The 139,742-nt window shown below is 41.5% G+C and overlaps 12 protein-coding genes across 23 annotated transcripts in view; 5 read left to right on the top strand and 7 right to left on the bottom strand.

The window, feature by feature from the left end:
* Positions 1-13,401, bottom strand: part of plekha2 (pleckstrin homology domain containing A2) — a 20,616-nt gene extending 7,215 nt beyond the window's left edge. The window contains exons 1-8 of the mRNA XM_049579201.1: positions 13,148-13,401; positions 5,850-6,010; positions 5,664-5,720; positions 4,605-4,653; positions 4,361-4,458; positions 541-672; positions 194-283; positions 22-90 (exon numbers count right to left, since the gene is read on the bottom strand). Coding sequence (XP_049435158.1) covers positions 22-90; positions 194-283; positions 541-672; positions 4,361-4,458; positions 4,605-4,653; positions 5,664-5,720; positions 5,850-5,990 — 636 coding nt within the window. The 5' untranslated portion in view covers positions 5,991-6,010; positions 13,148-13,401. The remainder of the gene's footprint in view (positions 1-21; positions 91-193; positions 284-540; positions 673-4,360; positions 4,459-4,604; positions 4,654-5,663; positions 5,721-5,849; positions 6,011-13,147) is intronic.
* A 3,968-nt stretch (positions 13,402-17,369) lies between these two features.
* Positions 17,370-19,983, bottom strand: si:ch211-113d22.2 (uncharacterized). Of its 2 annotated transcripts, none has more exons than XM_049578995.1 (3): positions 19,865-19,983; positions 19,368-19,481; positions 17,370-18,667 (listed from the first exon to the last, which is right to left on the bottom strand). In XM_049578995.1, exons 1-3 carry the CDS (start codon positions 19,911-19,913, stop codon positions 18,453-18,455), a joined length of 378 nt encoding a protein of 125 aa, XP_049434952.1. In that variant the 5' UTR covers positions 19,914-19,983; the 3' UTR covers positions 17,370-18,452. The 2 variants fall into 2 exon arrangements, with proteins under 2 accessions (XP_049434952.1, XP_049434951.1); XM_049578994.1 differs by having other exon boundaries at positions 19,368-19,508; positions 19,865-19,980.
* Positions 19,984-20,732: 749 nt separating this feature from the next.
* LOC125890452 (transforming acidic coiled-coil-containing protein 1-like) lies at positions 20,733-47,693 on the bottom strand. Of its 3 annotated transcripts, none has more exons than XM_049579102.1 (13): positions 47,390-47,693; positions 36,583-36,668; positions 31,556-31,985; positions 29,882-29,936; positions 29,699-29,780; positions 26,872-26,918; positions 25,228-25,362; positions 25,019-25,095; positions 24,841-24,884; positions 24,346-24,506; positions 23,895-24,001; positions 23,695-23,815; positions 20,733-22,625 (listed from the first exon to the last, which is right to left on the bottom strand). In XM_049579102.1, exons 1-13 carry the CDS (start codon positions 47,452-47,454, stop codon positions 22,557-22,559), a joined length of 1,479 nt encoding a protein of 492 aa, XP_049435059.1. In that variant the 5' UTR covers positions 47,455-47,693; the 3' UTR covers positions 20,733-22,556. The 3 variants fall into 3 exon arrangements, with proteins under 3 accessions (XP_049435059.1, XP_049435058.1, XP_049435057.1); XM_049579101.1 differs by lacking the exon at positions 47,390-47,693 and adding an exon at positions 38,361-38,907 and having other exon boundaries at positions 25,228-25,359; XM_049579100.1 differs by lacking the exon at positions 47,390-47,693 and adding an exon at positions 38,361-38,906.
* A 1,878-nt stretch (positions 47,694-49,571) lies between these two features.
* On the bottom strand, positions 49,572-65,476 carry ddhd2 (DDHD domain containing 2). 6 transcript variants are annotated; one of them, XM_049579164.1, is made up of 20 exons: positions 65,397-65,476; positions 64,235-64,423; positions 61,498-61,690; positions 59,786-59,982; positions 59,568-59,657; positions 59,317-59,437; positions 58,351-58,440; positions 58,113-58,254; positions 57,782-57,990; positions 57,632-57,693; positions 57,399-57,518; positions 57,208-57,303; positions 56,827-57,003; positions 56,690-56,716; positions 56,053-56,208; positions 55,789-55,891; positions 55,522-55,683; positions 55,185-55,289; positions 52,517-52,685; positions 49,572-52,359 (listed from the first exon to the last, which is right to left on the bottom strand). In XM_049579164.1, exons 2-20 carry the CDS (start codon positions 64,352-64,354, stop codon positions 52,278-52,280), a joined length of 2,421 nt encoding a protein of 806 aa, XP_049435121.1. In that variant the 5' UTR covers positions 64,355-64,423; positions 65,397-65,476; the 3' UTR covers positions 49,572-52,277. The 6 variants fall into 6 exon arrangements, with proteins under 6 accessions (XP_049435121.1, XP_049435120.1, XP_049435124.1 ...); XM_049579163.1 differs by lacking the exon at positions 65,397-65,476 and adding an exon at positions 64,992-65,295; XM_049579167.1 differs by lacking the exons at positions 55,185-55,289; positions 65,397-65,476 and adding an exon at positions 64,992-65,293 and having other exon boundaries at positions 52,517-52,682.
* Positions 65,477-66,417: 941 nt separating this feature from the next.
* Positions 66,418-81,971, top strand: si:ch211-166a6.5 (clustered mitochondria protein homolog). The gene is made up of 28 exons (XM_049579239.1): positions 66,418-66,730; positions 68,242-68,351; positions 68,515-68,686; positions 70,081-70,218; positions 70,330-70,484; positions 70,578-70,732; positions 71,534-71,656; positions 71,992-72,124; positions 72,219-72,311; positions 72,440-72,606; positions 73,988-74,167; positions 74,277-74,714; positions 74,801-74,874; positions 74,970-75,074; positions 75,356-75,456; positions 75,557-75,709; positions 76,482-76,544; positions 76,684-76,916; positions 77,016-77,100; positions 77,232-77,385; positions 77,483-77,622; positions 77,918-77,998; positions 78,884-79,009; positions 79,123-79,232; positions 79,351-79,444; positions 79,528-79,653; positions 79,759-79,832; positions 81,078-81,971. Exons 1-28 carry the CDS (start codon positions 66,682-66,684, stop codon positions 81,742-81,744), a joined length of 4,299 nt encoding a protein of 1,432 aa, XP_049435196.1. The 5' UTR covers positions 66,418-66,681; the 3' UTR covers positions 81,745-81,971.
* A 565-nt stretch (positions 81,972-82,536) lies between these two features.
* srrd (SRR1 domain containing) lies at positions 82,537-85,373 on the bottom strand. The gene is made up of 6 exons (XM_049578732.1): positions 85,110-85,373; positions 84,981-85,021; positions 84,686-84,894; positions 84,509-84,607; positions 84,190-84,341; positions 82,537-84,096 (listed from the first exon to the last, which is right to left on the bottom strand). The coding sequence occupies exons 1-6, from the start codon at positions 85,256-85,258 to the stop codon at positions 83,856-83,858; spliced, it is 891 nt and encodes a 296-aa protein (XP_049434689.1). The 5' UTR covers positions 85,259-85,373; the 3' UTR covers positions 82,537-83,855.
* Positions 85,374-85,979: 606 nt separating this feature from the next.
* Positions 85,980-91,320, top strand: tfip11 (tuftelin interacting protein 11). Its single transcript, XM_049579495.1, has 15 exons — positions 85,980-86,132; positions 86,669-86,876; positions 87,159-87,330; positions 87,418-87,574; positions 87,690-87,817; positions 87,945-88,106; positions 88,314-88,505; positions 88,642-88,821; positions 88,949-89,083; positions 89,184-89,287; positions 89,427-89,595; positions 89,731-89,974; positions 90,102-90,244; positions 90,374-90,539; positions 90,677-91,320. The coding sequence occupies exons 2-15, from the start codon at positions 86,671-86,673 to the stop codon at positions 91,021-91,023; spliced, it is 2,505 nt and encodes an 834-aa protein (XP_049435452.1). The 5' UTR covers positions 85,980-86,132; positions 86,669-86,670; the 3' UTR covers positions 91,024-91,320.
* A 361-nt stretch (positions 91,321-91,681) lies between these two features.
* thoc5 (THO complex 5) lies at positions 91,682-101,482 on the top strand. Its single transcript, XM_049579219.1, has 20 exons — positions 91,682-91,821; positions 92,076-92,180; positions 92,762-92,905; positions 93,138-93,251; positions 93,648-93,745; positions 94,280-94,426; positions 94,512-94,626; positions 95,624-95,756; positions 95,855-95,932; positions 96,086-96,129; positions 97,334-97,433; positions 98,184-98,292; positions 99,043-99,144; positions 99,247-99,343; positions 99,434-99,545; positions 99,635-99,738; positions 99,836-99,923; positions 100,030-100,145; positions 100,997-101,187; positions 101,284-101,482. Exons 2-20 carry the CDS (start codon positions 92,082-92,084, stop codon positions 101,345-101,347), a joined length of 2,055 nt encoding a protein of 684 aa, XP_049435176.1. The 5' UTR covers positions 91,682-91,821; positions 92,076-92,081; the 3' UTR covers positions 101,348-101,482.
* Positions 101,483-103,102: 1,620 nt separating this feature from the next.
* Positions 103,103-107,711, bottom strand: LOC125890537 (neurofilament medium polypeptide-like). Its single transcript, XM_049579217.1, has 4 exons — positions 106,945-107,711; positions 105,307-105,506; positions 105,070-105,194; positions 103,103-104,972 (listed from the first exon to the last, which is right to left on the bottom strand). The coding sequence occupies exons 1-4, from the start codon at positions 107,693-107,695 to the stop codon at positions 103,763-103,765; spliced, it is 2,286 nt and encodes a 761-aa protein (XP_049435174.1). The 5' UTR covers positions 107,696-107,711; the 3' UTR covers positions 103,103-103,762.
* Positions 107,712-111,249: 3,538 nt separating this feature from the next.
* On the top strand, positions 111,250-122,636 carry fancg (FA complementation group G). 4 transcript variants are annotated; one of them, XM_049579803.1, is made up of 14 exons: positions 111,250-111,417; positions 113,339-113,438; positions 113,552-113,677; positions 114,344-114,516; positions 115,132-115,285; positions 115,963-116,093; positions 116,198-116,344; positions 116,582-116,742; positions 116,881-116,947; positions 118,765-119,069; positions 119,154-119,194; positions 119,297-119,470; positions 121,095-121,209; positions 122,080-122,326. In XM_049579803.1, the coding sequence occupies exons 1-14, from the start codon at positions 111,349-111,351 to the stop codon at positions 122,174-122,176; spliced, it is 1,860 nt and encodes a 619-aa protein (XP_049435760.1). In that variant the 5' UTR covers positions 111,250-111,348; the 3' UTR covers positions 122,177-122,326. The 4 variants fall into 4 exon arrangements, 3 of the variants coding, with proteins under 3 accessions (XP_049435760.1, XP_049435759.1, XP_049435758.1); XR_007449592.1 differs by lacking the exon at positions 122,080-122,326 and having other exon boundaries at positions 119,297-120,555; positions 121,095-121,183; XM_049579802.1 differs by lacking the exon at positions 121,095-121,209 and having other exon boundaries at positions 113,342-113,438; positions 122,080-122,636.
* A 277-nt stretch (positions 122,637-122,913) lies between these two features.
* LOC125889751 (valosin containing protein) lies at positions 122,914-133,424 on the top strand. The gene is made up of 17 exons (XM_049577866.1): positions 122,914-123,072; positions 124,855-124,966; positions 125,082-125,254; positions 125,348-125,490; positions 125,606-125,736; positions 125,825-125,956; positions 126,419-126,521; positions 127,223-127,356; positions 127,654-127,789; positions 129,293-129,405; positions 129,868-130,032; positions 130,140-130,262; positions 130,368-130,580; positions 130,714-131,022; positions 132,179-132,334; positions 132,454-132,608; positions 132,864-133,424. Exons 1-17 carry the CDS (start codon positions 123,056-123,058, stop codon positions 132,967-132,969), a joined length of 2,421 nt encoding a protein of 806 aa, XP_049433823.1. The 5' UTR covers positions 122,914-123,055; the 3' UTR covers positions 132,970-133,424.
* Positions 133,425-133,457: 33 nt separating this feature from the next.
* Positions 133,458-139,101, bottom strand: akr1a1a (aldo-keto reductase family 1, member A1a (aldehyde reductase)). The gene is made up of 9 exons (XM_049577869.1): positions 138,975-139,101; positions 136,889-136,986; positions 136,671-136,790; positions 136,188-136,339; positions 135,878-136,073; positions 135,706-135,755; positions 135,434-135,583; positions 135,170-135,329; positions 133,458-134,862 (listed from the first exon to the last, which is right to left on the bottom strand). Exons 1-9 carry the CDS (start codon positions 139,024-139,026, stop codon positions 134,797-134,799), a joined length of 1,044 nt encoding a protein of 347 aa, XP_049433826.1. The 5' UTR covers positions 139,027-139,101; the 3' UTR covers positions 133,458-134,796.
* Positions 139,102-139,742: the final 641 nt, after the last annotated feature.

Below are 139,742 nucleotides of genomic sequence, written 5' to 3'. Positions count from 1 at the left end.
ACAAAAAATCTGGCTCCTCACCGTCTCAGACTTGTAGTAACTGACTGCATTGTCATCCAGGGTGAAAAACCTCCTCTTCCAGCTCTTCCTCTGAAACACACACACACACACACACACCACCGCATTGCAGTTTCCACATGCAGCATTTTATTTAAACACAAAGTTTATCAGGTTTAAGTGGCTGGGTACTCACCACATTTCCTTGTTTGACACAGTAACCGCACCTCAGCACGCCTGGCCTGTTGCCCTTCCTCTCTCTCCCTTCTGTCTCTTCGCTCTCATTCTGAAACATTTCACCATAAACCATCTTCAGTATCATTACAACAATCGTGGTCATGGTGACCACCATCTTCGGAACACATCAGATTACACACAGCGTGGTTTTGGAGGCCGAGAGTGAGCTATACTCTGCTCTGCTTAAAAATAAATGCAGCAGACAAACACAATGCTCGTTAACGCTAATTCTGGCTCCCAGCATTATCAGTGTCTCCTTCAATATCGTCGTAGTAACCACATTGGTTTTAGCTTCCTGTTCATTACCTGGATGGGAGTGTGCACCACCACGCCACCGATGATCTCGGCCTTGTAGGCCTGTTGTCTCTTCCCTCCTTGAGTGTCGCTGATTACTGCGGCCACCACGGACCTCGGAGGAGCAGGGCCAGGCTTAGGAACCTGTCAGCACAGCAGCAGGTAGGATGATATTAACGAACATGGCATTAACAAGTGGAGCTTAGTGGGTAAAGCTTGCTACCAATTGCCATGGGTTAGTGGTTTAATTTCCACTGGGAGTCTCCATGCTGCAACACTGCAACTGTAATATGTTCTGCATGAAAACCTCCAACACTGTATAGGGTTGTTTGAATTTTATCATTCTTTACCAAGAGCTAGACACAACCAGTGAACAGATCTCACACAGCTGAAAGACAAAGACAGGTTATGGTACAATCTATAAAGTTTGTTTGGAAAAAGCAATGCCATTGTGTTAAAAAGAAGGAAAACTGTCCCATTTTGTGTCAAGAAGTCAGATAAAATGGGTAAAAATGGAAGAACAACCATTAGGCTCTATCTCATATTATGGACTGCTCAATAGCTTGGCTACTATCAAAGTCTGCAAAGTGTAAATTTTACATTATTTATCACACTCAACATATTCCACTCAATATGTAGGTTGCTGCCCAAAAAGCACATATCTACTGATAGTAGCATGGGGTGGATGTCATGTTATTCCACTGCACATGGCCACTGGGATACACGCTGTTATGCACATAGCAACAGAGCCTTTGATTTATGGACAGACTAAACCCATGGCAACATGGGTGCCCTCAGTAGGCTTCATGTGATGGCTAACAGTGACCACAACTCCTTTCAACATGGATAAATGGATGAATAATCACAGAGGACATTTATTACTGGATTTAAAAGTTTTACAAAGTCTCTAAAATGTTCCATGCTGGATTAAAATGCTTCTGTAAGGGAGAATACAACAATGACAAAGTGGAGACCATTTTAAAGTACGTGTCTAGACCGCAGCATCTATCTATGAATAGTAAATAGAGTATTTTGATGTCATACACAGCATCAATGACCTTGTTATTTAAATGTATTAATAATTATGTGGTATCAGATCGGTGCATAGACATGCATACTTTCAGATACCCGATCCAGTGTTTTGGGCAGTATCATAGGCATCAGAACAATTCTTTTTTTTTTTTCACAAATTAGTTATTAAAGCTATAGTGCGTAACTTCTACAGGTCCTTAAATGTCCGTTTCACCCAAGCCACTACTAGAGGAGATGACACAATGCTGATTAAGCCGATCGGCTCCTCTAACAACTCGCGGTATTTTTCAATATCATTTTTAGTTTGTGTGTCGACCAGCGACATTCCTGCGCTGGCGCACAGAAAATGCTTCCTCACAACAAGAAGGGAGGGGGAGAACGAGCAGCGAGTCTCATAGCAAGAGGTAGAGGGCAGGTAGAAAGAGAAAGCAACATGGCGGAGAAGCGGCCGAGACACGGTTCAGAAGTGGATCCTACCACAAAGAAAAAGCCTGGAGGTTTGGCTGAAGGCAAAGAAGGAAAGTGACCGACGGAGAAGGCAAACAAGGATTTGTATTGGCGTCGCTTTTCCTCGGTGGAGAGCCCTGAAGGAAGAAATTGGGCTGAGGGCAGACACGGATGTTGCCTTGCTGCTGTTGGATAAGTAAGTGACTTGGTTTATAATTATATAATGAGTACTATGTGTTGCTGTTACATGTACTGGACCTAGTACTTTATTATTTTCTTGGAAATGGTACTATGAACGTAATGTAATGTTAGCAGCCTGGTGTTCGCCACGTTGTGTAGCGTTGTGTAGCGTTGTGTACATGGTGTGAAGCGAGTGTTACTCTGTGTACACGGTGTGTGGCAAGTATTACTCTGTGTACATGGAAGTGCTGGCTTATTTGGTGTAATAACGCATTATCCGCTGGGGGGCGACAGAAGTTACGCACTATAGCTTTAAACACGAAAGATGAGGAGGGGTCACATTACACTACTTCAACCAAAGATAAATGCAGTGAAACACAGAAGTAACTTCATAGTCACAACAATCTAGTGAAAGGGTTTTGGGAAACAACTGGAGAGGCTATTCGTAAAACAAGCCAGCAAAAGTCTGTAGATGTTCGCTACAGTATGGATGTTCAAACAAATTTTGATTTCTTTCTTGATGTTTTACTGTCAGTTTATCATGATGGGTAAAACAGTGACATTGCACTCATTTCAGTGACTGTATGTGATGTAAGTGTAAACATGTGTTTATTACCTCTGCCAAGAAGGTTACGTTTTTGCTGGCATCTGTATGTCTGTTTGTCTGTCTGCAAAATAACTCAAAAAGTTCTGAATGGTTTTTGATGAAATCGGTTGAAGCGAAGTGGATAAAATAATGAAATGGCGGGAAATCCGAGCTGCTTGGCAGAGGTCTGCACTCTCAGAGTGCTTTTCTAGTTTTATATGTTCTGACAATGACATCTAACATGGATCCAAATAAACAACCAACAGTTCACTACTTTTAGCTGAAAAACAGTCACAAGCTAGCTAATGAGTTTTAAAAAAAAAAAAAAGAGAGAGAAAAAAAAAGCCACTGTTGCACATTAGCAGCGGGCAGCTGTGGCTTAGAAGTAGAACAGGCCGTCTACCAATTGGAAGATTGGCCGTTCAATCCCCAGCTCCTCCAGTCTGAATGTCGAAGTTTCCTTGAGCAAGATACTGAACCCCACATTGCTCCTGATGGCTACTGAGTATTAAAAACTGAGTAGCAGGTGGCACTTTGCATGGTAGCCTCAGCCACCAGTGCGTGAATGTGACTCGTAGTGTAAAAAGCGCTTTGAGTGCACGGATGACTAGAAAGGCACAACACAAGTGCAGGTCCAGGGGGTAGCCTGAGACTGCATCAACTCTGGTTTGATTCCGGTCAAAGACCAAGTTTTACGTTAAACCCTCCTCACTCTCTCTCCTTTCATTTCCTGTCTGTTTTCACTATAAGCTACCACATTAAGACAAAATAGCCTCAAAAATCTTAACAAATAATCCAATTTCCCTACAAAGTATAAGACAAACATATTAACAAAATATATACTCTTCCACCCCTTGATGTGTCTGGAGAAGACAAATCACAGAAATATCATGTGAAGGGTTTCATTTTGACCGTTCTATCATTTGTAAATTACTAAATTCTTCAGTTCTTTACTATCATTCCTGCATTAACATAAGGTCCATTCTGGTTTAGGAAGTATTTTTTAGTTTTCATTGAGGCCAAGGAGGGTGAGAAAGGCGGCAGAGAAGCCCTCCCATCAAAGGGGAAGTGAAAGAGAGAGTGAGCGGCGCTGCTTCCTGTGTCAGCATGCAGGTGAGAGAAAAAGAGAACCGCTCGTCTCTGTCATCTGGATGTCACCAGTCAAAAATGCGCCGGTCATCTCGTTAAACACAGACAAATATTATGCAAATGTGCAACCTGAATGTGACACACACACACACACACAGTGGTGTTTTGACACCTCCACCACAATGACGTCTGTGTGTTATCGCTCATATTCATGCACATTCACAATTTCCTCTGTCAATAAGTGTGTGAGAGGGTATCTGTGGGCTGTGTGCCAGTATCGCACCCCCTCGGGCCAAACTGGTTTCAGTTACATCACCACAAACTGTAGCTTCCTGTGCTCAGGTGGAAATCCCTTATCAATAACTGATTGTTCAGCCTCTTTCTAAACACACATCAGACAAATACATTTGGCCATAACATTGTGTGTGTGTGTGTGTGTGTGTGTGTGTGTGTGTGTGTGCAGGTGTGTGTGTGCAGGTGTGTGTGTGTTGCACTCACAGTGATCTTGCTGGCCTTGTTGAGAGCTTCCACCCAGTCCCTCATGTCAGTCACATCGTTGGCTTGGAGGAAATACCTCCGGGAAACTGCGTTGATGACTACAGAAATAGACATGAATTCCATGAATATCCACAATCATCTCATTATATCATTTTATCACATGTGTGAATAAAATTAATGTCATTGTGCACTTCTGCACAAGCATGACTCAGTGTTTCCCCGAAAAAAGAAAAAAGAAACTCACCAAAGCAGAACTCTGTCTTGGGCTTTTGCTTTGCTGCAGCTTCACTCACCTGAGAAGAGCGGGAGACAGAAGGAAAGGGAAGGAGACCGTAGGAGGGGAGACGAGATAAAAGGAGAGAAGAGACAGGAGGAAAGGAAAGGAGACCAGAGGAGTGGAGACCAGACAAAAGGAGAGGAGAGAAGAGAAAGGAGGAAAGGGAAGGAGGCCAAAGGAGAGGAGATGAGACAAAAGGAGAGAAGATGACAGACCAAAGGAAAGGAAACGAGACAAAAGGAGAGAAGAGGATAGACAGAAGGAAAGGGAAGGAGACCAAAGGAGAGGAAAGGAGAGGAGACAATGGTAGAGGAGAGAGGAGAGAGAAGGAAAGGAAAAGAGACAAAAGGAGAAAAGGTGACATACCGAAGGACAAGGAAGGAGACAAAAGGACAGAAGAGGATAGCCCAGGGGAAAGGGAAACAGAAAAAAGGAGCAGAGAGGATAGACGGAGGGGAAGAAAAGGAGACAAAAGGAGAGGAATGGATAGACAGGAGATGATTAACAGAAGGAAAGGGAAAGAGACCAAAGGAGAGGAGACGTGATTCTCAATATTTTATAACGGTAGAGGAGAGAGGAGACAGAAGGAAATGGAAGGAGAGGAGAGGAGAGGAGAGGAGAGGAGAGGAGAGGAGAGGAGAGGAGAGACAGAAAGAAAGGAGAGGAGACAAAAGGGGAGGAAAGGAGACAAAAGGGGAGGAAGGGAGAGGAGTGAGGAGAAGAAACATTTCATATCTTTGCCGTCTATTTGACTCAGAGTGTCCAGGGAGGAGCTGTCAGCGCTACAGTGCAGTGCAGCCAGATGTCATTATCTCTGGTTAGCTCAGCGAGCGCTCTGACATCTGGAAAACTTCACAAAGTCTGCGCCCGCATGTGACTACAGATAACTCGATGCGGCGTATCTGTGCACCCCATTTACATGTTCGTATCTGTGTGTATTGCTGTGTCTGTCACACTGCTCAGATGTCTTCTCTGCTGCACATGTATGTAAGTTACTACAATCCACAGCAAAGTGAGATGGTTTACCTTAGAGATGTAGGTTAGTTTCAGGCTGCCAACAAAGCTAGCTCCACTGGGCAGGTTCTGCATGCAAACACAAACACACAGACTCGTCATTGGCTCAGAGTCCAAGGTTACATAGCTCTTATTGGTCAATTTCACTTCCTCTTGCTGTTTGTGCAAGCGTGTGTCATGCATATATGTGTGGAGCACCTGAGGGTTGTCCATATACCACAGCAGAGCATTTTCCTGCGTGTCGAGGATGAAGTATCGCCTCTGGAAGCGGCAGCTGTTCTCCTTCTCCTCGATGTCCAGGAAGCCACATACACGGTTCAGCCGGTCAAAGTACGGCATGCTGCTGCTATCACATGTCACTGAGACGCACAAATGGACAGATAGAAAGACAAATACTCAAATCAGATGGACAATGAGAGGCAAAATATGTAAAGGGAGCAACAGAAGGAGATGGACTTGTAGAACAGAAAGGCAGAAACAGGCAGATGTGGAGGATAAACCATCTTTCATTTACTGTTCACACACACACTCACACACACACAGGAAGAAAGAGACCCACTCGCACTCAGCAGTTTTTCATGTGACGTGATTGAGGCTGAGCAGCAAACCCTGAAGCCCGAGGCTGAGCTGAGGCCCTCCACCACAGCCAAAAATTACAGACTGCACTCAAGATCTGCACACACGCACATTTCCACTGGCCATGGAAGAGAGAGGGAGGGAGGAAAGGGAAAAAGAGGAGAGGCAGGGGGAGAGAGCTGGTGAGATGTATTCATTAGGATGATGCCATGCATGTGAATCACTGAGCTCACTATCACTAAATCACGACCCATTCAGCTCAGACACTCCAGGTATGCTGATGAAATTTCAACAATGTTTGCTTTCCAGGAGAATCTTATCCACGGCAGACATCTGCACATGAGAGTGCTTTTTCATTTGTTGGAGGAGTCAGACGACTTCTGGCATGGCGAGAGCTCTATTTTATAATCTCGGCCTCTTTATTGCTGAGGGAACTTTCAGTCCCTTCGCTGCTGTTTCTTGTGCATCTCTGCAGACTAAACACGAAGTAATCACATGACACACTGTGCACAGTCGCCTCAGATGCACTGGATCAAAAGATGCAAAGCAGATTTTCTGCACATTGTCATTTTCATAAGTCCTTACACTTCCCCGATACTTGAATGTACTGAAAAGACTTCAGTGTAAATTGGTCACAAGGGCAGTGCTGGAAGAAGCACACAAATGTTTTTTTTTCTTTAAGATAATGTTTTGGGCGCTATTACCTTTACCTTTTATTACTTTTTTTAATATTTTTTTTAGTTTAACAAACTCATGAACTATTCAACATCAACCACAGAACGAAAAAGAAGGTGAAACAAACAAAAAAACCTATGCACAACAAAAAAATCCCACCCCAAATCAACAACAGACGCTGCAATATATAAAGAATTAAAAGAAAGACAGAAAACAGAAATATTATAGCATAGCACATACGGATGAAACACTCAGCCGTTGCCTATTAAGGACAGTCAAGTCAAAGTCTCTGTAGGATTGGAAAGGTTTCCAACAGGGCCGTAAATAAAGACAGTGCAGGCTGTGCGATTACACTGGGGCCAATGGGATGGGGATGGGGAGCCCATAGAAAGTTGAGAGAAGAACAAACACTTGCAACTGATTCAGACTGCCACCTCAGAAATACGACTGTAATCAAATAAGAACTCACAGTAAACTGATAGTACTGCCATTTGCTATTTATGCATCAAAAGGGTATGGTTTTCTATTTCTTTGTTTGGTTGTTGTTTTTTCGGTAAAACAGTCAGCAGCAACAAAATTATATGCTTATTAAATAAATTATAAAACACGTCTCCCATTGGTTTGTGGACTCCTGTTTTGAAGCCTTGAGCTCAGTATTTTAGCCATGGCCATCTTGATTTTTGAAGCCAGAAATGACCATATTTGCACAAGAGGCTAAAACTGTGGAGGAGTGAGGGGTCATTTTAACATGGGGCTATATGGGGATTGACTCGCTCTTGGAGCAGACCTCAAGTGGCCACTGGAGGAACTGCAGTTTTTGGCACTTCTCCATTGACGTCATTGTTCCGCTTGGTGCACATATGCAAAGATCCTAGCTGGGTAATATGCATGTTGATGCTGTCCAGAGTAAAGTCTCTATTTGACTATGTAACGAGATGATATGATATACAGTGGCTTGTTTTAGCTGCAAAATCTGGCACTAGGGCCTGTAAAAATTGCATGCACTGGGGCCATCGTCACTACCTTACGCCACTGGGCTCCAAAGTCTCCAATATGTGTCTGATATATGATTGAGATCATGAGTCAGTTTCTCCAGAGGTATAAAAGCCAATACCTGTGATATCCACATACTGACCGTGGGAACCTGCAGAACAGACCACCGTAGCAACATACACTTGTTTAGTCAGAAACAGGAGGATTATTAGCAGAGATCTAGTGTCCGTATCAAAAACATCTTCTGGAGTATGGTTTTAAAGGTAAAATGAGGAAGACAGTGTAAACTGTTTACCAGTGATCTCCTGAATCACAAAATGAACCTCTTTCCAGAATGTCTGGCTATTGCCTTTATTGATAGGACAGCTGTAGGTAGACAGGAAAGGTGGGAGACAGAGAGGAGATGACACGCAGCAAAGGGCCGTGGGTCAGGTTGAACCTGGACCGCTGCAAATGACTCAGCCTATGGGACGTACACTCTACCAGGTGGGTTGGAGATCACCCCAGAACTACTCAAATCTTTTACTTGAGTAAAAGAAAAAAAAATGTATAAAAGTATAAGCATAAAAAAAAAATAATTACTAAAAGTAAAAGTAGTCATTACACAGAGTGGCCCATATCAGAATAATGTATATGATATTACTGGATTATAATTATTGATGCATTCCTGTGTTCATCACTTTAATGTTGCAGCTGGTGAAGGCAGAGCACATTTAAATTAGTTTATACACCTCCAGGCAGGTAGCTTGTGAATTTGCCCCAGGGATGAAGGTAGTTTTCCCCTTTTCTTAACCTGTAATAATACATCATCATTTATATGTTGATTATATGTATCATCAACCTTAATCTAAAAATTTAACTAGTAATCACAGAGTTGTGGACTCCAGTCACATGACTTTGACTTGACTCAGACTCGAGTCATAACTTTGATGACTTCAGACACGACAAAATCCAAAAAGACTTGCAACTCGACTTGGACTTTAACACCAATGACTCATGACTTCACTTCGACTTTTTGACTCAAGAATCAATTCAATTCTCTTTCCTTTAATGAATCAACTAACATTACCACTATTCATTCCCAGCAAGTCAACACTTAAATCACGAGCTCCACTTTGTTTGAGCCAATCCAGAAGCATTAAGTCAAGATGCAGGAGAGAGTTACTGAATTTTATTAAGATACCAAAGATAATTTCATTTGCACTCAGAAACTATGCAATGGTCAACAAAAACAATTTAAAGTATGCAAAATATGCAGGCTGAAAATTACAGATTGAGACACCACAGCTTCAAATTTTGGTAAATATTTGAAGTGGCACAAAAAAACAGTAAGTTGAGGGAAATATGAACGTGGTGAGCTAATGCTTAGCTAACATAGTTACATTGTTATTAAAATGGTGTTACATTTGGTGAAACGCACATTATGTAAGCTCAAAAAATTAGGACTTCTGACTTTACTCAGGACTTGCCCGTCTTGACTTGGGACATGAGTGCTAAGACTTGAGACTAACTTGTGACTTGCAAAACAATGCCTAAATAAAGTTATCAAATAAATGTGGTGGAGTAAAAGGTACAAAATTTGCCCATGAAGTGTAGTGCAATAAAGCATAAAGGTGCAGAAAATGGAAATACTCAAGTGAAGTACATGTACCTCGAAGTTGTACTCTTGCACAGAACTTGACTAAATGTACTTAGTTACTTTCCACCCCTGCACAAAAGTAAAATGATGGCTAACTAGGCCACATCTGTGACTGATTTTATTTTTTTTTTTTATCGGAACAAAAAGTATAACGTGACAGTCATATAAAATATATAATCAGGACTGAATGTCTGAGCCCTTTGCCAATACTTTTACAGGACTGTCCTAAATTTCCATAAACATTTCCATGAAAAGACACTGCACATATGACCCAACAGCGCACAGACAAACATAGACACAGAGGAACAACACACAGGCTGCATCTTCACTGTGCTGGTGGATCTCCTGTGAAACTATTCTTAAGCCGAAAGTCATTTTGAAACTGCTTTGAAAAATTAGTGGGCTGTGTGTCTGACGTGTCGGTCATGTTACATTCATTTCTTTTGCCATTAAAATAGGTCAAAGATTCAAACCATTCAAAGGCCTTTTGCAGAGACTCTGGGTGTAATGGAAAAAAATAATGCCACAGAGGTCACACAGACACCAACGCTGAGTCTGAGACTGAGACTGACACACCCACCCACACACACACACACACAGACGCACACCCGTGCATGCACGTACATAAACCATTTTGGGTATTGGAAAACATCAGGCTAACCATTACAGGGCGAAGCAGCGGTGAGGTTGTGGCATCTTTGGCAAACTTTACTAATAAATATAATTGAGACAGTCTTTCGCAGATTTCTATGAAACTTAAAGTACTTTGGCTTTGAAATGTAACAGGATACACATCAGTTAATGTTAACACAGTCTGTGTGTGTGTGAAGGCAGGACACAGTGTACAGATCACAACAGTGATATCAGTGTTATTGTCTTTAACCACATCCAGGGCAGCGACGTGAAACCCACCTACACTCAGTTTACACATCTGCTTTACTTGTGGACAAGTTCAACCTCTTTTCTGAAACAGAAACTGAATCAAAATGGTATCAGTCACTCTAGAAATTGTGTAATGTGCATCTATGAAGTTCAAAAGAATCAGTAAAATCAGGGCAGAACAGGCCACGACATCTCAACTTAAAGTGAAGCTCCACAAATGCTCAATCTTACACTTCCCTGAATGCAACTCAGTGGTCAAACCAAGATAACACATGGCAGATTTGCTCTGATTTGCTACAGTTCGTTCCAGAGTCACACAAGACAATACACAACTGATTTTAAACGCTTTAAGGCCCAGAGTGCAGGATTGATGGGCAACTATGAATTCATTAGTTTATCATCACTTGAAAATAAAAATCATTTATTTTTCTTTACCTTAGAATGAGCCATTTAAATCTACATACTGAGCGGGTTACGAGTTGTATGTACAAATCACATACTCACTCCAGGTAGGGCCATTTCCTTTTTTTGTTTTTGCATCGTCAGCCACCGTAGTTCTCCTACGCACGTGGCACATACTTTCATCACTAGGTGGCACTAATTGTGCATTCGGAATGTCAGCGAAAATTTTGGCACGAGTTGCCGAGGTGACATCATATATGCAGAAACATAGTGGATGAAAATACATGTTCAGCTGATGGTAATATGCTTTTATTAATTCACAAATTTCATGTTAATTTTTTGCTCACGTTATTTGTATTATGATGTAAGTTGTAACTGTTAGTTGCCGTCCATGTAAAGTGAACTAGATTAGTTAGAAAAGTCACTAACTAGCAATAGTGAGGTAAAGCAATATTTCAGTAGTTTTAGGGGATGTACTGCTGCAGCAACAATTCTGGGACAATATCACTTTATAATATAAAGCTTCAAACTGTTACTTGAATGCTCTGAGCAATAAAATACAACACATCTTTGTGGCGTCCATGTTGTTTCCACATTACAAGCTCATGAACAAACCAAAGTTGGAAGAAGGACTTCCAAACTCAGGAATTGGGACCATCCAAAGAGCACATAAACGCAGCATAAATCCTACACACTGGACCTTTAAGTTGTCAAACTGACTTTGACATGTGACATCTAAGAATTCTGTAACACTTCCAAATTCAAGATTCCCATCTGTGAGGCTGACAGTGTTAGAATATTATTGATATTATTGATGCATTAATGTAAGAGCAATACGTCATTGTTGTAGGTGGTTGAGGTGAAACTAATTTTAACAGTTTAATACACTTTCTATAACACGGCCTCATATTTTTAGGGACTGTCCAGAAATTACTGTTTTGAGGGTTTTGCAGTATTTTCTAAGTTAAGTGCAGCTACAACAGTTAAGCGGTATATATTTGTCAGCAATCAAATAAATTGCCATGTAATTTGATAACTGATTATTGGTTTGAGTCATTTCTGTAAGAAAAAATTCAAATTTCTCATATTCCAGCTGCTTTAGTGTTAATATTTTCGGCTTTCTTTCCTCCTAGATGACAATAAACTGAATATCTTTGGGTTGAGAATAAAACAAGACTTTTGAGGATGTCATCTTGGACTTTGGGAAACACTCATCGACGTTGTTCACCATTTCTTGACGTTCTATAGACCAAATAAGTAATCCTATAATCGAGACAATAATCGGCAGATTAATCAGAAATGAAAATAATCGTTAGTTGCACCCCTAAAGTCAAGGAGAGGGTCTATTGAAAATATTAATAAAGCTGGAGAGGGCCTCATCAGCCCCCTCACCACCCCAATCATTTTCATACAGTCATTATGTGTATTCACAGTAGATTCCAGTCCCTTTTACAAGCCCGGCATGGCTGCACATTTTGACGTCTGGTCTAGTTGACAAGCAGTTCATTTTTTTTGAAAGAAGCTATCTGAATGTAGTTGTGGGTTGTTAGAAACCTCAAATTATGTGTCCATTCCTCAATTACCCTGTAAGTTATTCATATTCCAATAGTCTGTAGGGGAATCAAAAGGGTTTGAAAGGAAAGGCCTGTCTCATACAGATGCCTATCCCAAACATAGACCTTTTGATTTCAATGATTTGAACAAATTATAAACTGGTAACTAAAGCTGTAAAAATACAAGATTTCCCCCTAAAATATGGTGGAGTAAAAATATTAAGCTACATAGTTACAAGTGGAAATAAAACAGCTCAAAATAGGCCTATTTAGAAGTTTTGGGCTGCTGGTTGGACAGAACAAGCTATTTGAGGACCTTGGGCTCTGGGAAGTTGTGACAGGCATGTTTCAATAGTGTCTGTCATTTTAGGGACCGACACATTAATCACTTGCTTTCCTATGACAGCTGGATGTTCACAGTAATGATCACAGAGTGCAGACACACGCTTCACGCCACCAAATGACCAATCTGGAGACCGTGAGCGCGTGCACGTCCCCCTATAACGTGATTATGAGCGTGCAATGAAAAGTTTAAGAGACAGAGTTACTCAGCGACACCTGACAGACGTTACATTACTTCAGCTCAGATGACCTGCACTGACTCACCAGATCCAACAACGATTTAACGGCCTGCCACACCTACAGCATTGTACCATCCGCGCGCATATAGCACTCTCATACACACACACAGGCAATGAGGCAACACACACACACACACACACACACACACACACACACACAGAGTGATAAAGTGCCCCTGTCGGCTGACTACTTACCCACTGTGGAGAGTCAGTGTGCGCCACAGCCAGCGCCCCGCACGGCTCCGGAGCTCAGAGGACAGACCCGAGTTGGGTAAATAACGAGCATGTTACACAAAGTTTAAATAAGTTTTACAAACAGCCCCTATATGAACAAAGCCGGCGTGCACCAGGTTCCCACACTGTCGTCTGTTTGTTTGTGTGATCGGATTACAGAACAGTTGTCTTTTTTTCCGGGTTGGTCGTTTCGTTATTAGAATAAACCAGCCCCGGATGTGATCTATGCGCCCTGTGAGCCCAGGCCGGGCCCTCCTCCTCCTCCTCTACTCTGCCGCTGAGTGAGCTCACAGAAGAGGAACTAAACAGCCCAACAGCCTTTTATCTATTTGATTTTTTAATACCATAAGCGATGCGGATCCCTCTTCCCTACATTTGGTTTGACATTTTGCACTCTTTGTAGATGCTTTTATTCATACAATACATAAAACATGCACAGTATCTTTCTTTCTGTTGCTGCCTGCATTTATTATCTCTCAGGTGGCAACTGGAAAAGTGGGTCAAACACACACACACACACTGAGCTGAATCAGTTGGTTCATATAAATGAGCAGCTATAAAAGAAGGGAGTGTAAACCTGGTTAAACAGGTACAGAGTGAAGAATGGTGTCATTCATCTACTGTGGGACATGAGAGTGTGACAGGTGCTGTGCAAGGCGCAGGGTCATGTGCCAAAAGCAGTGCCTATAACAACATAGACCATGTACTTTTACATTTGTAAAAGCAACAACAGGACTACTGAAAGCAATCATGTTCTCCTCAAAGCAGGGCTAATGAGTCCAAATTTTCCCAGCACCCCACCTCCATTATTATTACTATCATTATTATTATTAGTGTTATGTTGCAGTGTATATTGCCCCTAAATTTCGTTCCAAGTCCTTCTCTACATTGTCAAGTGTTTCTGGTAAGGAAACACTAATCTCTTTTGCTTCAGTCTATTGTAGTTTTATGCCAAAAAACAATCATATTAAAATTATCTGAACTAAAGAAAATACAGCCAGCCTTAAAAACCCAATATATGTAATCTGTGAGATACTGTAGAGTGTAACCTTGGTGTCCTCAGCAGTAGTTGTTGCAGCCCTGAACAAAAGTATAGCATTAATTTTGGTTAAGATGGGACATCTAGAGAGGTCAGTTTCCCTTATACCATATTCCATATATTATTAAAAAAAAACAAAAAAAAAACACTTTTAGAAATAGTCCTAATAGAAAACCCCCAAAATTTACCGACTCGTCTTTGCACAAATATTTTTGTGGAAGAAATAAATCATAAAAAGCTATGTGGTTGCAACATTGCAAACAATATTTCCTCAGCTGCCAGTTGCTTGTTTGGTTAAAAGCCAACAGTTTGAGCCTGGGCTCCAGCCAAATGGTCATCTGGAACCGTTGGTTTCATTTTTAACATGCAGAACATGTGACCTCACAGTGTCAGTCATGACAAATACTATGAAGCAACATCTCTGAACAATGCAAACCACTAGAGTGCAAACATCAGTTTGAATTTAGCATCACAGAGAAAAATTACATAAGAGATAGATTAAATATTAAGACACAAACCATGGGAACTTCTTCTTAGTGTGTAAGCAGTAGCCTGAAGGAGCTGAGTGTTGTCATTGAAAGCTGTCGGAGGAAATTCAGGGGTTGCTGATGCAGAACGGTCCTTTTTAGAGACTTACATTTCTGAGAGAATAACATGTACATGTAATTTAACTAGTATTAGTGGTAGGTCAACTAAATATGTATTTGCATAGAGATTCAAATAGTTCAATCACTTTTTTTCACATTTTTTGTGCAATTAACCACTAAAACTAGAAACAATAACAAATGGGGCCATGAGAAGAAAGAAATTATTTTTTAATTTTTATTTTACCATTGCTTCTTCACTGTTATTGAATCCCCTCTGACCAGCCTTGCTACTTTTTTTCCTTTCATCCTGAGCACTGTAAAGATACATGCATTGGTCAGGCAGCCACCACAACACATTTGACCTTTCACCTTTGTATAGTGCATGTACAAAAGAGCAGGTGTTGCAGTGCTCACTGCTCACTTAGACTCGGCGTCATCATGGTTAAACCTCACGAATCTCAGTATAAAGAAGAATCACCATGATCATACTCAAGCAAATCCCTCTCAAGCATCTTCTGGGTCTTCTTGGCCTGCTGCCCCCATGACCCAGCCCCAGTTAAGCAGATGAAAATGGATGGATTGATGGATACTCAAGCAAATACACGACACTGAAAACCTCAACTGAAAAAACATATATTTATATTAACAAATGTTCAGAGAAGTTGTTGCATGCTATTTTAGAAGTTAGCTGAGTAATCCTGCTTGGTGCCTGTGAACAAGTGGAAACTTTTTGCAGTAAACTCATTTGAGTTGCTTTTTTTTTTTAGCTTGTGTGGTTTTTATATCTTATTTATTTTGTTATAATTTGGTGTGTCATGTAAATTGTAGTTTGATTGTTAAGTTACAAAGTAGTTTGAAATACTTTTTCTGAGTAGCTTTAGTTATCCAAACTAGATTTCTCCCTGCAGTAGCTTTGCTGTAGATCAGCTTATTCCAGTGTGAAGTAACTGGCAGTTTGCAAAGTAGCTTCCCCAACACTACATGTAATAATGTTATCCGCCATTTTGATTGTTTTGAAGAACACATTTTTGACGTCCTCTGTTAAACTGTAGGTTTGATTTGTACCAAATTTTCTGTGGATCATCACTGGACCATTCTTACCAACAAATAAAAAAAGCTTGTTGATGTCTATTTTGTTTTGAAGACAGTGACCAGTGAACTTTAGAGGGGGTGTGGCTCAGCACATAAATGGACCTAACTCCATAACTGTTGAGCCAATTGTCACAAAACCCATAGAAAATGTCTATTAAAGTACTAGACACATAATCTGACAGTTTCATTGAAATTGTCCTCTAGAAGCGCCACATATGCAAAAACTGGGCACAGCAGAACACAAATCAGAAATTGTTTATCCAATTTATTCAAAACTTGCAGGATATGTTCCATAATAATGTTGAACCCTGTGTGTAAAATTATTTTGAAACCACTCAATAGGGGGCGCCTCCATTTCCACACAAGTGCATCGGCCTTTTTGCAAAAGTTGTCCATAAATCAATGACAGTTTGTCCAGACATCACCAAACTCTGTGAATAATTTTAATGAAGCATTTGAAGCATGTTCCCAAAGTGTTTCTACACTTGACCAATGGGAAGTGACAGTGTTGTGAAAGAAGAGTGTGGCCCAGCAGAGATGTGGATGTGAATGAGTGAGCATCTGTCTAATCGCCATTGAACCTGATGTTTATCTTTAATGCAGACTGTCAAAGGTCTTGATCCTAGGCAGCTTTCAAGTTTTAAAGGTCTGTGCTGTCTTGAACCCCAGAATCGCCTCTTGTGGCCATATTATCTTCTGTGTTTATGTAAAATCTTAATCTGCAAGGTAGCAACTTGAACATCAGGCGAATGTTGTGGTGTAACAAGCACAGCTGTACTTAATTACAGTACTTCAGTATTTCTTCACTGTTTTACCACCTTTACACCAAGGTGACCACAGTTTGAGTCCTGTGATGAAACTCCAGAGAGACAGTATGAGAGCTCAGAGGATGAACTGAGCTGACCTCCTTGCTTAAACACAGAATCTGGGTTTGGCACACATTTACATCGTCCTTGGTGCTGAGACTGCAACCTTTATAAGTGCTGAAATAACACATATCTGCATTTACAAGACTGGCTCTGTATTCTTTTTTTCTTTCTTTGGGTTAATTTGTGTCCTCTTGTTTAGAGGAAGTGGTTGCACGTCATATGACCTGCCTGAGGAGGGAAATCTACCTCACTGATTTCATTTCCTGTGGCGACTGCACAGGATTCAAGTTACACAGTTGCAGAAGGAAGTCCTGACATTTCCACAGATCCTAATTTTTCTGCTGAATATCACATACTGTTTTCTCTTGACTGTACGCATGCTTTCACGTTGGGGACACTAGATGCATATCAAGGTGATCTTACCCACACACAAACACACAATGTACACACACACACAAAAATAAGGGTGTGGTTGTACCTTTATTCAGATATGCCTGCATGCACAAAAAGTGAATGACTCAAGCAATAACAGCACCATTATGAAAGTATTTGTATTTATTTATTAATTTATTTAACATGTTTTCAATATTGTCGTGTTAAAATACTTTCCCATGGCAATGACACAGTTAAATAATGTGGTTCCATGGCGTCAAGCGAGCTGCACACTAGCTTCCCACCGAGGCACCCCAGCACCTACCCAAACCACACCGAGTCCCTATAACAAAAACCGTGGGTACGTGTACTTCACTTTGTACACACTTATTCACCACAAACACTCTCAGGTTCACAAGTTGCTTTGCAGCTTAACATCACCTGAATGTGAACACACCACTATAGATAATCAAGTTACTATTCAAGTATTTAAATAATGATTAAAACAAAATACAACACAATCAAAGGCGCTGAAGCTGGTATATGGGAAAGACCACCTTCACTGCACCAATGCAGTCATCAGAAAAATGCTTTGTTTGTTTTTGAACAACCTGAAACTCTCACAGCTATGGAAGCCACTTCACACCAGTGTGATGAAAATGAAGATTGTGTGAGTCAATATCATGTAGTCATTATTAGGTAGCTCAAATTAAGGAGACAGGCTCTCAAATTACTGAGTTAGTAGCCCAAATAATGACATAGTATCTCAAAATAATGAATTAATGTCACAAAATAACAACTTAGCATCTCAAAATGACTTAGTGACTCAAAGTAATGAGACAGGCTCTCAAAATACTCAGTATCTCAAAATAATGACTTAATGTCTCAAATTTATGAAAAACTTTCTCAAAATAATAACTTAACTCAGAATAATGACTTTGTAGACTACCTATAAATGAGAGACTTTCAACTAATATAATGACTATATTGCAAAATAATGAGAAAGTTTTACAATAATGACTTGTTTTTAAGTAATGACTTGGAATGATACTAACTCATTGTTTTGAGATACTAAGTCGTAATTTTGAGAAAGTTTCTCATCATAATGACTTACCAGATTTTTATTTTCATCACATTGGCAGACAGGGGCCTTTGTACAAATCATTTTCGAAAACTTCGATTAAAAATCTCTGAGGGGCAGAGTGACAAAGACAAAAGGGTGGGTGGATGGATGGACAACACAGCAAATGATTAAACAGACAAGGAACACATGATGAATCACTGGAGGAAAAGAAAAGTTGAAGTGTTCACAGCTGACTGGCGGCCACGCGCAGCAGCAGGGCCGTGATCAGCAGGACGGGGCTGGAGGCCAGAGCTCCTGCACTGCTGTGGTGACCGTGGCTGTGGCTCCGGTGGGGCCCGTTACAGTCGTCGCCAAAACAGCATTCCATCTTGGCTCCGGAGCCGGCGCCGTTAGCCTTTTCGCAAAATGCTTTGTACGAGCACGACTTCATCACAGTGTCTGTTGAGAAAGAGTGGGACGGAGAGAGGGACGTGTGACGCCGACAGACGTGCACAGTTTAATTGCTTTGAAGTGACTGAAGGTTGACCAGTTATGTTAGTTCAGTATGACGCTGTGAACTCGGTGAACTCCCTCCCACACTCTTCTTCTATTCATCCACACACACACACACACACACACACACACACACACACACATAGACACACACAGATGTAGGCATACAGAGGTTTGTGGTTATCATAAATTGCCGGGATGACATCCAGCAACCTCAAATGATGAGAGGCTGGCTTTATGATCACACACGCACGCATGCACGTACACACACACACACACACACACACACACACACACACACACACACACACACACACACACACACACACACAACAGAAGCAGAAGCAGACAAAGTATTGACTCAGTAATGAAGACGCCATTTATCTACAAAGCATTCAGCCACTCTATATGACTGGTTCCAGTTTTATGGGTTTTAACACTGAGTTCAAACTTCTTCTTTGTCAATGGAAACAGCACGAGCATGATTTTTAAGCTCTACTGACTTCCTTAAAATGCTTCCTCACAGAAGCAGTTGGTTGTCAGTGTCATGCTGACCTCTAGTGAGACTTAAACAATACTTTATTCAACCAAATCATATTTGTGTTGCATGTTTTCCTTGTGTGTTTGTAGGTGTGTGTTAACTCACTGGGTCCTGTGATGGTGGAGCAGGCGTCAGCGTACTGAGGGCAGGAGGTGGAGCCCTGTCGGTTGCAGTCGTCTTCATTGGACGCCACGCATTGGTGACATTTGAGGGCGTGGCCTTTGCAGACAGAGCAGGAGAGAACACCTGACTTGACACTTAGCATGTATGTTCACAGGAGCATAAACATGCAGACAACCATGTTACTGATGGTCCATTCACCCCAGTATGCATCCATACACACACACAGGCACCCATTCGCTTACAGGGACAGGTTTAAATCTGTGACTGATTTATTGAGAAAATGCCCCAAACTGTGCAGACCTCAAGCTCAAACTGCTTTGCCACTGTGTAAATTAACAATCTGCAGCTACAGTCTGCTTTTAAGACACAAAAATCCTGGATCCTCCAGCAATTATTCTGCCAGCAGCTAATGAACTCAGTCTTCCCCCACTTTTGAAACCCCAGAATCCAGTGTTGGTATCAGTGAGGTAGAAACTTACTGTGGCAGGCCAGAGAGATGAGCAGCAGCAGAGCCAGAGCAGTCTTCATGGCAACTGGCCGACTGTGTCTTCCAGAGTCCAGAGCAAGAGTGGATGAGTTCAGAGGAGTGTGTGATGGACGGGACACCAGGGGGTTTGAAGCCAGGAAGGTGTCTGAGGGCATTAAGTTCTTATCTCTATAATCTCCATCTATGCTGCACAGCCAGCAGCCTCTGGTAATGGACTTAACTGGGCAAGCTTTAACAGTGAGACACCGTTACAGCTCAGTGTTATGAACATGATTTTGAGGTCATTTTTTGAGTATCTATAATACTGTTTTTGTAACTACTGAGAAGTGTTCAAAGTGTGCATGTAGAGTGATGCTGAGGCTACACAATAACCTCAAGGTCACCTTGTCACTGCTTAAGCTGGGACATGTAGGAGTGTGTTTGTTTGAGTATGTTGGGAAGTAAACACTGTACATCACTACCATGAGGCTGAAGCTGAGGTCACGACACCAAAGGCCTAAGTCTTGTTTCAGCATTGGCGGGGGGGCTCATCTTCACTTAATTTCCTGCATTCTGGTAAATATTTATGCACCAATTAATGGTAGCAATGTGATGTTTCTTCCTGATACAACTGTGCATACTTGATTATTATTCTTTCCATTATATGGCAAATGCAACCTTCACGTTACGCAGTTGCCCACGGCCAAATGTGTTGAAAGGGGCTTGTCCTCTGCGTCCACCCATGACACGCCTACTGACAAACATAACAACACACACTGAGGATTCATACTTTTCTGCTTGAGTCTACACTAAAGGTAACAACTGTACAAAGAGCAACTGTAAAAAAGGGTTAAAAAAAAAAACAAGAAAAACTTGAAGTAGAACAAATTATATTTATGTTTATTCAGGCAAACGTACACACACTCACGCTGTTAGTCTTCAATGTGTCAACAGAGTGTGAGATCGTCACTTCTATTTTACAAATACATGTACAAACAATTATTCCAGAGAGGGGCTAAAGTGACAAAACATTACTTTGTGAAGCAGAGACAAACCAGCTGAGTAACGAGAGGTAACGTGACATTAGAATGGCATTAAATGTAAACTGTGGCACATCATGTAGATTTACGTGGTGGTGAAGAGTCTGAGTATCATTATGGACATTTCAGCTTTTTCAATAGTGACTGACTTCTCAGAAATTAATATTAAAAACTGTAATGTACCAAATATTTCAGATTTTTAGTCTTGTTTCACTTTCTTTTACTACATATATACTGATTTAAATCATAGTTATACCTTTCTTAAACATCAATGCTGCATCAGAACCAATGCTCAGATATCATATTGGCACCAGTTCTGAAGTATTTCCACTGATACCCAGTTACTAACTCACAGTCCCCAAATTCATCACAACACAACTAGTTTTACTGATGTGTTACGAAAACAATCTGCACTCTGAGAAACAAAGCTATGAAAATAATCATGCAAAGAAACAGATATATCTGTTGCTGAGTAAACCGGTGCAGTGCTGTAAATACAGGCATGAGAGCTCACATCTTCATTACACTAAAGCAACTTCTTACAATGCTGTCAAACTCTTAGTTTCCTTCATGGTAGGAGGTAAATGTGATTAGTGGGCACTCAATCTGTGACACAGTGTTGGTTTAAAAAGAAAAATAATGTTGACATATTGCAACACTTGCTACTCTTATAATAGTTTTAAATATCTTCAACAAAAATAGAGTCATTTTGTTTAAAGTTTTCCAGTTGTTCAGGATTCTTGACACGGGATCATTTAGTGGTGGAGTTCATTTAAGTTTTCCATTTTAACGACTTTATGGATCAGAGAAGATAATTCCACAAAGTTTATATAATCAAAGAAAAGTCTATGATTGTCAGGTTGTGTTACTTCTCTGTGACTGATAAACACTGTGTCCAGAATCCAGGTAAAGTAAATGCTGTGAATTATTTGCAGCACTAGTTTCACTGACATGTGGTCCAGATTCTTTCTGTCTTCAGTGTCACTCCTGAACAAACCAAGGCCTCTGAGGACTACCGTATGTCCTCAAACAATCCTACATCCTTTCCTCCAGTTCTTGTGCAGCCTGATTTTAACCCTGACCTCATTCTGCCCCACACAATACCCCTGAGCTTTGCTCTTTCAGAGAAAAGTCCTTGTTTACTTTATAGAAAAATACATTTCACAGATTGTTGCTTTAACATAAAACAATCCTTGTCAAAGCCCGTCGAAATATTCTGTACGCCTAAATGTAACTCTAAAACAACCCCCGCCTGCATGATGTCATCCTGTTGGAGGAGCTGCTGGGAATTTAGATGTTAAGCTGATGGGAATTTAAGTTGAGTCACAAGCGGGTGTTTGCTCACTGGCATGATGGGCTGAAGCACAAGAGGTCCAGATGGCATCATGATGGGCAAAAATGCAAACAAAACAACGTGACCACATACATATAACACAGTCCGAGATTAAACTATAATTAGCATGTACAGAACCTTCTTGATTCAGGTCACAAGTAGTGCAATTTTAGTATATAGAAAGTTACTTTAGACATCTTTACATAGACAGTCTCTGTGACGCAAGGCTGGCAGAGGGTACAAGAGCTGCTTCTCGGCTGGGGGCATGCACAGGGCGTCACTGTTAGGCAGGACCGCAGGGACGGCAGTGGCCGATTCACAGGGAGTGTCTCTCAGTCTATTTTTCCCATTTTGGCAATCAGCTCATCACAGATCTTGGTGAGTTCCTCTATTTCTTGATTCTATAACAACACAACAACGGATAAATAAGTACAATTAATATACCTCTGTATGGTAAGATCCTGCACTAAAATACATCTTAAAAGTACAGTCACACATGAGTGACTGTAGGTGAGTGACCATTGCTCGTTGAGGCGATATTAGGGCTGAATGTGGGCAGTGCTGGATTTGACACACACAGAAAGCTAGCTTGCTAGTTAATATTAGCTAGCTTGCTAACAAATACAGCGAAATATGATGTTATTCTTACATTCCATCGCTGTCTTACTTTCTGCCAGACAGCATCTCTGATGTGGTAGTCTGTATTTTTCATGGTCAATATCACAAAATATTGTCTTGCTGGACAAGGCAACAATCACTGTCTCCTCCACACGTCTTTGTTATTGATTGAGGTTGAAGCTACGACATCGCCAGTCAAAGTTCACCAAAGTTTAACTCTACGCAATGCAAAGGTGCAAATTTGCTTTGCCACTGGAAGCAAATGTTTTATTCACCTCTTCATTTACAATGAATTGAAATGAACAAGAGACATTTATTTGCCAATGATTATTTCCTGTATGTGTGACCGTGCCCCGAAGGTATTCTATGCAGGATTGTCAGTTACTGTTTGTAAACACTCTCGCCAGTGACAGTGAAAGTAAAAGCCAACCCCAGATTCACTCTCGTCTGGCGTTTCGCCTGGCTAGATGTGTGTTTTCTTGGCACTGTGTCTCTTGGATGCCTGCTGCTAACAGTCTGGCTGGCACCTGGTTGCTACCTTTTCATAAAGCCTGACCTCTCCTGAGTGCTGTGGAGGTACACGCCCATGAATGTCTCGAACATGGAAAATAGGAAGAAATTAAGAAAACAGAGGGCAGAGTCTCTGCAGAAAATCACAGTACCACACACCTCTAGTTGGTCATAAGTGATGATTGAGAATAATTACTTCTGCATAAGTCTGTACAATGTTTTTTAAGGAAGATTTTGCATCGTGTATCTGTAAACACAGGTTAAATATGTTGTATTGTGTATTTTTGCAAGTCTCATATTTCATCTAGAATAAGGAGGCAGAAAAATGAGAATGCTTGTTACCTTCTGCAGCAGCGCTTGCTCCAGAGACTCGTTCCTCATCTGCTCCTTCCTCAAACTGGCGGTCAACGCCATGTTCTCTGAGCTTGCCTTTGCACGCACCTGAGCGATCTCCTCATTGGCCCTGAGACATGGAGTAAGGTAAATTAACACCATCTCAAACCCATAAAAATATTTCATTTCTTATAATCAACTTGACATACTTGTCTAGTTTCTCCTCAGCGTGGACTTTAAGAGTCTGGTATCGCTGCTCCTCCTGCTTGACTCTGGCCAGATACTCCTGAGCACACTTCTTCAGCACCTCTTCATTCTGTGGGCGGAAACAAAAAACAACCACAGTGTCATTGCCGCTCTAAACCAGCTGCAGGCTCGAAATTTGGGGGTAAACATCTTTAACTGTGGGGTTTAATTCTGTGGCAGTTGTTGAGTGAGACAACAGTATGTTATTCATTAAGTGGTCACCTTCAGTGTAAACCCCTGCTGCTCTCACTTCTAGAAGACCACCGCCCCTAATCACAATCTACCGTCCATTCTGACCTTAATCCTCTTACAGCCCTCCAACTTGTGCAACTATCAGCTGATCATCTCAGCACTTAAAAGTGACACTTTCCTTGAGCAACTGTCTAGACATGAACTTGTCCTATGACCCCTTACTTTTTTAAAGCCGTCCAGCGTGCTCTTCATATTTTCATAACGCCGAAACACGTCAGAGAGAGAGCGCTCCACTGAGTTCAGGTCTGCCAGGGCTGCGTCTTTCTCCATTGTCACAGCGTGCAAAGCCTTCTGGGCACTTGAGTTGTTGCGCTGCTCGTCCTCTGAGAGAAGCAAAGACGGAGGCATTATTGTGGAGTGCGAAATAACATGCAGTCTTATAACAGTGATTACATTAACCACATAATCAAGGATATGTAAAAAAAAAAAAAATAAAGAGAAAAGACCTGAGTGAAATGTATGCTTTCTTAATTGCCACCTTATCTCTCCTGATACAAGACAATCTGGACCAATGTTACTGCGTCTAAGTCAGTGTAGCAGGACACTCACAGTACAAGATGACACAAACACACAGTGGCACTAAAATCACAACAGCAACCTGTGATTTGTATGGTTACATGAAAAACAGGAGCCTGTTCTTCTGACATTTCCACTCACCAATCATCTGAGCGATTGTCTTCTCATATTCTGCAACAATCTTCCTGTAAAGAGACAAAACAAATTTACTTAAATTTATGACAAACTGTGGACAGAATGTTTCAAGCTCACAGGACCCCCTTTGACATCAATCAGTGATGGTCATGAGTAAAAAGCATGCAGCAACATGTTTTCTAACCTCATCTCAGTGACTTCTTGTTTGCTGTCCTCAAACTTTTTCTTCCAGTCACTGGCTTCCACCTCCTTAGTGATGATCTGAAAAGAGATGTCTACTGTGTGAGCTTAATTGAGCATTCAAAAGAAAAAACACTCTCACGATCCATTAAGGCGAACACAAACACACTGATGGCATATTTCATGTGGGATGAGTGTGATAAAAGTGTGTACCTCCTCTTTAATGAGGCTGAGAACGGCCTGTTTTTCTGCCTCACTGATGCAGATGGAATCCAGGACCTGACTTCCTGTTTTCTGCATCTCACTTCCCTCCGACTTCTTCTTCAGCTTGCATGGGTCATCGAACTGCTGAAGGGAGAGGGAAATCAGTTATGTTGACATTTGTTTTTTATTGTGCATTCAGTGTTATGTTGGGAGGTAAGCCCCATGAGGTATTTATGACAAAAACACAAGTAGCACATTCAATTATACTGTCATAAAACTATACCTTTTACACCCTCCCCCCCCCCCCCTTTTTTACTAGTGTTTCCTCATCATTGGTTTGTTGTTTAATATTGTGTCTTCTTATTTTTTCTTTCATTAGTTTAAAATGCATTTTCTGTGCTACAAATGATTTTTTTTCTAAGAAACCCATTATACTCTGGTGCTCAGGAAAGCCAATACAAGTGTTGTCATGTTACTAGCTATAGTTTATATCACCAGTTAGTTACAGTGTACCAATGAATGGGAGACACAAACATTTATTTCTGTAATGAACTGCAAATTATGACTCCATTCTCTCAAACTTCCCTCATTCTCATTTTTACCCCATACCCCTCTTGCCTCTCAGTTTGCACACTTCAATCCTTCCTCTTCTACTCCCTGTCTCTCCTCTCTCACTTTGTCCTTCCCTGGATTATGACCGTCATATTCTAATCTCCTGGGTAATAATCTAAATCCATCTGTCACCTGAGTACATGAACATGGTGGCAGACACTAAGTACCTCCTGCTGTCAGCAGCACAGTGCGGTCATCATATCAGACAGACGATCAGACTCTAGCTTTAGATAACAACGCAGGCGGCTCCAAACACAAAACTGGCGGTCTATTAGATCTTAATGTCACAATACACTTTCTTTGCACACAGGGTATCTGACACAATTTAATGCTTCTTAAGACATTTTCAGATAATTCCTCATCAAATTTAAGACTCAATCATCTTTTATTCAAATACTGCAGGTAAGAACACAGGTAAGTAGTGTGTGGACCCAAGCAGAGGTAGGTTTTTTAGGAATATGGTTATTACAGTGAGTTCGGATAATCTACGTTTTGTAAGTGCAAGTATAAAGACAATTTCAGTGGTAGGTCAGATCAGAAATGTGGACTTTAATACAGAAGAACTTGACTCATTTTGAGAAAAAGAAATTAAAAGATGGATAAATCAAATTAAGAAAAATTGTGTGTGGCAATAGTCACTTCAGAAATTAAAATTTAAGACTGTTTAATGACTTTTAAGGCCGCGCCTGCACAGTTTTTCATATATTGTGTAACTCACCATTTTACATCAGATAAAAGTACAAAGAGCTGAACACAATGTCCCAATGTGACCAATACAATAACAAGTGAAATGTAATGCTGGGGCAAGTCTAAACTTGTTTTTATCTTCTCTACAACTGATGGTGGGAGTTTAGTTTCACTGGTAAAAGAGTGCGTCACCCCCACTCAGTGGTCACTGATGGTATCACATAACAGTTGCTGTTGCTTCTTCCATGAAAAATGTCCTATGCATGAGAGTGTTGGGTGATGCGGATAAATAAATAGCTTGTATGAGGGCCTGACACAGCACATGTAGGATGATCAATTGTGGTATTTACTTACTACAGAGCAGCAGTCAGAGTCCTCAGGTTTTGAATTCACATGGCAGTCTTGAAATGAAAGAAAGTGATACACATGTTAACAAGAATTCGGGGTGAGAGATGTTGTGGCTGGTAATGTAATATAGTTCATCATCATGGCCAGCAGGTGGCAGTACATTAGAACATTTCTCCCACTATTGAAACCAGATGTGCTCATTGTCACTGAAAAAGAAATAAAAAATAAAATAAAAGTATTCTCAGTAGTATTCTCATGACTTATGCAACATTACCTTTCAATTGCACAGTTGCACGTTTTTAAGTCTTGCCTTGAAATAAACTGATGAATCAAAAGGAGCCATAATGACTTGTTTTACTTGGCTTGACATTTGTCGCAGCATTTTATCTTCATCACTTCCTCTTGCAATGACAGATTTCTGTGAGAAAGGGTGTTGTATTTAACTAAAACTAAACCTAAAACTAAGTGTGAAACGATATTTAGTTCACTGAAATAAAAACTTAAAACTAGAATTTAGAAAAAAAAGAAGAGAAGACTGAAACGATCTTGTGTATTTACACTACTAACTAAAGAAAATAAAAATATACATAAGAAGTCTTCAGTTTTAGTCTATGTCAGTTTAGTCAAATTTGTAAACACATCAAGCATGAGAAGGCTTTGATGCATTTGTTCATTGAGACTAGGATGTCAACATGACTGCTATGTATTGTAATACGTATTCTGAACTTCTGAAATCTTGCCCCTGACAAACACCCCTCATGTAATAAAATACTAAATACAAAACTATGATAACTTTGTGAGTTACTGTTTGTTCATGTTTCAAACTCATAAAAAAATGTTTCTGCATTTAAATCTGCCTGTTCACAGTAAAAATAAAAAAATATATATACCTTTTGAAATCACAGGCTACTGCACCTGATTCAGTGATGTACTCTTACATAACACCAGTAACAGTGTGTGATTCTCACTGAAGGCATCAAAACTATGAATGAACACATGTGGAGTTATGTACTTAACAAAAAAAGGTGAAATAACTGAAAACATGTTTTATATTCTAGTTTCTTCAAAATAGCCACCCTGCTCTGAACAGTGCTTTCACACTCTTGGCACTCTCCATGAGCTTCAAAGATGATAAATGAAATGGTGTTTAACAGTGAAGGAGTTCCATGTTTCACTTGTTGGCCTTTGACCTTCACTCTGCGGTCCAGCTCAAAACCATCTGATTGATTCAGGTCCTGACTGTGGACATCATCTGCGAGCACTCCTCACTCTCCTTCTTGGTCAACTGGATCAGTGAGGTGTGTTTGGGGTCATTGTCCTGTTGAAAAATAAATGATCGTCAACTCAAACCATTGATGGCATGTACTGCACTGCTGTGGTCCTTGCTGGTTCTGATGGCTTCAATTTGAATAAATCACAACAGTGTCACCAGCAACAACTTCTCCTCATCTGTGGCGTGGAACCAGGCATGTGGAATCCATCCGTTCACCTTTTTCTGCGTCTCACAAAGACACATTGGAAAGATCTCAAATTTGGACTCATGACCAAAGCAGATTTACTGTGCTAATGTCCCATTCCTTGTGTTTCTTGAAACTCTCTTCTTGTTGCCTCTCCTTAGCAGTGGTTTCCTAGCAGCTATTTGACCATGAAGGCCTGATAAAGGTCTCCTCTTAACAGTTGTTCAGAGATGGGTTCATATCTCTGTGTGGCATTCACATGGTCTCTGATCTGAGCTGACATGTTAACTGCGATGAGGCTGGTGACAGAGAACATCCTCAGCCAGACCTCATTGCTCTTCTTTCCTGTGTCCTCATGTGTGCCAGTTTTAGAAGCGCTTGATGGTTTGAAAGAGCACATTTAAAGTTTTTGCAATTTTCCGGACTCTCCTTCATTTCCTAAATCTACTCCACTGCTTTTCTTTAGTTACTGATTGGTTTTGCCATAAGGAATTTTGGTCAATGGGCTGGACTGTGTATTAACCTGACTTCTCTGCACAACTGATGGTTACCACACATCTGATACAAGCAAGATATTCCACTAATTAACAGATAACACCTGTGAAATGGACTTTCAGGTGACTACCTCTTGAAACAGAGAGAGAATGCCAAGAGTGTGCAAAGCAGTAATCAGAGCAAAAGGTGGATATTTTGAAGAAACTAGAATATAAAACATGTTTTCAGTTATTTTAGTTTTTATTAAATACAAGACTCCAAGTTTCATTCATAGTTTTGATGCCTTCAGTGAGAATCTACAATGTAAATAGTCATGAAAATAAAGAAAACGCATTGAATGAGAAGGTGTGTCCAAACTTTTGGCCTGTACTGTATATACCTTTTGAAATCACAGGCTACTGCACCTGATTCAGTGATGTACTCTTACATAACACCAGTAACAGTGTGTGCGGCCTGCTCAGATCAGAACAGCCAGTAACTAAAGCTGTGTCACAAGCAGCCTGAAGGCACCTGCTGCTGTGTGATCGTTCAATCTGAATGTGTTTTTTTACACCAAAACAACAGAGCAAACAGACTACACTGCTGCTCTAAACAAATGTACCATCACAGTGCTCATGACCTACACAGTCACAAGCTTCAATGATAAATGATGCGTAAAGTAAATGATTAATGTGTGTGTCTATAACAGTGAGGTAAAGATGACCTTCTCACTGTTCAATATTGATTGAGGAAAGCTGAAGAATGCTTTCTAACATCCAGTTATCTGATCTCTGCACAGTAGAGCCCCTCACTGATAACTGAACTATTCACTACTGTATCAGTGTGAGCTGTAACTGGGTGGCGCAACATTAAAATCAATCTTCATTGATCCGTTTACTCACTGCTTTGGTCCTTGTCTGGTTTGACACCGACACTGCTCGCCAACTTCTCCTCATCTGTGGCGTGGTCTCCATGATGGTCATCCTGTAATAACAGCAAATATAATCAACTACACTGACTGTATGAAGCTTTTTAAATGCTAATCGCACCACATGATAGGAAGCAGAAACATTATGTGCTCTTACCTGTCCGCTGAAGTCCTTTTGCATCAGCTGGTTCTGCTTTGCTTTACAGGAGTTCCTGAGGATAAAGGTTCAATAACAACATCAGTGTCAACACCAACCTGTTCATATCTCTGCACATGTGTGTACATGTGGGCAGGCGTGATGATGAGAGGAGGAAGCAGGAGAGACAGAAAGCCTTACAGCCAGACCTCATTGCTCTGCTCTGTGTGTGCGCTGTGTTCACATGCTCTGCTAAAAGTGCTGAATTAAGCGGGGGAGAAAAAGTAGATTAATGAAGGATTGTTTCCAAATTGAAATAAGAGCAAGAACAGTTGCTCAGAGCATTAGAGGGAATTACACTAACACCCTCTCTCCTCTACTTCCTAAATCTACTCCTACTGCTTTTTTTCACCTTCACTTTGTGATTGAAGGACAATTTGGGTCAAGTGGAGGACCTGGACTTGGACTTACATTTAAGAACAGCAAGGGGACTGAGGTTACAAACACACACACATCTGTACACACAGATATACAGTACTTACAACAGAACACAGAGGAAATGGACTTGCTCAGCAGTCCTGATGCCACACAGAGAGAAGGGAAACAGAATGACGGGTTTGGAAGGAAAAAGGAAGGGAAGACACAGGAGAGGACGGGACAGGGATGCAGGGTTATTATAGTTTAGTAAATTAAAAAAACAAGACTGAGCGTTAACATGTGAGAGTTTTCATTAAACCACAAATTAAAACCTTGCTTAAAACAAAATATTGAAATCAAAGTGAAATTAAAATATCCCAAAAATCCTTAGCCAATTTAAGTAATATGATAAAAGATAAACTGGCAATAAAAGTATTTTCCTGGCTCTTCCTTTAAACTCTTTTATGAGATAAGGAGGGTGTTTGGAATAAACAGGAAGTTGACTGTATAATTGCCTGCACAATGCAACTCATCGCATATGTAATTCAAAGGCCCTGTTTCTGTACAAGTAATGTGTTTCCCATGTCAAACCACTCATTCAGCTTGAAAAAAAATCAACAAACTAAATAACATCATTTGAACCAACTTCTAATAACATATCTGGTCATCTGTGCACACAAAGAGACCAGGGATTACAATATATACTGTAATAGAGATGTGAATTGTGATTCTTCTTTGGCAGGAAACTAACAGACATAAACCACAAGAGGGCAACGTTTGACACTTTAATGTCTCTTTACCTTTCAAACTTCATTTTCTGTCAGCAAACTCAAAATGGTTCTTAAAAATACTTCATCCAACTATGGACACTGAAAATTGACCTAAATCTGCATCTGAAAGCAAATTAAAAACAAATCATCCTGAAAACTGAACTAAAAGATAAAGTGAACTGAAATTATTAAATAAAATGATAACTTAAAGCAATAACAAAACTATAATAAACCATAATAATGCTGATGAGAAATGAATGGATGTGAAGGAGAGAAACAACAGTTGATAGAATTTTTGAGGATACGCTACAAACCACCACAGCTGGTTAAAATGGGAACATTTTGGTCCCTTCAGGTAGCCTACATTGTGCACAGCAGAGATTCACATTTGTTCCCCACGACCATTAAAGAAAGAACATTGTTCTGCTAGAAAACCTATTGAATCACATTAGTTCAGCCACAGACTGATGGCTGAAGAAGCCTGTGGATATGTTTGTGTTTTACTCACGTGATAATTATGCCGTTGCTCTCACAGGTCAGTTTTGTGTTTGGTGAGTTGGAGTTCATGTTGCCATTAAGCAAGTCAGGATCCACACAAATGTCATGAGTGGGGATCAAGTTTGAATCCGGGCTGGAGTCAGACGTCACCGGAGCCTCGTCATCCACCTCTGAAGGATCGGGCTTGTTTAGTGGGGAGAGGACGGACAGTGTTGGTGGCCTGAGGGCTTGAAGCAGAGGGCTGGATGGTGAGAGGCCCTCTCCAGGGCTGGATTTGCTGCTGCTGAGGGTCAGGTTGAGGTTCTGGTCCAAACCAATGCTGCGGTCGTTAGGTAAGCAGCCAGTGAGGTTGTTCAGGGAATCAACGTCTTGGGATGAAACTGGGCTGACATCCTGGTTGGAGTTCTTGTCCAGAATGTGGTTTGTAACATCAGGAAGAACTGTGAAGAGGGAAGAAAAGAAACAAAGCTAAGTTATAAAGGACCTTGTAAAAAAAAACAAAAACAGAATATCACAAAGTGCCTCTTAATAAAAAATGAGGCAACAGACACGTAATACAGACTTAGAAGGAACAGAAAGAGTAGGAACAACATGAATAGAAATAACTACAAACTAAAGAGGTGGATCTTTTGAAGTTGTTTTATAAAGGTGCCCACAAAGCACAACCTCAAAGACAATGTCCCCTTGTTTTGAGTCTACGGTAGGTATCTGATGTAGGCTGGTGCCTGACCCTTAAGAGCTGTAAAGGTCATCACAAGAATCTTGAACTCAAATCTGAGTATGAGTGTAAAGAAATAAACACTGGTGCAAAATAAGACCTTTTAGAGGGACCAACTGAAAACAATCCAGGGATGTTTTGCTTCTGTAGGTGAAATGGGACTTACAATAGTTGCACCAAGAGGAAAACAATCAAGTCTCACTTATGACACAATGGAGCTGAGTGTTGCAATGTTTTTTGGCAAGAAAAAAAACAGTTTGAATGAAACACTTAAAGGGATACTTTGCAGCCTTAAATGTCTTCAGAAACATAATTTAGTGCAGTTTGGCTTTATTATGAGAATTAGTGAACAAGAACAGAGTCCATACTATTTTATTATTATTTATTCTAAAACGGGCTGAAAATACTGGGATCAAACTGTAAAACTAAACAGTGCTGATCAAATATGAGCCATGATTCTGTTACTGCGTCATCTATTTCTCACCTGAAATATTTTCAGAAACATACGCATATTAGCTTACTGTTAAACTGTAATTTGAGATTGTTTGTACAGTCTGCCTCCATTTTGTTTTGTTTTTTTCAGATGAGCAACTCGCATTATGTCACCCACTAGCGGGAGCATTTATTGATCTGTTGCAGCACACTGAGAGTCATAGGTTTCTACCTCTTGAGCAAAAGCAAATGCTACAGCCCTTTTTCTCTGTTTTTTTTTCTGGTCATGAGGCACCAATTTCAATGCTATCTAGGGTCTGCAAAAAATGTTGTTGCACATTCCCGATCTGTCGTTAGCTTGTTTACTATATTACATAAATGTCACTGTTACAATAAAAGTCCCGCTGAACCCCATACAAACTTTAAAGCTTTATTTAGGAAAAAAAATCATTGAATATTCATACTGAATAGCCAAATCTGATCAACTGCCATAATTCTGAGTCGGGTACTGTAGGGCTCTGTAAAACAAAAGGAGGGCTGCAGATTTGGGTGATAATTTTCTCTGGGTTCATCACTATGAGTGATACCTTTCATATTGGCACCTTGTTTTCACATTGTCAATTGTTAACATTAAAATATTGACTACAGATGCTTCAAGACAACAGGAGGGTTAAAGGGAATGAATAATTCAATATCATCTGCATATCTGTGACAGGAGCTACCTTTTGAAATGACTTACTATCTGGTCAAGGAAAGTTTATACACACAGTATATATACAAGAGGATCCAGGACAGAACCTTGGTGCACACCACAATACAGAGTTTCAGATGAGGACATATTTACCAACAGCAACAGAGAAACTCGTGTCAGAAAGGCAGCAGGAGAAACACTGCAGGGCTGACCCAGAGGGAAGCAGATCTTAATTCTTCCTTCAACATCTCTTTCCCAAAACATTAAAACATCCCCCATCCTATCGCTACTTAATGATTTAATCTGTCACTCAGACATATAAACTTCAAATGACGGCCTCTCCTTCTCCTGTTAGAGCATTTAAAATGGCTGCAGGCTTCCTTTCAGAGCACTTCACATCCTGTGTCCTCACATATCCCATTAACAGCTAGCTAACCACCACAGCAGCGGGCCGGTCCCCGTTGAGTCACACTGCTGCTGAAACACAGGACTCTCTGTTACTGAAAAATACCCCACTCATACTGTAAGACTCACACAACTACACAGAACAATAAAACTGAAATAAACTCCTCTATATTTCTCCTCCACTTGCACACACCATGAATGAAGTCATTGTGGTTTCACCTTGGGCGGGTAACAGCTTCTCGCATCGTTTGTCATGACTGAAGGCTGATGATTTGACTTATTACATCATGCATTCAATTAATGCAAGTTTATGTAAGCTTCTGCTGAAAATATGGGTACTTTCAGAACACACACACACACACACACACACACACACACACACACACACACGCACACACGCCCTTTGGAGAAAGGGAACAGATGTAGAGGAACCACACCCAGTCATGCAGAGTACACACCACCACGTGGCCTAGCAACTAAAACAACATCAGGCTTTATTGCAGTTTCACAACTCTACGAAAAAGCGGAAAAGGAGACAGAAAAGGAAGTGGTTGAGAGAGAGACAGACAGTATTCAGGTAGACACAAAAGCTGTCTAAGGTTTCAGCTACGTCCTGGTTCAACAGTATATACAGTTTGAATGTGGCGTGTGGCTGTTCCCATGAAAAGACTGTGATTCCACCCTGAGCCATCTAATTATAGTGAACCAGAATATTGGTTTCTCCACACAGCCGATCTTTTATTCATGAAACTAACCCAGATTTTGCACAGAGCATGTGACTGGTTTAGCATGAAAGGGAGACTGTTATTGTCTGCAAACTAGACTCAATAATAAACACATTAATCTCTCTCTAATTATCTGGCACAGCGTCCCATATGCTGTGGTCCAAACGGGTCTAATTTCAACTAGCTGAGCCATCCAAAACATGCAGACCAAATTTATCCTCTGTAGTATATGTCAAAATTAATCACTTAAATTAAAATTGATGAAGATGGAGAAGAGGAATTTGCAGACATCAGTGATATGATAGCATTTGTTTCAGCACAGAAGATGTACTCCAGACTATCTGTTACCATGGTAATGTGTGGTACACGAGTGTGTGTGGGTGAAAAGAGGACAGAGGGAGGGGAGGGATGAGGAGGGGGCTGTGGATTGGACAGCAGCAGGCTTCTCTGGCAGCTTCAAACAGATCGTATTCATCCATTACCCATTTTTCAGCCAATTTAATAGTCTGGGCCTTACAGGAGAGAGTGCATTTACACCTAAAGGTCCAGTGTGTAGGATTTAGGAGGATATATTGGCAGAAATGGAATATAATATTCATAACTATGTTTTCATTAGTTTATAATTATCTGAAAATAAGAAGCAATGAGGTGGGGTTTTTTGCCTTGGCATAAGCTGTTTATATCTACATATGGAGCTGGCCTCTGCTATGAATTCCACCACGTTTCTAAGGTCATGTAAGATAGGGTCGTTAATGTTTTCGCATTGGCTACCATAGTTCTCCTACACGCATATGGGGAAAGCTCAGTTGGTTGCAATCTACCACTAAATCCCACACACTAGATCTTCAACTTCCATACACACTGACTACTGATCTAAGATTTGTGTGATCAGCAAAAGCAGGCAAGTTGACTCTGCAGCTGACACAGTGGACATAAGAACAACATAGTGACACAAAGGAACAGTGCACATACAGTAATGTAGTCTCAAGACATTAGTGTCATTATGCTGATATTAAAGCTTCAGATCACACAAAATACCTGACCCTAAGCCTAATCTCAAAGCCAAATATCTCAAAAACTGCACAAATATCGTTATGAGCAGGTATGACTGGAGGTCAGTGAGAAAATACTTTTGTTTGTAATTTGCATGAACCAACACTTTAACGTAAGCCTGCCAAAGTCTGCTTGATTACTTTACAGTGTAAAGGACTTGGAGCTTTTTTTGCGTCAATGGAATGGCACAAAGTTCGATGAGGACAATCACTTCCAACCTGTTGATAATCATCACAGTTTTAGAACAAATGACGTCCATGGGCAGAAAGGTACTGATTTAAAATATTGATAATACCACTGGTGTTACGGTAAGATGCATGTAGTAAACATTTCACAGCGGGCACCTTCACACTTTCGCTACCCAGTATTCTTTGAAATGTTTTAACACTATTGCTGATAGGGCTGCCCCCTAATTGCTGACCAAAGGTTAATGACCAGAAATGTCATTAGTTGGCATGATCTCACTGGTCACTTAGTCGCTGGAAAAAAACAAAAACAAAATGTGGTACCTGCGGTAATTACACAGGCTAGTTAATAACATGTCGAGCTGGAAATCCAAAGTGTGGGATCATTTTAAGAAGATAAAGGATGAACCCAAAGTGATCTGTAAACGCTGCAGGCAAACATTTGCATTTCTGACATTCCTCGATCTCAAACATGATGTAAAATGTAAGAAGCTACATGCCCATTAGCCACTTAGCACAATCATTACTGCTTTGCCGACATTGTCATTAACAGGCGGCTCGCTCAGTGTGTGATGTGCACTTGTAGATAAAATATAGGCCTATATTAATGAAGGTTCATTAGTACAGGTTTATATTTCTGTGTAATGTAGCACAGTGTTAACAATGTTACTGATACTATTCTTTCTCAGACCTTGAATCACTAGAGACCAAACCATTGTGTTGCTGACACTGAGCCCTGCCTGAGAATATAAAATTTCATTGTTAAGGTGTGACAAAGTTCAACCAGTATTAGAGCGCTCGGTTAGCTGAACAGCTGAGCCATCTCACCTTTGTGGTTGTCCAGTTGGCTCAGCAGCTTCACCACACCTGGAGATTCTGCCTCTGGAGTCTCAAAGGTCCCCTCTGAGTCTGAACTGTGGAGAGGAAGAGAGAGGAAGAGCTTAACAAAACATTCATTCAAAAAAAGATAGACAAAGATAGAAACATACAAAGAGATGGCCAGAGAGAGGTCGGAGCCTCAACTATGTGTGTTGCAAGTTATCTGGCACTAAACATCAAATATTCAGTTTGTCATTGAAAATATGCATAAGCTGACAAATATGATGCATAAAACAAAATGATCATGAACAGACTGAGAGCATGTGATGAAAAAAATCCGATTGCCTGGTTTAAAGCTAAAGGAACAGCAGTCTTCTGTCTTTGAGAACAATGAAGCATTGAAAATGTTCATCAGTCTACATATATACACAGCTACTAAATGATGTAAATATAACAGTGAACGCCTTGACTGTGTGTTACAGTGTGAGAGCCTTTCTAACAAATAAGTATTGGCTTTCTAACATCAATCTTCTGTTTTCTTAAGGTGACATAAAAACAATAGATTTCAGAGTTCAAAGCAGTTCAAAATAAACAAGCTGCTTTTATTTTAAAGGAAGTCGCAGGAAGGGAGAGGAGAGGAAGTGAAGTCCTGCAAGGCCACCTGCATCCTTTGCCCCTCAGAAAGGACACACTGTGTCCCATCACACGTACACACACACACACATACACACAAAACACACAGAGTCTTTTGGTCTGCTGTGTCAGCTGCCTAGACACCCAGCCCAAATTTATTTTCAAACTGTGGAGACACAAAAAGGAAGGGAGAGACAGGGAGAGCGAGAGTTTGTGTGGTTTTGTGTGTGTGTGCCCGTCCGTTCCCAGCCACTTAAACACACATCAAAACGTCTGTGCTCTAATGAAAAACAGCACGAGAGGGAGCAGAGCTCTCAGTGCCAATACCCGACCACACTCCATCTCTGATACCAGTTCACACAAACACATTCACACACTCTGGAGCCAGAGCTAATCCTAATATACATACCCACCCCCTCCACTATGCACACACATACATACACACACACTGCATCACGTCCCAGTGATGGCCCCAGCGGCCGCAATTTTGGATGGTTACTTAGAAACTAGAAATGGACAGAGAAAGAATCAAAAGCTTTGGAAACTGTGGCTTTTTTCCCTTCCCCCAACTTCTAGCAACTGTTCCCCAACTGCCAAACAGCCTACACACACACACACACACACACACACACACACACACACACACACACACACACACACACACTCAGGCACATAAAAACAAGCCTAGACAGTCATATCCTCAGCGTTTGGTGCCTCATTAAGAAACAGGATGGCGCACACAAAGCGGGGACTCACAAAACACCAGTTTGTGTGTCTGTATTTTGACTGAGAATCTGTTTTTAGCCAGTGACAGCATGACCCAGCCTCTGTGGGATCCACAGCATAGGAAAGAATCTGAGATTATACCACAGCATCAGTCAGTTTGTGTGTGTGTGTGTGTGTGTGTGTGTGTGTGTGTTGCTCTCTTTGTGTGTATATATCCACCACCTGTCAGTATGACTCAGGGGAATCTGCAGTCGTTACACAAACACAATCAATCTAGTGCTGTTTAAACTGAAGCATGTAGAGGCAATCACTACTTCCTTATTAGATATTCTCTGGTTTTACATCTCACACAGATCCAATTATAAACCAGCTCCCTTTCTTCACTCTCTCTCACAGCACACACAAACACTGTGGCCTAGTCCTCTTACTTGTCCTCTTCGCCATCCTTGGATCTGGGCTGCCCCTCGTCCCCCGCCACCCCAGTCACTGCTGACCATGTCCATTTGGCCCACTGGACCGGAGATAACCAGGACATCCCTGCACCACGACAAGTCTTGAACCTGCTGCCACCTCAAAGATTTAATGGTAAACTTCCTCTTCCTCTGGATTTGTTTAGATTGTCACGGCTGTCAGTCAGGTTCAGTGATATTCCACAGTCCTTTCTGCTCTAAAAAGGAGACTCTAAAAAAGGAGCTGTCGATCTGTCTTCTTGCCTCTCTCCCTTCTAACGTCAGCTTCTACCCTTCTTGCTTTCTATATGGCTTGCTCACTTCCTCCTCTTGCTCAGCCGCTCTGCTTTCCCATCCTGCTCTTCTGCTCTGCTGGCGCTCGTGAGAGGAAAACGTGTCTCACGCTGCTGCTGCTGTTTCTGTTGCTGCTTTGCTCTCCACAGCACTGACTCACACTGTGCAGATTACTGGAGCATCAGTAGTCACTCCTCTCTCTGCTCCCCTCCCCTCCCCTCTCTGTCTGGGTGGACGATCAGCTGGTGAACAGATATCGGCTCGCCCTGCTCCTGCATGTTTGCTAACTCGCTCTCAGGAGTTGGCCTCCCCCTCTCCCTGCGATTCTTTCAGGGTTTGCCAATTGTGAGGGAAGAGAGGGGGGGAGAGGAGAGGCAATGCTTCCTGTTTTAAGAGGCAAGGAAGCGTCTGGTTTCTCAGGGGCAGACAGACTACCAGACGTTTGTGTCTTTAAGAGAGAGGAGATGAAAAAAAGAGCAGGGGAGGACATGATAAGGCAAAGAGTTCATTTTAAAAATGTAAGGAGATGAGTTTGTATTGGATTTACGGCTCATAGCATATCCTGAACTCATAACATTGCAACATCCTAACTTTCTGAAAATCTTCCCTCTGTAAAACCCATCTCACTGAAATTACACCCTCTATAATTACCCACAACTATAAAGCAAATTAAGTAAAGCCCTAAAGATCAACATATGACTCGCTGGCATGTATGGGCGGCCAAAAAATGAGTTTGAAAGGTAATTTGAGTTGTTAATGGTTTGTTTACTTGGCAGCTCCCAGCAGAGACCATGTGACTGTGACACAAAGCTTTGCAGAAAAAGAGCAATTATGCCTGTTGTCCCTGAGTGAATAAAGGAAGACGTGGAAAGAAGTGATGGGTTTTTTAACAAGGACAAACAATGTTCCTTGTATGATTACTGTAATACACCAGGAATTTCTCACTTAAATACCTTGAAAAATATTGATATTTAATACCATTTTCGATACCACTGGGGAAAAAATGACATTGAAGGCATAGAATTTAAAATTTCTAATAAAAGATAAATATAACAAGGCTATAACATGACAACGATGACTATTCTTTCCTTGGTTAGCAGAGAACAGCAAAATGCCAGTGGTAAACATTAAAGGGATACTTTGCAATTTTTAACCAGCTTTGTATCACAACGAAGTTAGTAGATATGTAAATGAACTGTAGTCAACTGCTCTCCATGAAACCAGTGCCTAGATCTCCCTGCTACCCTCTGAGTGAAACTCTGCCCGATGACACAAATTATGCAAAACGCGTCACCTGGTGGAGTTTTGCTGGCTCTCCTGGGCTGTTGCTCGTAATACAGGCTATACTTCCGAATTTTGGTATTGCCTAGAAGCATATCAAGAGACAGACCTGCACCTTTCTCTCTCAAACTTGGACCAAAATCCAATCAAACAGTAAAACAAGGCAGAGCTGATCAAATATAAATCAAGATTTTATTATTGCACTGCCTATCACTCACATAAAATTACTTTAGAAACATATTTTAGTGTCCTGCTTAGCTGTTGTAGCAAGAGTTTGTGAACAGGAAGTGGACGGCATACTGCTTTCTGCTTTGTGAAAATGGAGGCTGGAAAAACTGAGATCGAATGATAAAACTAAGCTGCGCTGATCAAATTTAAACCAATTTTCTGTTACTGTGCTGCCTTACTCTTGCCTCAAATTTTCTCAGAAACATGTAGCTTACTATTTCACTGTCATACGAGATTGTTTGTTACCAGCAGGTCGCTATTGTGTCAAACGGATGAGTTCACATTGCAACCCATACCAGCAGTAGCATTTAATGGCCCGGTGCGACACGGTGCATTGTGTTAGTTGTAGGTTGTTTACATCTTGAGCAAAAGCATATGCCACAGTCCTTTTTCTGCGTTTTCTCGGGTCATGTAGCACCAAAGTAAAAAGTATTTGCATCTTTCTACAGCACAGACAGCCAAGTTTTATGAAAAGACCATTTTTCAAGCAATGAAATACTTCTTTAACAAAAGGACAGTGAGATACTGGTGTATTGATACTGCAGAAAATGAAAATTAAAACCATTTCAGATATTCAGAATCAATATGTATTGATACATCCATATCCACACAAACAGATACAATCTGAACTGTAACTTTGACCGTCAATTCCATGATGTGTGACCAAACCTACAGAGGATCTATTGTTCACTGAAAACATCCAGGCCAGACAGCAAACAAATCAATACGCCAAACCTAGATTCAGCAGTAATGGTGCAACTACCCTTCAGACTGACAGAAAAGTCATTTGGATGAGAGCTCTGATCAGTGCTCACACGCATGTTCACTCACACAGCCTCCGAGGCTGTTCATGGATGGCTTACATAACTCTAAGTCCAGGCTTTCGCATTTATACATCTCTCTTTCTCTCTCTCACACACACACAGACGCACACACACAAACACATCTAGGCCAAATGAGATGGGTTCTTTGAAAAAACGTGGACCATGACTAATCTGATAAAAGGAGGATGGTTTAGCCACTGTGAAAAAGGTGAGCAGGGAGAGAAAAGAGGAGCAGCCGAGATGCTTTCCTTGTTATTTGTACTTTTAGGTTCCTCTCCTGCTGTTTACTGCTCACATGTGGCAGACATGAAAAGAAAGACAGAAGCTCTAACGCTGATGACACTGAGCTGGTCCACAGGAGACAGGCAGGCAGGCGGATAGATAACCCCATGCACGAACACACTCAAAAATAATGTCACACACTGGTGAACACAGAGAATGAGTCTCTGTCCAATCCTGTGATAGCTGGACTGAAAAATGGAGCAAATTAGAGGCACGGCAGATGGAAAACAGCATTAATTAAAAATGAAGAGTGAGAGATGGAGAGAAAACAAGGATGAGAATATAGGATGTGAGCGCTTCAGCAGGATGGGAACCTGAAATGCTCTCTGTTGTTGTTCGTAAACATTCCTGACATTGTCTCCTTTATCTGTACTACTTAGTTTTCTTATCTCTCAGTCAGTACAGCTGAGAGGACAAACCTGTCTGTCTTGCAGTGGACACATTCTGCCGAAAGCAAACTAAAACCCCTCAAGCAAGAGACATCCTGTGCTGCACAAACTCTTTACAACACCTTAAAGTTGTAAACTCATCTCTGGACATACAACAACACACAGAAAACACACGTCTTTAGGCAGAGAGGGAGACAACATGCAGAAGTGGGAATATCCCTGACTCTCTCCCTGGCAGAGACCACAGACAGAGAAGAAGGAAAACACAGAGAGGGAAAAAGAATCAGCTCTTATGTAATACCCTGAAACCACAAATAGCACACAGTGCAACAGTGGCAAACCCACACACAGTGCATCCATATGTGATCTAAAGCTGCAGGAGTGGACATATTACACCATACACACACCATCTCTGCTATTTGGTGTGTCTGTCATTGGTTAATCCAGCAGGAATGCACATCCTTAATCATCAATTATATTTTGACTGATGGCAGCATGTGTGGTTATGAGCTAAGAATAAATCAGAAATGATAAACATGCCTGTGAGCTGCAACAGAGGTGGTGTGATACTGAATGAGATAACTAGTTATGTGTGTGTGTGCACACTGAGAGGGAATTAGAGAAGCTTCTCAACTATCACAGACTGTTTATCTCCGCGCTCAATCCCCTTTATGATGACAGAAGGTCACCAATCTGACATTTTGTATAGGTCTGCTGGAACATATTTCAGGAGTCGAATATAAATCAAATAACTGAAATATTTATACTAATCTAAGGCTGAAATTACTATTCAAATGTATATGTTTTTGTTTTTTTTTTAGCTTTCATTCTTTTTCAAAAAACACTTGTTATATTTTACATATAATATGAAGGAGTGTCCCAAATACCATTTTACAGTCTTCAAAGCAGCAGTGTAATTATCCTCTAATATTCGAAGCTTTGATGGGGAATAGTAATCAATCATATATACTAATAAACCACCTGCACCTGAGTCGACTTTAGGATTTAGCCCCACTATGCAGGTGTGAGAGAAAGAGAGTAATAGAGAGGGGGGAGAAAAGGTGGAAGGTGGACTATTGCAAACAAAGTTTCAAACCGTCAGATATAAATAATTCAGAGCACTGTGAGTCAGACCCCATCACTAGATACAAAAGCAAGTGCTTCGCTACAGTTTGCAGCAGAGAATAATCATCCGCAGTTCGTCTAACCTGTTTCCTTTTCCTCATCGGTCTACCAATTAAACGCCTGAAGCAGGGGTCCATGACTGCACTGACAACACTGGCCTCATTTGTGTCTGACATTTGCCATCTCCTTCCTTCTGATTTGGACGTTGATTACCTTGACAACGATTGAAGCTTTGTAGAATTTGAGTCACCCTAATAATATGTATATATAACATTTATTATAAATGTGTTGGCTAACAATAGCGAATCTCAACCTTCTTGCCTCGGCCTACCCACATGTGAAAATGAAGTGCTTTTGTCACGTCTTATGAACAATACAGTTTTGAATCACAACGTCACATTCCAAATGCTTATGTTAACCTCGAAAATTACAATATCAGAAATGGTAGAGAGCGATGCACCAATGGAGGCTATCACTCCTGACAATTTAAGAAGTAATGTGAGATTGAAAATGTCCAAAGTTGACAAGTTAGCATTACTTATCTTGTGCCTAAGCTTAATTATTACTTAGCCAGAAAACTACCACCTGTCGGTAATTCCAGATGTTTGTTGATAATGTTGTAATGTCCTCTAGTGGACAGAACGTATAACAGCCACACACTGATAAGCATATATTCAGTGTACAAGTACATGAAAATATTACTTATAGGCTAAATTTGAGCATTACTTATGCAATGATAACCTAATGGTTGGAATGTATAGACATTATTACTGAGCACAGTCAAGCCCCCAGGAGGGTGAGACTATTTAGATTTTAAAATCCTCACAGTCTTCCTTATGAGCACCATCGTGAAGACAAATTTTACATTTATATGCCAGCACAGTTAAGAATAACAGAGTCATCAGTATGTTGTTTGTCCAACATTTTCATATTGCGGCATGTAATTGCAGCTTCCACTCTTTTAATTTTAGACTTGCTCACTAACCATATTTCAATTATTAGTTACATACAAAGACAGTAGAATGCGCTGTCTGTAAATGTCTCTACTTTGATCAACATTTACACAGCGCAAATGTCAAACAGCAAACTTGCAATGTAATAAACATGTCAGTGTCAGTATTTACAACATCAGTGCTCTTCCTGGTCAACTCGAATAGCTGTTAAGGAAGCATAACAGCCCAGCTGACGTAGGTTATTATAGGACAATGTAAAAAACAAGTCCCTCTATTCCAAAACTGAGTGCAATACACATCAGAGCTGTGATCCTCTCTGACTGAAATTATTCAGGGATTGTATATGCAATCTTTTTGAACTTCAACTTTGAAAGCTACAATCTCTACATTAGACCTTTAAAACGAACAACTGTATGTCATTATTTTTGAAGTGAAAGGATCCATTTTTCCATGCAATAACTTGACTAAGTGACAACCTGCCAGATGAGTGTTCTGTGATGGCAACATAGGCATCTGGTGAAAAAGGGGTCTTTATGTTGTCAGTCAGACATCTGCACTGGAGGACGAATCAGTCTAACAATGTCATACTTGATAGTGGCTTCTTTTATATTTCACTAAGTTACTCCTCTTTATTGCAAACAAGCTTTTGTGAGGAGGATACAGCTGAAAAACAGACGGTTAGAGGATGAGTCAGTATGATTTGGTTTCAATAGAAAGCAGTACAAAAGATATTTATAATAAAAGGAAGTTGCAAGTGGATAATGTTCCGGCGCATGCTCTGCTGCAACTACACAGTCTGCTATTTAAAAGTATGTGACCGTGTGAATGTAAGGAAATGTGGGGATACGAGTACTGGCAAAAATATATGTGTGCATGACCATATATCAACTGATTGTTTTGCAGTGGTCTTCCATGTCAGACATGAACATGAGTGCAAATGTTAAAAAAAAAAAAGGTACTCCCTCCAGTAATGGACAGATGGATAGACCTACTGACTGACTGTCTAACAGTATCTAAACTGAACAGAATAATATTGTTGGATCATACTTGTTGGCTTTTTCTGTGATATGGCTCCATCTGGTGGTCATTATTAGACTCTCACCCAGATTCTCCACATTGATAAAGCAAAACATAAAACACAAAAGCATCAAATTCAGCCAGGATGAAAGAGTGAAGAAGACAAAAGGAGCTTAGGGAAGAACAGGTGAGAGAGAGAAAGCGGGAGAGATACATAACCGGTCTGGCGTCACCTTTGGGATCTTAAACAGAGTTGACGGGATCTCGGGTTTCACCATGGCAACCACTTAGGAAAGGGTCTCAAGTGTATTATACTATGAAAACATGCATATAGACACCATGCACACACAGACAGAAGGCAACACTGCTGATGATATTTACTTCATACCGTAGATTTTTATGCTGTGATGCAGCTCAGTATTATCCAGACCACAGCAGGCTCTGAGAGATTAAATATACAGAGACAGAGATGCTCCAGAGTCTTTGATAGGCTTCTCAGAAGCACAGCTGCTTCTACATCCCTGACTTCTCTGCATCTTTAATAGAGAACACCCAATTAGTTGCAATCAGAGCGGAACACGAGCACAGGATGAACAGAGTTAGACTGAATGGAGCCACAGCACTCACAGTGCTACTAGAACATTTTAACTGATACAGGCATGATAAAACAAAAGAGGAGAAAGAATGAGGGAGAAAGAGAGGAGGGGTTCACCCGAGAGGAGTCATGTTCAGACACCAGCTGAGCTATTGTTCCTGACTGTAACAGGGACACAAGAGCACACAATTCCCAGACAATAGTGCATGTACATTGTACACACATGCACGCACAGGGCAGGGAGATAACACACCCCCTACTGTTCTACTTTATGGTGTTTCCATTCATTTTCTTTGCTTGTTAAATCAATTACAACTAAATTTAATCTCCCTTTAAAATGGCATATAAAACTGCTTTCATTTCACTATAATGTATCAACATTATCTACAACAATACAGGGCAAGTGAGGGTTTTCAGGCATCATTGTCAACATGATTCAGCAATGAGTTTCACTTTCATCCTGGCAAGCGTAGTCAGTGCAAGCTTATGCATAATTAAAATGTACATCTTCACATTTTGTGCCTGTCTCTTCATGTATTCACAATGTGTGTGTCTCTCTATAGACGAGCAAAGTTTTCAGCTTGGCCTGAATTCATACCACTGCAGCGAGAAATGAGCTCCAAATGCAGGTCAGCCTCTTCCCAAATGAGGGACTGTGAGGATGTTCAGGGGTTTTGGAGAACAGGAAGTCAAGTGTACATCTAAGACTGCTCCAGTTAGGACATAAAACGGATGATTAAGCCAACTAAAATTAGATCAGAAGCTGAAAGCTGAGATCCCACGGCACTCCTTTGCTTCCCAGTGTTCCCACAGGGAGGACCGCAACCCCCACCTACCCTAACACAAACACAGATGCAGAGGACTACAGTATGCTTTTGTGATCAGTGAGATTAAAACAAAGAACACTGAAATAACAATGAGCATTGCTTTAACATGGCTTGTCTCAGTGTCAGTCTCTCTGTGCGCTTACATCCTTCTCTTTCTGTCATTTGCTGTGTTTCCCTGCCATCTCTAAAACATCTGCTTCAGTACATGGCGCCACTGCTTCTCATATATATAACTGCTGTGAACACAGTGACATTTAAGAAAAGACTGTCTGAATATGCCTATACATTTTTGCATGTTGAAAGTGTTCCGCTTCAAGGAGCTTTATAAGAGCTTTACAGCATCACAGGGATCAGCTGGGAGGACAAAGTGAAAGGACTCACTCTCTGTTACAAAGGATTAAAGGAAAAAAAAATAGAGGAAGCATGGCGCTTAAGTGCTTTTAAGCCCTGACGAATGCCTCAGCAACAACATCTCCATTCCCTTTCTCTTCATTTTGACGTAAAGCTCCAGACAGCTGCGGTTCATACATCACACAGCACTTTAAGGATGTCAAACACACTGCATGAACAGAACAGGAAGCTGTGCTACCTGCTTGGACAGAAATAAACAGTAGCCAACCCCTTGTATGATTAAAATACCATTTAAGAATTAAGGTCACAGCTACATAATTAATAGCTGGAAGCAGCATTATCTCCTCTGCAGTTGTAACTATAAAAGCTGCTGCTAAAATGTCAAAACCAATGTCACTTGGAGTTGGCTTCGATGCTGCTTTAATTTCAGGAGCATGGTCAGCTCATGCTCATCAAATTAGCCGCTCTACTAATGTCATCAGTCGCACCACTCTGGCTCTTCCTGCTTTTCTTAGATTTGAATACCAAAATAGCATTTAAAATAGCATGACAGGAGAGGAGGCTGAGTGTGGTGCAGTCTGACTTGCTTTCAGTCCAGCAACCATGACTCTACAGGAAGCATCAAGGTCTCAGCACTGCCCTTCAACCCCTCATTTCCAACTCCTCTTCCCCTCCCTGATACAGAAGCATTGAGTTTACACACGCCAGACAACACAAGTACCAAAGGGTGAAATTGATCCACCGTCCTTGACCAAGTGCACACACTCTGCCTGTCCAAGTTACCTTTCCTTATCAAGAACTTGCACACACAAACACACAAACAACAAAGCATCTCATCTTACATGCTGCTCTTCTTCCGAGGAGAGCTGACGGAGCCCTTCCTGCTCTGGCTGAGGGAGCCCCCCATGGCAACAGCCGAGTCTGTGTTTGTTTCAGGTTTATCACAGATGCTCCGTATACGTCCCTCCACTTCTCCTGCAAAGGTTCACCTCTGCCTGTCCTCCACACAGCCTGGCTCAACGTCAGAGGCGCACAAAGCACTGCTTCTCATGACTGACTTGTTATTATTTAACCAGCCAGCCTCTCCTGTCCTCGTTCTTTCTCTTCCACTGTTGATGCTGTACAGTCTATACTCAGGAGTACTACTGATCACACACGAAATGCTGACAGTCCCGCCTCCTCACTCTGCTTCTCCTCAACCCCCCATATCTCTCTCTCTCTCTCACACACACACACACACACACACAAGGGGCAGATTACATTCATTTGTCAGGCAGGCAGTGCATAGCTTTTAGAAAAAGAAAGAGAGAGAGGTGGTGTATGTGTGTGTGTGTGAGACGGGGTTGGTTTAAAGCCCACTAAGTCCAAGGAGTTGGAGGGGGTAGATGGAGTGTGTGTGTGTGTCAGCGTGTCATGGGGGTATCTGGCAGGGTTGAGAGTATTGTTCAAGCGTCAAAGAGTCTCTTCTATTGTTAGTCAGCTGAATACCAGATCTGAGATCCAGGGGGAGGGATGGAAGATGATGGAGGGAGAGTTGGCGGCATAAAACACTGCCCCACTTGTTTTGCCACATTCCCACTACCTGCTGTGACCCTGTAGCCCACCACCCCTGCAGCCCCTTTGAGTTTTAGCATGACAATACATACACACACACACACACACACACACACACACACACACACACACACACACCATTTACCCATGCAATTACCCTGATATAAAACAAAAAGTCTGATCAAACAGTGCAATCAGTGCGACCAAATTGGCTTTATATATTGAGAAGTAGGTTACTATAAACATGTGAAAAGCTAGTTACACATTTTTTAACTAGTGTAAGAGAAGCCATTGGTTATTCCAGCCTGGTACTGATTAAAAAAGGAAATCATACCTTCTGATTCAAGCCCGTCTCTTCCTGATAGCCTCTTGGGATGAAATGAAAATGGTTAAACCCCTCAGAGAGCCCTGGTGGGTGCCCAGTACAGACACGCCTTTGAGAATAACTGAGAGGCTTTAGTGCATAACTTCCTCCCACTGAAATGAGTCACATGAGGCTCACTACGGAGGTCCTGATTTCTGAATGACTTCATCACATCTCATTCACACACCGCACACAATTTAGCATTTAGCATAAACAGGTATTTACTATGACTGACGATATTAACTTTTTACTCACCACAGCCACATGACCATTACTATGACCACTTGTTAGGTTGTAAGTTGTTAGCGCCATAAATTACGACATGAACACACGAACAACTTTAAAATGTGGCCAATATAAATGACGGGAAGCTTGAAAACAAACGTCAAAAAGACTTGTACCTGACTCATGGTTGTTATCCAAAGGTGCCAGTCAACTCAACCGCTGCAAGTGATGCTGTTTTCCTCAGACTGCGCATGCTCGAGTCAGGAGGAGTGACGTGTTCACGGTATGGCAGTAGATGTAAAATGGATGTTCAACATTATATCAGAAAGAAAACTGGGCAAGCACAAGTTCTGTCACAGGATGAAGATATTTTATGTGTTTTGAAAGTAATAAGGTAGAAAAATATGTTGTTGTTTTTTTTGTTTGTTTCAATTAGGAAAATTCCACTTTCACAAGAGATGGGTGGACTCCAAACCAGATTTTGGACTTCTCTATCAATAATGTAAGCAATATGACACCACAATATGAGGACTTGCAAGAAGGCAATTAGAACTAAGTATGTGTTTGATATATTTCACATGATCCGATTATACATTAGGCCTACTGATCTTTTTTTCCTCATTAATCTTTCTCCTCTGTATATATCTACCTCTGGACCTATGGACAGTTTTGCTTGTATGTCAACGTACTTTTGTTTCTTCAATACAAAAGTTTAAAAAAGGAGGAGTGATGTTCTTCCTGTAACTCCCCCTTCCCGTTAATTATTTAGGTTTTTAATGCTGTTAATGATGTCCTGTGTCAACATGATAGAAATCTTAAGAAAAAAAAATGTTTTCAAATCCTGAATAAATATGCCATGCTTCAGTGAAATCCAAAGAACACAACAAGACACTTGTAATGTTTTATTATGGCACACACAACATGTAACCATAGTCATAGGGTATGTATTTAGAAAGGAGAACATTAGTTTTTTTGGTATGTTTAAACATTTTAGTGTCAAGTGCAAAAACAGTTGTTGTGGTGAGGAAGACGAGGCAGGGAGCATTAAAGGAATACATCACTCCCCAAATGATCATTTGTATATCAATTACTCACTCTGCGTTGCACTGAATTTGTAAAGAAAATGTTTTTCTTGCATACCTCGGATAAATGAAGAATCCAAAACCAGAGAAAAGTCTTGATGAACAGAAGTCACAGAGGCCGTGATGAACTACAGCAAAACTACATCAAAACATCTGTTCACAAACTCTCTTACAGTGCATGTCCACTGCAAATCCTGTGCATTTTTTGTTAAAACCTTACTATTTAAAACTGGACTGAAAGTGAAACTTATTTATGCTCTCTTCAAAGTCAGTCTCCATGCAAGAAAAACAAAGTTTTCCTCATAACAAGGGGGAGTAATTGATATACAAATGGTCATCTGTGGGGTGAAGTATTTCTTTAAAGTCCTGTTTTACTGTTTAGACTCTAAAAATGACAGAAATAGAGACGGAGGTAAAGTTCAAGAAAACAGTATCGTTATCATTTAGTATTCAGTGCATTTTTAAAGTAAGAAAAACAAACAACCCCATTAGATTAATTTATGTATTGTGCGACTGTTACACCCAGAGTGCTGAAATATAGGGGCAGAGCTTTGGTGGCGGGGGCTGTGGTGCCAGTGACATTTGTAAAGTAAAATCACTCTAACACAAGAGTTTCTCAGCTTTGTGAACTGGACCCCATGTTACATGATATGAAGGTGCAGCTTTTGTGATATCTATAACACTGATATATTGATATTTATTATGTATAGTTTTATATAAAATAAACTGATTGTAATTTGAAACATAATTTCCTATATAATCTATGTCTCATGCTCTTTAATTCAAAATGTATATGATTTCAATGTGACAACTCTCTTATTGCTGAATCCATGAGAATTATCAACAGGAGAATCAGGTCAAGCTTAGAAAATGTTCAGAAAATGTGCTCTAACATAATGAAGAATAGCATGCAATACAGAAAATTAAAATACGTTGACACGAATAGATGAGAGAAACATACCATTTGGCCCTTCCATTATACAAAAGTTAGGACTGTGTATGTGAGATGCCACTCTGTACTGGAATCAACCATATTTTAGGATAAAGAATATTATGCTGTTAGGAATTACAGAAACATACATTTCGGATCAAAAGTGGTAAAAGAGGAATGAATGGCACAGACCATGGGATGATAAAGTGGAACTGGCCTCTCTGTACAGTTTATAACAAACACACACACACACACACACACACACAATACATACATACACACACTATGGAAAAATAATCAGCTTATCCTTTAAAGCACCTGCATGTCTCTATGTAATATCTAAAACAAATCATCTGAATCACTTCTTTTAGATCCTTCAAACTAAAGTACATGCAAGTGAAATAAAAATTATGATTAGAAGGCAAGATGAACTTTTTTTTTATCAAGGATAGTGTCAGTGCGGGACTACATCTGTGAAACAACAAAATGGAGTGACATCAACATTACTGTTACATTGCACACATGTAGGAGTAGCAGCTTTGGGTTTCAAGTGGCCTTAAAGTTAACAGAAAGGAAATATAGCTGCCAGAAGACAAAATATTAACCTTCATTTTCCTAATTAGAAGCTGAACATTTTAAAGTCAACTAAATTAAACAACCAGACAAGCTTATTTTTCCAGGTAAGGTCCTATGTTAGACTAAGGGAGAGCTTTGTGGGTCATAACAGCTTTAAGTTTAAAGGGTCATACAGAGACGCCCTGTGGAACACTCGTTAAGTTGTTAGTTAATTATTCATTCATTCGTTAATTTTCCGCTTATCCTGTTAGGGGTCGTGGGGTGGCTGGAGTCTATCCCAGCTGACATTAAGCGAGAGGCAGGGTACACTCTGGACAGGTCGCCAGACTATCACAGGGCTGTAGTTAGTTATATTTCTACATTTCTTATTTTTCGTAGGCTGTACATGGGGCTGGGAATTACATAAAATAGTATAGATTTTAATCTGTTATTTAATTATATACTGGTATATTTAAATGTATTAGTTTTTAAATGTTTTGGATTTAATCCAATGTGATAAACATTATACTTACATTATGTTTCCATATTTAAACACGTACTGTGTGGGTCATCTTCATATTTCTTTCTTTCAATATCATTCTGCTGCAGCTGTACGCATGATATGTCAAAAACTGTTGTAAAATGAAAATTCAAAGTAAAGACTGACTCAAAGAAAAGACAGAAAAGTGCGACCAGGAGCATGACAGTGATGTTTGGGTGGATTTGAAATAACTATCAGACACCAAACCCAGTCCTGCAGTGTGAGTCAAGGCAACACCAAGAAGCCACCGCTACCTTAGACGAAAGATGACTGGCATATCTGAACCAAGATCACCTGACTGCCGCCAAACAGTCTCCATTGTCGAGGGCTGAGAGGGTGGGGCAGTCAGGTAACACCCAGACGGTAAGGCATTCTGGAGGAGGATTGTGCGGCCTCTGGTTCCGACAGCTGTCCTTCATTTTCTCACTTTCAGAGTACTGTCGTGTTAAAAAAACAAGTCTACATTCGTTAAACTTTATTACTGCTGTGGCTGGTCAAAGGCCACACCTAGCTTGTCGTAGATCTCCTTCAGCAGCAGGAGAGCTGTATCCTCAGATTCCCTAAAAAACAGAGAGAGGAAAACATCATTTATTTGAAGCAAAAAAATCTAAATCAGGGAAGTAAAATGGGATGCAACAAAGAGACAATATCAGGAACAGTAAATACAAAAGTGCACAATTACTGTGGTCCACCCAGCCACAGGTATGCATGACTCACCAGTAACACAGATGAGACTGGATGGCAAACAGGTACTCGTTGAAGCTCTCGATGGGTTTTTCCTGAAGTACATAGTCGATCCTTCGTCCTCCATTCAACATCCCCACTTTAATCTCAGGCTGCTCTGTCTGCTCTGCGGACACTGAGGACTCTGCCTCCTCACTCGCTGCTGCGGGGAAACAAGTAAAAAAGATGAGTCTGTACAGGCAGACAATAGCCAGTAGTAATCTGTTTTGACTCATACTTTTTGGTAAAACCAGAACAGATCAGATGATAGAAAGAAAATAAAGGAAAGAAGAGAGTGGCTGCTGTCTGCAGCAAGAAACATTCAAACCAAAAGCAAAGGAGTTTATGAAAGTAGGCAGGTTAAATGTGGAACAGTGCAGTTTAATTTATCTATGGAGGTGAGCATAACTCATATTAATCTACAACCTTAAGTCCCTCATCTCTTTCCTCATCCATAGGTGCAAGTATGACGTGTAAATGCCAGTAAGGTGGGTCAGTTTTGTGACGCATGAATGATGTGTTTGTCGGTATGTTACAAATGTGGTGTTGTTGTAAGAGTGATCACATAAGGGCTCTCCACAAAGAAGTAATGCAGTGCTGATTAACCCTACACTGCCACCTGCTCACATCTCTAATGACTATGACAATCTACCTTTGCATTTACTGGCTTGCAATGCTGACATTAAATTCAATTCAAATAAACACAAGAAGTTTGAGCTAAATTAAGTTGTACTATGACCTAAAGAGTCTCCTGTTTGGGATCTTGCACCACAGTATTCGATACAACAAATGTGGGTTGTGTAACTGATAAGAGTGAAAAGTACGACAAGCACAATATTGTTTAATTAAGTTGCACAGTCTGTTCTAACAGCAGCTGTCTTCTCTGTTACCCATTAAATGAACTGACAGACTAAGTACTTAAGGTGCTATAGAAAAGAGCAGGACATGTACCTGCATGTAGCTCCTGTTGGAGACCTGCTGCCAATGAATGACATCACCTGCTGGTTGAATTACTCTTGTTAAAAAAAAAACAACTGTGATCACTACTATTCAACTTGTCCTATTTGTTCTGCACGTACAAAAGTGCACCATGGGCCGGTTATTCAACTGGCCTCTGATGTTGACGACCAGTGAAGGAGTCAATAAGTTTAACCAATCATAATTGGAGAGGGAGGGAAGGACCTAAAGGGGGTGTCAGTAAATGTAACGTTGAGCTGAAGATTAGATGTATAGGAGTAGTGGTGCAGTTAGGCATGGGGGAAGGAGAGGCAGAGCAGGAATGAGAGCCTGCGGCAAAAATGACATTCACTGCATAAAATTTGCTCTTTGTGAGGGAACTGATGTGCCAAAGCTAACTGCAGTAATTGAGTACCACCACTTTTTTTAATATAAATTCTGCAGGTACTGCAGCACAGTTTTAACCATTAAAACTGGTAATGAAAGTATTTAGTTGTGCCTCTTTTGTGCACATTCATTTTCCAGATTCAAACCAGGGAAGTGAAATGGAACACGCAGAATCAAGACAAGTTTATATAGACTTATACAGGGTTCCTACACATTTCCATTTTAAAATTGCATGCTTTTCCAGACTCAAATTTCCCCAACTTATTAATAGATTTTTTATACCATATTTCACAACTGAGTACAAACAGCTAGATGTTAATTATGTAAATACACTGTTTTAAAATCAAACTGTTAATGTGTATGCCCCATTCTGACTATCTATTATATTTCCAAATAATTGCCAGCAGACTGAAGCTAGGCACTGAAGTTCATACAAATCAATTAACACCAAATCTAGACAAGTTCAGTGCAAAACAGAGGATGCTGTGACAAGACGACAGTGCTTTTGCCCTTGCATATAGCTTATATTTGCTGCCTCCCCGATGTTGAAGATGTTGACCAAATTATCAAAGTTTGCATCTAGCTTCTTTTCCCAACTGGAATACTGGTGATACCTACTCTCAAATTATCTTCCCTTAACATATTGACCTAATAATATATTGTTGTTCATGCCCTATTTTTAAATCTCTTTAATAAATAACAACTGAAAATAAGCTGAAAAATTTAAATCATTTTAACAGCACCTGCACAGACTTGTTTATTCACTTTGTCCATGGAAACGGTGATGAACACACCCAAAAAGGTTTCCCTACACAGAAAAGATTGTCAGTTCACTTTTCTGATAACTACATTACTGTATAACTCATAAATGTTCAGACAAGCTTGACATTTGATAATCTGTGATGCTATGCACATACAGTACAGCTATAAGGTATTTGCTGGGCTGTGCTGCAGGCTTCAACCTACAGGCATAGAGCCAGCTCTGCATAGAAGTGTGCATTCCGTTGCATGCCATACTTCTTGTCTTCTTGCATAATGTTTCAGATCAATACATTTTTAGAAATTCTGAATTTAATATGTTAGAAAAAAAAATAGGGGCAATAGTCTGGAAACACAAATATTTTTCTACACTTCATTTTTTTCCATACTTATCCAGATCTGAACATTACTAAAATCAAATTCTATACTTTACTATACTGCATAGGAACCCTGCTACTAGGTTTGCACCTCATGGAGGAAAACCAGTTTCCAAGCTACAGGTAAGCTGGCTTTACTCGTTTTACTCATGTATTCTCGCCAAGTGACTATCCTGGCTTACCTTGGAAGTAATGCTTATGAAGGGCCCTGGGCCACTCCAGTATTTTAGTCCAAAAATCAGCACTTTTCTCTTCCCTCTTAGCAGAAGCAGTGACTGCAGCTGAGGCTGAGTAAAGTGGTAAGGGGTGAGGGAAGCAGGAGCAACCACCACCAGAGCAGAGGAGGGGAAGGGAGGGTGGTGACATGCAGAGAGGGGTGAGAGGGGTATAAGGAGACTGGGTTAGACAAACTATTTTGCACGGTCACACATACACACACACACACACACACACACACACACACACACACACACACACACACACACACACACACAAGGCAAATAAAAGTGCTGTTTCTACCCTGGGTCTCTTGACGGTCTCTCTCTATCGTAGTTTCTCCTTCATCCACCGGGGGCAGTGCAGCGACTGGTAATCTGGAAAAGGACTGCCATGCCGTCCGTAAGGACCCTAAAACGTTGTTCTTCAAATCCATGCTCATTCGGGTCAAGCTGTCCTTTAGTTCTATTAGACAAAGAGGAACAGAGATTAATATTAAGCTGACGAAACAAAAGCTCACACCACAATAGTTCCTCACACAGAAAAGGAGAGAGAAACGGACAGCCATACCTAGGTGCATTCTCTTGCGGCCTTTATGGTGAGGGATCAGCATAGGCTCCAGATCCACCTCTGTTACAATCATGGGCTCTATCCGATAGGCCACAGGATCATACTACACAGCAATAAAGGAAAAGAGATGAATGCAAGTTTTAATAGATGATCTCTTTTGTCAGGTAAGAGGAGGAAGACATGGCTTGTTTTTCTATTTTCTACAAAGAATTCTCTGAGATGTGCGCCTATATGGGCAGATGCAGTAAATATGGGATCACTCACCGGGTGGTAGATGTTGTAAAAGCTCTTGCAGGTTGGAAAGCAGTAGTTGGGATCGATGTGTTTAAGTCCACGGACGGTCAGGAACATTCCAATAGGAGAGCCAAAGGCAAAAAATGTTTGAGGATGGAAAGCAAGCTGTGGGTAATCAATGGATACCTGTGGAGAGAGGGTGGGGTTGAAACGTGTACTGCTGAGAAAACAAAAAGATTTAAACCTCACTTTGTTCTAAGAAGGCATAGCTATTTAGACAGATGGAAACACTCCTCTCATGCACAATGGTGTCTACATTAAACATTAAAACTACACTCCATGACATAAAGACAACAGCCAGGGAGTATGACAGCAGGTAAAGTGAAGACAGGGAGCTGACCACTCATGCAGAATTTGATGAGCATAGACACAGAGTGTGATATTTGGTTGTACGACTCAATGGGACAAAGATGGTAAGCTCAGTCAGAGCACAATGTGACTGAGCCCTGGAAACCCTACTGCTCATAAAACAGGCACTATAACTCAAGTCGCCTTGAGATTTCACTGACTGGACCAGACTGTATGTGAAAAGAACCTGCAGGCACAGTGAGAGCAAGGAGAGCTAATGGCAACACCTCAGAGCATGGGGACACTATGCGAGACACACCTGTCCCTTGGCTATGCCTCCATTGGTCTGTCCAGGCAAGCGAGGGGGAGGAAAAAAGCAGGAGGGTGATGCATCAAAGCTCTTATCTACAGGTGCTCCCAAGCACAAATTAGTAAGTCTGTGTTTATGTGTAGTACCTGTCCGATGCCCACGTCAAAGTATTCATAGTCGACAGCACTGGTGACAGACTGTGCCCTGTGGAACTGGGACTGCTGCATCGTCAGTCCTGAAGACTTGTTACCATCATGATCGTTGGTCACTTGAGGTGCAACTTGCAAACCTGGTGGCAGACGTACTATCCTTGCCTTACAGTCCTATTTAGGTTGAGAAATATATAAAGTTATTTCAACAAAAACTTAACCGTAGATACTTTATAGGGTTAGTTAGTAAATTAGCCGCATCAAACAGCATGCTTCTCACTGTTGTAAACTAGTTGCCTTGAGTAGTTCCAACATGTCTCTGGAATGTTAAAATAATTAAAACTAGAAAATCCAGTATAGTTCCAGGTTATGTCTGACCTCTGGAATCCATTTCCTCCTGACATAGCTTAAGATCTTCTTCCGAGGTCCAAGAGGAATTCCTAAATCTTTGAGATCACTGTCTTGGCAAAGAGCCTGAAAAAGGGAGATCCATATTTAACTATGCATCACATTGGAATTTGTAAGTCCATTGTGTGTCTGTGTGCGTGACGTGTGTATGTGTGTATTACCAGTGATTCCAGGTCTAGGTTTTCTGCCTGTAGCGTATCCAGGTATTGCTGCAGGCCCAGTCTGGTCAGGGTCTGCTCCAGGGTGTCACAGTTCAGATGAAATGGCTCATCAGACGGCACCTAAAGCACCAGGAGGGAGAGAAAGGGAAGGGAATTTTCTTATCTATATATGTAGAGCAATATGCAATCTCTTTATATGTATACTGATGTTATTCTTTATTATGTCACTGTACCCCCTCTCTGGCTTCTGATCCAGTCCTCTGATTGGTTAGCAGGTCAAAAAGGATCAGTGAACCTGAGGAGAAAGAGTCAAAGGAAAAAAGCTGGTATTCAGGATTTTAATGACTTTGCACTGTGTGTATTTGCATTTGGTAAAGTCTTACCCAGGCTATGACCCACTACAGAGACTGCCCCATTGAAGTCTGAGTGTCTCTGTTTAAAGAGGGTGTGGAGCTTGTTGATCTCTGAGGCCACTGTGTCCACTATGGTCTGGCAATAGGTGGGGCTATTATAGAAAAACAGGTCCAGCAGAGTGTCGTTAGTGAAATGCCTCAGCCTGCTGATGCTGGGTAAAGTGATCCTCTGGATGTCCCTAGAAAGTAGGGGGAGTCAGGAAAGACAGTTTGACAATATTCTGCAAGTACTGGAGACACAGTAGTATTGTACAAGAGAGGAATCTTGTTTTGTCCACTCTCTATCTTTTTCCATACTTACTCGTCCACACCAGTGGCATCCCCGTGTAGAGCGCTGTGCCAGTTGACTGGGAGGAACTCCACTCTTCCTATCTGGCCATCCTGCTGAGCACGCTTATAATGAGAGGCCAGGAGGGACAGGGAAGCACTCCTGAAGTCATTTACTGGGGAGAAACACAAAGAAAAGGGAGTCACACATACACATATACATATACATATCAGTATATACATGGTACACACATATACAAAGTCACACTTACCACATTGTATGATGGATCGGAAGCGCAAGTCACATGCAGGGCCGATGCCATGAACCATGAAGACAAGGTGGTCCACCTTTTCTGGTTCACCTGAGAATTCGCACAGAAAAAGGCATCAACTGTGGGTAATATTTTGTTACATGAGCTTACCGTAATACTTATGTTAATAGCCCAGGCTTTTATTTGCTTCAGTCACTGAGTTCTAACAGCGTACATTTGGGACAGGCCTTTAATTCCTTTCACACAAAACTCCTAATCAGCAAAGATTAGAAATACAACAAGTTGTTTACTTCAACCAGTATGAATATTATTTGTAAAAGGCTATGAAATATAAATCAATTACACATCACTGATTTGATCTAGCTCTGAGAGACAGCGCATCTGGGCCAACCTCGTGTACTAGAGAGAGAAAGTCTGACGAACAAAGTTTCCAGACAGCGAGCAATGGACTTCACAAGACAGTATTCAGTATTTAGTATTACTAAAAAATGTTTTGATTATTTTGACTGATGGATCCTTGGGGACTAAAGTAATATAAATAATCCATGAATGGACACATTTACCATGTGTACCAGTGAATTCTACTTTGGTGCTCATGGTTTCCATAAAATGAAGTGAATGACTGAATTATGGAGAATATAACCAAGCAAACAATGTGTAGTATGTCCATATTGACAAAAATCTGAAACATTTACATTTGTATGTGCACTCTAAGCATCTTAGAACTAGCTAAAGTGGGCCAAAAACCAGTGGGCTTTAAAAGGTTTTACATATCCAGAGAACTTCTATTAAAATTAACAGCTTCGCAGCCTCAATAGCAACCAAACCCAGCGTTTAAATTGAGACCTGCGTTTATTTGTCAGAATGTGTAGCCACACCTGGCTTGTAAAATGGATTGTTGTTTATTTGGGGCTTTAAATGAAGTTTATTCTGGTATATTTCCTTCTGGTGCACACAGACACATACCATCAGGTATTTCTACAGAGATGTTGTCCACTCCCCTCTTGACTGTTCGAGGCCGGGCCTGCTCCGAGGGGGAGGACACCCACTCATCCTGTAATCCTATTGGCTGATACTGCATTATCAGCTGAGAGAGAAGCAGGGAAATGAAGGAGAGGAGGTTGATTAGAAAATAAAACCATGTACCTAATTTGATATGTGCTTAGAAAAGCCATGGTGTGGCTTTGATGGGGTGATATTTCAACAGTAGGCCTTACCTTGGGATTGTGTAAGATGACTGTCTCTCCGGTGGGAAACTCCAGTTTCCTTTTCCATTCATCCAAGGTCACTGCTATCATATAGGCCTCCTGGAAATTGGAGGATGGTAGGGGAAGGAGTCAAGGACCAGCAGATATGAAAAGAGTAAGTGATGAACAGGCAAAGTTAGGAAGAGAATACAGTTGTAGGAATGAGCAGTGTGATGGTGTGAGACTACCTCCAGACTCTTGCTGAAGTCCTCAGGGTAAGGCATGAACCTGGTGTCTTTATCTCCTTTATAGAACCAGGTACAGCGACGGACTTCAGTGGGACCTTGCTCCCAGTAAACAGCGTAACGCTTCCTCTCCTTAACACGTATGTCATATCGCTCTCCATCCACAGCTACCACAACCTCATCCTCCTCATCATCTCCTACTGCACAGTGAAAACACACATACACAAGCAGATACAAATAAGGCTTATGAGACAATCTCCAAAAAATAGATTCTAAGCAAAGGTTCTCTGAGGACATGCAAGAACAGTATGCTAGTGCTGTGCTTTAGCTCTGGATTTGCAAGAGAACATGTTCCTTGATGTTCCACATATTTGTGTTAAATGAAAAAGCATGATATCATTGTTTATGGGGATATCAGAGGCTACAGTGATTCTGGGAGAAGGTTTGTGTATATACAAGACATGTGTTTGATAAAGATCAAGTCTGTTGACTCAGACTTTACTCACAAGACTATAACACTACTTTGCAGTAATCATTAATGCTCAGTGACTCAGGAGTTCTGCAGCAGCAGCATTACAAGGAGGATAAGTGCATTCTACTGGAATAACACTGACATACCTTCTATAGGAATGTGGGCAAAGAAACTTCCATCATGTCTCACTTTGTAGAGACTTATATTGTCAAATGGAAAGACAAGAACTTTGCTTGTTTACAGAGCCCTTATACAAAATGTGTAGAGATTCATACTTTTGCATAATTTGGAAATTATAAACATCGTTTTTTTTTGTTGTGTTATATCTTTCCTTTGGGAGGGGGGTGTGTGTGATTATCAATGTAGAGTTGATATTCAATTTCCCCTCACATAAACGCCTATAAAACCACAACATGTATTTTTTTATGTTTTAAACAAAACTTTTATTCAAATGTAAATTATACATTGCTACTATATCAGGAAATAAAATAAAATAAAATAAAATAAATATTAAAAAATCAATATGAGTTTTGGCCAAATTCACAATTACATCAGTACAGCACCTTGGTACCTGCCTATCTTTACGTGGAGTGCTGTGTTGCTGTTATTTTTCCCATTGAGTACACTTTGGCAACCAATAAAAGAACATGCAACAAGTAAGCCTTTCTCTTATTCATTGCTCCATCATGGAGCTTAAATGATTTCAAAATTTCTCCTTCACACATTTGGTCTGTCTATTGTAATAAGGCCTTTCTCTGCCCACTCCTTAAATATTAGACTACTAGTCTAATTTAACTGGCAGAAAATCCACATTCTTTGCAATTTTCAAGGCTCTTGATATTGTTAAAGTTGCTTCCATTCTTTTTCTAACGTGCCATTCTACACAAGAGATCTCTAAAACTTAAAATATGAGTATCATGGATGTCAACGGTGAATAAATACAACTAAGGTATTGGTGTTAATCATAATGAGGCTCACCTTAAACCAGCCTGAAACTGAACTACCTGAAACTTACTGTTAAACTGCTTGTAACTGTGAGCATGTCCTGTCAGGAGAGTAAAGTGTCCTACTGGGCATCAGCCCAGTGCTGGCAATGGTAATGTTTTGACATTTTATCTTCTCACAGCTGTTTATAGCAAACTCACTACTTCCTTTCTTTTTACATACATAATTACACACACCTTTATACATAATGTACATGTACAATATATAATGTGCATGGGAAGTAAATATACATGCTTACCAGTGTTGTAGGCATTCTCTAGTTTGTCAGAGTCTTCTCTGCTGAAAGGGAGCCAGGAGGTGTTGTCATCAGCCCGTCGACAGAAGAACCAGTGAGGCTGGACTTCTTGATAAGGAGCTGGGACCGACTCCATGTCAAGCATCTCAAAGGAGGAGGTGGAAGAGGGAGAGGCCTCATCCACTGCAGGCGACAGCTGGTGAAAAACGTTGCTCAATCAATATATAAATCAGTGGCTCAGCTCCAAAGTAAAATGCAATTGCTTGTTATATACACCTATGTAAACACCTTTCGGCTCTGTAGCTTGTAGAATAGGTAAATATAGATGTCTGAGCTAAGTCTGTGCCCTTCCATTAAGCTCCTATTGAGGAACCTGAAACCAAGAGACAAAGCAAAGGACAGTCGGACAGGAAAGGATCAGGCTTCCCTGTGGCCAGACGCACAAAGCCCTGTTTTATTCTTTCCTCCTCTACAAGCTGTCTCTTGTCTCTTCTTCTTTCCACAACTGACACAGCTACAGCTTGTACACAACCTTTTTTCTACTGAATCTCTAACATTCACAAACAATGCTGTCAGCAACACATTTGGTACTCCACTGCTCCTGTTTCAGCGTGTTGAAAGAAAGAGCCTGCCACTGCTTGACACGACAACAAACACCCACATTAAACACAGCTGCCAAATGAGCAATCCAATTTGCAGTATAATGTGCACACGGCACGTGCACGGATTTGAAACAAGATCGAGAATAAACTGTGAATGGGACACCCTTCCTGAAAATTAAATCTAAATCTCCTTGCACGTTATTACATCCTGTGCGTGCACTGCTTTCCAGGCTCACAACTACAGACTACATGCTGCATATTTGGCTGAATGTCTTGCAACATCGTCCTTAAGCAACCTTTATGGAAATTATTCAAAATACTCCATCCAGGTCTGGTTTTATTGTCTCCTATGGACCTCATGCTGTGTCTTTAAGTGTACATAACTTTAAGTGGGACACTACGTGACTTCCATCTCAAGCATTTTCACAAGACCACCATTTTCGCTTTGCCCTACTATCATTCAGCAGGGGAAAATCAATTCAACAGCCACTTCATTTACTAAGTAATAATCAGTTTTATAAAGCCTTTGTTAAAGGCGCAATACAATTCCTCATATGGTAACTGCATTTTGTTGCTACAGGAGTCAGCCTAGTTGAAGATCAGTACTTGCACTTTGTCACTTGAGAGGGGCTAATTCTATTTCTAACACTACTGTTGGGACAGAGTATTTCAACACAGGCATGCCCTTGAAATTGTACAAAGTGTCATGGTTTGTTGCATAGCGGTACATTGCTGCTTCTGATCAAATTTTCTCTGCCAGCCTAAACCTCTTAGGGTTTCCCTGATCACAGATCAACCAAGTCCGGGACTGAAATAGACTTTATTGGAGATAACACACTGAGAGTGTACTTTAATCCAAAACTAGGACCCAAGCAGCCTTCTGTGGCCCTGCTGCTGATCAATGAGAAGTGATAACAGGACTGAAAATAATCATTCCTGTAGATAACCTATTCACAGTGTACAGCAAAATGATGATAACTCTAAGAGGTCAGACTGGGTCTTTGTTCTGTACAGCAATGTGCATTTTAAAATTCTTCTTGAGACAATAAACGTCAATGATTTTTCTTTCAGTTTATCCAATAGAAGTTATTCTTATTGTAACTTTCATATGAATGTTACTTGTCATTACAGCATTTTTGTAATGGAAAAAGGCCATACGACTCTGCAAAATATGCACAAGGTCTGTGTGTTTGTATTTAAGTCTGCTTCCAAACAATGCGTGTTTCTCCTTACCTTAATTTTAAACCAAACCTAATCCCAGCCAGTCAGGAAAACTTAAAGGAATTCTTTGCACCCCAAGTAACATTTCAATTGCTCAGTCCATGATTTGTTGAATTCACGAGGACTTTGTTTTTCTTGCATGCCTCCATTGTATATTATATATATATATATATATATATATATATTATATCCTTCGATGCAGGACAGAGAGATACAGAAGATCCTATATACCAACAGCCATCAGGCTTTATAATTCTTTGACATATAATAGATGAGCTGACAGATAATTGAATTTCCCCTTGGGGATGAATAAAGTTATTCTTATTCTTACTGAATAAAGAATCCAATAACTAGGAAAATTCTTGATGAATTTTAGGGGATGCATTCAACAACAGCAAAAAAAAGTCAAAACGTCTGTGTGATATCTGCAGCGTGACCCCAGTCTCATATTTCCAGTTATATGCTCAGTGCTTTGCAGACAGCCCTTTATGATGGGGAACTTCACTCAGAATGAAACTTAAAGACTCCATTGACATGACAGTAATTTTACCTCTTGAAAAATAGGAACTGCTGGTCTACCACTGCCTAGATTCGTTATTTCATTCGCGTTATTTTGTGAGTTTGCTAAATCCAAACTAATCCTCCCAAGCACCAAATACACACAATAACAAACAGTTTTTAAATGCGGACCCCTGTGACTTCAATTCATCAAGGATTTCTCTATTTTTGGATTCTTTACTCAAGCAAGAAACACAAACTCAACGGAACACAGGGTGAGTAACTGATATACAGATCGTCATTAGGGGGAAATGTATTCATTTAACCTAAATCCTCTCCCCAATTATGCAGCTACAGGAGACAGACTCTGACAAACAACACTGAACACCCATACACGAAACTCACACATGCACCCTCACCTGATCTGCAGGCGTGTTCCCTGTTACCACAGTCTGAGTGGGGTTGTCAAACTGGTCTTGGGTGTTGACGTTTGGGGCAGCCTGAGACAGACCCCCCTCTTCACCAAGACTGTTTGACATTAGCCCACTACCTGAACCCAACCCTCAGCTCTGGCCTGAGGGGGGCAGGGGGCCACACAAACACGGGACCTGGAACAACCCAAATGCACAGAGACTGAGAGCAGACAGGGGAGCTTAAAAAGACCATCACAACTATTGCATAACATGTTACAGCCTGTCTAACTTGCAAGGGATTAACCGGTGGTACATGCACCAAACTGCTGTTGAGCGGTTTAACATTACACTAGTATCTATTCCCAGCTCTCAGAATGTCTCATCAACTGCTGTTCAGCAACACACAGCAACTAAATGTAAAATATAGGTTAATGTGATCGCTAACAGTCAAGTCACATGACAGATGCAAGTTGTTATGAGTTATGTTGTAACGTTATGTAGCGTTGGCAGTTCTGAATTTCTCGACGTCTTGACCAGAGCTAGCTAATGCTAACGGTTATGTCTCGTGTTATTTATGTATTTTTAGGAATGCTACAAACACATCATAGAGGCCAACGGTTGTTAACGTATGTTGAGGATCATGCTAGCTGAGTTACGCTACGATGGATGGACTGGACGCTAGTGTCAAGTGTCCGTTTGGACGTATTGTAGTCGTGTCGGATGTTATTTCACTACTAAGAGACAGTCGTTAACTTAAACTCACCGACAACTTCATACACAGTCAATGCAGAGGATTTGTTGTCGTTGTTTAGCTCGCTCAAGCTAGCCCGGCTAGCCAAGGACAGCCTCCTGTCAAACGCTACCTGGTCACAGTGTCTTCGGAAATATGACGATTACGAGATTGACGTTCATGAACGACGACACTAACGGCCAAATAACGGGTTGAAGAACGGTGTTAATACAGACAGTTTTCTGTGATGCCAGAGTTTTCGTAGTGTGACGATTAGACGACGCAGAAACATAAACACAACGCCCAATGCTAATAGAAATAATATTTCTTCATAAATTAACAAAATTCCGCATTTTCTCTTGGGCAATATTCCGCTGTATTGCAGTTATTATGAGTCTATTAATTCTAAACCAAAAAGTCTCCGACAGCATCACTTACGGTGCAGAAGAACGCGACCTTCCTGCATAAAGGTTAAATTTACGAGGAGCACCTGAAGGCGACATGAAACGACACAGCACCGCCAGGCCACTGCCCCCAAATATTGAGTTGACGTCACGAATTTGCAATGAGTTTGGTCATTGTTTTTCTGCAGTGAACAGTAGAGGCGTTCAAAGTTCAGTTTTCACCAGTTTAGTGAAAGGTAAACATGACTTAACACATGTTTATAACTCCATTTGATATATTTAGTAATTGTAAATGGAACGGGTGCTTTGGTTATGCGCGAGTTACATTGTTATAAGCCTAAATATATTTTCATGCAGGTGGTGGTCGAAATGAGGATTTTGTGTATTTTTTTTTCCACTGCAGGTATAATTAGGTGAATTTTTCCAGCAGATGCATGTCTAACACTGTAGGTGTTAGATGTATTGTCAATCAATACAGCATGGCATTCTAGCAATACCACACAGGTCACCTGCATAGCCTAACCCAGATATCTCACTGTTTGGTTTGGACTGAGATATGCCCAGGTATGTGTGACATGTGAATGTAGTAGGTGTAGGCATAGGCGTTGGTAGGTGTAGTGAGAGAGAAACCACATCTTGGGACCTAGTCACACCCATTTCTGGCAAATTAACTGGCTTGTGGTTATATTTTCAGTAAACTGACTTCACTATCATGAGTATGATATGACATCACTATCACTTCACCCTCTTGACCTTAGATTAGAGGAGTAAGTTTTTCTGTTTCCATTAAAGCACACAGATTCACTAAACGAACCATAACATTTGTAACTTGAAGTACTTTATGTAAAAAGTGCCATTGTTGGTCAGCTCAGGTCAAACCACTACCAAACATACTGTGTGCTTATTCCCACCTCCCCTCCAGGGCTTGTGGAGTTAGGGAGGGAGGAGTGAAACATGCCAGGGGAAGGAAGAGTGAGTAGAGCTAGACACACCCAGTCCAACAAAGTGTGAGAGACATGCACAGTAATGAGCCTGTGTGGAGCAATAAGAGGGTGTGGCTTTTTTTTATACAGGGAGAACAGATAAGCTGAGTTTGCCTTGTAGAGAGGGGCAGGAGTCACAATCCTGAACAGATAGCAGCTTACTTTCACTCTGCTGCGCTCTCTTTAACAATCCAGCTGCAGGTTTCCACTCACCCTCTCCCTCTCTCGTGTGTTCCTCCAGCAGTTTGAAGCAAGACTTTGAGGGGGGAGCAGCTTCCAGCACAGAGAAGAAGAAACACAAGTGGACAGCTCAAGAAAAAACTGCAACACGCAGCCATGAAGGACAAAGTGAGGAGAGGTGGAGGAAGAAATCAGGCCAAGGCTGGTAAGAAATCCCTGCGATGTGTTTTTCTCTCTGTCTCTCTCTGTCTTGTTTGTACTTTCCTCTTCCTTCTTTTTTCCTCTGGTGCCTCCCTCACTGAAGAATGTGAGGAGGGTGGGAGTTTTAGCACTGCACTGCTGCTCTGAACATGGCTGATGCTATTCTGTGCTTTCACCAACTTTTTAACCACTGGGAAGATCTGCTCTGCACTTTTAACTTGTGAATTCTCAGCTATAGTCCTTTGAGGGCAAAGAAGAATAGCTTTTATTCTAATCTCCATGCACAGCTGTTTATCTAAAATCAAGATCCTACCACTTTTTTCAAAGCTCCAGCTTTATCTACCTTGTAATCCCTTTGCCACACTCTGTAGTAGGCCTTTCAGCTTCTTTGAATCTTTGCCACTCCCCTTCACAAAAGAGAATGATAGGATTAAAAAAGAGTGTGCATTTGCACGTCTTCAGTTGAGGTAACTCTGGGGTGTCTATACCCTCCTCAAAAGCGCAATCGATCTGTGGGCACAGCATTATGATTGGCAGGTTCATTCATTTCAAAGTAAACCTACTATGTGACATATAAGGAAGGAAACCTACTGGCTTGTTTAGCTTTAGGTGCAAGCCAACCTCAGAAATCGGTGCCAAGATAAACTCGTCAGGGCTGCAAACAATGCTGTCTTATGTAGTAGTAAGGCACCAGTAGAAAAGAGGTTGATGGCTTCATGCCCGCAGAGAGGAGGGACCTTGTTTCAGCGAATCGCAAACACAGAAGCTATTTTTTGGGTGCTCTCCAATGGTAAAGTAGTCCCAGATTGACAGCAAGAGCTGGGGATTTACAGTACAATGAATTACAATCTTCAGAGATGAGTGCAAAGTGAATTTTCTCCTTTGCCATGCACATGCCAAAGGTGTTATATATACAATATGTGCACGCATGCATGAATGCAGGCATGCTGTACTGTCAGGCTGTAAGTTTGTTAGTTTATGTGTTTTAACATTCTGCTGCCTCCACATGCCGGCGCTGGGTGTGGTTGTCCCTTCACCCTGAGATGACATGAAGGCCAGTAGGCAAATTCAACAGGTTTAGTCACACTGCAGGTTGAGAAACACGCTGAGTCCTGCTCTCCCTCTGGTTCTCCCTTCTATGTAAAAAGGCAGACACACCCCACTTTCCCTTTCTTTGACAGTTTCTTGCATAAATTCACTCTCACCCTGAGGCACTCTCACAAACACACACTCACTTTTCAGTCAAGCTCACAGTCATTTTATGGTAAATGAGTGTTCTTGTTTGATTCAGACAATGACATCTGAACTTGATAAGGCACGATTATGAATCACTCATTCATTCTCTCATTCATTTCTTCATGCCTTTTCTAAAGCATTGTCTTCTCTGTGTGGTAGTGAGCTGGAAACTAGCCCAGCATGTAATGAGCGGAAGGCAGGGAAACAACCTAAACTACTTGCCTTTCCAGTGCGGTGCTCTGTGATTATCCTCACTTATTTTTTGTCTCTTTTAAACAGAGGGAATGAGCCTGACTGGTGAAAAGGGTGCCGCTGGTATCAGGCAACATGAGGAAACATCGTTCCCTGTGAAGATTCAGGGAGCAGGAGTGGAGCCATTTGAGCTGCAGGTATAAAACCAGACTGTTGTTTCCTCTCTGTTCCTTCTAGTTCTCTCTTTTGCTAATAATAAGATGGAAACCAACGATCCCGCAGAGACTGGATAACTAATGTTTTTATATAATAAACAGATTAATAATCTATATTTGGGCATTACTTGCTGTGTCTTTGTAGGTTCATGGATTTTGGCTCGTTCAAGACGCAGTAATGGCTCTGCTTTCGAGGGATGAGGTGTGTCCACGTTCCAACCTATCACTGGCGCTCGCTGGTACCACTCTGGATCCCCTCGCAGAACTGCAAAGTCTCAAGGGGCTTAAACCAGGAGCCATCCTCCGCCTGGTGGAAGGTAGGATTGTTTTTTTCTCTTTCCTTTTTTTTCAAGAACCTTCCCTTTTAGTTGAGCTTAATAATAGTCAAATGGTCCAAAGGCTTATTTTAAGGTACATTGAGAAACTGCTTTTCTTACGCCTGTTTTCAAAATTCATACATGTTATTCCTATGGTCTAAGGCAGTACAAAAATATAGTAAGCATAAAAACTCTCCTAAATAGAAAAACTACAGTGCTAAAACCTGAATTTGTGATGTTATCAAGTATAAAGTCTGGAGCTGCTCCATAGACAGTTAATGGGGAAAGATGTTCTGGATTACACTGGGGGCATTTTCTGAGTATGGGTGCATTTTCTGTTTCCGGGCTGAGAATACTACAGCAGAATAAAATTCATTTGGGTATAAAAAAGAAAGCAAACATTTGAGACATTTGTTGGAGACTTACCTCTCTGGTTTCTGGCATTGAGAGAGAGTAATTCATGTTCACAAATATTGACTGAACTTCCTTAGGTCACTATATTGAAATTCTTCATTAGGTGGCGAAGCTATACTTTATGAACTGTGCAAGGGGAAATTCAATCTTTCACTCTGTTGTTACAGTCACACACACACACACACACACACACACACACACACACACAGGTCTGACATACACACATACACAAACTAGACCTATACACATACAGAGGTGTCAGAGCAAGGGGGCTGCCTCACAGGATGATGGCCTAATAAAGCAGTTAGGCGGCACCTCTGCAATGCCTGCACCTCTTCAGCTACTAGTCCACACTGTATTTGTTCCGTGCAGGGACTTGTGGTTTTGGTTACAGTATTCTGTTCTGTATTGCATTAAATTGTTGTCAGGCCTTTTAACAGTATAACTTCTACTTTCTTACATGTCCATTTCTGTATCTACATATCGAAAGGTTATTAATGGTGTAATGACTGATTACAGAATCAGAATATAGGACCAGAAAATCCTGTCAATAATTTCAGCACACCCATCACCCTTTCCCTTTCACACACACTTAAGTCTCTCTCACCTTAATGCAAGTTGCTGACTCACCTTTTACTGAGTCATCAAAACAAGGTATGTAGTTGCAGAGATTACAAGTGTGTGCAAACCAATTTGTCCGTCTCTCACCAGCTAGCTGTTGAAATGAACAAACTATCATGCAGGCCACCTGTTATTCTGTACAGTATATATTCAGAGAACATGCATCATTGATTAACTGGCACTCAGTGTGCTTTTTAAATTCAAATGTAACATCAGTATAAATACTCTTTAATAAATTCATCATGAATATATCACGATATCCAAGACTATTTGTCCTGCACATTCTGGCTGTTTAAAAAGAGTCCACAGTTTTATAAATGTCACTGGAACCTTTTTATTACTGCTGTGTTTCTTTCCAGAACCCTACACTGCCCGCTCAGCCAGGATCCATCTGGCTCGTGTGCTGGAGCTGCTGAGAGCGTCTAGACCTCAGGATGCACTGAGAGAAGGACGCTCACCAAGCGTACTGGAGACACTCACACATGCACAAACACCAGGTACACACACACACACACACACACACAGTGCACTTACACAAAAGGTTAATACAAAGATACAAAAGTAGCATGCAAGCTCATGCTGAGAATCTTCTTTTATTACCTCTGCAGACTCTAGCTTACCGAATGGAAAAAGCCTGAAGCGCTCTTTAAGCAACACAAAAACAGAAACAACCAACCAGGATGGAGCTCCTCCCGAGTACCTCCTGCCTGGATCCTCAGAGAGACCACTCATGGCCCTGCTACCACACAGCTCCCAACCAGAGGTACATCAATATCCAGGATCTGGTTTTATACTCGGCCAGCCCTTATTCACACAGACACACTAACTCTTTGTGGCTTTATATTTGTCTCATCAGGCCCCCAGCTACTTGAGGGACTTGTCTCTTAGCTGCTGGAACCCGGTTCCAGGACACAGGAAGATGCAGGGTGACTTCCTGTACATCACTGCAGTGACAATTGAGGGACGACGGTGTGAAATTACATCCTGTCCCAAAGGTTTCTTTCTCAATAGGTAAAGAAATATTTTAATGATAATTAAGAAAGACTTCACCCACAAAATGACCATTTCTATATCAATGTGTCAAACCGTGTCATGTTGGATTTGTGAAGAGAACTTTGATTTTCTCACATGCCTCTACAATGAATCCAAAAACAGAGAAAGGTCTTGATGGATTGAAGTCATAGGCAACTGCAGCAAAACTATATCAAAACATCTGTTTACAGGCTTTCAAAAAACTCCTGCAGTATAATCCAAGTCTCATTTGTCCAGGCGTATTCTCAGTACTTCCCAAACAGACAGCCCTTTCTGACGGGGAACTGAGCTGAAAGCGAAACTTAAGCTCTCCTCAAAGCCAGACTCCATTGATGAAACAGTAATTTTTTTCCTCACTGAATGCAGGCGGCTGCTGCTCTACCACTCCCTTGACTGGTAATTTGTTATTTTGTAACTTTAGTGAATCCAAATGAACAAAGTCTGATTGAGGTTAGTTATTGATCAGTCCAGACTGATCTGCTAAGTGCTAACTGATAAATCATTTTTGGAATCTTTGGTCACCAGAGGCATGCAAGAAAAATTAACTTTCTTCACAAAGTCAGTGTGATACAGGGTGAGTAATTGTTTACCAACTGTTTATAGCTGAAATAAATTATTGTAGAAAATGTATAGAAGGCCAATGATGTACCCAGCAGTCTTATTTCCTTTCTATCTGAGTAATCTACATTTAGACTTCTGTATACATGTAAATATAAATAATTGAACTTTAATGTTTACGTATAATTTCTAATTATTTCTCTTTTCCCTTCTTTATCTCAGGTCTACAGAAGAAATGTTTGATCCTCGTCCTACACAGTCTTCCCCAGTTTGTCACAGTCTCACCGACCTGCTCTGTAACATCAGCCCTGCCTTCAAACAAGCTATGATCACACTCAGAAACAGGTAACATTACCACCTAGGCATAATGAAAGCATGGATACTACAGTATTTTAAGATAAGAGATAAGATAAGATAATTCTTTTTTTCATCCCACCCCGAGGAAGTTTGCAACATTACAGCAGCAGAGGGATAGTGCCAACAGGAAGCTCAGTAAAAAAAAAATAAAAAAGCAATATATAAGTACATAAAACAAGTAAACTGTACAAAAACAAAGAGCAGAGAGCCATATATTAAGCAAATTTGCCAGAATCAGAACAGCGTGATTTTGGAGATGTGTCTGTTCCCATTTCAAGTCAATGATCATAATAACTTATACTGTAAACTGTTTCTTCCTTTAGGTCTCAGTTACCTCCAGTGGAGGTGATGCCCACTCCCTACCCCACCCTGAGCTGGCTTGGGCCTCCCTGCGCCTCCCGCACTCACAAAAACACCTTCAGCAGACTGGGAGTGGAAGAACAGCCAGCAACGCAGGTATTTTACAACACCGCACAATGGCTTGTTGCTATTTATTGAATAGCATTCTGCTGGCTTTGATATTAAGTGTAACTATGTGTGTTATGTGTAGGCTCCAGATTGGAATGAGGAGTTGCAAGTTGCCAGAAATCTTCCACAAGGCAGCCTGGAGGAGAGGCTGCAGAGAGAGAGAGCTCTGCTTCAGGTGACATGAAAAGCTATAATTTAACTAAAAACAACAGCAGGAAAGCTCAGGACTCCTAGGGCATGTTTTTTTCTTTGTTTGCTTAACACCTCGTCCGCTTACCTTTATTTGTACCTTTTTTTTTTCAGGTGAACAGTGCATTTGTTAGGGCTGTGATGCAGGGTGCTGAATCTGTTGTAGATGGCTTTGTGGAGCCAGTGAATGGAAACCCTGAGGACCCAGCTTTCCTGTGGGGTGGCCTGTTTATGAGCCAGGGGGCAGCAAGCACAATGTTTGGTGGAGACAGAGGTCGCAGGTGAGAGCAAACCAAAAGGTCACTGGCATGATCCTATTGATGGAAAGCCATTTATTCCGAAGTGTGTACATAGTCTCATAGCTGTTAAAGAAGTATTTCACTGCTGGAAAGATGGTCTTTTTATAAAACTGGGTTGTTTATGCAGTAGAGAGACACAGATACTTTTAACATTGGTGCTACATGATCAGAAAAAACATAGGAAAAGGGCTGTGGTAAACCTACAACTACCAGAATGCACTTAGCTGCACCAGACCAACAAACGCTCCCACTGGTGGGTGACCAGTAATGCAAGGTTGTCCCAAGCCCCCAGAAATAGCATGGGCTTTGAGGCCAATTTTACACAACGGCCAAATGTGGAATTACAAATTCCTGATCCGTCACTTGATGCCATGGGGCCCAAAAAGACTTTTTCCTGTAGACTTACATTGTGAAAGAGATGACTGTAAATCATGGCTAAACCAGAATTTAGCTGCTCAGCCAGCAGAAGCTAGCCACTTGGCCATGTTTGGCCACTATAAGTCTCTAGTGCACTTACTCTATGGACACCACAATGCCATGGAATCTGAGCTTGTTTGGCTTTAGTGCCACTGAGGAACTTCCATAGGAATAAATGGGGGCCTGCCTTCAACACTATTTCCATTTCTCTTTATACATCCATGGCTTGTCCCTTTTAACTCAGGAAACAATATGGCAGCCAATTGGTAACAAACAATCTTGTATTACAGTTAAACAGTGAGCTAAAATACGTTTTGGAAATAATTTTAGATGAGAATTAGGCAACGCAGTAACAGATTCTTGGTTCATATTTGGTCAGCAATGCCTAGTTTTACTGTTTAATCTCAGCCTCTATTTTAACATTACAGAAAACAGTATGGCGCCCATATCCTGTTTACAAATTCTCATATTACAGCCAAACAGTGCACTAAAAATGTGTCTTAAAACATTTTAAATGAGAAATATTCAAAACAGTAATCAAATCTTGTTTCTTATTTGATCAGCACTGCTTAGTTTTACCATCAGCTTCAATACTCTTTGGTCTGTGATGGCAGGCATACGAAAATGCCGAAAAAGTATAATCTTGAGCAACAGCTCAAGATCCAGCAAAAATCCACCGGTTTTGAGTAGAGAGATGAGCAGGGAGATCTGGGTGCTGGTAAGATGGAAGAAGGTTTACCACAGTTCATCTACATATACTACCCACATTGTTATGATACAAAGCTGGTTGAAAAACAACAAAAAAATCCCTTTCAGGATTAAGGATGTACACTGTGGCCTCCTGCATGTGTCTGATAAGAGTATTAGAAAAAAGATTTTGTTTCACTTCTATGATGTCATTGATTTGGCACTGACTATGGAAATGTTTCTGCCTCTCAACTTGCAGGGCTGCTCAGAGGCTGGAGCTTCAAGGAGTGCAGGCCTACAATGACATTGAGGGGCTGCAGGGGCTGCACACTCTCCCTACAGCCATTGTAGACTACAGAGGAGTGCGACTGTCTGCTCAGGGTCTGGCCCCCGGGTTGGAAGGCTCAGAGCAGGAACAGGCTGCTTCTCCTGCCGCAAGGTAGTGGACCCATTATTCAGCAGTCCTCTGTGGTGGTGGTGTCACTTTGTAAGGCAGACATTTGTTTTGTCTTTTTTCTGCTAATGGTCTTACTTCTTTTGCTCTACAGAGGCTTGCTGTACGGGGTAAATGCAGGACACCAAGAGTCCCCCCAACGCAGACGGCTGCTAGAGCTCTTGGCTCTGTCTGCCAAATCACTTTCTCTCCAGAGACATGTTGTTGTGTCACCCAACGGTCACAAGGTACCACTGTTCACTTCACTGGATGCTCAAGGACTGTTGGGGGCTGATGGGAGGTTCTACATACTGGATGTGTTCAGGACCTTCCCTGCTGATGCCAACTTCTGCCCAGAGGTGGAGATGGAAGGTCAGTCACTCACTGGAGAAGAAGAGAGTAGCAAAAGCTGTGAAGAGGACAAGGAGAAGAAGGACTGTGTGAAAGAAGGTTGGCCAGAGAATTATCACACGGACTCGGGGCTTCCAAAGAGCTTCCCTCATGGACTCTGTAGACTGAGACCAGAGCTGATGCAAGCCTTCATCCAGCACAAGTGAGTTCTACTTTAAATGAAATACTTTTAAACTCAGTTTTTAAGTTTTTCCACAAAGTTGAAGTTTTGTTCTTTGTTTCTTTTAGACATTGCCAGTTCACTCAACATGTCAGGGAGACTTTGGACGAGAATGGAGGCTTTGAAGAATGTGCAACAGCTTGTAAGAAGTGTTTTTGTAGATCTAAATGAATGGAGACCTCAAATAAAGTGAAACTTTGGCTATTTTATACTTGACAAATGTTTGTTCACTTGCAGGTGACTCTCGAGCAACGCAGGCAGTACGAGCTGCTTGTAAAGAAGTGGGCTCAGTCAGCGACATCATCTTTGAGATGCGCTTTAGCCCAAGTGTCTTCTCTTCAGGTACCAGGAGAAACTACACACATTTAAGGTCCAATGTGTAAGATTTAGGGTTTGCTATATTGGCAGAAATGGAATATAATAAGCATAACAATTTTTCCATTGGTTTATAATCACGTAAAAATAAGAATAATTATGCTTGGCACATGGGAGAACTTTCAGTTGGTTGCAATCTGCAACCCTCACCGCTAGATGCCAATAAATCTTACACACTAGACCTGTAACACTCAGTTAGATCTTTTGCTAGAACACAATGTGACAGGCTTCTTGTGCTTTGTGTCCAGGAGCAACCTTCCCCTCTGGTGAAAGTAAGTCAACGGCGCTTCAGGAGAGGTTACTGAGGGAAGCTGCAGCTTTCATCATCACACATCAGATACCAGCCTTTGTAAGTGGATCCATTGTTTACATACTATAATAAGCCCATCTACTGCAAACATGAAACCAGCTTGTCATATGCATGTGTGTTTGTGTTTGTGTTTGTGCAGGTGGAGTATTGCTTACAAAGCAATGAGGCACCAATGGATGGAGCTTCTCTAAAACGGGCGCTACACCAGAAAGGCATCAACCTCCGGTATCTGGGCCATGTGATCAAGAACATCAGCCAGTCGGAACACAAGGAGTGTCTGAGGCATATAACGGTGTGTTTGATTAACAAAAAAGTCAAACTTAAAGGGACAGTTCACTCCAAGATTAAAAACACACATTTTTCCTCTTACCTTTTGTGTTATTTATCAGTCTGGATTGTTTTGGTGTGAGTTGCAGAGTGTTGGAGATATCGGCCATAGAGATGTCTGCCTTCTCTTGAATATAATGGAAGTAGATGGCACTTGGCTTGTGGTGCTTTAAGTGCCAAAAAACTACATTTACAAAAATATCTTCAGCAATATCTACAGTATTTCCAGAAATCATGACCTAGTTACTCAAGATAATCCACAGACCTTGCTGTAAGCAGTTTTAATATAGACAGTCACCAATCATATCATTGTGTTGAAGAGACTGTGCATTTACTCTTAGACGGGTGGCTTATGCTCCTTACAGCATGACATGTAATCCTTATTGGCGTCCTTTTGGGCTGAGCTGTATTGTTAGCTTGCTGGGGGTGCTGGGTCATGATTTATGTACAGAGACATTGTTGTTGAGTTGTTCAAATGTAATTTTGTGCCACTTTGAGCACTACAAGCCGAGTGCCATCTAGTTCCATTATACTCAAGAGAAAGCAGGCATTGATATGACTGGTATCTCCGACATTCAACAACTGACACCAAAACAATCTAGACTGATAAATAGCACGAAAGGTAAGGGTAAGGATGTGTATTTTTGATTTTAGGGTGAACTGTCCCTTTAAACTATTCCTGATGATGTACTTACTCTACTAAATGTGCTTTCTAATGTCCCTCTTTCCTTTAACAGAGATCAGTCATAGGTGAAATTTTCATCCGTTCAACAAGAAGAGTGTTCAACAATTTCCTCCAGGTACTTCACAGTATTCTGTCTGAGCATTCCTACCTATTTTTGTGTTGCACACCTCAAAGTGAGGTGGTGATGTAACAGCATGTGAGGGGCCACACACTCCAGAACAAGTTAACTGCAGCCTCTGGTTATGTCTGTGCAGGGTGTGGATGTGCCTAGTCTCTCTGCAGCTGTCAGTCACTTCCTCTGCTGCCTGTTGGTTCCCCACTTCACTCCCACTCCTGTGGGGGAGGAGACTAAAAAGAAGTCAAGGCGGCGTGGCCGAGGGGCTGGGGCCTCTGAAAGCACGCCCTGGAGCACGCTCTCGGGGGCTGAGCTGTGGAACCAGGTCTGCCAGGACGCTGCTGAAACATATAACATCTCTGACAGCCTTGGGTGAGGACACAGTCTTTGTTTGTTCTCCCCTCATGTTTGTTTACCTATGCAATGGCTTAGAGTCAGTTTTAGAACAACTGTCATTTTTCTCTGTAACAGTTCTGGTCCAAACCATCTGGTGGAGCACTATGGCCTGCAGAAGCTCTCTTTGCTCAGAGAGTTCTGTTTAAAGACTGGAGTACAGGTAACGACACCTGTCACCACATCATCTGAAACACATACATATTAGTTATTAGTATATTAGTAATAAAAACTTAAAGAGACACTGTATAATTAAAGAGGAAAATATGTTTGTTAATTCTGTGTCCACACTAGTTGAGACTGAGAGACTACGTCCTCGACAACCAAAATAAAGCCCCCATTGGTCCAGACGACGTCCTCAACATCCTCCCTATTGTCAAGCACATTCATATGCCGACTGTGGATGCTACAAAAGCACACCGAGCTGCACAGAGCTTCATTCAGAAGGGTGAGTCAATAATCCCCTGCGCTGTGGATTAATGTATCTGTTATCTTTATGCTCGGTGTGTGTTTTTGAACAAAATGATTGTGTTTCCCAACTGCAGGTCTGCTGGATCAGGCCCATGAACACCTGAAAGAAGCAACCTACCTGTTTGGTAGGGTGTGTGATGACCTGCACCCTGAGGCCTGTTACTGCCACAGCCTGATGGCCAAGGTGGCCTTCGTGCAGGGGAAGGCAGCAGAGGTAGGTTCAGTGCTCCACAACTTCTTACAGCTACATAAACACATTTCCTTAAATACCTTACATAAGCATATTTAGCTTTAGAACTCGTCCAAAATGTTTGAGAAGGAATTATTGAACATTTTACTCTGGTACATTTATCTGACAACTTAGTGACTTTGCAGAAGATTTAACAGAGTGTAACACACTACAAAATGTCTGTGTCAGTTTTATGAGACACTGAAGTGATTGTATTTCTTTATATACATGAAACTGGCCATTAATTCTTGTCATAACTATCGCTGTCTCTGTTCTCAAGGCTCGCAGTGTCCAGCTCAAAGCAGTGACCATCAGTGAGAGAGTGCTTGGCTTTGACCATCCAAACACCATCCTGCAATATGTGAGTATTAGAGTTGTTCAGATACCAAGTGTTGGAAATGCCTCTGATACTGCCTAAAATTCTGGACGAGGTATCAAGCGAATATGCAAATCTTTATACTGATCTAATACCACGTCATTTATGTATTAGCTTTAAAGTAGTGTCACACCTGGAAAATATGCTAGTTTTCCTGAAAATGATTTCTTCTTTGATGGTCTAAAACAGTAGCCTACACAGCAAGTTGCACTGTGCGGCCACTGGCAACTGATGTTTTAGAGCGCCATAGAAGAATTGATTTGTGTTAAATAATCTAACATTACCTGTCAACAAAATTTCCGCACTTTGGCAATGTTTTAAACAGGAAATCCCACCCGGAAAAAAGCCAACGTGAAAAATACGCAAGGCAGTAGTTTCAAAGGCTGGCAATAGTGCTGCCAATTTCAACAGTGGCAATGTTATAAACCATTTAAAGATGCATCACACAAAAGAGTATGACAAGTTCACCAAAGCAAAGGAGAAAAAAGCAGGACAAACTGCAGCAGCAAGCAATGGGAACTGTATTCCAATAATGAAAGAAATTTGAGAGGCAGCTGGCAAATTTGTTGAATTTATTGTTCTGAATGACCAACATGTCGGTCATCAAAAATGTGGGATTTTGCTGCTCAGTATCGGTTGATACGCAAGTTCAGGTATCAGAATCAGTACAGGAAAAGGAAAGGATAGTATCGAACATCTGTAGTGAGTGTAGCTACACATGTCCACCAGAGGTACTGTTACTGTAAATTGAACTGGTGGTCACCATGGAGACAGATATAAACTGTACCCCTTGGTCCATGACTACACATTTCATATGCACTGTGTCATGTGTGTAGAGTGTGATTGTAATAATTTTGTTGTCAAATGTAGGCCCTCTTGGGTGTGTATGTGTTCGCTGGAGGAGAGATTGCCCTGGCCCAGAAGTGTTTCCTCAGAGCTCGTCTGCTAATGCTAACCGTCCATGGAGAGGACCATCCCTACACTGCAACACTGGATGTAGGCTACAACACCTTTGTGTTCACCTCAAGCACATAAGAAGTCTATTTTTTTTTTATCTGCGTAAACAATTTTTACTTTACGACAATGGCAATCCTCTCATTTTCTTGCAGAGCTGTCTTGGGTTGGTGCTGACTGGAGATCAGAGAGGGCAGTTCTTAAAGAACGCCCTCAGACTCAACACCTCCTTCTTCGGCCCCTCAGGTCTGCACACTGCTCTAAGGTAAGACGCCATTTACAGCTTGCACTCATATTTTGTATAAAAAAGTGATTAATTTGAGTTATTTTGTCCCCTTTTTAACATCATTACAACTTCTCTCCCTGGTTTCTTGTCTGTGCAGCCATCACCTGTTGGCCCAGTGGATGTGCAGCAAAGGTGACTACAGAGGTGCCATGACCCACGAGAAAGAAGCCCTCACTGCTTACACCGCCATAGTCAGTACTATCTGCATGTGAGACTGTGCAAGAGAGCAGTTGGTTGTATGTGCATGTCATCTGATGGTTATTTTCTTTCTCAGTTCGGAGAGGATCACACTCAGACACGCTGCAGCAAAGAGTTTCTGTGCACCATAACCAAGCAGGCAGTGAAGGTGGAGCGCTCTCTGAGACAGGCAGGAGCTGACAGCACGGAGCAGGCAGTGGAGGTATGCCCAGGAGCTCATGTGGGCTCTGATAACAATAACCTGTTTGAATTCTACAAAGTATAAGCAGAGTGTGTTTATTAATCTGCCTGTCCTCTCTGTCCTCAGTGTCTAACTTCCTCAACTGACACTGTGCTGGAGCAATTGGTTCTGGTGACAGGCATCAAGAGCATCACACACAGGTAAATATTCACTGCAATACATATGATATGCTCAAAGATATATCATGCAGGATTTTCCTAAAAACTATGTATAGACTTGTACAGAGGAAATCCCTCTTAATCATCACTTATGACCCTAGAAGTTAAGGCAGTGTATTTTTCTGCACAGCCTCAGCTCTGTGCCTGTATTTTCTCATTGTCTTCTTATTTTCTGTGTTTGGGATGTTTATGGGTGTGTTTCCTCCACAGCGCCCAGGTGAGGTCAGGGCTTTATAAAAAGATAGTGACCAGGTGCTGGACCATTAGTAACAGACATCCAAGAGACACAGTACAGGAAAAAAGTGCAAATGTAGTGTTTCGAATATTTTTATTAAGGATCCATTAAATTTGATTATTTACATGATTTTTACTAGGATATATGCTGATCTAAACATTTTGCTGTGAAAATAAAACTGATGAATTCAGTATCAGTGATACTATTTCTGATGTATTTTGTCATTTCTTTTTGACTTATGAGTCAGGAAGCACACAGATACTGCTATATCTGTGATGTGGCAGCATTCACCATGATTAATATGATACAATAGATGATATTATAACACTTTGAAAAGGGCCATTCATTTAATTGCTTTACTAAGAATTCTGCTTTTAATAGCAAAAAAAATTATAACAATTTTCTGGTTGAATCTGGAGCCCCCCAGCATAATGGAAAGACAGAGTTAAAAAAAGTTTTTAATTATGGAAAGAATGACAACAAGATCACAGCTGAGAACAAATGATTTTTCTTCTTCCGTTTCTTATTTCTGTTTATTTAATTGTATTTATTTTTATTCTTAGTTTTATTCCTATTAAACTTGTTATTACCACTGAAGTATTAACAGTGTTCAACGTGGATATGAGAAGACTTAAGTTAAATAAGTGCTTCTCCTCTGTGTTGTATGTTTTAAGTATAAAGAATAAAAAAATAAGTTAAAAAAACATGTAATGATGCATAACTTTTCTCTACAGCTTTAAAATGCTGAAGACATTTTAAAATAGACCATCTGAATACTTACCATCTGTTACTGCTGTTACAAAAATGTAAGAAATGTGTTTTTAAAGGTAATTCATATTATAAGAACCTGGAAACTCTAAAGAACTGTACATAGAGTAAAATTAATTTCAAATCACCTTTTCAAACACAACTGGCTCCAGCTGCATGCACATGTATTACAATTATTTGTCGTAAGACAGGAAGTCACTTATGAATTCATTGTGTTTTCGCAGAGACGGGCTCCAAGAGTACAGGAGGAAACACAACGAACTAAAGGAAGCAGTGAGAAAAGAACTGGGACTCACAGTGTCTAACGGGCGCATCATCACAGAGACTGTAATTGGAGAGGAGAAGAACTCCGATCAAGAAACAGGAAGCGGGAAGGAAGCTGAGGATGGAGGAAGCCCAGCAGTGGAGAAAACCAGCGAGAGCCAACAGGAGCAGCCAGTGGAAGAGAACGTGGCGGTGGAGAGTGCTGCCGTAGTTTCAGCTAATGGTGATGTGGTGGAGCCAGCTGAAGAGAGCCAGCAGGAGGAGAAAACAGATGTAGATGGAAAAGACAGTGACAGAGCAGCCACACATGCTGAGGTCAAGGTAGTGAATGGGGAGTCAGAGGTCAGGGCTGCAGGAGAGGAAACTGACACCAGTGCACCAAATGAAGTAAACACCAGCACAGCCAATGGGGAGGTCAAATCTGATGTAACAGCTGATGTGATGAAGTCAGAGTCAGGCGAGGTTAATGGTGAAATTAATGGAGCCTCTGATGCTGCTGTGAGCCCGACAGTCCTTAAGAGTAAAGGCACCTGGGCAGATGTGGTTTCAAAGGCCAGTGGAGCAGGAAACACAGCAGTCAATGGAGTAGCAGGTAGTGTCACTGCTAACGGAGAGGCTGAGGAGTAAAGACATATCATAACAGAAAAACAGTGTTGTAGTCGAGTTTTTCCACGTCACTGCTGTAAGATAAAACTCTCCCAGGATCCAAGATGTATTTTAGTCCAGTGAACATGAAGCAGGTAACAGAGATGAGGAGTATTACTTTGAGTTGGAGATGTTATTGCTGATGCTGGGAGAGGGCTGTACTGAGTGCCATTTTTTTCCAACAATAAACTTTTTATTCTGGTTTACCACTTATGTTGTTGACTTTTTTGGCATATACATACATAGTATATGCATGTGAACGTGGTGTGTGAAGGTATGATTCTGTTAAACCACCTGCGAGACAAACAACTGATAGGCCCAGAACACCACAGCTGTAAAAAGACTACACCTGTGTTCTTTCCTCCATTTACATTTTATATACACTACTACCACTTTACAAAACATACCACAGTGTTTTCATACCTCCACACTGGTGACAGCCATAGCTGGAGGTACTGTGTTTTTGGGTTGTCTGTCCCATTCTCGTAAACACGTTTCAAGATTGCCCTGAGGGAATTTCTTTTAACTTGGTGCAAACATTTCCTTGGATTCAAGTATGAACTGATTCGATTTCAGTTGTCAAAGGTCGAAGGTCAAGTCTGTCTAATTCTCGTAAACCCAATATCTCAAGAACACCTTGAGGGAATTCCTTCAGACTTGGCTTATTATGACAAAAATTTTACACAGATGTTATCTATTAGGATAAAAAGATTAGGTGATGGCCTTGTATATCCAAAAGGTCAACTTTACTTTGACAATAAAATGGTCTGCAAACACACTTTAATATCCATTATTATAACTCAGGAACAAAAGGGGAGACATTTGGTCAGATGCTAAATTGGTGACACTACTCTTGACACTGTGCTGATTGCATAGATCTTCTAAGCTGCCAGGGGCAAGATGTGTGTGAATAATCCATGTTTTGGATTTCTGTCTTTGCAGCAACATCCACATTTTAAGCACTGTAAACTGTCATGGCTACACACGAGTCTGGACAGACATAGATGTAAGCTGCAACTTGACTGGTGTGCGGAAGCATACAACTGCAATGTGGTAATACTAGTTTGTTTTTATCTTCCAGACAGCAGCTGATATAGTTCATGGTAAAAAGTTAATCTGTAGCAATCAGTCTGCACAGCCACGTAACTTGCTTAAGAAACAACTTTTTTCCCCACATAAAAGCTACATTATTACAGCAGGGTTTTTTTCCCGAAAAAGGAACACATCATTTCAAAAACAGGTAAGTTCCCACAATGAAAAAGTGTTGGGTATTCAGAAAGGCTCATGCTAAGCAAAAGGGAGCCACACCAAGCCGCACCCAAAATCACTGAAGGGTGTGGTCAGAAATGTGCTTTGATTTACCTGTAACCGTACCCAACAGTGATGTCATGTTGTCCTGGAGTAAACCTAAACATCCCTGCAGCAAGGTGAGAAATAAACCACAAGATCAGCAAAAACACAAAAGAAGGTCATCATGTGGTGTTAGGAACTGGTCCAGGTTGCTAAACAGACCAGTACCCCCATTACTTTTTTTCACAAACCCTTCAAAATGCCATATTTGTAAAGAAAACTTAGGGAGCCTGTGTCAGTATCAGAGCTAATAACTAATAAAATGTTGCTTAAAGATGCAACTAACATCTTTAGTGTGAAATTCAGATGTTCCTGTCTTCACATGAGAAAGTGGAAGTGGAACCACACTCTGGAAATAGCAGCAAATAAAACACTGATACTCAGAAAGTTGAGGAGAGCTATACTGGGAATATGCTAAGGTCATTAAATTCTGTGTACTAAGGAAAATGATAGAGGTGTTCACCCAAAACAGGTGCAACAAAACTCACAGAGTCACAAAGATGTCAACCAAGTGGGTCATTGCACTCCCATACGGTCCAGAGAAGACGTCTAAGCTGCCAAACATTTGTGTGGATATCCATTATTAAAAATGTTTCATTATCTGCTGCTGTTTCAACATGTATGACTAGTTTGATATGACAATGTTGCAAGATTCAGTTCTCAGTTTAAAGCATGATTCATTTATTAAAAAACTGCCTATAAAAAAACCATACAGCATGTCCATTTCTTGTTGATCTCCTGCCTCAGCTCCGTGTTTCCCTCAGAATAATCTCCAAATCAGGGCAGTGTTGGTACTGTGGTTCAGGTGGCTCTGCCCAAATGGACTGTGGGAGTCTGTTAAGGCTGCTGGTTGGAAAGGTGATAACTGCTGTGTCACTGAAGACATCAATCAGACGGGACGGACACGGCAGCTGTCTCTCCTCACACGCAGGCACAGCCTGAGCGATGTAGCCGTAGTCCCGCTGGAACTCTCTCTCGATTGTTCTGTTGGGACGACAGACAGCAGACAGGAAACGTCACCTCACCTCTCCTCCAATGTCTTTAACATCACCTCACTCATTCATGTCCTGTACTAACCTGTCCCTTATGCCATTAAAGCTGTTTCCAATGATTATCATCTGAGGTAGACATTGTGTACTCCAGTTCTTCCATAGGAGGTTGTTGTACAGGGCCTTCCCACAATGCATCAGGTAAAAGAGTGTGGGCTTAGTCACCAGACGCTTCCCCTCCTGCACAATACAGTGAGAGAGAATGCTGTTGTTTATGCGATGGCTTTCTACTCTCCTAGGAAGTCAGTAAGCATTAAAATCAGCTTGCAGCGACCTTGAGATAGGTCGTCTTATTTGATTTTTCACTCGTCTGACTGGATAAAAAACACGAGTGGCCATCAACTGACCTCATTTTCTGTGAGTACGTTCAGACCCAGCTCTCTCAAGACATCCCTCTCTCCAGAGGAGAATGCCGGGTCGTAAACAGAGCAGTCCTCCAGTGAGATCTAAAGAGAAAGGATCAGCAATGAACATTGTTTCAATTAGACTGTTTGTGTTCTCATTGGATAAACACATCCTCTTACCTGTCCTGCATCCAGCAGCAGCAGCAACATTGCAAGCTGGTAACGAGCAGAGACACAGGAGGAGAAGGAGCCAAGGCCATAACACACACACACCAGCTGCTGACACAGTCTGCCATCTCTGCTGCTCCCCAGCTGGTCAGTGGGGTCCTCTGTGGTTTGGTTCTCTGGAGCTTTTGAGAAGGATGCTGATCCTGCCACCAGCAGCTGATCTGCAAACAAGAGTCCTGAAAGCGTCACTAAGCTGCACAGATAAACAAAATATTTTGTGCTGACTCAACTTGTCAAGCTTACTCACTTTTCCACTCTTGCCAAAACTCCTCGCATCTTAGCTCAGACCTACAGAGAGGAGGATACACACAGTTACTGGACCCCACCTAAACATGAATCATATTCCATGAGTCTGTTGCATAACTTGATTTCTTACACTGTGTCTCTTATTCGTTTAATAGTTTTCGCGATGTCCAGCTGATCCTGGCAGCATGTTGAATTCAAAGGCACTTGAGGAGATTTTGATTTCCGCGCTGCGCCTTTTCGTCGCCGGGCAACCTGCCACTCCTCCCCGGTGTCAGACATGTACGCTAAATTACCGGTGCCCCACGTTCACATACACGGACATGGGATACAAACATTTACTGCATTGTAAGTTAAGTACTGGCTGGAGTCGGTCACTCAGCGGTGTGAAGCAAATGGGAATATTTTGGGTGTAACACACACATTTCTCCTTCCGGTGTAAAGGCAAATTTTGTATTCCGCCCTTGGCGGTGCGCCGTCGTGTTTGTCAAAATACCGGTGATTCGTGGATAATAAACAGGCAATAGATGAGTAATTTAAACTCAGCGTAGTGGTGAAGGAAACTAAGGTGTGTCACACGCTGGAAAATGGTTCACTGTTTCAAATCGTGTCATACAAATAAATAAATAAATAAATAAATAAATGGTGACACCTGTTGGCCAAACCGATGGGAGATATGACATGTATGACATGGCCTAAATGTTAGATCATGTTAAAATTACATGGTTTAAACGTTTAAACAGTGAGAATAGCAGAGGTTTCTTCTGCTATCATCTTGAAAGAAATCAGTGGACATATGTAATTTGAGAAAAGTTAACAAGCCTGTCAAACGCTACTATTATGCGCCGAAATGTTTTTTAAGTATTGTTTTCCACCTAAACTGCCATGAATGACTAAAGCCAACAGAGGGAGATATCTTCTAAATTACTATTGTTTTTTTCTTGTAGAATTGAGATATTTCTAACGTGAACAAGTGCATCATTTCGGGGTACAGAGTTTGAAGCAACACCTGCAGTTTCCGGCGCCAACCGGAAGTACTTGTATTTTCGTGTGTGAAACGAATAAAATAGCCGATTTTAGTTGTATTAACTTTAGTATAATTACTGCCTCTATGGTATACAAAATTACCGTCTAGGGGGAATAACAATCGTTTCAGGTAAGTCATAGAAGACTGTTTTTTTTATTATGTCGCAGCACGCATTTTTTGGGCTTAAAGCGAACAATTTACATTCGCTAACGTTAGCATTTGCTAGTAAATGTTAGCTTGTCTTCACGTTGTGTTCTCCTCACAGGGGCTAGATATATGTAGAGCCATGTAACGTTAGTTATTCAGAAATGCTAATCAAGAGTAATGGTGCTACATAACTAGCTAGCTATTTGAGATAATGCAGCTATAATTTCCTTTGAGCTGACATGCTACTGTTAGCCTAACCGAATTGCTGTTGATCCCATACCAGGACAGTAGTAACTACAAAATCGTAACTACATAGAATTCAACATAAACAAAACGCACTGGATTAACTCCAAGCTTACTTACTAGTTTCCTCGCGAGCTTTCAGCCATCTCTCGTAGCTTTCATTTGCAGACAGATTTTTCTCGGTGGTTATGTAGATGGTTCTTCTGTGTAGTTTATAATGTGATGTTTTTCCACTACTAAAACCATCTTGGTAATTTGTTTATTGTGCCAAACAGCCATGTCCATGTCCCATCTGTATGGGAAGAGAGATGAGGAGGAGGAAGGCGTGGAGATAGAGAGCTTTGAGGTGACAGAGTGGGACCTGGCCAATGAGTTCAACCCAGACCGCCGCAGGCACAGGCAGACCAAGGAACAGGCCACCTATGGCATCTGGGCCGACAGGGACTCAGACGAGGATGAGAGGCCCAGCTTTGGAGGCAAGAAGTAAGACATGGGTTTGTTTTTGTTGATGCCCCAGTGCCCCTGTTGTGCAGAAGTCTGGTTCCATGTCGATATGTGTTTTCCCTCCCCATAACCTGCACCCAGCTATATCCCTTATCCGAGTCACTCATCTTCTCTATGTATAACCCCATTCAGAGGGAGAGGACCTTGACACAAGACCCAATCATTAGTCACCCCAAGAGGAATAGTCCAGAGAAATGCTGCTTTTTTTTTTTCTCTCTCCAGTCGTTTAGAAAATTAATAAATTTGTTGTGTTTTATCCAGGTCTAAAGATTACACTGTTCCAGTGAGCTTTGTGAGTGGTGGTCTTCGTAAGTCTGCAGCTGAGGAAAAACAGCACCAACAAAAAGAGGAAGGAGGCTCTGATGACTCTGAAGATGATGGTCCTTTAGCACCTCCCCCTCCTCGTGGCATTGCACCCAAAAAACTCCAGATGGTAAGTTTTGTTGTGCGTATCTTATTTACTCATTGCATTGTATTCCGTGACAGTGCTCTGTCAAAGTCTTTTTTTTTCTATTCCTAGGGTAACTTCCGGGGGAACCAGTCACAGAGGTTTGCAGGTGGCATACAGTCTGGTAAAGGCATCGGTAGCTGGGAGAAGCACACAAAGGGAATTGGCCAGAAACTTCTGCAGAAAATGGGTTATCAACCTGGCAAAGGCCTGGGCAAGAATGCTCAAGGTGGGTAGGCCTGAGGAGGCTATGTTATTTAGATATTAAATAATACTGTATGTTTTTCAAGAGCAATAAAGTAGAGTCTGTATACTCTTGACTTTGCACCCTCTTATTGCTGCAGGTATTATTAATCCCATTGAGGCAAAGGTTCGTAAAGGCAAGGGAGCAGTGGGTGCTTATGGCAATGAGCGAACCCAGCAGAGTCTTCAGGATTTCCCCGTGGTCGACTCAGAGGAGGAGGAGGAAAAGGTAGAATATTGCCTCTTTTTCCAGCCACACCCACTCTTAGACTGTATTGCTAGAGTGTACAGCAGAAGTGATACTGTAGAGTCAGTCAACATTATTTTGACATTATTCTCAATATCTTTCTGTGTAGGAGTTTCAGAAGGAGCTAGGCCAGTGGCGTAAGGATCCTGCAGGTTCTGTAGGGAAGAAGAAGCCCAAGTATTCCTACAGAACTGTGGACGAGCTAAAGGCTAAAGGCAAGGTGGCAGGGCGCAGCACAGCAGCATCTGCTGGAGAGTTGGCACAGGTGAAGGTATGTTTGAAAAGACTGACTGTAATACTTCTTTGTGTCTGTCTCATAGGAATGTTATCCAGGCACTGCTGAATTAGGCTAATGTTATAATAGGCATCAGGAACTGAGGTTAATTGTACACTCAGTACAAGCTCTTGTGGATGACAAGTGGTCTGCTGCCTTTCTGTGTCTGAATCTCATTTACGTCGCATCTGTTCCAATCTCTAGGTAATAGATATGACTGGACGAGAACAAAAGGTATATTACAGCTATAGCCAGATGTCCAACAAGCACAGTGTTCCAGATGAATGTCCGCCAAGCTTGTCCACACAGGATCAGAAGGCATCAGGCTTTGCTCTCCCTGAACTTGAACATAATCTGCAGCTACTGATAGACCTCACAGAACAGGACATATTACAGGTATGAGGAAACCAAAGTTATCTGCCAAATATCTACAGCTACGAGTTTCTGCAACTTTCCTCTTTTCCACTCAGCTAATTCTGCTTCAGCCTCATACTGACACACTTTTTTCTTTCTTATTTCCCACCTCCTGTAGTCCGCCAGACGTCTGCAGCATGAGAAAGATGTAGTTGTGTCCCTGAGCCACGAGTCACGAGCACTGCAGAGCAGACTGGATGCGGAGCAAGATGCCATCTCCAGAATGGAGGCTGTTCTGGCATTGGTGGAGCGTTTTCCCTCTGGGGAGATGGCCCCTGGGGAGGGGCCCACCCTGCAGGTGCATATACAGTGAACACACACAGACTAACAGCCACAGTTATGAGGCTGTTTCAGTTTATTTGTCCTTGCTGTGTTACCACACACATATAGGTCAGTGTTTTTGTGCCTTTTCTCCCTTTCTTCAGGAGTGTGCCCGGATCTTTGAGACTTTACAAACAGACTATTATGAAGAATACAAGACAATGGGATTGGCAGACCTGGCTGTAGCTGTTGTCCAGCCATTACTCAAAGAAAAACTTCGGTCTTGGGACCCTCTGAAGGTATGCTCATGCAATCATCTTCTTTTGAGGTCACTACATACTTTAATCAGTAGTAATTAATAAAGATACCAATTCACACACTGTTTTCTGATTATTTCAGGATAGCTCTTATTGTCTGGAAGACATCGGTCAGTGGAGAGCAATCCTTGAATCCAGAGACCTCCATACCAGTGCCCCAGATTCAAACATGGACCCTTACCACAGGTCATTTTAAACACACAAACATATATTAAGCTGTGCTCAACTATTTACATTAATGGATTCTGCAGGATAGGAGTTAAAGTCTGTTTTTGACTACACAGTATATGTTTCTGAAATGCTTGTCCTGTCTGTGTTTGTCCAGACTGTTGTGGGAAGTGTGGATCCCAGTGATGCGACCCTGTGTGTCAAGCTGGCAGCCTCGTATAGTAGTGCCGATGGTGGACTGTGTGGAAGTGTGGGCTCCTCTTCTCCCGATATGGATCCTGGAACACCTGATGGAGCAGCTGATCTTACCTCGGCTACAGCGAGAGGCAAGACACACACACACTATCTCTAGTTAACGACATTCTTGCTCAGATGTAGAGAGACTCCCATGGTTTTGATTATTTCATTATAATTGCCTTCAACATAACAAGCTGATTTTTTTCCCTCTCCTGCTTTGATAGGTAGATAACTGGAACCCTTTAACTGACACAGTGCCCATCCACTCCTGGATCCATCCGTGGCTGCCTCTGCTTCAATCACGTCTAGAGCCTCTCTACCCACCTATCCGGAGCAAACTATCCAGTGCCTTGCAGCGATGGCATCCAAGTGACGCCTCGGCCCGTCTCATCCTACAGCCATGGAAAGATGTTTTCACACCAGGTGCATGGGAAGCCTTCATGGTGAAAAACATCATCCCTAAACTAGGTATGTCTTCACCAGTGGCAGCCTTAAGCAGGTTACCAGTGAGGACAATGTATTTCTCTACAGTCTTATCCCTGTCCCTCTTATTCCCACTGGTTTATCTTCTTCATGTGTCTGTGCCCCTCCACAGCTCTGTGTCTGGAAGAGCTGGTTATCAACCCTCACCAGCAGCAGATGGATCCATTTAACTGGGTGATGGATTGGGAGGGCATGTTGTCCCCCTCCAGCCTGGTGTCCCTGCTGGACAAAAACTTCTTTACGAAGTGGTTGCAGGTCAGTAAATTAACTTAAGCAGAACAGAAAGTTATTAAGATGCACTTAGTTGCAATGAATTATTGAATTTTGTTAAATGTTTAATTCTTTGGGACTTAATTATGTCTGTCTTTGTTTTGGTGATTAAAGGTCCTGTGTTCATGGCTGAGCAACAGTCCTAACTATGAGGAAATCACTAAATGGTACCTGGGCTGGAAGAGCATGTTTAGTGACGTCTTGTTGTCACAGCCGCTCATTAAAGAGAAATTTAATGAAGCTTTGGACATCATGAACCGTGCAGTGTCTTCAGGCATGGGTTAGTAGTACACACCTTTTCAGGAGATAAACAGATATGAAAACAATTACACATCAATCCTTTATGAAATTATGACAATTCAGCCCTTTTTTTCTTCTGCAACCGAGCTACAACACTCACTTTTTTCATATTCACAGGTGGATATATGCAACCTGGTGCAAGGGAGAACATTGCATATCTAACACAGACAGAGAGACGAAAAGACTTCCAGTATGAAGCGATGCAGGAGCGCAGAGATGCTGAGAGCGTGGCTCACAGGGGCATCAGTGCTGGTGTGCCGACTAACTTCAAAGATCTCATCCAGACCAAGGCAGAGGAGAACAACATTGTCTTCATGCCCTTAGTGGCCAAACGGCACGAGGGCAAACAGCTGTACACATTTGGGCGTATTGTCATTTACATAGACAGAGGGGTTGTGTTTGTGCAGGGAGAGAAGACTTGGGTCCCCACATCTTTGCAGAGTCTGATAGATATGGCCAAGTGAGGGTGGACGGACTGATTCCTTGGTCTGCTATGTGTAAAAGAGAATAAGTAGAACAAATGTTTGCCTTTTGTGTAACTGCTGATCTTTGTCATATGTGTCTTTGTACATTTTTAGTGTCACTAGAGCTGTGAATAAATCATTTTTGATTGTATGTGGCTGATTTTTTTTAATCATGTGAAATGTAAATAGGTACATATGTTCAAGTACTGCATTTATACAGTATAGTACATTGAGGCATATGCATGATGGTTGTTTTTCAGGAGATATTGAGTTGCAACATAGGAAGGACAATTTTCTACATCACTTATTTCTTGAAACTTTTAATTAAAATACTGCTTCCAAGGTAGTATCAGATTATTTTGACATGTTTTTTTACATGCACAAAAAAATCTCACATCATTGACGTTTACAGTATGAACATGACTTTAATTTTCAAAAGATGTCTCGACTGGTGCTGCTTCTTTTACTGTACCTTTATATACGTTCACCATTGGTGTTTAAATATTTTTTCTTTGTGTATGAGATAATTGAACAATGTAAGGATAAGAAATAAATTAATATTTTTAGAGTAGTTGTCTTTTAAATGACGGGCACTACTAGTATCTATATATCCTGTAGGTGGCAGTATAGCCGTTGGTTTCTCCTTTGGCTAGCCGATGTGAGTATTTTGGCACGTCAAGGCTTCCGTCCGTCTGCGGCGCTTTACGGGTAAACCCACGGTCTGGCTAAACAAAGTATCCTGTACGTGTGCATTTGCCCTCGATTTATTAATTTCAGCCGTATTTCTGCACCAAGGAGGTATGTGGCTATTTATGTATATCACATTAAACACACAATATATCGACGGTTTGATATCTGTGATTGAAAATCTGCCTTTATGAGCCGACAAGCTAACGGTTGTTAGCGAAAAAGCTAGTCAGCAACAGCCATTGCAAAGATACAGTGCTAGCATTAGCTAGCTTACTAATGCATAAATAGTAGTGGGAAAAGTTTTCACTGCTTATCTCTGTCTAATTGTATTTCTTCTATGTATTTCCAATATTCATATCCAGTTAACCATGTCGTCTGACGCCTTAAAGAAGCGAAAGTCGAAGGTTCTCCGTAGTGAAGGAGGAACCCCAGAGACGAAGCGAGGTCGCGGGGAGGGGGACCAGCAGGTAACTTTGGGACACCGCCGAGAGGAGTAGCAGGGTGCTTTGATAACAGCAAAAATACGCATCGACAAGATTTCACTGGGCAGTGTAATCCAGATAGAAAGTTCATAACAGTCAAGCTCGTTTGTGTTCAGATAAATAATAGACACTGAGATACTGAATACTTTGACCATCATAGCAAACTTAAGAGTTAAATTTTGCACATCTTTCATGGTGGTAAGTATCACAGAAAAGATATCACATGATTAAATCTGCTGCCTCATGTGATTGAAAAACAAAATCATTGTTGGTGCAAACACTAGCTTGGATGTACATGTCTGTTTAAGCACTATATTGTCACCAAGATAACCAGCTGCTAATGTAGCATAGTGAACATTTGAGTTCTCAATATTTAAGTTTGAGTCAAGTTCAGAGTCTTTAAATTTGGCACCTGTTTTATCACCTGTGTAAATCCCCGCTAGTGGTGTTGGGATGGATTCAGCACTGTGATTTCTTACAGCACCAAGAAGAGTGGGCTCAAGTTAGTACGTGACCAACAGTGGTGTGATTTATTATATTAATAATGTTGTTTTTTAATGTTCCAGGATGCGCGTGTGTATAGTGAGGAGATAGAGCTGGATGGCAGGGACCCTGAGCAGGACTTCCTGCAGTACAAAGAGTCATGTGAGAGTTTGGCCACACTCATGAGTGAGATCCAGGAGCTTAAAGCCAGTGGAGCCAAGGAGGGGGTAAGAATCAGACTTAAGATATACATCCAAACATACTCATTATATACTGATTCCATTGCCAGCTTTTGGTTCAGTAATAATTTAGTGACAGTACAGTCTTGTTAAACAAGCACTACATTCCCAAACAGCAAAAGTGTTTTACATACACTTCATTGTATACATGATCTCAGACAAAGCTGATTCTGTGTTTTCACCACAATAATAAAGTCTAACTAGTTGTGCCTGTCCTCAGTGTGCTGAGATCGAGCAGAGACGTATGCAATGCTGCATTCACTTCATGAATCTGAAAAAACTCAATCGTCTGGCTCATATGCGACTGAAGAAAGGCAGAGACCAGACACATGAGGTAATTCCCACACAACTCTCAAATGCTGTCCAATGTTCATGAGACATAAGAAATACCAGCTTGGGTTAAGTTCACTCGATTCCATTCATTTGCTGTAAAAGTGCTGCCTCAGCTCCCTTTTGTGCTGATCAGGAAAGGCAAGTCGAACACCAAGCACTTTGTTTCTACTTTTAACACCTAACTGCAGTAGCTGCCGCTGTCAGCAAAGAAAGCTTTACACCCTTAGGTTGGTTTTCTCTTAGAATTTATTGATTCAGTTTCAGATCCTGTGTATTGATCTTCATTCTTACTGAATCTTGGTTGTGATTTTCAGCATATTGTTTGGCATGTATGGTTTTCCAGGGTTACCTAGTTTGTGTTTGCAAACCAGCCTTAACCCCTGATTTTCCCCCTCAGGCAAAGCAGAGAGTGGATGTGCTGCACCTTCAGTTACAGAACCTGCTGTATGAAGTTATGCATCTTCAGAAGGAGATCAGCAAGTGTCTGGAGTTCAAGTTAGTACAAAATAATTTATATGTCAACTTAAACATCTTTTACTTTGAACACACTTGAGACTAAGCACAATGAAAATGAACAATCACTATAAACAAGAGAGCTTAACGGCAGACCTTGTTGATGTCTACATTTGTATGTGAATATACAAATTGCTTTCTAAAAAATATGCATCACATAAAGCCCTAGAAATAAAAATATGCCATTTCCCTCTGACAGATATAGATTTATATTTATAGTATGTACTCAAGAGGGAAAAAATAATTACTTATGTAAGAGATAGTCAAAATGTATAGCTAGATATATAACAAGTTGCTCAAGTGGAGTAAAACTTGTAAATATGACTTGTGACTTCCACTGTTGATAGTTCATGTCCATATTTTAAAGAACATATACTTTCACAGTAGTGATAATGATAATACAGTTTATTTACTTAGTAACTTTAACACATACACACACACACACACACACACACACACACACACACAGAAAACACAGCTCAAAATGCTGAGTAAATGTACCTTTCCCTGATCCAGGTCTAAGCACGAGGAGATAGACTTGGTGTCCGAAGAAGAGTTTTACCAGGGGGCACCACAGGATATTTCCAGACCTCAACTCACAAAAAATGATCCTCACCAACTCACGCTGGCACGGCTAGACTGGGAACTTGAACAGAGGAAGAGGTATATAAACTTGCACACAGCATAGTGCATTAGCAGCCTGCTGGGGAGCACAGAGCAGCTGTTAAAAGTTTGTGCTTGGATACAGGTTGGCAGAGAAATACAAGGAGTCACAGGCAACAAAGGAGAAGATCCAGAAGAGCATTGAGGTGAAGAAAGAGCATCTGACAAGCTTGCAGCCAGGACTCAATGCCATCATGCAGGTATAACAGCATTTTGGGTGCTATATTGTAAATGTTTTATGCTTTAAGGGACCTTTTTTATTGGCACTTCTAAGTTCAGGCCAAAAGTGCACCCCAACGCCTCCGAGTGGGTAGCAGCGACATCTTGCTGACAGCAGCCAACTGCTGACAACCCCTCTTCTCCCCCTCAAACAAGTATATGTTGCGAGACTCAACTCCAGTCTGTGCAGGAGACCAGAGAGAAAGATGTTTTTTTTCCAAAAGTCCCAGTGTGTTCAGCTGTTGGTGCTTTTGTAGCTTATAACTGAATAACTGAATATGTGGTATACAGTTTAGTTTCTCTCGTGTCCTGTTTGTACTTCCAGATATCTACTTTACTTTACCGTTTCATGTCTGCTTTGTGCCGTATAGGAGCCGTATTATACCCAATATTTCTGTATTTGGCTGCTAAAAACTGGTAAATAACAATATCTATGAACTTTTATTGTGAAGAATTTATAGGAAATGAAATGTGTTAATCACTTAAGAGCTGCAGACAACAGGCTGTTAATGCACCTCTCCAACAGGTAAACAACTTCTTTTACCTGCTGTGCTGTGTGGAAAAACACTGGCGGCAAAGTAACGAGAGACTTTTCAGACATGGACCAGCCCACTGCTTTTTTAACGTCGTCGACTCAAGACAAGCACAACATCAGTTAAAGACACCCCTTTGAGGGGATAGTCCTCTTGTATGGAGATGTAAATCTGCGCTGTGCTGTGCTGGGCTGACGCGCTGAGTCAAACCGAGTCAAGCCAAGCTAGCCCAATCTCTATATCTGTTCGGTTTTGTTTCGGTTGCATCAGCTTGGAGCATTGATTTTTGCAAAGTGTTTTGAAAATGTGTTGTTCATTTATTATTTATAATGTCGACTGCTTCGTTAAATTTCTTCACCTTTTTTCTTTATTGAGGTGAAGGTCTTACCACCATGTATGTATCCCCTGAATGACAATATGATTTCTGCTCTCTTTTCTTTCACAGGCCTCTCTCCCGGTCCAGGAGTACCTGTCCATGCCTTTTGAACAGACTCAGATACAGACAGAGGTTGCTCGCCACCTGCCGCCACCTCTCTACGTCCTATTTGTTCAAGCCAATGCCTATGGCCAGGCCTGTGGTGAGTAGTCATTTGAGAATATGCCACGTTAATGTTGAGTTTGTCTATATGGGAAAGAAGACCCAATTCTCAACTATCTATTTTTGTTTCCATGTCAGACAAGAACCTGAGTGTCTCAATCAGTGGTGATGTGGATGAAGCCAAGGCCCTGTCCAAACCTCCAGAAGATTCCCAGGGTACAAACGCTACTTTACATGCCTGCCATCACACAGACACTTAACTTTGTTGTGCAGTTCATCTAAATATTTCAAGATGTTATATTTCTGAGGAGTGCACAACCCCAAAAAAACAGAAAAACCATAAAAAATACATGTTCTGTTTTCATTCAGATGATGAGAGTGACTCAGATGCAGAGGAGGAGCAAGAGAAAACGGTGAGTCACACTAACACCCTCAGGTCACTGGGTTCAACGATTTCTTAATATACCTGTCTTTGCAACTGACACACAAAAGATCCCTGAGGCTCTAGCTGTCACACATTGTGGTCTGGCGGGTTGGGGAGCGGCAGCTATCGATCGCTTCCTGCATCCGGACAAGTGCCAGTTGGAGGGTTCTGGGAAATATTTATCAAGAATGGCTAGGTGACTGTAACCTGAGCCCACCTCGGGCTTGCACTCTCAGCACCAAACCTGTGCTTTCTGTCAGGATGTTTCTCTAGTGAAATAGATATCTATTTTCTTAAGTACTGTTTTGAGAATACATTTTTTTGTATTGTGTTGCAGCTTCTATCTGGCATATCTGCATATAAGGGGCAGTGCCCACCAAAGTGTTTTTTTCCTTAGGCCAGTGAATTGTTTTAATTCCTTGCAATGGGTGCGCTGTGTACTTACGTTATGCTACAAACGCCAGAAGCATGACGAGGCACTGAGTGTCTGTTTTGTGCTTAGAATTGCATTTTTTTTTCCCAAGTTCAGAGAGTTGAAAAACTCTTCTTTAACTTTGCATAAAATGCTGTGCAGTTTAATCACAGTGGAGGAGGTACAAATACCATGAAGACCAACTGTCACATCTTAGATGTACAAGTGCCAAACAACAACAGTAGAGGAGAAATGTGTTATATGCAGTACATATATTAATATCTGTTTCCTCTCGTGAACCCACATAACCAGGCGGGTTTGTCCTCTTTCCTTATATGCTTATGCTTCAGTCTTCCTTTTGTCCAGAGCAAGTATTCTACCTTGTGCCAGCATTTCTCCTTCCTAGGTTAATCCATATTATAGCAACCAGACACAACCAAAACGCCTCACCTAAAAAACAACAAAATTGCACCTTCAAAGTGTTGGGGAAAAAAACTCTTAGGTGGACATTGGGCCTAGCAGCTCACCTGAAACACCCCTTGCTTTTTTAATCTTTTATTACTTTGAACCTTCCTTTGAACTGCCGCTTCCACCTTTTATCTGTAACAGTATAGGGCTAAAATGCTACAAATGCTAAGTCATTTTCATGTTTCACCTGGAATCAGCTGGAATTTGAAGCAAATTGTTTTTCTAACTCATTTGATATGCCACAATGTCAAACATTCACTTTGTCTTGCTTTTGTTCTCTTCATCTCTTGTTTCCATCGCTGTTTATTGACAGAAGAGGAGAAGGCCAACTACAGGCGGCCAGCTGGATGAGAAAAGACGGGAGATGCTGAAAAGGCACCCTCTGTCACTCCTCTTAGACCTCAAGTGTAAAGGTAACTCATAATGCATCCTTATTGATTTCAAATTTTAGCATCTGCACCAAACAAGTCTGTGCATTTTGTGAATTTGTTTGTTTACAAGTCATCTGTAATGTATCAGTAGCTATTGTAGTAACTGTATACGTACCAGATAGTGACTGAAACAAAGTAAGCGTGACCCAGTCTGCTATGATGTCATGACACCATTTGACCCTCGTGTTCCCTCTGCTGGCAATAAAAGGAATAGTGACAGATTATAGGGAGATCTGCATTGCAGGCGTAACTTTACCTAAAGTGGGAAGGAGGGGGGGAGAGACGCTTGCAGCATCGTGGGTCTGCAGCACCTACAACAAGCTGTAAGCATATTTTCCCATCACCAGTCTTTTTCTAACCTCTGCTCGTATTTCTAGTGCCTTCCCTCTCCCCAGTTATCTTCACTGCTGCCAGCTGCAGCAGTCAGTTTACTGCAGCAAAAGCAAAAAGAGAGCAGCGTAGGTGTCAGTGAGTGAAAGAGTGTCACAGGGTTCACGGTGACTGCAGAGAGGGGACTGTGAAAGATGACCATCAGCATAGTATGTGTCCTGTGGGTGCTGCTAGCTGCCATCGTGACCACACCCTGTTATTGCTCTCTGATGCGCTGCAGTGTAATATAATCCCAGGGGGGCCTTCACTGGGAGGATTAATGAAAAGAGACGGGCAGAGAGAGAGTATTGAGCTAGTAATGGATTAGTTCATCACCATGTGTTATCTGTCTTCTCTCCACAGATGGCAGCATCCTTCATCTCTACTTCTATTACCTGATGAATCTCAACATCATGACAGTCAAGACCAAGGTCTCCACCTCCACAGACCTTAACACAGCCATCAGCGCAGGGTGTGTATGTGTGTGTGTGTAGATGTAGGCCCAGATCAGACAGAGCGTGTTTTGCAGGCTGCAAAACGTGAGCCGCACTGCCCTGCTTTTTTTTGTTGAAGCCTGCCCCAATCAGACAGAGTGCTTTTTGCAGCTGGCTGCATTTTATGTTAATTGTTGCTAGGCAACCACCAAATCACCTGTCTTTTGCTGTGATAAGTAAACTCAGATCTGTACCTTAAAATCTGCATTAAAAATGGGCAGGGGGAGGGCACATGGGAACTGGAGATCCATGTGGGTACTTGAGACCCTCAGACAGAGGAGAAATCACAGGGAGTGTCACCAGCTGGTCTAGGAGCTTTGCTTGCAAGTTGGTTTGTTCAAGGCTAATTTAAGGATGATACAAGGATGCGCCAAATTATGATTGGTAAAATTTTAGAAAGTACTACTTGGTACAACTTATTGTAAAGGCCACTATAAAAGGCCCACCTCTCAGTTTACCTGATTTGATAATGGGAAAAAAACCCACCAGTGACTTTGAGCGCTTTTCCACTCTGAGTTGAAGTTTTTCAACTCAGTGTATTCAGGGCACTCCTGCAAAAATGTAAGGTGCGTAGAGCAGAAAAGCAGCGAGCAAAATGCTTTACTCATTGAAAACAATTACAGAAGGCTGCCCCAGGCTGCTTAAACACACTGTCTAATCGGAGCCTTCAGCGTCCGTCTTCTTCTCTGTGTCACTCAAAACAAAGTCTAATAATGTCTTGTTTGCAGGGACCTGCTGAAGTCAGACACTCTCCTCAGCTGTCTCTACACCAGCGACCAGGGACGCGAAACCCCCAATCCAGCTAATCGCTACCAGTTTGATAAAGTCGGGTGAGGATGTCAAGCAATTTAATGAAATAAGAAGACGTAGAGCAAATCCCACTGCTGAATTTAATGAAATTCAGGCAGAATTAACCCATCATTTCTTTTTAGGATTTTTTCCTTTGCTGATTATGTGGACGAGCTGGGCCATCCCTACATGTGGGTGCAGAGTCTAGGAGGACTACATTTTCCCAAAGATTCTTCAGAGGTGCATGTTGAAATCAAGTGTTTTACTAGTTGAGCACAGTTTCTGTGTGTTACAGCCTCGTCATGTTAGTACATGCTTATATTTTTCCAGAGTGTACGTGTGGGCAGTTCTCTGAGTGCCAGCCACATGGAGAGCACCATGAAGCTGCTGAGGGGACGACTCCAGTCCCGCCTGGCTTTACACAAACAGTTTGCCTCTTTAGGTACATCATATGTTAACAACCACATGTTAAATACTCTGAAAGAGGAAATAAGACATTTTGACTGAGACTGTTTGCGCTCCTGTCCTCAGAGCACAGCATCATCCCTGTCTCCAGTGAGTGTCAGCACCTCTTCCCTGCCAAGATCATCTCCCGTTTAGCTCGCTGGACCACTATCAGTCACCAGGAGTACCTGGTATACACATATAATCACATATGTGCAGATATTTGAAATCATCTGTTTTAAAAAAATGCAACATATGTCTTACTGTGGTATTTTTCTTTCATGGTAGGATCTGCCATATACTCGTCATGTGACTGATGCTGGGCTGGCAAAGGAGACTGATCTGTACTTCATGGCTGTGGTGGAAAGGGGCACAGGTAAAATACGAGCCCTCATGACAGAATTTCCCGATGTTGGTTTTTTTTTTTTTTTTTTTTTTTGTCTTTCTTATAACCCACCTGCCTTAATCTCCTCCTTCCTCAGCTCGTCTCCAAGCCGCTGTGGTGCTGAGTCCCCGTTACCCAGAAATCTCTCCTCTCTTCTCCCTGTCCCTCAGCTGGAAGGGAGAGCGCAGTGGACGCACTGATGACAACCTTCGAGTATGAGCTTTTTTTCAATATTGATTTCTTATGTTCCATTAGCTCGTTTAAGGTCTAGATATTTAATGCTCCACGGCTTTGTTCACATTATAAGCAAATGTGGCCCAAGTCCAGTTTTTTTTTTTTTTTTTTTAATTTGGCTGATGTCACAGGGGTGTGGACACAGAACTCTGCTGAATTTTTCTTTTCAAAATGGATCTGATCTGATCACTGGCCATACGACCACCCTGAGCACAGTCATATCGGAAGTCTTGTGTGTTTTACCCATGCATCGTCACTGTGCATCGCAGATCACTCACCATACATGGTCGTAGTGATCTGTTGAAACTACAGAAGGCTGCTGCAGCCGTACCGCTGCTGCAATAGGCTGCTCCAGTCGCCAGCTGATAGAGCCCGACTGCATAACGCTTTGTGACAAGGATAGCTTGCCTGCATAAGTGCTGCTGTGACAGCATTGACATGAGGCACCGATGGAGATACTGTAACGAAGCCTCGGACATCCGCAAGTTTTGGAGGCGCTGTCCCTCTATGAAACCCTCCAGATTCTGGCCCCACCACTCCTGAATCTGCTCCCAGCCGCACCCACACCTCTCTCCTCACAGAGCTACCAGCAATAGCTGCTAATAGAACTATAGTGTTGTTGTCTGAAAGTCAACGTGTAACATTATTGGTTGCATGTGAGGCTTTTCAGGGCAGGGATCCTTTCACACTGATGTCAGATATGGGTCACTTTAAACATGAATGTGAACAGTCTAGACAGAAAAATCAGATCTGGGGGGGGGGTAGTGGAATTGAGCATTAGTCCCTGTAATGTGAGCGCAGCCTCACTGACTCATCTTTTCCCTTTTTAGGCCATGGAGAGCGAGGTTAATGTGTTCAAAAATGAGCTACAGGGGCCACGTCCAGGACACCAGCTCTTGACCAATCAGCTTTCCCGCCTGTGTGTCTGCCTGGATGTATATTTGGAGACTGAAGGACAAGATGACAGCGTGGAGGGACCACGAGAGTTTCCCAGAGAAAAGATGTGCCTGCGCACTGTCAGGTACACAGTCACAGGAAGTAAACAAAATATGGTCAAAGACAGTTTAGTATCTGAGTAAGTTCGCAGTATCTCTGACATCTCACCTCTCTTTCTCAGGGGTCCAAATCGTCTGAAGCCATTCAAGTACAACCACCCACAGGGCTTCTTCAGTCACCGCTAGATCTGTCCATGTGATTCTTCTTGCCGTACTTTACAACTCTCCCTTCAAGCTTGCCATCATGGCTCTTTGACACAGTATCCATTTTTTAAAAAGCCTTTTTACCTGAAAATAAAAGAACACCGTTATTTTCCTGAATGAGTGTGTATCTGGTCTATTTAAGGCTCAGTTGCAGCCATGCTTTGTTGTGCTCTCCAAATTTCCCTGTTTCATCCCTCTGCCTTTCTCTCCACCCTCACCTCTCTGTGCTGCTCTATTTATAGGCCTGTCTGCGCTAGCTGATTACTATGCCATTGTGGTTCAGAGCTACAGCGAGCTGAGTCATTTCCTCAGAGAATCACGTCCACAGAATATGATATTTGGTGTATTTTACATTCAGAGCTTAGCCTTTGACCTTTCATTTATCACTCTGGAAGCTTTAATTGATGAAGAACAGGTTATTATTCAGGATACTGATGCCAGTTCTGTCAAGGCTTACTGTCATTTGATGGTTAGCTTGCAGCAGTCTGCAGAAGTGTTTGACAAAATATCACTCTTAATTCCTTGCATATTGTAGTGCAGAATTTAACTGAATCCAGACATTAATGCGTCATAGGTTTATGGATGCATGTAATTAGAAGAAGATGTGGACACTGGTATTGACTTATTTAATACGTGCGTGTGGAATTTCAACAGAGAAAAATGTATTGGAAACAAGGAGTTTTTAAGTCATACGTGCACCTAAATCTTGCTTTTTTTAAATAAACTATTCAGGGTCAGGTTTACTTCTATGAAAAGATTTTTAAACATTTGATTCTTTAGGGATAAAATAAATTCTTGTAATTTGAAAAATTATCAGAAAGTGCACAAACAAAATGGAACCAGATGGTTTGTATTTGACTCCTCAAGCATTTTGTTCCCAGAGACCTGCTGAGAGTCAGATGTATTTCAGGAAAACAAGTTCACAAAGTATGACAGTGAAATTAAAAGTGGCATCCAGATGCAATGACGAGAAAAAAAGGCATTTGCACCATCCACCTGTTGTGTTCTATGACGTGATTGCTGATCCCATTATTACAAAGCCATCATTCAGATGCAAAGAGATTGGATGTGAAGGGAACACTAAAATCGTGCCAGAAGAGAAATTCTTCCAATGTCAGCCAAAGTCCAATGTCAGAAATGTATCCACAAAGAAAAAGACCAGTAGCTATAGTCACTAGCTGCTGCACTCAGTGAATCCTATTAAAAGTGTAGCCACACCTCTCTGTGGACGATTATAGAAATGTATGAATAGCTGGAGTACTACTAATTTGTATTTCCTCATACATTATGTGTGGATTCAGAGGTGAAGGCGTGTTCTGTGTTCATCTTAAACCTACTCCTACTCCCTATGACATCACTGATTTTTAGGGTCATAATGAGTCAGCTGTAATGAATTATAAAACCACTGCATCCTTGTGTGAACTTTCCTCTTTGCAGTGAGGCACAGCCGAGAAATAAAAGGCAGAAATCTGAGTGTTGCGTGCGAGCGAGCAGCACCGCTCCTGATTAATACATGAGCATGGTCTCTGGAATGTGAGGAAGGGTGCAGTGGCTGCTTTGGGTGGGTACAGCTCCCCCCCTCCTTAGCCGCAATGCAGTGCAGTTACTCGCAGCGTTTACCTTCCAGGCCTCACACCTTGTATGATTACTCATGACACCTCTCCTTCATACATTTTCACTCGAGGTCGACATGCTATTGATTTTTTCAGCAGTGTAAACACATTAAGAAATCTCCCAAGTCTTTTTTGTGTTTGATTTTTTTTTTCATCCTTTATTTATCTGTTTCGTATTGCATATTCTCAGCAGTTAATACATAACACATAGTCATCATTGCAGACCAGAAGAGTGAGACGCTACAGCTCGTCTTTCAGGAGAAGCTGCGTTATGGTCCACAACAAGCAAAAATTCAAGTAACTTTCTTCTATCTGTAAATATAATATAGACATTTGTATCTCCTTAAATATACTTTTTTTATATATTCAATATCTGTCACAATCTTTAGCTTGACATTGTTTTGACATCTCTACCCTTGAAGGCTCGTGTAGGTACAGCAGGCCCCTGCGGTCCCCGTCAGCGGGATTCGGTTTTAATGCACTTGTTATTTATTAAGGGCAGTTGTCACATTCAGATAAAGAGTTTAAAGCATTCTGCATTCACTACAGTCATACATCAGAAGCATCAGGGGTGTGTAATGGCCATACTTAGGGAGCAGGGGGTTATTTGCTACAGAAAACACTATTGCTTACATACCATCACCTGCTTTGCTTTGGACATTAAAGCGCCCATCTGAACTGCTGGGTGCATCCAGCCTCTTTTCTCCTGCTCTTTACTCTCCCTTCCTCATTGTTCTTTGGCATCTCCTCCTCTCCTCGTGCCTTGAATCACAGCGCGTCACTCTTACTTCTTGGCCTTCTCCTCCTGCTTGCTCTCCTTTGACTCTGTGCCAGAAGATTTCTCCGCTTTCCCTCCCTCCTTCACCTCCTTACTCTCTTCTTTACTGGTTTCCTTTTTCGCCTCTGGCTTCTTCTCATCTTTCTTGCTCTCTGTCTTCTCAGGTTCAGCTTTAGGTGCAGGCTTCTCCTCTGGCTTCTTCTCCTCCTTCTTGGCTTCTGTCTTCTCGGGCTCTGCTTTAGAGGCGGGCTTTGCCTCTGGCTCGGCCTTCTCTGATTTAGGAGCAGCGGGTTTCTCCTCCTTGGCGGGGGGAGCACTCTCTTTAGGCTCAGGCTTGGGGGCAGGCTTGTCCTCAGTAGGCTTGCTGGGAGCGGCAGGTTTAGAAGTGTCATCTGCCTTGCTGTCTTGCTTTGTATCAGCTTTGTCGGCCTTCTCTGGCTCCTTCTCCTTGGGCTTTTCCTTTGTCTCCTCCTTTACAGGTTCTTCCTTCTCCTTCTTCTCCTCCTTGACAGGCTGAGGCTTCTCCTCTTTTTTCTCCTCTTTAGGGGTGTCTTTGGTGGCGGCAGGCTCGGCCTTCTCTTTTTCCGGAGACTTTGGTTCTGGGGTCTTGGGGCGGGGAGATTTAGATTCAGGGGATTTGCTGGGTGGGGATTTTGACACAGGTGACTTTGACTCATCTCCTGCAGGGGATTTGACTGTGGGCGACTTAGCGGGTGATTTGGGCATTGGGGATTTGGGTGCTGGTGATTTAGATTCTGGTGATTTTTGTGGGGATTTAGATTCCGGTGATTTGACAGCGGGAGATTTGGGCTGAGGGGACGCAGCCTTTTCTGGAGATTTGGACTTCTCTTCCTCCTCACCTGCCTCCTCTTCCTCTCCCTTCTCCTCATCCTTTTCCTCCTCACCCTCTCCTTCCTCCCCCTTCTCTTCTTCTCCTTCTCCTTCCTCCTCCTTGTCTTCTCCTTCCTCGCCTCCTTCCTCCTCTTCTTTGGTTTCCTCACCTTCTTCTTCCTCTCCTTTCTCTCCCTCCTCTTCCTCCTCCACTGCCTCCTCTGTCACCTCTGTGACCTGGGTCTCATCTGTCTGTTCCTCCACGATGACTGTGTCGGAGATCTCCTCTCCTTTCACTTTCAAATGGGAAGAGATTCTGCTTTCCAGGTAAGAGTATGCACCTCCTCCTGAACCAAAGCGAGTCTCCTCTCCCTCCAGTAATTTCCTGTTTTAAAGACACACAGTCAGTGAAAAGGACAATAACTTTTGATATTTAGAAGTCAAAGAATCATTTAATTGTGTGGGTTTGAACCCTGACCAACCTATAAGCAGCAATCTCAATATCTAAAGCCATCTTCACGTTCAGCAGCTCCTGGTAGTCCTTCAGCTGGGTGGCCATCTCCCATTTGGTGGTTTTCAGTTCGTTGTCCAGCTGATTGATGGTCTCCTGCAAAATAAAAACACGTAGCCTCACAGTTAAATATTATACAAATGGCAATGTGTAATGAATGTGGTTTTCCCTGTGTGGTATAGGTGACATGTTTGTGTTGATTTCCTGCCTGTAGTGAGTTGAGGTCATCGTGGTGTCTGTCTTCACATTCCATACGCTGCCTCTCCAGCGACTCCTTGGTTCCCCGAAGAGTCTCGAGCTCAATAGTGCGGCTCTGGAGCTGACGACGGTACTCTGAGATCTCCTCCTGGCTTCCACGGATTGCATCCTGGTTGGAACGAGCAGCTTCGGACAGACGCTCCATACGCACTGCAGAAATTGCATACAAAAAAATGCATTCAGAAATCATATTTGCTGTGTCATACCACTGACTGGCTTATATCCAAAAACAGTTTGACATGACCTTTTGAAATTCAGCATTCTTATTTACTCCACAGGCATGCATTGTTTGTTTTTTTTTTTATCTTGGTCCGGAGACATTTGACCTGTCCTTAGAGACGCTCTGCTGGGAGCCTGAGTAACCTTGACACTGTCCATCTGTCAGTCAGTAGTCTGACTCAGCTACCTCCCTCCACCAAGGATGAATGAGCCACACTGCTGCAGTCAGCTGGACACCACACAGCGAAGGTCATTCTGTTTGCATCTTTCACTGCTTATATCAAGTCAGCATGTATGTACAGCACGGCTCAATCTATAGATCATCAAGTTCAGTAACGTGCAGTTTAGATAAAACCCTCCTTGGCCTTTAAAGTTGTCGATTGTGTATTTGCACAGCACCATAAAGGTCAGTGTTGTTTGCATCCGATGTTGCACCTACTTGCAGTATAATTAAGAGGACTGTATGATCTATCCATCATATCTAGCTACATGTAGCCTATAGCTGACATCCAGGTCCTTGGTGAGTCACGAGTCACGACATCAGAACGAGGACTGCAAGAGTGATGAAGCATTATCTGGACTGTCTGCCATCCACAAACAGTGACCTTGAAACAATAATTCTATTTGTAGAGGTCCAGGTTCAGGGTAGGAGACACAGACAGCGCACATGGGGCAAATGCAAGAACACACCCACTGTTACTCACGGTGAGAGTGCAAATGAATCATAATAGTCTCTATGTGCCATCTCACTCCTGCAGTGCCTCCCTTAAGTAAAAATGATCATTCTGCGGCAGCGATGCACCCGCAGAAAGACGCACCATTTAAACCGGAGGTCATATTTTTCAAGTCTGTCTGCATTATATATTCATGATATCTGCATTAACTCACTTAATTTGCCTGTAATCGGTTACTTATCGTCCTTTGTTTAGTTGAAGTTTGCGATCTGGCAGGCTGGTGGGTATTTTTTTGTATATAGACCATTGTCTGTTTTAATGTGGTACGCTTTGGACCTCCCTCTGTGCGTCCTCAATAAAGTCATTATTAAATTATCAAGGCAGGATCTGTTAATATGCAGATTCATAAGGCAGCATGCTTAATAGTTCCAGTGCTGATGGTCGTATTAAAAAGTAGACGACTCCTGCGATCCTCGAGCACATTCACCTTAAATAACCTTATGCATTACAACAAGGCTACAATTGATCTACAGGCTGATTCAAAGGCTGATTGCAGGGATGTGACTTTAGGTTTCAGCACCACGGACAGAGACCAGCCACTATGCTGCACACTGAGAAGCGCGCGCCAAAGTTTATCTGATTTAAAAACTCAGATCAGGTCATTTTTAAATCTTTCTTATTTTGACCCAACTCACCTTTGAACCATTCCTCTGCGTGCGTTGAGCACTTGGATGCGTGACCATCCAGCTGCGCGCGGATCTCTCGCAGTGCGCCGGTGACGTCCGCCTTGAGCGTGTCTCTCATGTCAAAGCTCACCTGGGCACCGTGAATCTGCTCGAGGAGCTCCGCGACTTCTTCCTCGTGGTTCTTCTTCAGGAAGGCGGCCTCCTCCTCCAGGGCGCGGAGCTTCTTGTCCAGCTCCATCCGCGCCATCCTGCACTCCTCTACATACTTTTTCATAGTGCGCGCAGCAGCCTCCAGCTCTTCCCGGTTCCGCGCCTCGTCTTCCAGCCTGACCCGCAGGTGCTGGATGTCCTCCTCCAGGTGCTCATGCTCCAGAGCTGCACGGGCCTTCTCCCCGGTCAGCTGCTGCAGGAGACCCCTCAGGTCGCCCAGCTCTCTTTCGTAGTGCTCCCCAACGGAGGCGCGCCCGGCCTGGCTCTGCCGCAGCGCTGCCGCTTCCGCCTCCAAGTTGCGGTTGTGCATCTCCAAGTTGCGCACCTTGTCGATGTAACCGGCGAACCTGTCGTTCAGGGTCTGCAGAATCTCCTTTTCGTTCCTCCGCGTCATGTCGCCGTTGAAGGTTTCCAAGCTGTCCACGGAGGATGGCTGGCTGTAGGTGAAGCGGCGGCGCTGGGAGTGAAAGCCGCTGGAGGACACGGACGCAGGCCGAGCCTTGCGGTACGAGGTCGGGCCGAAGAGGTGGTGCTCTACCGTGAAACTCATGTTGGCTGAGCCGGATGAGAACTGACTGCAGCAGGAGGGGGGGCGCTGGCCTTATATAGGAGGGAGGGAAAACTCACTAGTCAGCATCAGGACACACACATTTAAAGAGATATCTGTTCTTCAGACAAGTACTGCCTGCGCAGGAATATTCACCATGTGTAGCACCTTGTAGATGAGTTGTATTTTTACTGAAGGTGTTAATAGGGTGTAATTTATATAAAAACAACAAATCTAAAAAACAATATTGGTTTAATGGCGTGTGAAGTGTTTTTAAGCAGCACTGTCCACTATCTTAAGATATTTAATGCATAGTAACATTTTGGGAAAATGTAGCCAGTGTGTTAAATGATTTGGACATGAGTAATTTTAGGCCTGCTCGCATTTGGCATGACTTTATATAGCCATGTCTGATAAATTCTTAATTTTGCCAGATTTTACACATTTGAAGACATATTCATTTTTTTGCTGTGGCAAAAGTCTGTGAACTGATTGTGTCGGTGTGCAGTGTGTTCTGCTGATGCTCTCTGTAGCTGTACTGCTGCAGTGTGAGTTTGCAGATCCACGCAACTCCCCTGAGACTCAACTCAACTGCTGGGCCATTGACAGACTCTCTCTCTCTGTCTCTCTCTCTCTCTTACTACATGCAAACACAAAAAGGTTTGCCTCTCTATCCCCTTATAGTTATCCACATGTTACTTTTCATCTCTTAGTTTCTGCTTCTTTTTGTCGCTGAGGAGTTAATAGTCTCCAGATGTGCACATGTGGTTGCAGTCCAAATATGACATGTGACAACACTGACATATTAAAACCATAAACAGCAGCAGCACCATGCACATGAGGATGTGCACTGAGCTACGATGATACAGCACTCAGACAAAAACTGAGCTGCCTCTGCTGATCCAAAGGGATGCTCTGAGAGGAGGACAGTTCTGAGGAGCACGTACAGCACCTATTGATTTCTCAAACTCAGGGTGAGTGGGTTTACACTGCATGCCATAAAGGAGAAGGCAGAGCTGTGCCTTTTCCCTTGAGATGTATGCTGAAGAAAAGATGGTTCAGCACACATTCATTTCTCTGTATCAGCCATTCTTGGTCCCTGTGAACATGTGTGTGTTGTCAGCTCAATGACACCCAGAGGACTGCGTGACACCCAAGCCCTCAGTCAGTCCTCCAGCAATCATGTCTTTTTATGGTCCTTAAATCTTATTTTCAGAGGCTAAAAACAAATTAGTTTGCAATCTTTTCTTCTAGAATATTGGAACATGTTTGCATTTCTGAAACACATAGTCACAGCGTGTTCAGCACCATAGCTCACATGTTCAGGGGGCCGAGGGCCACCCAGGACAGAGATAACATGCATCACATCCCCTCCCTCCACTAGATTTATGTTTTATAGATGAGGACAATAGAGCAGAGTAAGCAGAATGCAGTTGTGATGTTATGAGGATCTCATGTTCAATATAGCTAATATTCCCCAATTACCTTGTTATTTGAACCAACTGCAAGCAGCTGAAGTCTACAGAAAAAGACTTTCTACCAGCCATGACAACACTGCGACAGCTGGTATTGTTTTCCGTTTGTGAGTCTGCGGAGTGTGAGGTCCTGGAGACACACATTGTAGTGGGAACCACCACAGAAGCTGTTTGAAGTATTCTGCCAGGTGTCTAAAGTGTATGTCTGTTGTCTGTGGACAGATTTTGTCAGCGCAATAGCATCACAACTGTGCAACACGCAGTCATCAAACTTTACGGGTGTTTAGTTGTGATCAAAATGATGGCCATGTTCTTAGATGGGTGTTGTCTGAGCAAGGAGGCTTGAAGTAAGTGGTATAAGAAGTAGGGAAGGTGCCATTGCTCCCATGCTTTATGCCCTGGGCCCATTAACTTTACAGTGTGTAGTTGAGATCACAGTAAAGGCCAAGTTCGGAGATGGGTGTGGTCAAAGGAAGGATGCTGGAGGTAGGGAGTAGGAATTAGGGAAGGGGTGATTGGCCCCTTCGCTTCTCTCCTAGTAAGTAGAAATATAAAGTAGATGATTGCTGTATTGTGGCTGCAGTGATCCTATCACAAGATGGTCTCTGATTCTCACTCTGTGTTAGAATATACTTGCTGAAAAATCATTACACATATTAGGGCGTAGGTTTTGTTTCATCATTTGGGAGGGACACATGAAGCAGGGACATTGGGGGTCCCCCGCCAGGAAATTTTGAGCATCAAAGACTTCATTTCCTGCATTCTGGTGAATCTTTCTGCACCAATGTGTGTCTTTTCTGCATTTATTTGTGGTGGAAAGTTATTTATTTTCATGAAAATCAAAGTCCTCCACTAGTTACTTTAACATCTTTATTAGGGGGCAATGTAAGCCTATGCAAACATGGACATACTTTGGGTTTAATCACCAGTGATAGTCGGTGACTATATTTGTAATCCGAACAGTGTTAAGCTACACTGGTGGGGAGCTGTTAAATCCAACCATACAGATTTAGTTGGTTTCTCAAATCTGCTTTTTAACGCTGCCATGGGTTGATTCGTCACACTGACATTCAATTACAAACCTTTTTAATGGAAGTTTGAAGTCTTGCCATGTGAATGACATTGGCAGAAGGACAGCAGGAAAAGGAGGTGGCAGGCTCCTGCCATATAATGACCTTGTCCTTGAAGGGATGGATGGAGACAGGAGACAGTGAGACAGAGGGAGATGGAAAATAGCAGGATCGATGCAGACGAAAATGTCACAAAAAAGTGTAACCCATCCTATAGGAGAAAAGAAGACAGGATGATCTGGAATGAAAGACATGTTTGTGTATGTTTGTGTGTGAATGCAGCTGCATGTGTGTGCATATATATGTTGTGGAGCAGTGGATATCAGGAGTTTCCCTTGTTTTTCCATGGTGATATATTTAGTGCTTTCTGTGATTTGAGACAATGAAAGAAAGGAGGAGCTGGGGGGGCTGTGATGGAGGCAGACAATGGTGGTTACAGACAACAGGGAACAAGATGATGCACTGATGGGGGGATGACAGAGGGATGAGAGGAGAGGAGAGTGGAACTGGGTGAGAAAAGAGGGAGTCACCTTGGGAGGGACAACTAGGAAAAATGGCTGTCCTGGCAGTCTCAAGGATGACTCAGCTGCAATACAATTACGGCCTTGGCTTGTGTTTACTTGCATTATACCTGTGTGTGTGTGTGTGTGTGTGTGTGTGTGTGTGTGTGTGTGCGCGCATGTGATTATGGGAGGATGCTTCTGTGGCCAATGCTAATTTTTTTAAGGAGTGGACAGAGAGTCAAACTGAATACATTAAGGCTCTGCACTTATGTTTGTGTCTGTAGGTTTATTTGAAGGGTTATAAAGTAATGACCAAATACAAAAAAACACGGAAGTTTCACAGTTTGATGGCTGTAAAAAATAAGCAAAATAATATCCTATAACTGAACTTTCCAGAACACAACTGAACTCAAAGGTTTATCACAGCACCACCCGCTGGACAGTTAGCATACTGTCGGTGTCACTTCCTGGTTTGCCCACAGGGGGCAGCACTGCAATGAACTCACTCATGTTTACTTCCGGTGTTAGCGCCCCTTTGACGAACGAGGGAAAGTTCAAACAAAGCAGCACTTACTTTTTTACAAAACAGTGTTTTAATATCTAGTGTAATGTATAAACCACTTTCTTTATTAGATAGATGGATCCAAGAAAACAACGTGCTGGTAAACAAATGGAAGGTAGGAAGTTAGCGGTTAAGTGTCTCGTCTTCCTAGCTGTTAACGTTAGCCTCTAACATGTTAGTTAACTAAATGCTAAAATGCTACGTTAATATTAGGTTTTGTAACGTTAAACCAGTTTATGCTTGAGACTCGATTAAGATTAATTCTTGCTAGCGTTAAATTTGTACTTCTGGTATCTACTAACAAAATACAGATCTTTTATGTGTTGTTTCCATAAACAGTGCTCGACTATTGTGTTTGAAGTAACATTATTTCAGCTAGACAGCAACATGTTTTATTATCACCACAGGTAGAGGAAGCATGCAGGTCTTTTAATGTCACTTGTGTAGTCACTAGTGTTGGGGAGTAACTAGTTACATGTAGTTAAGTTACACACTAAATGTAATTATAATCAATTACAGTTACTGAGGGAAAAACATAATTGAATTACAGTTACTAATCAAAATGTTGCTTATTACAAAGGCACGTATTTTTTCTAATATGGAGGTGGACTCCAGTACATAAAGAAAAATTAACAAATAAGTGTAGAAAGAAAGAGAAGAAAACAAACTCACAAACAAAAAATGTCACACATATGTCGTCATACATCACTCCACAGGGTCACACAATCACAGAGTAAGTTCATAATTATGTAGGCTTATCTTCCATTTTAATATAAGTCCATAATGGGTCCCAAAGGAGATACTCATTTCTCCTGATCGCCATTTATTCTACTGAGCATACATTCATAAGATGCTATTTCCACCATTGCATTAACCCATTCTTTCAATTGCGGGCCCTTTATTGTCTTTCAGTGTCTTAGAATAACTCAACACTTATTAGACCCACAATTATAACAGAAAATGCACACTTGGATATGTTTGGTATTTGCGACTGAACTCCTGTCTACACTCTGGGCTTAAAGGGATTTTCCGAACTAAACCAACAACTTACAATTTCTAATACTCTAATACAGAGTGGTCTAATGAAACCTTGATTTGCCTGTCTTGGGGTAAGACATGACAGTGTATGCTGGTGCTTCAGCAGCTTAAGCAGTCATTCACTTGGCTCTAGCAGCGTTTAGAGACGAATCCAAGTGCAGGGTCTGACAAAGCCATGTTTATACCTTTAAGGAGTGAGAGGAACCTCACAGTACAACTATTTTTTTTAATACAAAGTCTAGTCTTTTAACCACTATATTCAACAAGTTTTAATTTAGTTGCAGCACTAGTTTGAAAAAGAAATGCAAATAAAAGCAAACTTTTCGTCCTCTGTTGAAAACAGGAAACATTGATTATTTGATTGAGGACAGGGTCAGCAACAGCAAAAGTATATCAAAACATCCGTTCACAAACTTTCACACAACTCATGCAGTATAATCTAAGTCACCTCCCAAACACATGACATGCAGCAAAGGGCCACAGGCTGGAGTCGAACCTGGGCCGCTGCAGCAACAGCCTTGTACATGGGGCGCCTGCTCTACCACTAAACCACTGGCGCCCCCATAAATGAGACTTGATAAAATGTGTTCCTAAATGTGGTCCAGAATCGATCAATAGATCAGTATGTCAGCTGTTTTCCGTGGAGGGATGCAAGAAAAATTCTGCATGAATTCAGGGTAACACAGAATCACTAATTGATTTACAAGCTGTCATTTTGTAGGTGAAGTACTCCTTTAATGTAGACGGTTGGGCATCTGGATCCACTTTGTAAAACTCATCATTATGTTTTGTATGAAAAATCTCTTGAAAGATAACTCATTACTATATCTTACAGAAGTCAGGAAGTAAAAAGTACCATACTCTCCTTCAAATTATAGTATAGTATTAATGTGAAGTAGCATAAGATGTAAATACTCAAGTTAAGTATGAGTGCCTATAAATTATACATATGTGCAGTGCCTGTATTTACTTTCCTGTTTGCTTTCACTTTGTTTCAGCAGCAAGAAAGAGGAGGAGATGCCTCGAGCCGAGACCAGAGCCAGGCCCATCTGAGATTGTGTTCCTCTGAGTTTCACAAACTTTTAATGAAAATCCAAGGTGCTCCGTCTCCTTCATAATACAAAGGCCTAATATGTTAAGCTGGAAACCTCAGCTGTTATCTTTATGTCTTCTGTCTCCCTCCTTTCCTTCCCCATGCCCTTCTTCTGCAGGTGTCCCTCCTCTTGCAGATCACACACAGTTGGAGCTGACAGTGGTGTACAATGCCTGTGTGTGTTCTGTAGCTCAGTCTCACTTCTCAGAGGCTGAGCTGTTGCTCACACGAGCCACAGAGAGAGGTAGGCCTGTGCTGTAAAAAATTTGGAGCTTCTGTTGACGTTTATGAATAAAGCTTTAGATGTCTGCCACCATGTTTTATGATGACGTCACCAAAGAATTTTATCTATATTCTCAAGCAGTTTCCTCAAATTGAATAAAGCGATTAATTAAATGAATTAATGTAGTTCAAGGTGCTGCTAGACCGCCCCCGTTAAGACGTGTGTTCCTCCCTTTGTGTGTGGCAAGTGGGAGAGCAAACTTCTTTTTTTTTTTTTTTTTTACCACAAATGTTGTGTATTTTTTAAGGGCTAAATGGCAATAACTATAGATTGACGCAGATTATTTCAAAAGATTAAAAACATGTTGTGAATTTTGGAAACAATTACATCTGTCTTTTTCCAATAAATTTTGACCTTTGGACTTTACAGCCCTCTGGAGTAATTGGAAATGTTTTGATCACATGAGTTGAAAACAATCCTACACAGCCATCACTGGAATCTAATTCTACAAATAGTATAATGCTAATGATATTAGTTAAGCCTGATGCAGACATACAGGGTTTAACAGAATAAGTAGACTGAAGAAGAATGAAGCTCCACACTATTTGTTACAGCCCTAAAGCCCATACCACTAATGCTACTTATCCGTGTCTCTTGACTTTAACAGCCTGCTCTTGCCCCTTACAGTTCTCCAGATGTCAGGAGTTGACTTTGTTGCTTCAGACCCTTCTGTGTTTTGGAGAACAGTTCTCAAATCAGTGGGAAACACCGCTTTGAATCGCTTTGTACTGTACCTCCTCTGTCTGCAGTGGGCAATTTGGCTTTCAACTTGTCAGCTGAAAACTATACAGGTTTTTCAGGTAAGATCCTGTTTTTAAGCTGTGTTCCCACCTCGCTTGGTTGGTGTAGTTTAAGGAACTCTGCTCCATCTCCCCTTTTAGTCTAGTTTGCTTAGACTAATTAGGTGGATGTCATTAAGCCTCTGGTGTGTATGGGGACCAAACCACTACACTGAGTCCTCCTAAAGCAATGGGTCTCAGTTAGCGTCCAAGAGACAAAACCATGTGTGATGTAACCAAGGCTATGTGATTTAGAAATGTGCCATATATATATCTATTAATTTTAAAGCTTACCTGCTCATTATGCTGGTTTTGAGGTTATGTTGTCTCCTTCCTCTTCATCTCATGGCCCTCTATAATTGTTGAATTTGTACTTTTGTCCCAAAGAGAAATTAAATATGATGTTTGTTTGCTTGTTTGAAGAGAAGAAATAAATAAATAAAAGCTTTCTTCAAGATAATTCAAGTGCAGTTTCCCCCACTCTCTTCTTTTTTAATTACATGTCACTGGAATTATATCTTTTATAATCCCTGTTTCTGCCAGCAAAAACAAATATTTGCCAGCATGCTACAGCATCCAGTCCCGAACTGTGGGGGATACTGTAAAACTATACTGTATTTTTTTCCTGTAATGCAGGATGAGCTGTTCTCTGTGTTTGAGAGACTCTCTGCTGGAGTTCCTGATGATGGGAAGAGCGAGCCAAATGGAAAGTCCTCTGATTTTCCACGGCTGGTGATGGACCCAAGAATTCTTATTGAATTATTGCAGATCTGCACTTTGATTGCCCAAGGTCAGCAACCCTCAGGTTTTTGGTTAATGCATATTAAAGGACCAAATACAGTTTGTTGTAACCAGAGTGTTGAATCTTAAGCGTTGAATATATTTATGTTTTTTTTAATTTCTAAATATATATTTCACCTCGGTATAATCTGTATACTTTTTTGCAAAGGTACAACCAAAACAGTAGATGGGCAGAGAAACTCAGTAGTAGTACAAGCAAAACGTTATCTGAATGCAAAGTGATGTGTTGGGGTTTATATTTTGTGATTTGTTAGTGTTTGTGTTTGTGTTAGTGTTACAGTAGAGCGGCGTATTAAGGAGAAAATCGGATATAATATTTTAGACCAAATATTTCAATGTTGATAGTGCAGCGTTATTGTAGGGTTGACTATTGGTGCTTTTACAAAACATCTACACAATGAGAATTTTGATATATAATCATAAGTAATGTGGATATAATAACTATGTGTGTAAAGGCAAATAATAGAACAGTCTGGTAAGTTCAGAAAATTGTATCACTTTACTGCAATGCAGCCTCTAAAACCAGGAAAAGACAACACTTACAATATGATATCCAAGATGATATCTGGCTTCATATCACAGTGTCAATATAATATCAATACACTGCCCTTGTGTCTGTAGTACTGAGTAATTAATCCTGTGTTTTGCTCTCCATATTTCATGAAGGTGCAGAAAGCTTGAGTGAGGGCCGGAGTTCAGAGGCGTTGTCTGGTCTGCAGACAGCTTCCTCCCTGCCTGCTCCCAGAACTCTAGTAGCGTACACACACCTCCTCTCAGGCCTTTGCCTCGCCCATATGGTACACATGCAGCCAGAATCCACACATACAAATGAAAAATGGGCATAACAGGTTTGAGCATTTGTATGCAGTGAGTGTGTGTGTGTGTTTGGATTTGTCTCCAGAGCCGCCCTCAGATGGCGTTGCAGTGTTACAGGAAAGCACTGGAGACAGACTCCCGGTGTGTGTGTGCTCTGTACCAGAGCATGCTCATCTACAGACAGCTTGGCAACACACAGGCTGAGATACAAGCTCTTCATTTGCTGCACTCAGTGAGTAGCTCAAGTTATAAATACAAGCAAAAAAAACCAAATGCCTATAAAATGTTTCTAAATGTTTGTCTTGTAGTACTAGATGAATTATTTGTATTGTTAAAAAATATTTTCTGCTTTTGTCTTAGTAGAGTAGCACCTTAGCAGGTGAGCCAGACAGTTTATTTGGGGCACTGACACATATTCCTGGAGGTGTAGGCCTGCATACTGAAACATGAAGCCTCTCGTGTCCCACAGACTTTGATGTTGCCCTCTGCCACAGAGCCTGCTCCGGCTGGTGCTCATCTCCTCTCTCCGTCCCTACTGCTGCACAGCCAATCACTGAGCAGCCTGCTCTCAGTTCCCTCTGCCCTCTCTGTCCTTCACAGCCTAGCCTTGAAGTGTGTGCTCCATGGCAGGTGAGAAGACCAGTGAAGAGTCTCTGTTATTGTCTTTTACTGGCACCTAACAACAGCTAAAAACCAGAAAATGTAGATGGAGATTTGTATAGTAGATGCACTGTAGTTGTTAAATGGGTCTTGTTGCTGTTCTTTCAGGGTGTCAGAGGGTGTAGAATATTATTTGGACCTGCTGGCTGCTCTTCACTCAGAAGATCAACATGGAGTAAGACTGAAAATACTGACAGACACCCAAGATAATTTAAGAAACAGCTTTGGATATGTTTTTGTGCATGCTGTGAGCTTATACAGTGCCCTCCAAAAGTATTGGAACAGTGAGGCCAATTCCTTTATTTTTGTTGTAGACTGAAAATATGTGGGTTTGACATCAAAAGATGAATATGGGACAAGAGATCAACATTTCAGCTTTTATTTCCAGGTATTTACATCTGGATCTGATACACAACTTAGAAGATAGCACCTTTTGTTTGAACCCACCCATTTTTCATGAGAGCGAAAGTATTGGAACGTGTCACTGACAGGTGTGTTTTGTTGCCCAGGTGTCTCCCAATTACATTGATTATTCAAACAATAAATAGCACTGAATGTCTGAGCTCAGTTTCAGATTGGGTACGATATATTTTGCCTGTGCAGACTGCATTTAGAGGTGGAACCAACATGAAAACCAGAGAGCTGTCTATGGGTGAAAAAGAAGCAATTGTGAATCTGAGAGAAGATGGACAATCAATCAGAGCCATTGTACAAACATTGGCCATAGCCAGTACAACCATTTGGAATGTCCTGAAGAAGAAAGAAACCACTGGTGTACTAAGCAACAGACGTCGAACAGGTGGACCAAGGAAAACAGCAGCAGTTGATGACAGAAACATTGTGAGAGCTGTAAAGAAAGACCCTAAAACAACTGTTAGTGACATCAGCAACAACCTCCAGAGGGCAGGAGTGAAGGTATCACAATCTACTGTTCGCAGAAGACTTCATGAACAAAAGTACAGAGGCTACACCAGAAGATGCAAACCACTCATTAGCAAGAAGAATAGGAAGGCCAGGCTGGAATTTGCCAAAAGGTACAGAGATTAGCCTCAAAAATTCTGGGAAAAAGTTTTATGGACTGATGAGACAAAGATGAACTTTTTCCAAAGTTTGGAGAAAGAAAGGATCTGCTCATGATCCCAAACATACAAGCTCATCTGTCAAACACGATGGAGGTAATGTCATGGCTTGGGCTTGCATGGCTTCTTCTGGGACGGGCTCTTTCATCTTCATTGATGATGTAACACATGATGGCAGCAGCAAAATGAACTCAGAAGTCTACAGAAACATTTTGTCTGCTAATTTAAAGAAAGATGCAACCAAACTGATTGGGAGATCCTTCATCATGCAGCAAGATAACAACCCAAAACACACTGCCAAAACAACAAAGGAGTTCATCAGGGGCAAGAAGTGGAAGGTTTTAGACTGGCCAAGTCAGTCTCCAGACTTAAACCCAATAGAGCATGCATTTTACCTGCTGAAGAGGAGACTGAAAGGAGTAACCCCCCAAAACAAACAACAACTGAAAGAGACTGCGGTGAAAGCCTGGAAAAGCATCACAAAAGAAGAATGCAAAAGTTTGGTAATGTCAGTGGGTCACAGGCTTGATGCAGTTATTGAAAGCAAAGGATTTGCAACTAAATATTAAGTCTCATTCACTTTAATCTATTTTAAGTTTATATGTTCCAATACTTTTGCTCACCTAAAAATTTTGTGTTCCATTACAAATAATACTGTCTTCTAAGTTGTGTATCAGATCCAGATGTAAATACCTGGAAATAAAAGCTGAAATGTTGATCTCTTGTCCCATATTCATCTTTTGATGTCAAACCCAAATGTTTTCAGTCTACAACAAAAGTAAACGAATTGGACTCACTGTTCCAATACTTTTGGAGGGCACTGTATGTGAGAAGTCATAATGTATTTTCCTCAATGAAGGATACTCTCTTAACATGTTAATTGACATCTGTTTGCTGTTTGTCTCCATCTCAGATGCATGCTGAGGGCCCTCCCCTCCCAAGGTTGCCCGAGCTTTACCTGCAGGCTGGCGCTGCTTTGCTCATGGCCCAGCGGCCAGCTGATTGCATGGCACTGTGTGATGAAGTCATCACTACAACACTGGACCTGCTGCCAGAGAAGCTGGTGTTGGAAGAGCCAGAAGAAAAGTGTGAGGCTCTGTGTGCAGAGGGTGAGGATAAGGTGGCGACGGTGCTCTGGGCGGGGGCTGCCTACATGCTCCAGGGTCACTGTCACGCTCACCTGAAGGACTGGAAACAAGCTGTGACTCACTACACAAGGCATGTGAGATGAAATTGGCTTCACTTCTGTCATCAGGTTTGGGGATTATAAATTAACACTTAAGACTGTACTCTGCATTACAGATGTGTGAACCTGCTGGGGAAAGTGTGCTTTAAAAAGAGAGGTGAGTACTTTTCTGACTCTTTGACATTTTGGAGAGAAACTGTCCTTTTTACACACCCAACAGGTACTTTTACATTTTATATTGTTGATTGGTCCATGACAGATTTCCAACCACAGATTCCCGCTGCAGATATGGTTGGCAAGCAGGGGATAGATCTGTGTGTCCTGCAGAGGCTGAAGGGGCTCTCACTAGCTGGCAGGGGCATCAGCTTCATTCAGACAGACCAACTTAGAGAGGCACTGAGAGACCTCCAGCTCAGCATGCATGCATTCCCAGGTATACACACCACAGCTGTAACTTAAAGGGGACTTATTATGCTCTTCCTTATTGTCATGATTTCTTATACAGTTATCTGCCTCAGGCACACTACTACAAATGTTTACAATACATAGGCTACACTGCTACAGGCTACATGTAGCTCCACGCTAACATCAGGGAAACTTGCAATTATATTAATTAATTAATTTCTCCTCAATTTCAGACCATATTCCTGATGGAACATGTCATTGTAAAGATTTTTGTTTAGAAGCTGATATTGGTGTTTTTCACAGCAGACAGTGCCACAGTACTACATTACAGTCACTCTCCTGGCAATCTTGTAATCCAACATCTATCAGTCTGATGAGGATAAAGCCTCAGAGGGCAAGGGCCAATATTTCTGGAGCTCCAGTGTAACCCAACAATTAAAGACGGCAGAGACGGCATTAAGGACAGCACTCTATTTAAAATGGCCAGAGGACACTTAGGGCAAGACACCCTTCTTCATCATGTATTCTAGTGATTTTACAAACAATAAACAGAGGTAAAGTTAATCATAGGCGGCCGCAACCAGCAGAGCCAATACAACAAGAAGACCCTTGTGGGGGGAGGCGCAACCTTTCCTAGCACAGGGAGCTCTGTTGTAGCCAGCAGATATCCAGGCCAATACTTCCTTTTCCATGCATTGCTCATTGTTTAGTTTGATTAACAACTTGAGACAGGTCCAGAAAACATTTGGCAAATCTTTATAAAGAGATATCTGCATATAATTGCAGTAAAATTAGAAAAGAGTCAGCTTTTAACTGTCAGCTAATAGCTGATGGGTTCCAAGATTGCATTTCAGCCAATGTTTTCCACATTGTTTGATCATGTTCAAACGTGATTTGTCAATACTACTCGGACTACGAACAGAAACCAGTATGCTTCAGAAATCAGAATCTTGTACCATTGCCTACAGATTTGTCATACATATGCAGAATCTGTTTATAGAGATTATATTCCTGATTGCAATGATGATGCATAGACGCAAAGAGGTGGAAGACCCAGAAATACTGACCAAACAGAGCAGACTGGGCACAAAAATTGAGCATCTCTGACAGGGGGTGAGTACAGGTGTTCCAGCACAGACAGTATGAGGAAAATAAAGTGTTTTTGAAGTATGTAAACATGTTTTTGTAGAAAAAAAAACTTACAAGTATGAACCTGAGAATGAGTATAACAGGTTCCCTTTAATAATATATACAGCAAAGGTTGACACTGTTTCTGACACAGGAGTAACACCAAAGCACCACAGCATATGCACTTTAGGCCTGTAGTTTGAACTGCAATTATAATAGTGTTTGTACAATGTCTCAATGACAGTACAACAAAAGGGTCTGAATAAGAGTAAAACTCATTTTCCACAAATCCTCTCTGTTCTTTAATGAGGAGCAGATCGTTAATCGATGTGAAAACTAAACTTTAACATTGATCTTCATATCTTATATATGAGCTTTTCACACACAGCAGCTACAGTCCCATTCATGTGTGTGCCAAGAATTGTATCAGTTTGACACAAACGGATCATAGAACTGTGATGAATCTACTTGAGTTGTGTGGTCCTTTGTTAGAGCATGTAATCATGCTGTGTGTGCTGTCTCAGAGTGTGTGGGTGCAGGGCTCTGGTGTGGTGAGGTGCTGTGGAGGCTTGGCAGGCGACGGGAGGCCGCAGCTTGTTGGGAAAAGACCTGGAGCCTCCCCACACAAGTCTCAGAGGAGTAAGACACTGACATTCTTATATACGATGTCTTTGCTAAGTTCGTAGCAAAGACATCGTCTTATCGTATGTCATATCGTATGTTCACACTTCGTACTCAAATTCATCTTGAGTGCCCAGGTTACACATGTACAGCTTTAAATATATGTGACTATGCCCCCCCCCCTTTATGAGGTGGTGGAAACTTAAGTACAAATTCGAGGTACTTGTCCTTTACTTAGGCCTTTTATTTTCATCCCACTTTATACTTCTACTCCACTACATGTCAATTTTTACTTAACTACATTTATCTGACCACTTCAGTTACTAGTTACTTTGATGTTTAAATTTTTTGTACAAAAAACAGGAAGTTTATAAAATATGGATTCATTAGTTTAAAAATCAATCAGCCGATTGACAGAATATGAATTAAACATTTAAGTTTTGAATAATTTTGATTCTTTTGAGGGGTTTTTTTCTTTCTTTCTTTTTTTTATACATTTTTTTGCATCAGGTTTTTTTTTACTTTTCATACTTACTACTTTACTACTATAAAGTACATTTTCCTAATTATGCCTTCTTACTTTTACTTAACTTACACTTTCAATTAAAGACTTTTACTTGTAATAGAGTATTTTTCACCATGTGATGTTTGTACTTTTACTTCAGTTAAGGAGCTGTATACTTCCTCCACCACTGTTCTTATGCCACATATCGAGATTCAATGTGATAATGTTCTGATTCAGTGTATTAGGTATGAAAAAGATATTTTTCATAGAAAGTATTTAAGTCCCCAGTAGTTTATTCAGTCTCTTGTTACTTTAGGCAGAACACATTACATATGCTGTTTTGTTACTCTTCTTCCAACAGGTGTATCTGTTCTGTGTTGTAGGAGTCTTTCTGTGTACCTACAGGAACCCCAGTCTGGCCCTGTGTTGGACTCCACAGAGCTGCACCAGCGAATGCAGCAACTTGGTCCTTCTTTTTAGCCCAAAGAGACAAAAGAAGAATACCCTATCACTTACTGAACAGGATCAACTTTCTCTAGCCTGTGAACTGAAACCCATACAAACAACAAACACACATCTACTGGGTCTACAAAATAAAGAATCTTGAAAGGGCTTACAGTGTTTGAAAGTGAGAGCATGGTGTGGATGGTGAACCTGGCAGGTGGTCTATGCGTGAAATGAAGATTACCTGACAAACTGTTGTTTGGTCACTGAAGGTCTGAACTGGCTTTTAGGAAATAAAATGTGTACTTTGGCCACGCAAGCGTAATCAATACTGTTACTTTAAAGATATATTATGCTCTGATAAAGCACAATACATACCACTTTAAAAGACACACACTATAAACTGTTGCTACTGTAAAATGTCTATTTGTACAGATTTTTGTATGGATTGTATCTACAAATAAAACGCACAAATCAATGTACACTTTTATTTACACATTTGCGGCTGTTAACAAGAGTAAAAGACCAATTTTATGTTTGTACGATTCCTCAATAACAACGCGGTGGAAATCAATTGGATGACACAAGTTTGGTGACAGGCTTAAACGACCAATGAGAGGAAAGTTGGTGAAAATAGGAACAGCCCACCTGTTTGTAACTGGCCAGATTTCCACAATATTCTTGGTGACGTCAGACTTCAGGTACTGTCATTGGTTGCTGAAGGTGATGAGTAACTTCCAGCCAATCAGAATACCAGATGCGTCCAGCTCACGGTATAATTGTAAAGAGGAGCACGGAAACGGCTGCTCTTTCGTGTGAAATCACAGAGAACGTTGAGTAACGAGAACCGGTTAAGCCTCTTAAACATTTAGCTAGAATTTCTTTATTTATTAATAGTAATCCAGGTGGACGACCATGGCCTCGGGAGGGGAGTAAGTGAAAATATCTTTCTGTCCTATTGAATTGCGGTTTTCTGAACAATGGCTATTAGCAAATGTCTTCAAAATCAGCTAACACCAGCTCAGAATACGTTAGTTTATTAAAGTTAGCTCGATTGCTAATACATTACCGAGTTTGCTAGCAAGAGAGCTAATGGGGTCAGTTATTTCAGCCTCCGCACTTTTGTCCATTGCTCGAATAACCTAACATTGCAAATCCACTGACAGTTGGGTATTACCCCGACGAAACGTTGACAGTTGTCATCCAAACGGGTGTCGTTGGCCAGTTAACTGTATGAAATTAGCCAGCTGTGTGACAGCGACTTGACAAAGCGCAGTCATCGCTGTCGTGTTTGAATGCTAACGTTAGCTTAGCAACGGTGTCAAGGCCAAAGCCATCCACCATCACACCGACAAGCTGGCCTACCAGCCGGTTTATATCCTGTCTTGATAATTAGTTTAACATTTTCAGTGGGACGTTTAATAAGCTAATGAGCAAAAGGCACAGACCAAGCTAACGGGCCAGCGGTTACACCAAAGAAAACGCCGACGTTTACGCTAGTCATCCAGATGGCTAACTTCATGACGAGCTGTCTGGCGATAGCCACTCTGTACAGTGCACCAAAGCTAGCCGGCTAACAGGGTTAGGCTATTCATTCTAAAAGATCGACAATTCACACGGGGTCTATTTCGCTGTTAGCTTAACCGTTATGATATAACACATTTGCTCATGTTGGTAGCTCACGCACATGTCGACACTTAATGTATTTAAAATCACAATGAATCTGTAACGTTGGTCTTTCTGTGGAGGAACCGAGCTAACGTTAGCTAACAAAGTTTTTTTTTCTATTTCTTTTGCTGTGTCATCTGGGCTCGCTTGCTCGCCAGTCAGTTAGCTAAAGGCTAACATTAGCATGCTAACAACATGAAAGAGAAACTACAAAAAGCGATCATAGACTTTTCTGGAAACTTGTTGCCATTTTAACCTTAATAATGACTAACGTTACTGGTCAATTTTAAACTGTTGTTGGTTGAATGCACGCACGATAGTGCATATTACCCGGTTAGTCGTGTCAGTTAGCGAGTTGTGTATACGTTCTGTTTACAGCAATAAATGATTATTTATTCTTAGAGTTACTGTTGTTGTTAATAATGTAGGCACATAAACACTAAAATATAAGGTTACTAGAATTGACGAAAACCTCGTACCATTTATATTGTAATCTAATGTGCATTTCGTATTCCTATATGGCCTCATAAATATGTACAGAGACATTACAGTAAAAATACGTTTACAACTTGCAATACAAAACACAAACGATCGATAGTAAAAGTACTCATGCCTGAGTACTAAGTATGGCTGATCTCTCTTAAGACATTGTTTGATTTATTTTTAAAATGATCTCTCACAATTCATTCAGAGTTCAGTTGGTAAGGAGTTCACTGAGCACAGAACACTGTCCACCAAAGGACATTTAGTGAAGGGGTGTTTTCCATATCCCCATAGACGTACCCGAGAAACTAAATCAGAAACTCTGAGAGGTTTCACTGTCACAGAGCACCTTAGGAGCCAGCCTGGTTTTTACAGATGTATTATCACACTTGACATTCACTTGTTGTGGAATAATAAGATGTTGATGGTTTCCTGTACACTATTACTTAGTAACTTTGCAGCTTGATTGTTGTGGGACCTTCAGAAGATCTGGAAGGTGCTCCACAAGAGTTTGTTTTTTTTTGGTTCAATCCATAAGTGGTTTTATCTGTTCCTCTTCATAGATCCAAAAATGATGATCTAGCCACTGCGATTCTGAAACAGAAGAACAGACCCAACAGACTGATTGTCGATGAATCCATCAATGAAGACAACAGTGTGGTCTCTCTCTCTCAGGTAGGCTAAAACCCTGTGATTTGTTGTAATAGATCAAATGTTAAGTTATATCTTGATATTTTAAATTTAAAAACACTGAGATGCACTAAATAACTTTTGTTAAATGTCTTTTAAGACCAAAATGGACGAGCTGCAGCTCTTCCGTGGAGACACAGTGCTGATGAAAGGAAAGAAGAGGCGGGAGACTGTGTGCATTGTGCTGTCTGACGACACCTGCTCCGATGAAAAGGTTCGCATGAACAGGGTGGTCCGCAACAATCTGAGGGTCCGGCTGGGTGATGTCATCAGGTGGGGGAAAAACACACTAGTCTTTTTTTTTTTTTTTTTTTGAAGTGCTGTGAAAACAATTTAAGTGGTGTTAAAGTCTGATATCTCCCTCAGCATTCAGCCATGTCCTGATGTGAAGTACGGAAAGAGGATCCACGTCCTCCCAATAGATGACACAGTAGAAGGAATTACTGGAAATCTGTTTGAAGTCTACCTGAAGCCATACTTTCTTGAGGCTTACAGGCCAATCCGCAAAGGTGAGAACAAAGAACCATATTATTATTGTTGTTGTTGTTATTATTATTTTGCCTGATGGATCAGATGTTTCTGTAGAGAGGTAAAACTAACGTGATTTTCTTTTACCACGTAAAGGTGATATTTTCCTGGTCAGAGGAGGCATGCGTGCTGTGGAGTTCAAAGTGGTAGAGACCGACCCCTCTCCCTACTGTATTGTTGCTCCTGATACAGTCATTCACTGTGAAGGAGAGCCTATCAGGAGAGAGGTGGGTAGCAGCTGCACACACAGTGCATGGGTTAACATTTGTCAAAAAAAATGTATTGAAATTTGAATATCTTTGATTTAACATGCAGGATGAGGAAGAGTCCTTGAATGAGGTGGGTTATGATGACATTGGAGGGGTGAGGAAGCAGTTAGCTCAGATCAAAGAGATGGTGGAGCTGCCTCTGAGACACCCTGCACTGTTCAAGGCCATAGGAGTCAAGGTGAGGCACCCTTGTAATCTGCACTGAGGAACAAGTGAACACATTTGGCCCTCATTGTAGATTTTGAATTTTAAAGGATAGCACTTGTTCTCATACAAAGGTATAGTTGCTATCTGTCTATGACACAAGATGCATCCATCCTTAATTTTAAAACACACAGGTTGAGCTACAGTCATACTTGTGCAGGAATGACAGTAGTAAACATCGACTAGTTTTAGCCAGATATTGCTGTGTAACTGACATCATTGAGTCACTAAAGGAGTCTATGCTTGGTATGTCTAATGTACACTACATTTCAAGTGTACACAAGCGTAAACCTTATGACATGTATGTTTGCTGCTTTTGGTTTTGTTTGACTTACTTTGAGTGTAATGTGTAATTCACTCTGCCATTATTTATCTTGCAAATGTTTTTAATTTAAGAATAAGCTCTGATTTTAAAGACTGCTTTTCCCGTTTTCAGCCCCCACGTGGAATCTTGCTATATGGACCCCCTGGAACTGGAAAGACCTTGATCGCCAGAGCTGTAGCCAATGAAACTGGAGCTTTCTTCTTCCTGATCAATGGTGTGAACACACATCTGTATTTATCCTCTATAGACACTTATTGCCAGTCTTGGCTATTTTATGATAATACTGAGTGTGCCCTTGACAGTGTTGCCTTGTAGTTACTTAAGGTTTTTAATCAGAATCCTAACAGTGGTTGCTTGGCTATACAATGAGAAGCAACATTTAATTTGTGCATCATTTTAGATCAGTTTTTCTTTTGCATTCATCTCTTCAGAACAATCGCAAAATTGGCTGAGCTTTATAAAAGAGGACATAAATTATCAGCTAGCTGCAGGGAGTGCAACTCACCTTTGTAAACTTCTGTTGTAAAATAGATGTCTCATCTCCCAGTAAGAGGGATGGAATAATGTGTATATATTGAACATGGACTGCATTTATATAGCGCTTTTATAGTCCTAGTGACCACTCAAAGCACTTTACAACACAAGCACCACTAAACCATTTACACGCACATTCATGCACAAATTTGTATTTCGCCCAAGGACACTTCAGCAAGTAGACAGCAGGGGCCAGGGATCAAACACTGACCTTCTGATTAGTAGACAACCATTTTACTTCTAGAGCAGCAGTCGTTTATCTATCACTAGAATGTGTAGTTGGTACAGGGTTCATCTCATGTTTCAGGCATATTATTTGAATGTAGTACACGCTGCGAAGATTCCTCTAAAATCAAAATGTTTTTTGGCTTTCCGATTAAGGTCCTGAGATCATGAGTAAGCTGGCAGGAGAGAGTGAGAGTAACCTGAGAAAGGCCTTCGAGGAAGCAGAGAAGAATGCTCCTGCCATCATCTTTATTGATGAGCTTGACGCAATTGCCCCTAAAAGGGAGAAGGTGAGTGGGAGGAGAGGAGAACTAAATGTGTCGCTGAATAACAGTGTTTTGAGCGAGTGTTTTGAAATAATGGCTATCATTGTCCAGACCTTGAAAAGACTAAATGTAGCTTGTTTTTGTATAGTTTCTTTTCATGTTTTGGTATTTTGCTTGGAATGTAATTCCTTCACACACTCATTTAAAATATAGCTGTAGGGGCTTTGTGATATTAAAAGTGCTCAAATTATACAATGTCACTAATATCTAGATAACGTTTTTATCTGTATAGTAACAATTCTTTGTTTGTTTCTTTTGTAGACTCACGGAGAGGTGGAGAGGCGCATTGTTTCCCAGCTGCTGACTCTAATGGACGGCCTGAAACAGAGAGCTCATGTCATCGTCATGGCTGCCACCAACAGACCCAACAGCATTGACCCAGCCCTCAGGAGATTTGGTAAATTATCTGTTTTAAGCATGTGTTGAGTTACTGCAGTATCTAACAACTAGAAGAACCATCCAATACAGGCCTGTGCATAAAGGTGTGAATATCAGTAGTAATTTAGTTCTTACAACCCCAGGTCTCATTGTTATGGCATCGTTCCTATTGGTTATGTAAACTCATCAAATATTAGGGATCAGTGTTGGGCTCATTATTCAAATTAATTTAATTTATTTTACTGTTACACCTTTGAGAAGTAATCATATTACTTATTACTCCCTGCCAAACAGTTGTTCATAACACTTTACCTTCCTACTTTACTTTACCTTTTTGTACATTACCTTCCTGTTACATCCCACAAAATTGGTAGTCAACGTTAAGTCCTTTCTCCTCAAAATTTAGACCTTGCATGTGCACCTTTCTGTGAGTGTCAGGGTAATCTCTGTTTAGCACAAAAAATTTTTTTTTACCAAGAGGTCTTCTCTTGCCTGTACCTGGTATTTTCCCAAATATTTGTCTGAAAGAGTCAGTTGTGGAGACCGGCAACATTTCATCCACCACATCCAGATCCAGTTTTGGTTGTCTAGCCAGCCATCCTCCGTGACTGAGGAGAGCTCACCTTTGGTAGGGTGTGTTTCCACATGCTCCATATTGCAGTGCTGTCAGTCGTAGTAGGCGTTTAAGGAGGTTTGACTTGTCATCTTACCTCTTGACAAAATCAAAGTAATGTGAATATTTAGTCGCTAATGTAAGCATTTCCCTCTTCTAAGCTAACTTGCTGTTTTGTGACGTGCATGTGACAAATATGAAAATAAAACCTTAAACATGATTGATTATTGGAGGTGAAATCAGTAGGGGTTAACAACAAACGTAAGGTTGTAATGAGTTATTTGTTTTAGGGGTTACTGTAATATCATTACTGAAATGTTATCAGTAATTTGCTGCACTTCTTGTTACCTGGGAAAAATATTATAACTGTAGGGCCCAGCACTGTTAGTGATGTATCAATCATGTAATTTTCACCAACAGCATCACCTTAGTGGAGTTATGCACCCTGAGAAATGTCGCTACAACAGACCCCAAGTTACTGTGTTTTGTTTTATATAACCTGGAGCTGCTCTGTGCGCATGGCTCGCCAAAAGCATGTTATATCACAGATTACAACTGCTGGCTGCTGTTTATTTTGTGGGTTCTGCAGTTCAGTTTTGGGTCAGTTTCTCACAACACTGTGCAGTCCCACAGTTTGTGACATATGTGAAAGTGTTTGACAGGATGGTTCTGACGGCCCTGACAGAGAACTGGAATTGGATCTTGCTTATTAATCAAATACTGTTACTTTATAAAATGTAGATGGTTCCTTTTACAGCTTGTATGTTTGATCAGTAATGTTACTTTTGCTGCTAAACCATTAGAGAGGAGACAGAAAGTAAAAGTAATTCCTGCAGACTGGCTTGTTGCTCTAAGCCTGTTTCAGTTGAAACTAATAAGTGTGTGTGTTTGAACTTTCACCACCTCCAGGGCGTTTTGATAGGGAAGTGGACATTGGCATCCCTGACGCCACAGGCAGACTGGAGATCCTCCAGATTCACACCAAGAACATGAAACTGGCTGACGATGTCGACTTAGAACAGGTCTGTACACATTATTTTCCTGCAGTCAGGTGACACCACACCACACACTGCTTCTCTGAGGAGAGGGAGAGTCATGTGGTTGTCATTATTGCCCGTATGTTCCAAGTAAAACTACACAGGAAACTGCATCTAATGCCAAATTGTTTACTGACATAGAATCTGACAGAATGAAAGTATTAAATGTGGCTTGAAGAATCTTGGTTGTTTGAGGGTTTTCCGAGTGATGATTTAAAATCTTTGTCCTAGTCCTAGCTTTTACTTTTACTTTCAGTATTAAACAGTAACCACAATCCTGCATAGTACACCTTTTTAACAAAAAACATTAAATCAATAAATATAATCCATCATCATATTTAGACTTACTGCATTGCAGTAGTAGTGTTCGTGGTTGTACTTAATAAGGTATATTGGGTATGGTACTGGACAGGAAAGTAATATTGTGCTCTTTGTATCTTAATATAGGTAGCCAATGAAACCCATGGACACGTCGGTGCAGATCTGGCTGCTCTTTGCTCTGAGGCTGCCCTGCAGGCTATCAGGAAGAAGATGGACCTGATCGACCTTGAGGACGAGACCATTGATGCTGAAGTCATGAACTCACTTGCTGTCACTATGGATGACTTCAAGGTAGGAGCTGTGTTATGGTCTTTGGTATATGGTCAAAGTGAAATGTTTTCAATTGGCTTATATTGGCCCTCTGAGCTCGTACTAACATGCCTGATGCTGTCCTGCAGTGGGCCCTGAGCCAGAGCAACCCATCTGCACTGAGGGAGACGGTTGTCGAAGTTCCAAACATCACCTGGGAGGACATCGGAGGTCTGGATGATGTCAAGAGGGAGCTGCAGGAGTTGGTGCAGGTGTGAACCGCCTCCAGACATTAAGAGTGTCTGAAACGGATGTATCATAAACCATTATATTAGAATGTTTTATCTCACGGTTTATCTCCCTCTCCTTAAATTCAGTACCCAGTGGAGCACCCAGACAAGTTCCTCAAGTTTGGCATGACCCCATCCAAGGGTGTGCTGTTCTATGGCCCCCCTGGTTGTGGTAAGACTCTGCTGGCCAAAGCCATCGCCAATGAGTGCCAGGCAAATTTCATCTCCATCAAAGGACCTGAGCTGCTCACCATGTGGTTTGGAGAGTCTGAGGCCAACGTCAGAGAGATCTTTGACAAGGTAACAATTATGTTTTGGTGTCTATCATTAAAAAAATAAATTTTGAATGTGTGCATTTATTCTGCAGCACCACAAGCTTCAATTTCAACCTACAGAATTCATTTTTATATTGTTATCTGTGTGATATTTCCAGGCTCGTCAAGCAGCCCCATGCGTTCTCTTCTTTGATGAGCTGGACTCCATAGCTAAGGCCCGTGGCGGCAACGTGGGAGATGGTGGTGGAGCAGCCGACCGTGTCATCAACCAGATCCTGACCGAGATGGATGGAATGTCCAGCAAGAAGAACGTCTTCATCATCGGAGCCACAAACAGACCAGACATCATTGACCCTGCCATCCTGAGACCTGGCCGTCTGGATCAGCTCATCTACATCCCACTGCCCGATGAGAAGAGCAGGATGAGCATCCTGAAAGCCAACCTCCGCAAGAGCCCCATCAGCAAGGTGACAGTGCTAGCACTCATAGTTTCTCTTTTTTATTATTTGTTTGTGCGCAGACGTTTTTATTTTCAGTCTGTCAAATACAGTCTTAGAAGTGATTTTATTTCTGTGTTGTTCTTATAATATTCCCACTTTATGTTAGAAAATACAGCTTTTATTCATGATACAAGAAGATCCCCTGTAGGAGCATGACACAAAGAAAAGAAAATTATTTTGATGCAACAAATCCAATCAGTGAGTCGCAAGAGAATTAAAATTTAAGTATGGCTTGATATCGTTAAAAAACTGCTATACCAGTACCCTTAAAGCTATAGTGCGTAACTTCTGTTGCCTCCCAGCGGATAATGCATTATTACAACTAATAAGCCGGCGGCACTCCATGTACACAGAGTAACACTCTCCAGTCGCCACACACCGTACACAGAGTAACACTCGCCTTTGTGGTAGGATCCACTTCTGAACCGTGTCTCGGCCGCTTCTCCGCCATGTTGCTTTCTCTTTCTACCTGCGCTCTACCTCTTGCTATGACACTCTCCGCTCTTCCTCCCCCTCCCTTCTTGTTGTGAGGAAGCATTTCCTGTGTGCCAGCACGGGAATGTCGCCGGTTGACACGCATACTAAAAATGATATATATTGAAAAATACCGCGAGATATTAGAGGAGCCGATCGGCTTAATCAGCATTGTGTCATCTCCTCTAGTAGTGGCTTGGGTGAAACGGACATTTATGGACCTGTAGAAGTTACGCACTATAGTTTTAAAGTGATACCGATACCAATGGAGTACCTCATTTGACATTACTGTCCCATATCGTTTGCATTCATTTTTACAACTCTATCAATAAATTGCACTCAGAGCCATCACACCAGGCTGTATGGCTTGTAGCTGCTTCAGTAGTGAACCAATCGCAAGTTGCATAAAAGCTAAGAATGCTTGCTGTGATCACCTGTGAGCAAAACCATACAATGAGTCAATTTGTTCCAGAAAGGGGTTCAAAAATGATCAAATGCAGGTTTTGTTTGACTGGGGAAGTTTGATACTACTTGGGACTGGGCTATTTCACTGTATACCTTTTTTTTAATAAAGGTATCGAGCACTGATACCTAGTTCTAATGATACATTTTCTGAGCCTTTTTTAAAATGTTTGTACTTTGTTGATAGGATGTGGACTTGGACTTCCTGGCAAAGATGACCAATGGCTTCTCTGGAGCAGATCTCACAGAGATCTGCCAGCGGGCGTGTAAGCTGGCCATCAGAGAGAGCATCGAAAATGAGATTCGCAGAGAGAGGGAGAGGCAGACCAACCCATCAGCTATGGTCAGTGCTTGTTCCTGTTCCCTCAGTCGCTTTTTCACATCTGAGTGAGCCTCTGTGCATTACCGCTTCAGATGTCTTGCCTGTCATCACCACTCTGTGTCTTTTTTTCCCCCCTATAGGAGGTGGAAGAGGATGATCCTGTGCCAGAGATTAGGAAGGACCACTTTGAGGAGGCAATGCGATTCGCCCGTCGCTCCGTCAGTGACAATGACATTCGCAAATACGAGATGTTCGCTCAGACACTGCAGCAGAGCCGTGGCTTTGGCAGCTTCAGGTACATTTTCTGACATTTTGTATTAGCATGAGTGCAGGTAGCTGTGTATTTAAGTCTTCCTCTGTCTGAACAGATATTAGTCATATTGTGTTTTTAAAAATGATTGTGAAAAGCTTTATCATATTAGTCATGGCATTTTCCTAGAATCACGGACTACAAAAGATAGTTATTAGTTCATACCTGCCAGAAATACTAGTCACCATATCAGAGGTCAGTCACTATAAAAAGGGTAAATGACTCTTGTTTCTCTTTCAGGTTTCCCTCCAGTGCTGCAGGAGGCAGTGGTCCCAGTCATGGCACAGGAGGAACTGGCAGCAATCCAGTGTTCAACGAAGACAACGACGATGACCTTTATGGATAAATGTACACTGCCCCACAGTGGTCAGTACCGGGATCACACCTGTACAAATTCTCACCAGATTCCACATTTTTAGGACTTTGTGCTTCTTTCATGTGTTCCCTTTTTTTGTATGACTTCCCTTGGAGAAAGCATGTAGCCGCTTGGTTTGCCCTGGCTTTGATGTGGGTGGGGGTAAGGGGATGTTGGAAATGGAAGGTGAGTGACTGATGCTGATTGGGGAGGGGGGGACCGGGGTGGGGGGTGGGGTGTTATTGAGTGGCCTCATTCTCAATATATCACAACCAACATGAATGGCTTTAGTGACGGGATTCTATGCTAGACTATAAGAAAGAAAAGAAAAAAACATATTGCTTATGACTTCCTCTTTTTTTTTAAATAAACAGTAGCATATAATGTATTACAGATTTGTCAAGGTTATGTTGTTGAAAATAAAATCTCACAAAATGGAAGTGTTACCAGTGTCCGTTTGAAACTTCTTTATTGATAGTTCACGTGCATTCTGTCTGAGGGTATCTGTACTCAATTTAAGGCTCGTACGTATCTTCTATATAAAGATATACAGTAGAAACCTCTTACAGTGATCACACTCGGGCTAAATTGATCACTAAACAGATTATTTTTATTTTTCTGTCTTTATATCTCATGCAGATAACCATCTAACATTTTTATATTGATTACATGAATGCAAAGTAATGGTGGGCATCACATGGACAAGCACAGGTGTTTTCTCTATGCGCATTTGTTTTCTGTCTCCATCAACAGCAGCTATAACCATTGTCATTGTTTGAGTAGACTAGAAAATGGTAACCTGAGGAACACCAAGTTTCGTTGCAGCATCTCATTGCCTCATTTTTGGCAGTTTGTCTTCCTGTCATGATTTCAGTGTGCACACAGCAGCAGCCTCAGTATCATGGGAGTAAAGTATAAATAATATGTCATTTAAGAAAAGACTCAAACATTGTAAGGAGACTACTTGAATACTATCAGCAAATTACTTTAACAGCATTTATCCAGGAATGATTCTCCTCCTTTTAAGCAGTTTGTCACTGTAACCATGATCACTATAAGATGTTTCCACTGTAGTTATAGAAAATTAAGATGGTGAATTTCATTTCATTGGGGAAATTTCATTGAGATTTTTTGTTTGGTGAGCCAGGAAGCATCAACAGGGAGAGGGATGAATGGATTTTCACAGCAGTTCTGCATTTAATTTTTTACCCGACATTGAAAAGGATAATTAATTGTTCATCAGTTGTGTTCAGAAGTGCAACATGATTGAAAGTGTGATCTCTCAGAGTGGTGCTGCTGCAATGACTCAGTGATGATTTAACCTTGAAACATTAGGTCATGGACGCCCATTTAATAAGAGTTTGCTTCAGGGAGCTCAATCTGAAAAGACTGGTTGATAGATATTAATTGTACAGTTATCAACCAGTACTTATACTCACATTGGGCTCACTTTTATAGTTAGTTAAATAGTGAAAATTATTTCCCCATTTTCTGGCGACCCCTCTGGAGCTCCCCTGAGGACCCCTGGTTGAGAAACACTGATCAAAGCCATTGTCACCTGGCAGAGAGGCAGTTCTGTTACTGACCACATAGTGTCACTCTGGCAGTGGAAGAAAAGTCACTTTTCTTCACTGCAATCTCAATAAAGATAAGACTGGGGAAAACATGTTTTAAAGACTTTCTTCTACAAATTTAGTCATTTAAATATTTTTATTATGTCAATGACATTCCTCCCAAAGAGCAAAAGCTAGTTTAATTTTGATTATATTTTAATTTAATGTAGAAATTTCAAAAACACAACATTCCTTGTGTGTAGACTCAGTAAGGATCATTGAAGGGGAAATGAGGATGTTCTCCATCTCTCCACACCCTTTTGCCGTCTCTCTGTGGAAAAAGACAATACATTAGTTAAGATCACATTATAGCTACATATATGGGTTGATTACAACAGAAATCTTCAGGAGTCAGGACGTTTGACCCAGATTCCTACAGTCTGGCTCATCAGAGACTCATAGATCTAAAACAGGCTGATGTGTCAGCCATGTAGCGTCATCTGTGAGTCCAAGCTTTAAGTTAATTTTGGACTAAGATGGCTGTCGCACGTATATAAACACAAGTCATAGGTCTATATGGGCTCTGCCTGAGACATCCTGTTAAAATCTTGCGAGGTGTCATAACATCAGTGACTCACCTCGACTGTTGGGACGATGAAGCGCTCGTTGCGGTTGAAGGATTCAATCACCTTCATGTCGTCTTCTGACAGAGAAAAGTCAAACACCTGCAAGTTCTGCTTGATCCTGGAGGGAGTCACACTCTTAGGGATACACACGACACCCCTCTGAACATGCCACCTGCCAAAAGGGCACCATATATTAAAAGCTAAAGAGGTTTAGTCCTGGTTGTTGGTATCTGCTACATCTGAGCTTAACTTTGAAGTTGAAGCTTTGGTTCTTACCTCAGTATGACCTGGGCAGGTGTTCTCTGGTATCTCTGGGCGATAGCTCCCAGTCGAGGATCCTGCAGCAGACTGGGTTCATCAGGAGAGGCCCAGGGTCTGTCCCCGCTGCCCAGAGGACTGTAGGCTGTCACACAAACTGCCACTGACCTGAGGCCGAGGGACACGCACCGTTACTGACACACTTACTGACACAATGGGAACGATATTTGATGAAAGTGATCTTGAAGAAAATACATTTTGATGGCATGTTAAACTGCAGGTAGACTCACCGACAGTGAGACAGGAGATCTACTTGAGACAAATAAGGATGGCACTCCACCTGTGACACAATGAGACACACCATCTGAGAGTTTTCAGCCTATTTCTGAATGACACCTTCTCTGTTGTTTATCAAACTTAATCAAATGTATTTATTTTGGCCTATGAGAAAGAACACTGTACCTGGTTGACCACAGGTGTGTGTCTGGCCATGCTGATGATGTCATCAACCTGTCTGGCATTGAAGTTGGACAGTCCTATGGCTTTGACCAGACCTTTGTCCACTAGGCTCTCCATGGCTGCCCAAGTATCTCTATAATGTGTGTCGGAGTAACAAATACTTCCATCTTTGCGTTGAGGCATCAGTTCCTTCCCCCGCCTTAAACATCCACATACACAACTTCAGCTAATGTGACACTGTATCATTTCACACTGATTCACACAAGAACAACTATACAGAGATAAAACCAGTTCACTGTGTGCAGTTGCTCACTGAAATGCCATGGGCCAGTGCATGAGGTACAGGTCCAAATAGGAGAGACCCAGGTGGGCCAGACTGGTCCTGCACGCTTCCTCAACATCCTGCGGGTCATGTTTGGTGTTCCACAGTTTGGATGTGACAAACAGCTCCTCACGACGCAGAGCCTTGAGGGAAAGGATATACAAACCTTTGCTGTACAGTACAGTGAAAATACCTGATAGCTGAAGGTAGTTTGAGGTACATGATGAGTCAGAGAGAGGGCATGAAAATGTTTCACACTTGCTCTGATATTGATAATCAGTCTATCATCAAAAGTTTATTAGTAGACAGGTAATAAAGGGTCAACCAACACCTGAAACCGTGTGATATGGTTGAAACCACAGCAACAGGTAAGAGGATCTTGAGCAGAGATTGTTTTGTCAACTGCTGCTTCCAAGGTCAAGAAATGAACCGTCAAATTCAATATCTGATTCAAGCTGAACTAGATTCTCTCACCTTACCAGGGCCGACCCTGACAGCCAGAGCCTCTCCCACCTCCTGTTCATTGCTGTATGCAGCAGCACAGTCAATGTGTCTGTACCCACAGTCTAAGGCTGCCAGCACTGCCTGCTTCACCTGAAAACACATGGACACAGACACACTCCAACAATACTTCATCCTGTTTAAAAATGTACAGAAATATGGTTGGTCTTAACAAACAAAGTCTGTTCCACCTGTCCTGGAGTGCTCTTCCATGTGCCAAGTCCGACCACAGGCATCCTCTGCCCTGTGGAGAGAGTCACGAAGGCGCTCATGTTTCGACCCTGAGGACCTGACAGAGGAAAGACAGTGACGGAGACAAGTGTGAGGTTTTCTCATGTGGACTGGACCCAGTCATCGTGACTAAGTCCTTATACTTAGTTACTGATTATCACTCACATCTGAATTCATTAACTCCCACACTACAGCGCTCTGTGTGTGTGTGTGTGTGTGTGTGTGTGTGTGTGTGTGTGTGTGTGTGTACATACATTCAAGACTTTCATAAAGCAGTTGTCAGTGCACATGTAGACAAAAATTCAGCCTACAAAGCAGCAAAAATAGCCTACCATTCAGTGACCTGCTTTTTGTTATTAGTTTTTCGTTCACTCAGTGTTTCAGTGGAAATATAAACCCTCTGCGAACCCAGCCTTATTGCTAGAAATAGCTGATACAGGTATATGGCATTAGTCACAGTGTGGTGTTACTGCAGCACATCCCAGAGCCTTTCCACGGTTCACTAATTGTCTGCTATATCCTTACCATGTGATGCACACACACACACCCACACAAACACACACACACACACACACACACACACACACACACACACACACACACACACACACGCACTTGAATTGTGTTTTCATCACTTCAGAGGACATTACATTGACTTACATTCATTTCCAGGAGACTAACCCTGTACCCTGACCTTAACTCAAGTCTTCACCCTAAAACTTAATGACTCATGTTGTGGCAACTTGTGTTTCATCCTCAAGTTCAAATAAACACAAGAAATTTGTGCTCTAGAGAAAGGATCAGCACTCAGTGAATAACTTCCTAATCCCTATGATAAGCTGTTATGGCAAGGCTTAACTATACAGACCAGTGAGCAGTGATAACTAACACGTCTTTGGGGTCATCAGGTGGGAACCTCCTGTCACCAGTGTTTCGTCTAGTTGGTCCCACGACACCTCCAGGAGGCTAGACAGTGATCTCTGGCATCCCAGAGACATCCCCTAAAGCCACCTCTCACTGCTCCCCACATCACACTCAAAAGGAAGTCAAGTCCCCACAGTCTTACTGTGTGAACAGATTCATGTCCCCACAACATGAGTAATAGTAGTGGAAAATGTATTCACATCCTTTACTGAAGTAAAAGTGCTAATACCACACTGTGAAAATACTCCACTATTACATTCAAAGTGTTGCTGACTCAGAAGTATTTTTTTTCCAGCAAAATATACTTTAAGTATCAGAAGTAAAAGTGCTCATTGTGCAGTAGAATGTTTTACTATTATATGATGTGTTTGGAATAATATTACCACTGCATTCATTTATATGTTGCATTTACTGCCATAGATGTTTAAGTCTGTGTATATACTGTTTGGTAATTTAATCTACAGCCATGCATCATATCCCATAAGATCATTATATGTTTCTGAGGTCCTCATGGTTGTCTTGTGAGGACTACATTTCCCTAAAAATTGAGCTTTTCATGGTGTCAGAAAAACAGCCCTGTTTTCAGCTTTGTAATGATGCATTTTCCAGCTAATCCAGGAGGGTTTTTATGAGTTTACTGATCTTAAGAAGCTAGAGAATTTTCTCAACGCGTGAAGGAACACTTCATCCTTCGGTTTATCACAAACATTCAAAATCAACACATCTGGAGATACATGGTTGTCACCAGACAGGAAGGGGATGAAAAACTTTCATTTGAAAAGTAATTAAAGCTGTCAGACAAATGTGGTGCAGTAAGAAGTATAATATTTGTCGCTAAGATGTAGTGAAGTAAATGTGTTAAGTTGCATAAAATGGAAATATTCAAGTAAAGTACAAGTAGCTCAAAGTTGTACTTAAGTACAGTATTTGAGTAAATGTGCTTAGTTACATTCTTGTAAGTACCCACTGACACAGCACACCACACGTGATCAGAGTCTCTTCACACAGATCATCTGCCCTGACTGCCTCCTGACCCAGCAGCAGAACAGAACATGTAATCCACAAATGCTCTAACATGGTACAGAGATCAAACATAAAGTGAAGTGAGTCTTTGGTTCCTACCTGGAGTCGCTCTGGTAGATGGAACAGTGATCAGCTGAGGGTAACTGTCCATCTGGATTTTAACAGACTGAGGTCAAAGTCTGACTTCATTTGTTTATCTTAACTCATACTGTTGGAAAATGTCCAAACTCCACTCACAGAAATGCCACAGAGTTTAACATATTTTGCAAATGTTTAATCGGACAGGATTCTTCTTACTTCCTTCTGGTGGTTCTAGGACCTGATGGCAGAGCAGTTAGTTTGTTTACATGCACTTCATCTTAGTTTGAGTCTTGTAAAATGGGTCATTTATATCCCTGTATGCATGATCATAATGGTATCCAGGATTCTGATCATCTTCTTTCCTCAGCATCTCAGTAATCACTACTTATATGCTTTATTAAAATAATAGTTCCAATACAACAAGAAAAAATTGCATTTAATGCGACTCCAAAATGTACTTCAAGTTTTAAAAGTTAAAGGCTCTGCAGAAAAATGTCCCCTGTGACTGATATGTGACATTACTAGATTTAATGCTGATGCATGTGTAAGCAGCATTTTCCTGTCGTAGCTGGTGGAGGTGGTGCTTGTTTTAAATGCTGCTTATACAGTGCACTTGTTTGGTCCACTGGTTCTCAACTGGGGGGCCCCCTCTCAAGGGCCACAAGATAAATCTGAGGAGTTGTGAGATGATTAATGAGGCAGGAAAGAGGAAAAACAAAGTTCTGCTTCACAGTTTTTTCTTTTAAACTTTTCTCAAATGAAATATTGATTTGATCTTATAGGGTC

The sequence above is a fragment of the Epinephelus fuscoguttatus genome, linkage group LG6, assembly GCF_011397635.1.
Source record: "Epinephelus fuscoguttatus linkage group LG6, E.fuscoguttatus.final_Chr_v1".
In the NCBI taxonomy this organism is placed as follows: Eukaryota; Metazoa; Chordata; class Actinopteri; order Perciformes; family Serranidae; genus Epinephelus; species Epinephelus fuscoguttatus.
This window is presented reverse-complemented; position numbering and strand designations above follow the sequence as displayed.

Bases quoted from the DNA above. Each gene is read 5' to 3' on its own strand.
- LOC125890452 (XM_049579100.1), bottom strand. From the start codon at position 38,467: ATGTCCTGGTTATCTCCGGTCCAGTGGGCCAAATGGACATGGTCAGCA. The intron at 29,937-31,555 runs GTGAGTAAAACA...CTTTATCCTCAG, and splicing joins AGCAACGGCATAATTATCAC to GAACTCCTGTAAAGCAAAGC. The intron at 24,885-25,018 runs GTTAGAAAACAT...GTCTCTTTACAG, and splicing joins CAAGAAGTCACTGAGATGAG to GAAGATTGTTGCAGAATATG.
- tfip11 (XM_049579495.1), top strand. From the start codon at position 86,671: ATGTCCATGTCCCATCTGTATGGGAAGAGAGATGAGGAGGAGGAAGGC. The intron at 87,331-87,417 runs GTAAGTTTTGTT...TTCTATTCCTAG, and splicing joins CACCCAAAAAACTCCAGATG to GGTAACTTCCGGGGGAACCA. The intron at 87,818-87,944 runs GTAGAATATTGC...CTTTCTGTGTAG, and splicing joins CAGAGGAGGAGGAGGAAAAG to GAGTTTCAGAAGGAGCTAGG.
- LOC125889751 (XM_049577866.1), top strand. The intron at 125,491-125,605 runs GTGAGAACAAAG...TACCACGTAAAG, and splicing joins TTACAGGCCAATCCGCAAAG to GTGATATTTTCCTGGTCAGA. The intron at 130,033-130,139 runs GTAGGAGCTGTG...GCTGTCCTGCAG, and splicing joins TCACTATGGATGACTTCAAG to TGGGCCCTGAGCCAGAGCAA.
- si:ch211-113d22.2 (XM_049578994.1), bottom strand. From the start codon at position 19,913: ATGAAGACTGCTCTGGCTCTGCTGCTGCTCATCTCTCTGGCCTGCCAC. The intron at 19,509-19,864 runs GTAAGTTTCTAC...GTGTCAAGTCAG, and splicing joins CATCTCTCTGGCCTGCCACA to GTGTTCTCTCCTGCTCTGTC. The intron at 18,668-19,367 runs GTGAGTTAACAC...CTTTCTCAACAG, and splicing joins CTCCACCATCACAGGACCCA to ACACTGTGATGAAGTCGTGC.
- fancg (XM_049579801.1), top strand. From the start codon at position 111,349: ATGTATAAACCACTTTCTTTATTAGATAGATGGATCCAAGAAAACAAC. The intron at 116,743-116,880 runs GTGAGAAGACCA...CTGTTCTTTCAG, and splicing joins AAGTGTGTGCTCCATGGCAG to GGTGTCAGAGGGTGTAGAAT. The intron at 119,471-122,079 runs GTATACACACCA...TCTGTGTTGTAG, and splicing joins CAGCATGCATGCATTCCCAG to GAGTCTTTCTGTGTACCTAC.
- thoc5 (XM_049579219.1), top strand. From the start codon at position 92,082: ATGTCGTCTGACGCCTTAAAGAAGCGAAAGTCGAAGGTTCTCCGTAGT. The intron at 97,434-98,183 runs GTAACTCATAAT...TTCTCTCCACAG, and splicing joins CTTAGACCTCAAGTGTAAAG to ATGGCAGCATCCTTCATCTC. The intron at 99,344-99,433 runs GTGCATGTTGAA...ATATTTTTCCAG, and splicing joins TTCCCAAAGATTCTTCAGAG to AGTGTACGTGTGGGCAGTTC.
- LOC125890537 (XM_049579217.1), bottom strand. From the start codon at position 107,695: ATGAGTTTCACGGTAGAGCACCACCTCTTCGGCCCGACCTCGTACCGC. The intron at 105,507-106,944 runs GTGAGTTGGGTC...CAATTTCTGCAG, and splicing joins CGCAGAGGAATGGTTCAAAG to TGCGTATGGAGCGTCTGTCC. The intron at 104,973-105,069 runs GTTGGTCAGGGT...TCTTTAAAACAG, and splicing joins ATTGAGATTGCTGCTTATAG to GAAATTACTGGAGGGAGAGG.
- srrd (XM_049578732.1), bottom strand. From the start codon at position 85,258: ATGTCTGACACCGGGGAGGAGTGGCAGGTTGCCCGGCGACGAAAAGGC. The intron at 85,022-85,109 runs GTAAGAAATCAA...TCCTCTCTGTAG, and splicing joins AAACGAATAAGAGACACAGT to GTCTGAGCTAAGATGCGAGG. The intron at 84,097-84,189 runs GTTAGTACAGGA...TCGTCCCAACAG, and splicing joins TTTAATGGCATAAGGGACAG to AACAATCGAGAGAGAGTTCC.
- akr1a1a (XM_049577869.1), bottom strand. From the start codon at position 139,026: ATGGACAGTTACCCTCAGCTGATCACTGTTCCATCTACCAGAGCGACT. The intron at 136,791-136,888 runs GTGGAACAGACT...ATGTGTTTTCAG, and splicing joins GGAAGAGCACTCCAGGACAG to GTGAAGCAGGCAGTGCTGGC. The intron at 135,756-135,877 runs GTACAGTGTTCT...ATTGTGTCACAG, and splicing joins ACACACCTGTGGTCAACCAG to GTGGAGTGCCATCCTTATTT.
- ddhd2 (XM_049579164.1), bottom strand. From the start codon at position 64,354: ATGTCAAACAGTCTTGGTGAAGAGGGGGGTCTGTCTCAGGCTGCCCCA. The intron at 57,304-57,398 runs GTAATACACACA...TCCCTTTTTCAG, and splicing joins ACCTAGACCTGGAATCACTG to GCTCTTTGCCAAGACAGTGA. The intron at 57,004-57,207 runs GTCAGACATAAC...CAACCTAAATAG, and splicing joins GGAGGAAATGGATTCCAGAG to GACTGTAAGGCAAGGATAGT.
- si:ch211-166a6.5 (XM_049579239.1), top strand. From the start codon at position 66,682: ATGAAGGACAAAGTGAGGAGAGGTGGAGGAAGAAATCAGGCCAAGGCT. The intron at 66,731-68,241 runs GTAAGAAATCCC...TCTTTTAAACAG, and splicing joins AAGAAATCAGGCCAAGGCTG to AGGGAATGAGCCTGACTGGT. The intron at 77,623-77,917 runs GTAGGTTCAGTG...TCTGTTCTCAAG, and splicing joins TGCAGGGGAAGGCAGCAGAG to GCTCGCAGTGTCCAGCTCAA.